Source organism: Haemaphysalis longicornis, unplaced genomic scaffold (genome assembly GCF_048455015.1).
Source record: "Haemaphysalis longicornis isolate Haplotype H1 unplaced genomic scaffold, Haemaphysalis longicornis Haplotype H1 scaffold_5, whole genome shotgun sequence".
NCBI classification, from domain to species: domain Eukaryota; kingdom Metazoa; phylum Arthropoda; class Arachnida; order Ixodida; family Ixodidae; genus Haemaphysalis; species Haemaphysalis longicornis.
Window position 1 is genome coordinate 71,203,146 of NW_027526385.1, and position 117,480 is coordinate 71,320,625.

A 117,480-nucleotide genomic window follows, 5' to 3' on the forward strand; every position below is an offset into this window, starting at 1 on the left:
ATGGTATGCCGGACGCCCGTTCGCGCCAGCGCCTCCGCAACCCCGATCATGACGAGGTTGAAGAGGAACGGTGAGACGACCGATCCTTGCGGCGTGCCTGTGCTGCCAAGAATCTTCTCTTTAAGCTGTAGGTCCCCTGCGTGGAGTTCTACCGCCCGATCCCTAAGGAAGTCCATGATGTAGTTGTAGCTGGTTTCATCCATGTTCTTGGAGACTTGTGCGAAAATCGCCGAATGCTTTACCTTGTTGAAAGCACTCTGGAGATCCAGGCCAAGGATTACCCTGTTATCGCTCGTGCCTTCCTTATCGATTATTTCCGCCTTAAGCTGGAGCATGGCGTCTTGCGTGCTCAGCTTATGTCGAAACCCTATCATGGAGTCTGGAATATAGGCCGTCCTTTTCGAGGTTTCGAGGTAGTCTTGCCATCGGCGCGCGCGCACGTACTCCAGCACCTTGCCCACACAGGAGGTGAGCGAAATTGGACGGAGGTTGTTCGTGTCTGGCGGCTTGCGGTTTCGGGATCAGGATGGTCTTTGCACATTTCCACTGGCACGGCAGCCTGCCCGATCGCCAGCACTCGTTGTGGTGTTAGGTAAGGGCCTCTATCGGTGGGCCGTCTAGGTTTTTGAGCATCTTGTTCGTAACGAGGTCCGGGCCGGCTGCCGAGCGGGCGTTTAGCTTGTGCAGCGCAGCTCGCACCTCCGCCATCGTGACGTCCCGGTCTAGCCACGCATTGGGTGACCCTACACTTGGGTGACCCTACGCATTGGGTGACCCTACTACACTTTCTTCTTTACTGCCTGTCACTGCTGCTGCCGCCGCCATCCGCACTACTGGGTCTACCGATCCATGAGTGTAAACCCGGCGCCAGCCTTCGTAATTGTCGCCTAGATGCCCGTCGGCAAGCTGACATACGGCCACGGTGGGTAGCTCTCGTTTTGGTCGACGTAGCCCTGCTTCCATTTCCACTCGAAGCGGCCTTCGGCGGGGCTGTTTGTGTCACTGGTTCTCCAGCAATTTGGTGGAGAAGGCCAGTCAGTTTGCCCAGTTGCGACTTCTGTGTCTTCTCTTCAAGTGACTCCAGAGTCCCTTCGGGTTCATTGGCCCCAGGCGTCTACGATGAGGACGAGGTGGCGGAGGGCTCGCTCAGTTGCCGCATTTTGGACCGTGTTCACGCCTGTCTCATTGCGTGTGCCGTGATGAGGCTGTCGGCGGTACTCTGGGACAGATACGACGAGCCCTCCGCTGTGCTCGTTCGAGGCGCACCAATGACCGCTGGTCGAGATGTAGGAGCGGTAGGGCGTATAGGGGTCGTGCCAATATGAGTCCCTTGTAAAGTTGGAGCAGAAGGCTTTGTGACGTACCATCCCCCAAGCATGCGGAGAACGTTGCTGTGTTCCGCCTTGGCCTTGAGGACATTGTTGACAGCGGGTTCCCATGTTGCTTTGTCGTCCAATGTGAGGCCGAGGTAAGTGGCTCTTCGCACTGGGATTGGTATGCCTCCCAAGTGTAGTTCCAGTTGGAACTTGTGTGTTCGACGGGGGGCTGCACACAATGAAACCGATTTGCTTGCTGATAGTGTTAGGCCAAGTGTAGCTAGAAAGTGACGGGTGTTGTTCAGAGCTTTTCGGAGTTGCGTCTGAACGGTGAGGCGCTGAGATCCGCGGGCGCTTGACCACGCGCGGTGCAATGTCGCCCGCGTACACTGCCAGTTGTACCTGGGTCTTGAGGCGTTTGTTGCTGGATATCTGGATGGCCTGTGGGAGGGCGGAAAGTGTTACGCTAAACAGGAGGGGAGACAGCACGCTGCCTTGTGGGACTCCACACGGAGACGACCCGTCGGCGGCCGTCGGACTAAACGCTCGTCCGACTGACTCTGTGAGGAGGCCAGCGAGCCGTGCAGTAGCGCAGTCAAGCCAAGTCATTTCCTCCTGCACGTCACACAAAAACGCCACAGAAAATGGGCGAGGATGCAGAGAGGGGGACAGCATTTTGGAATTGATTTTTCTACTAAATAAAATCGCGTAAACGCACTCAGAGGGGTCGAAACATGGCCTATGGACTCCGAACTACAATTTGCGCTAGTAATCCCGCAATGTTTACAAATCACTTCAGTGTTCCTTTAAATACCACACACTCTCTCTTTCTCTCTCTCATTTATTCATTCATCCCTCCATGGAGTTAGTGGACTACCCTTACTTCTAGTATCGTTTCCCAGTAGCCCCTCTGGCACTATCATGGTGGAAAGAAACCTTTTCATTCCTCCATGTCAACTCTGGTGCGGTCCACCTCACTCCATTTATTTTACTGGCGTTCTCACAATTTCGGGATTTTTTCACGAGTAACAACAACGACAACTTTTCTCCTACAGCTGGCAACGTGCGCAAATTATGTCCCCTTGCCACACCAATCCCTCCTTTTCCCCTGTCGCTTTCCGTCAATACAGAGTGTTCTTCTTTCCCGCCTAGGCACCGAACTGAGGACTCTTCACTTGTGCAAGGTATGTTTATTTTTACGCCCGAAGCATATTGTTATAGTTGATAAGGCGAAAGTTCCTGCTGATTGCACCAGCTTTGATGGCCTACAAGACGTTGCACGGCAGTGTTATTTTCATAAATATCTTGAAGGTGGATAATCAGCGAAGCTTCTAACCACGCGACATAGAGGTGACACCAAATTGAGATGAAAGGGATTTCCTTGAGCCGTCATATCTAAGACACACAGATAGGGCACTTTTATTTTGGGTCTCTTGAGCTTGAATAATTACCCTACTCAAAATGTATGTCCAAGTGCTGAGCCGTATAAGCGTGATGTCTTAATATTGTTTTGATCTCGAAAATGCTGACTATTGACGACTAATTGGCTCAAGATGCATATCGACGTGATGAGACTTATATGCCACTTTGGTCGGGATCACACACACGGGGATGTTCGTTTTCTAATGCTCAACGCTTCAGAAGCACGTGGAACGTCGGGCGTTTTCGTTCTCAGACATCAAAATACGTGGAACCCGCTAGCGATATAAACTTCGCTTGAACAACCCCCTCATCTGTTAGCCTGCCACTGGCTACCGCTGGCCTAATAAAGATTGATGCAGTACGCACTACGCAGATTTAATGACATGGCCCAACCCATGGCACAACTGCACTAATCTGCCATGCTGTCAACGCTTACGAATAGGTGTAGAATTCCAATGGTTGCGCGGTAGCGCGGTAGCAGCTTGGTAGCAGCTCTGTGCAACTTTGGCCTGTTTGAAACAGCCGCGAAAACCACTATTTCCGCTCCGAAAGTTCGCTTACGCTCCGCACAAAAGTTCTGGCGGCGCTAGTGTCACTTCCGGTCGCTTGTTGCGCTACGAGTTGTCTGCTTGTGGAGGCAGCGGAGGCGTTTCCCCGAGCTGTAGTCAATTTCCTCGTGTCTGCGGTTTTCTTAGCGCCTTGACCTCGATTTCGCAACAGAGCGTTGAAGGAAGGTAAGGTCTGAACGTAAGCTCCCACCTTTCTTTCGGCGAAAGAGCGTAATGATGGCCAACTCGCAGGCGCAACCCGATCTACCTGTGATTGACAGGCACGTTATGGACGATGCGCACATTTTTTGTTCTAATCACGCTACGAGGACGGCTGGAAGACAGCGGAGAGCGTTTCCTTGTTAGATTACGCGACGACTGCACTTCCTGTAACGCAGCGCCGGAGAGGGGTCAAGTTCACGGCTGCGCTAGCTATACTGACACCCGAGCACCCCACTGACGCAACCTGTGCGAACCGCGCTGGGCGCTTGCAAGCCTAGCGCTTGTTCGCGCCGTCCAGACTACGAACCTCAACCTTCAAGATGTTTGGCAGTACCCGCATTGTGAGTTTAAACTGCATTTAGGTTGATCCAGAAACATCGACGTTGCACCTAGAAAAAAAAAAAAACTGGGTTATGCTGTAAGTTTGAGAAAATACAAAAATGAATTCCGATACTTTACGCGCGGCTGTGTAAACTTTGTCAACTGTGCACGTTCAAATATCAGGAATCGTAGCGCGAAGGTCTTTTCATATTGTCTTATCACATGATTGATCAGCTGAACGCGTATGAACGGGGGGGAAGAACGTTACTCATGGGCGCGTGATCAGCTGGCGCCGCGCTGCGCGCCGAAGGCCGATTTTCTTGATGGCCCCAGATTACTTTCCTGATCAGTGAACTGCAATCGCAACTTCTTTGCCTTGAGAGCCGGGAGAGAGAGAGAAAAAGCTTGCTTCACTGGTTTATTTATGGCACAATTAAGTACCAACTGTAAATCGGCCCCTGACGCCGTCAGGATGCTGCTTTGAGTGCGTTGAACTTATACTTTCCAGGATGCGTGAGTCACTTAATTGTGTATCGTGACTCTTAGGACGCGGTGTATGGCCATGTGGCTATATGTTTCAGCTTACATATAACGAACATTATTGGGTGCATTTTATTATTTTTGTTTAAGAAATTTTATTTTGCTGGAAATCGCACCTGGGTCGTTATATCCTTGCATTTATGGTCAGGCGTGCACATCTGCTGTTCTTTCCCAGCTCATCGGCGCAAATAAACGTTTTCCCAATCTACTGTACTTAAACTGCGCTTGCAATAACATCGCAATTGCAATAACATCGATGCTTGCACTGACACTGTAGTTCCGTGTTTGAGAACCGTGCACATGGCTCGCCCAAGGGCTGTCCTCTTATATAATTATCTCACACTCTTATCTTGGGGAACGCTGAAAACTTAAACTGCGCTTGCAATAACATCGATGCTTGCACTGACACTGTAGTTCCGTGTTTGAGAACCGTGCACATGGCTCGCCCAAGGGCTGTCCTCTTATATAATTATCTCACACTCTTATCTTGGGGAACGCTGAAAACTTAAACTGCGCTTGCAATAACATCGATGCTTGCACTGACACTGTAGTTCCGTGTTTGAGAACCGTGCACATGGCTCGCCCAAGGGCTGTCCTCTTATATAATTATCCCACTGTCTTATCTTTGGGAACGCTGAAAAAGCTGTAAATGGTTCATTACAGTGCGATTACAGTAAATGGTTCATTACAGTGGTGACGTCATGTGTAAGATATATGCGTGCGCAATCGATCTGCCCATTAAGCATTTATGCATTAAGTTACGTGGTTTTGCTCTGTCCGTTATGCAAATTTTTAAAGGAGTAGAGATACGACATTTCAAAGCTGACATAACTATGTAAAAAGTTTCATCTGTAAGGGGAGATATCTCTCAGGGAGTTTCAACCATAACCGTTCAGTTTATTTAAAATCAGTTGTAATATTTGCACGCACACTAAACCAGGGCGATCTGGTCTTCACAGCGGTCGCGAATCAACAGCGCATCCCATTACTCAGCATTATAGGTTCTTGACATTCGAAGAACCCACACCAGTTCCCATGGAATACTCAGCCACACTGCCATATTACCATGGTATCAAAAAAAGATACCCTCCGCCACACGAATCCCTGACGAGGACAGTAGACACAGCTGCAGACAGGCACCTTCCAGAAACAGTTTTAGGACTGACGTCATGCTGCCCGGGTGCGTGCGGCCATAGTGAATCTGGACATGCACTCTTGCTCTAGCGAGAACGTCCAGACAGGCTGAGAGGCGACGAGAATGCTGACGTCAAGAGCACCCGCCTGTCATGGCAGCAGCCTCGATGTTCGTTTAGTCAAAACCGACACGACTAAACGAGGCTGTAAATAGTTGTTTATGCTGCAGTCAACCATCTAATGTGCCAATCTACAATTACTGGGCTAGTAACCGCCCATGGCAGCGAGAAAAACACGAAAATTTCGTGTCAGTATTCCTTCAATGCGAAAGCATCACTCATGCATTATTACTTTGCTAAACTAGAGAATAAAAGCAGCATCTTTAGATTCCCATGGCTGCAACCTATTTAAACAATTTCCATTGGAAGTGTGTTGACCAAAACCGCTTAGTTGTATATTCTGCTAAAGAACACTGGATTTGTCTGCTAAGGCTTCACTCGTACACCACGTGAGGCCTTGGAAAGTTGGGGATGTTGCAAAACACATTCGATACACAAAACAGAACTTCTGGTATAATGTCGTAATTTTGTACAGAAGTTTATGCCAAGATTTGCATTCAGTTTCAATTTCTTGTTTACTTACAAGAAAATGTTTGTGCTGAGGTCTACTCCATACAGAAGATATCAAAGTTCAAATTAAGAAAAAGAAATGAACTTGGGCTGGCAAAATAGTGAGTCAAAATGACAAACAGTGGACCACCAATGTAACACAGTGAAAACCAAGAGACGTGTCTAGAAGTCTAGACCCGGGTCTAGAAGTAGAAGTTTTACGTGTCTAGAAGTATAGGAAGGCAGTTAACCTAATGGTGGAATGAAATGAGAAAATTAGGGGTCAAAGACTCGACTTGGGCCGCACGGCACCGGGGCCGGTGGAGGTCAGTGGGAGAGGGCGTCATCCTGCAATGGACTTAACTAGGCTGCTGATTATGATGACGTCATGCATACTACATAGTGTGAAAGTATGTTTTGTACTGGGACGGCACCATTTGCAATCGACGTTCACACCTGCTATTGCACTGAGGTTTGTGCCGCACACATCGTGCCAAAGTGACGACGTTTCCTCGCAGATGTTGCGCTGGCGCGGATCGGCGACAACGGGCACGGCGTCGTTGCCGTCACAGCAGCGGGACGGAAGCCCACGTCAGTCGTCGCCGTCTTCGTCGCCCAAAAAGGGTCCCAGCACCCTGCTGCTGCTGCTGCTGCTGCTGGCTGCGTTTGCCTTCATCGTTCTGGTGGTGGCGCCGGCCGTGTTCTACGCGTCGCCCTGGGTCCGGCGCAACGCCGTCTTCCTCACCTTTGTCAACCTGCCGCCCTTTCCCCGGCTCCATGACCCGCAGTCTTACGGCCTCAGGTATGCGGCCGTTGTACGGCCACAGTCGGAGGTGTTGGACGTTTTTTCTCTGTGACGGGGCAGTCAGCGTGCTGCAATCTGTGCGTAGTGCCTAGAGGGGCCTAAAAAACACCGAACCACGATTACTTTGAAAAATGAAATGTAAAACTGATGGAAAACTAAGTAAAACAGCAATCAATCAATCAATCAATCAATACCTTTATTATCACAGAACTGAAAATAATGTTTACAAGACATTTGGAGTGGTAGCCACAAGGCTAGTTTCTGGTCCAATACAACACTGCATTTACTACAAGGGAGCCAGAGGTACCCACCGGGTAAAAAAACGAAACAAAGGGAACAAAAGTTACGAAAAGAAAACGAACAAAAATGAAAACTTGGAGGGATATAAACACTCGCAAACAAGGAGAACTAACAATTGGCCTAATTGGTAAGTATTCAGTGTAATGATCAAAGCGATCGCAAAACAGTGACACCCGCCGTGGTGGCTCAGTGGCTAAGGCGTTGCGCTGCTGAGCACGAGGACGCGGGTTCGATTCTCGGCTGCGGCAGCCGCTTTTCTGATGGAGATGAAAAGCAAAAACGCCCGTGTGTAGGAGATTTCGGCAGGCGTTATAAAGATTCCCAGGTGGTCAAAATTCATCCGGGAGCCCTCCACTACGGCATGCCTCATCCCCTGCGTTGCGACAGCGCGTTAAACCCTAGAATCAATCAATCAGTCAATCAACAAAACGGTGACAAAGGAAGAAAAGCAATTATAGTGCCAAATGGTCTTTCTTCCTTCACCGCCGTTTTGTGAGCACTTTGACCACCAAGATAAATAAAGTAAACAATCGCTGAAACAGTCAAGCTTTCCTTAGTAAACAAAAAGGGGCAAGAAAGACAAACTACTTCACGGGGTGAAACTAAGTTAGGTGGAACATCTGTGGCGATTATGCCAGCCTAATTTAAAATCAGCATCACCGCCGTATTTATGCCCACTGTAGGATGAAGGCCTCTCCCCTAGGCTTCTAACCGCTCCAATCCTGTGCTGTTCAAATCCATTCTTTGCCCCTGAGTTTTCTTATGTAATCCCCATGCCAAGTTGTCTCTTTTCTTTTACTTCTAGCACGGTCTCTTGGTAGCCCACCCGCCATGGTGGCTTATTGGCTAAGGCGTTGTGCTGCTGAGCACAAGGTCACGGGTTCGATTCCCAGCCGCGGTGGCCGCTTTTCTGATGGAGGCAAAAAGCAAACTCGCTCATTTGTTCGAGATTTCGGTGCACATCAAAGATCCCCACGTTGTCAAAATTAATCCCGAGCCCTCCACTACGGCACGCCTCATCGCCTGCGTTGCATCAGCGCATGAAATCCTACAATCAAGTATCACATACCCAGCCCAACGTCACTTCTTTCTCTAAATTGAATCTAGGATGCCCTCCGCCCAATTTCGCCATGTAATCCAAGATAACTGTTTCTTGTTCATAAGCATTATTCACAGCATTCTTCTTTTCATGTGTCATGGTGTTGACATGTATTTCCTTTCAGGGTGCTTAGTAAGTTGCGACGCTTTTGCACCATAAGTCATCATCAGTATTTCGCATACGTTGGTTGGTTGGAAGTGCGTTGGTCGTATACTATTGTTCTTAGTGACAGAGGTAGCCTGCTGTTGGTTACCAAGCATTGTAGATGACGAATGAAGCAGGTGAAATGTAGTATTGATCGTCAACTGGTGCGCTCCACTGAACATTGTGCATGTACTATGCACAAAAATGTAAGAGTGGTTGTATAAAAGTCTTATTTTTTGTAAGAGTGGTTATATAAAAGTCTTTCCAGTTAGATGGTACATATTGAGACCTGCTGGGCATGGGTAATGGGCCTCGAAAGTATGTGCAGCCATACTGCCATCCTGTCATTTCAGATTTTCAATTTTCAAATTTTGGGGGTTGATAGCGCACAAGCCACACTTGGGCTATGAGGCACGCCATAGTGGGGGGCTCCAGATTAATTTCGACCACCTAAGGATCTTTAACGTGTGCCGAAACCTCCACACACGGGTGCCTTCACTTTTCGCTTTGATCAGAAAAACTGCCACCATGGCTGGGAACCAAACCTGCGTCTTTGGGCTCAGCGGCACAATTCGTCTTGGCCGCTGAGCCACCAAGCGGGTGGAAAAGCAGTTTGTAGCTGGGTGGGTTGGTACATGTCAAGGTGAAACAGCACTAAGACTGGATCCAGAGCTTCGTACAGTGCAAAAAAAAAAAAAAAAATCTATAGACAACCATAGAAAAACATAGCAGGCACAATGGCTGAGCATGTGCCTTATGCCTTATTGCATGTGCTTGTTACGTCTTTCTATTGTTGTCTGCACTTTCTTTTCACGCTAAACGAAGCTATAGATCATCGACACCAACTAGCCCGAACCCACACATTGCTAAGACGAGACACATGAAGAATTTACAGGCGCATGGGCTACGTCTGAGAAAAGGGGGATGACAGTAGCAAGAAGCCATTTGCGGGAATTATACTTGGGCCACACATACACAAAAAATGACATAAAGTGCTTAAGGCCTTAAGATTAATACCGAATGACATTGTTTCGGCGGGCCATGCTGCACGCGATAACGCAAAGGCATTAAATGTGTTAGGCATGATGGTGATAGTGACCACAAAGAGAAATGCACTCATATTTTAGAAGAGAAAAACGCAGAGAAAAACGTCTTACAAGGGTTAAAAATGTTTTTTGGGAATGAAACCGTTATGAGAAATAGTATTTCTAAAAGCGGCTTCAGCAGCTGCTGTCACCTGCCAGTGGCAGCCAAATCCGAAAAATTCCAAACGGCTAGTAACACGATGTTTTGCCTTTTGCAGCTGTTTTAGTGAACTTCGTCTTCTTCAGAACCTCGCCACCAAGAGTGCACAAAAAATCGTACTACTATTTCGAAGTTCAGCTACGTTTCCATGGGAACACTCTGGTGCTGAGAGTTTCGTTGGTTTCATTTGGTGCTCATCGTGTTCAAAAGTAGGCAGATTTAAGGCGTTCGTGAAGGCGAATGATACCCGTGCCACACGTACACAAAAAATGACATTAAGTGTTTAAGGCCTTAAAGGGGCCCTAAATAGGCTTCCGAAGGTCGCCATTTCAATCGCGCAATCGCTAGAGTACCCCTTCACGACAACGTGTACCAAATATTACACCTCTGCGTAAAGCAGGGGCCGCACAAACACGAAAAAAAGATTTCACTTTCTCTCCTGGCTCACCAACCATACCTTGCCGCCACACTTGCGCGCTCTGACGCAGTTCTTTCCGGCTCTGACGCGCCTCTATGACGCACGAGACACTGCCCAGTGCGGCGCCGCGAACGCGAACCACAGCGACAGCGCTCACCGTGCAACCGGAATCTGGTGGGCGGAGCATGCGCGTCGAGTGCTAAAAAAAAAAAAGCGCGCGCAGGGCTTGGCGCAGCCAATGACTGCACGTACATCAAGGAGGGTGATGGATTGCCCTGTTTCTCTCGGTGGTCTTGCGCCGGGTCGATGACGTCGCGGCTTCCACAGTGCTTCGGAGGAGCTACTAGAGGAGGAGAGCCCCAGGCCTTATGGGTGGCCCCTTTTGATGAGCGATAACTCGGCTAATACTTAACGAATTTAAACAATTTTTGCGGGATGACGTTCCTTGGATAGTACTCCAGTGACTGCGCAGGCAAAATCGTAAGATTCGGCAGCCTATTTAGGGCCCCTTTAAGATAACAAATGTCATTAATTGGGCGGCCCGTGCTACACGCGAAAACGCAAAGGCATTAAATGTGTTAGGCATGATGGTGATCATGACCAAAGAGAGAAATTCACTCATATTTTAGAAGACTTTAATGTAGAGAAAAACGCCTTAGAAGCGTTAAAACTGTTTTTTTGCGAAAAAATTTTTTATGAGAAATAGTGTTTTCTTAAAAATGGTGGGAGCCGTTTCTAAAAGTGGCTTCAGCATGCCGTCGCCGGCCAGCGGTAGCCAAATCTGAAAAATTTAACACAAAGAGTAACGTGATGTTCTTACGTTTGCCTCTGTTCTAGTGAACTTCTTCTTCTTCAAAACTTCGCCACCAATTGTGCACAAAAAATCGTCATATTTCGAAGTTCAGCTACATTTCCGCGTCAACACTCTGGTGCTGAGAGTTTCGGTGGCTTCATTTGGTGCTCATCGCGTTCGAGAGTAGGCAGATTTAAGGCAATTGCGAAGGTAAATGAGTTGTGCAGAACTCCTTAAACCAAAATGACATTCAAGCGAATGGCATTAGATTTTTGCGTGTAGCAGCAAATTAATGGCATTAAAAGTTAAGGCATTAAGAATTTAATGTCATTTTTCGTGTACGTGTGGCACGGGTTTTAGAAACCGATGCTTTCGCTGTCACTGCATCATAAAGAGTGCTGAGGTGTCCTCGTATTTTTCTGATCTTGGTGTGAACCCTCACTGCGAATGGTTTCCGGCTCCTTTCTTCGCAACGCAGGTGCGCACACAACCTGTACCTGGAGTCGGAGGATGCGGGGCTGCGGCTGGGGGCGTGGCATGTTCCCCCGCGCTCCTCGGTGGACAAGCTCGGCTGCCAGAAGCTGGCCCATGACTGGTTCGCGCACGACGACCGGCCCCTGGTGCTTTACTTGCATGGGAACGGCGGCTCCCGTGCGGGTGGGCACCGTGTCAATCTGTACAAGGTACTGCCACTATTAAAGCGAAAGGTTTATTACTGAGACTGATGGCATCCTGTCGAGAGAAAAAAAAAATCGGGCAATCTCCACTAACGTGAAACCTCGGGAGGAGCCAAGTGTGCAGTGTACAAGTGTATTCTTGTCGCCTTGGCATTTTTGCCACTGAAGATGAAACCATTGGGGGGTATAGCTATACAGCTTTTCTGTAAATGTCTTGTGTCTTTGAAGCACGAAGCATTCTAACTAACGCGAGACGTTGGAAAATGAGTGTTCCAGTGTGTTCTTTTAGTACGCGTTACGTTCTAGCATGAAGCATTGGAAAACGAGTGTCCCGAAGTTTTAGTACCGTGACGACAGGAGACGCCGACAGGCTGAGCCCCTAAGGGGCTTTGCCCCTAAAAGCTAATGCATTTCCCCATAGACCGTTGGTTGGTCGATCTCTGGACACACGGTGCGTGCATGAAACGAAGCTTCCACTGTTTCAAAACTGTTACCTGAAAAATTGCGAAAAAGAAAAACATAAAACATACATAAAACACTGCGCTCATTGATCACGAAGGACTAGTACGATAGTGAACTTGAACCCCATTATAGGAGACATGGATGCTAGAGACAACCAGGCATAAGAGACATTATTCGCCCACACGGTTGGCTGCTCGATCTTTCCCATTAATTTTACTTCTTTTATTAAAGACATCGGATATAGAAGATAGTTGGTTGTAACAGACAAGTTATCCTTGAACTTCGGTCATCAATCTCGCTTGTAACAGACATTTTAACTTTAGATGTGGTGCCACCAGTCGCTAACTGCAGTTGCATCCATTGTGGAAACAAAAGGAGGCGAGAGAGGTGTGCAGTCGCTATTTATTATAACTTCAGTAAACACACAGTGGATCAGTCAGCTATGAAACGAAGACAAAAAGTCGGGCAATAGAAACCCAATGTACAGAAGTGGTTAAAGCTTATTACCATGCGTACGAGTGCTACTGCAAATGTGGGCGTCTGCACGAGCCAACAATACCGGGAGCGCGCGGTGGCCTCTCCCAATCACGTAGCTCCCAGTCAAGAAGCATCACAGTTTGAGTCCGCAAGCCTAATGAATAGCCAGAGCAAACAGTGGAAGAAGCGGTGCGCTCTGGCTATTCATCAGGCTGTCAGACTCAACATGTGTGATGCTTCTTCTTCTGCATACAGCGGAAGAAGAGAAAGCTTGAAGAGGTTGTTCTAAAAAAAAAGTGTAAATACAGCCATGAAGCAAAGAAAGATTCAGAACAACTTCATAAATTGTGGTGGCGAAGCATGAATTATAATAAACCTTTTCCAACATTCTGTAGCATTTTTTCGGGCTTATTTTTGTCTTAGGGTACCTACATTGAACTGGGGGTTGATCAGTGAGTGGACACATGGCAGCCTGCCAGTAAGAAACCTCTTATATCAGAGAGGACAACTGCTTACCCGTGTGGGTCTCTTATAAAGGGGGTCAACTGTATATGTTAATCTCATAAAGCATGTATCAGTGTACGTTTAGATCGTTCATAGATGTGGTTATTTAATGTGCGAAAAATGGTCGCATGGGTTCGTTGGTTTATGATTAGGGTCTTTTAGCAAAGATTTTGATGCAGTTTCGATGCAGTTTTGATGTTGGAAAACTTTCACGCTTCTCTCAATTTTCTTTAGCAAAGGATGATAAAGCTTTTACGCTTTTCGGTCATAGCTTACAGGTACTTTTTGTTAAAAGGAAATGTTGCAGATGCGCGTTTGGAGAGGAAGGAGATCAGTGAAACTGTTCAGTAATCGAAGCAGTGCAACATGTGGCACAGCGGTTTGCGGTCATGTTGGTAGGGAGAGTGATGGGCACAGTCCACGTCTACACTGCAGTGTGGTGAGCAGAAAGCAGCTTTTATTCTAGTGCGGGATAATACTTCCACCCATAACACCCGCACAAAAATAAACAGAACACTCGTGTGCACAGCCTCCTTGACGATTCGCATATCTCATGAGAGCGGCTTAGAGTCACATTTAGCGTTCACACTTTAGGAGAGGCTGCCTGTCGTCACCCTCGTGCTGCAAACACGGAGCGTTTCGGCCGCTCTCACTGTTGGCGTGCTACTGAAACATAGTGCCTTGGTTTGTGGTTTTACTGCTCAGTTCAGTCTTTTTCCACTTCAGCTGCGCAAGTTAGCTGTTTTGCCCCTTAAAGGCCAGCTGCACTCAAATTTAACCTCAGCCAAATGTACCTCGAGCGTACAGTACATATCACCAAGCCAACTGGGACTTGGCTATACTCGGTTACAACTCAAGAACGGCACCACCTCATGTAGTGTATCACTCTGCCAAAGCGCCGGACCCGTGACGTCAGTGTGCGCGCGTTTTGAAAGGGGTTTGCTATGAATGCGTGATATCGTCCGCCTTGTCTCACGCAGTTTGTTTGTCGTCACTGGAGTCATTTATAAGCTTATTAGGTCCAAAAAATCACGGGAACGGCTCACACCATGTTCAAAATATTCCCAGTAATGCCCTACTTGCTCCGCACGGAGAAACATCCGGCTTCGGTGATAAGGCACAGCGGCAACTTCCGGTGCCGTTCTTAAGTTGTCACCGAGTATAGTAGCCTGGCCACTTCAGCCTGGCCATAATGGCCACGCTATCGTCAATTTAACTCTCAAAATCTCTGATTTTTGATGGTCGTTTGCGCCGTGGATACGGGTATTTCAGCTGTCATATCTTGTATCTTGCAGTCTTATTAGGCAGACTACACGGAAAAAACGTTTTCAGGAGGTTGAAATTTGCAGTGCAGTTGGCCTTTAACCTTTCCGAAGTACCGCATCTCACCAGTTCAAAGCCGCTTGTTTCTTTCCAGGGCTTGTGGTACCACTTGTACCTAGTGACCCGTACAATGTACACCGTTTAAGGGGGCAGTTGAGTCTTTGGGGCTGAAAAACGGCCAAAAAAAGAGCGTTTTCTGAAAAATGACATTTTTGGCCTTCACGGCCATTTTTCTATCAGTCTGTAAATTTCCTCATCAAAAGGAACCATATTTTGTTGTTATTATATAAAAAAAGCATTTTAAAGTGCACTCTACAGCTCAGTTAGCGAAGAATTTGATGGTGAAACAGCACTTTTCTTGCAATGCAAAGCTAGCATTTCGTCTTCAGATATCTCGGCACCCAGAGCAGGTACAACTGTAATTCTTTTTGCTTCTGATACCGAAATGTGTGGAGAATGCAATGTTGGAAACAAATTTTTCAAATGGAGGCTTTGGAAAATTATTATTGTGTTCAATTGGCACCACCTGCGAGCCATTTCTGGCAGAGCGCTGGAGAAGCAAAGTTCACTGTGTTGTAAAACGGCCAAAAATAGCTAAATCAAAAAAGTTCTTCCTATTTTGTATTCTTTAGTCATTTGTCTGCCTAGCCATGTGGTAATTGCCATTCTGTATAAAGTGGTTATTTTGTAACTGTGACCCAAAATAAGGGCAGTTAATCATTAGTTAACTCAAAATGTAATCAACTTACAAAAAAATCTAATGGCAGATTTTAAATCAGCACAAAAAAACTCTATAATGCAGCACAGTTTCATTAAAATTGGTTGGTAAATAAAAAAAATAGCTCTATGACCAGTCTGCCCCCTTAACATGCACAAGGTGTATTTGCCCCGCACATGGTTCCTAGGTTCAGATTCTGGAACAAGCCCTCTCTGCTGTGCTTGCTCCTTTTGGCAGTGTGCAGCCGCGCGGCTGGTGTGCAATATGGGGATCCGCAAGAACTTTGCCAAAACGTCGTCCCTCGGGGCACCTCTCGGGGTGTTCTTATTACAGCAGCAAGTCACTTGGAGCGAGAAGGTGGAGGGGCGTACACATTTGCAGTGCTATTACAGGAGTTATTTGGGGCTATAGTGATTGCCTTCAAACCCCTTCCATGAAGCTGTCGCTGCTTCACGTACTACATAAATCCCTGCACACAGTGCCATCAAGTCATCGTTGAAATGTTGAACCAGCGCTCTGGAAGGATCAATTCAAACCTTCAGGAGAAGAGTAGGTGGGTTTCTGAGGAACGCAGTGTGTTTGAGGTTTAGTGGTACTTTCAAGGCCTCGTATGAACAGTAATGGCTGCTAAGTGCCTGACTTTGTAGCTGTTGTTAAGGGTATGGGCACCAGCCCATGTTGGGGGGCCGAGGTACACCTTGACCGTGCGCACAGACGTGTTTCAGGGTGGTCTTCATTTTGGCTCAGAAGCAGTAACTGTGAAAAAAAGAAAATGTAGCCGCTGCATGCCAGTTTGTTATGCCACATTTGTAATATTTCCGCGAACTATGCATTGGGTTTGTTGATTTATGTTTTGTTTTACCACCCGCCTGTGCTGGGCTGTGTTATCTGTATGCCAAGTGAAGTGCGTGTTCCATCCTTTATTTTTTATGCCACAAGTGTTATCTCCTTTGATAGGGAGGCTGTTTCAAACTAACGTCACCTGCCTAGAATAATCTTTTTTGGTCTACAGTGCTCTGGATGTACCTCGACAGTTCAAGAAACACTCACGCCGAGAGACAAATGCCTGCAGAGCAGACGCCGCGGTATTCTATCTGCCGACACCAGTCTGCACACATCACTTTGTTGACTGCTGTTTCGCCCCCTCTGTATTCTTTGAGTTGTTAGGGGAGCACAAGTTTGCTCCAATAAACTTGCGTTTCCTTCAAGACAGCTGCATCATCTGTTGCTACGTGCAATATATTGAGTGCATAGAAGAAGGAGAACTATCGCCTCTTAGTTCTGGAATCTGTGAAAAATGGGAATGGCTACACCCGCCTGCAAACGAGTAAGAAGGGATGTCATAAAGGATGCAAGACTAGACCGGTGTTTCCTTATAACAAATGTGTACGTTTTTTCCAATCCCACTTTGCAGGTACTGAGCGACTCCCTAGACGCGCACGTGCTAGCCCTCGACTACCGCGGCTACGGCGACTCCGGCTGGGGTCCCGCTGGACCGTCAGCCGAAGCCCTGACCCAGGACGCCCGAGCCGCACTACGCTGGCTGCAGAAAATGGCCCGGGGTCACTCCATCCTCATCTGGGGTCACTCCCTTGGCACGGGGGTCGCTGTTCGACTCCTCGAATCCCTCTCCGGAACAACGGACGACCTCCCGAAAGGCCTAGTCCTCGAAGCTCCCTTTGACGCGCTTCACCACGTCGCCGGCTCGCACCCCATTTCGGTGTTGCACCGGTGGCTGCCCTACTTCGAGCCGACCTTTGTACGTAGCTTGAAAGACGACCCCGCGGTCGAGTTCAACAGTGCGGCCCGAGCGCGCTCCGTCTCTCCAAGGCTTCCGGTCTTAGTGCTCCACGCGCGCGATGACGCCACAGTGCCATTTGCATTGGGCGAGGCTTTGCACACGGCGCTGCGCGAGGCACGAGAGAATCGACCCGGAGCGGCGCCGCTCCAACTGCACGCCTTTGACGGCCGGCTCGGCTACGGACACAAGTTCATACACCGGGATCCGGAGCTGCCCGGCGTGGTGGCTCACTTCTTCGGACTGAACGACACCACTGCCAAGGCGAAGGGGCGCTAGCGGTAGAGTTTGTAGCTGGGCGAGTTGGTACGTTGCATAATGTGAACATCATTGAGACGGGACAGAGTGAAGAGTAATGAACATAGGCACTCACATCTGTTTATTATTTGGAAAGAAAGACTATATATAGTCTATATATATTCTTATATAATATTTTTATAATTAGGTTATATATGGCATAAGCTATATATATGTATACATATAATTTGATGAGTTTTGCAGAGGGCCAGAAGGAACGTTCAGGTAAAAGATGTGAACAACTTTGTGGTTGGCTTATTTATGAGAAATTAGTCCAACAGTTTCGAAAGTGGAACTTCCTTCTTCAGGGACAATATCTTATATATATATATATATATATATATATACTATTTATAAAAAGACTAGAAGGCTATATATAGTTTTATATAGACTATATACAGGATGAGACGAGACAGCTATAGGCCTTTACATTTTTATGTGGCGGAAAGACAAACGAGACAAGGGATGGTTGTAGGTGAGGCATTGTATTTATATAATGTTGCCACACGGCGACGATATATATGTATATATAGTTCTTGTTTCCAAATAATAAGCAGTTGTCCCATCTTAGCGCTGTTCAATTTATGCAGCCCTCGCATTTTCACGACGTCTCTCGTGCACCGCTCTGGGACCAGTGCACTTTCGTGGACTCCCGAGAAGAACGAATCGCCCACCGTTTTCCTGTGACGTCTTTACAGCGAGACTAGAGTGATGAGTCTCATCGTCGTTTATGTGCAGTTTTGTACTTTGGCCAAGCAGCTACGCCATCTCTGTGCAGAGGTCCAAACCAGAGGAGCCTTATTTCTGTCTGATTGGTTGCATTCCAACAGCCTCCTCACCCTTGAAGGCAATGAAGAGCTACCGTGTGTTGAGAATCGGATCCTTTTAATTCCGTATTCTCGGAATTCAGGGAAGTGTGAGCTGGTGACATGTTTGTAATGGCAATGAAAGATTTCTTATATGCAGGTGATGTATATACGTGGTGGAGGGGAACGATGCTTTAAAGAAAGAAATTGAGACGCATAATGCACAGTATACAGCGATTCTCTCTGCAGCGGTGCCTAGCCACCACAATACTCGTGTTTTGTGTGTTGTGAAAAATATCTGAACGTTGTTTCCGCGCACTGTTCCCAAATGAACTGCTTGCTTTTAGCAGAAACTTGACAAAGCATTGCTACTTTTTAGTGCACGTTGATGTTGGCAGGGCCATCTCAGCAGGTTTGTTACCAAAGGACTAAGGGGGCACTGAACGTTGCACGTCCGTTCAATTTCCACGCACTTTAACAGATCTGAGTGTGCGTCACAGTGGTGATGGTTACCGATTCTTGCTGTAGCAGAGTTCTAACCCACATTGGGTTCTGCCTCTGCAGGCGCTTGGACGTAAGAAGCATAAGGGACCATACGCCGATCCTTTCCAAGGCTCTACTGATGTTGTGTGTTGCACTCACTATGTCTTTCTGCACATTTGCGCTCGGTGGGAGGATGCACAGTGTTTTTAGAAAGCGCAGTGCAGTTTTATGCATGCTCAGGTCTGCAGGCCATTGGTTCGACGCAGGCAAAAAAGTGGCTTTCTCAAAATTTACAGTTACGGGCAGCTGATTATCTTCCGTCACTGGCCTAAACTTTTTCTCATACGTCAAGTGCCTGAAGTGCATGTTGCGATTAAGTCATGATTTGCACGTCGTTTGTCATCTAATGCAGGCGACGCAGCGTAACGGTTGCTGATGTTGCATCGCTGTTGACGTTGTGTGTCTGTCGACGTTGTGGTACTTTACACGAACTGTTACATCTTTGCCTAGTCTGTTCTGCGTCGGGTATTGCTGTAAGCCAATTTTTTCTACTCTAAGGAACTGTTCGAAGTTGTGAAGAAAGTAACGTCGGCATTTCTTTAAACGAGAGCTTAGATTGAGCCAAAGGAGTGAACTCGGACGAAGTGGAAGCGTGCTAAACACGTGCGTAAAACACTAATGCAGTGTGATACTGACTTAAGTGGTGGTAGCTTGTACTTTGTAATCAAACTGTGTACTTTAAAAGTGCCTTAGGAGCGAGCGTGCCAAGCTTTACATGGCAGTTGTTTACGAGTGAAGCGAACGCTTACGTTGTGTGTACGGGAGAAGGTATATTTTTTGTTGCGTATTGCGGAAATAAAAGGCTGATTTTTTTTTTTTCAGTATTCTCCACGGTTGTCTCAGTTCTGCCATACTTTACACGAGCTAGAAGAGAAGATCCGGCATGGAGATGCTGGTTAAATATTTTGGGGGCTTCATATAAAATAAACACTGCTGTGCAGTCAACAGCCTATTACATATGAGCCGTATGCAAATATATCCTGCAATATACAAATCTGCGTGTCTGCTGAAAGGTAAAAACTAAAATTTAAGGCACTGTCTGGCTCATTAATGGGCACTATTGCACCAATGTACAGGTGCCGTCATAAGTAATTTGAACAAGGATATGCAAATATCACAAAATATTTCTCAGTGGCTTTATGACACCCATTACCGCTACAGAAGCTTTTTTTCTATTAGGGAGGACTCCTTTAAACGCATATCAATGCAGCCAGGCAGTTTCCAGAAGAAATTCCTGTAAATTTACGGGGCCGTACGCGTTCCATTACCTGTACGCTGGTAGGAGGATCCGCTAGAAATCCAGAGCTTAATGGCACCTGCTTTATCAGCGAAGTGCCTCGAAGAGGCAGATGCGGCACTTCATAGATTCATGCTGCCTGTCCTCGCGAGTTAATGCTAAACTTCCTTTGCAAAGAAAATAGCACTCCTTGCTTGCGTATTATCTATTTTCGTTTTTTCTGCGTTTCTAAAACGATTTTTCAACAAGTATTTCTCTTTTGTTCTTTTAATCTGTCTAATGAATCCTCCGCGTTTCAAAAACGTTCGCGCGTAAATATTCCAGTGATTCCAGCGACGTGACCCAAATGACCAGAAAAGTTGGTGAGAATGACCAAAGCGACCAAAAAGCTCTTGAAGAACAACTCGCCACGAACGAGTCGTCAAGAACTCTCCACAATCCCGTACAGTAAGTTGTTTCCTAAGAAACTGAAACTGGCGAAAAGCAAAAAAACGCGCGGGTGTGATCGCGATTTCGGCGCAGGATCTCCAGCTCTCCAGGTGGTCGCACCATTAATCCGGAGCCCTCAACTACGGTGCGCCTCTTCGCCCAGCTGTAGCTCCGGCGCATTAAAAAAGTACGAAATAAAAACCAACAGAAATTAAACAACAAACCCCACCCCACGCTCACGCCGTTTATTGTGTTGAGGCGCCAGCGCCGCCTCGGTTTATTTTTGTGATGGCTGCTGTCACGTGCTGGCCAGCTGGCTTCATCGGTGGCTTGCCATGACAAGCCGTAAAGTAGGCGTGGGCGAGGCGCTCGTTGCAAATTATGTTTTGTATTGTCTCGCGCTGAGGATACCGAGCGTCATTTCATGTAGCACGCGCTTCGGGGCGATCATCCATCTCTACTGCACTCCTCAAGCTGAGCATGATGCTCGCTGGTGACTCCGGGGTCGGCGACTTCGCCGCCAAGCCGGCGGTGAGTTCAACTAGTACGACTCCTACGTAACCACCTAAACGAGTAATAACACTGCAAAAACATAACAGGTTGCGATGTCGCACCTTGTTCTGATTCAGAAACGCATCAATATGATTCAGAGCACCTGTACGGGTGCGCGTTGCCGTATCATTGCACGAACGGAGACCTATCTTTCTCCGTCCTATCGTTTGCGCATATCGGTCGGTTGTTGAACGTGAAAAAAAGTGCAACTATTTGTCCCGGTAGTTCGTGAACCGCCCGAATATATGGTACAAAACGCGTTGTTATGTCATTATTGCCTTCATTTTATGTCGCCGAGGGTTTCTTGTGTTTTGTTGGCGCAGAGTTGAATTTGCGTGTAATGCTTGTGTACACTTTTTTTCTTCCGCTGCGTCAGGTCCATATGTGGGAACCAAAGGCTAGTTTAGGGCTGTGGCTACCAAATTGTTTTTCTCTCTCCTTTTATTTTTGCCTTTGTGAGCTACATGTGTGGGGTTTTTAAGAGCTTCGACGAGAGCAGTGAAGCCATGCCTTCTGGGAAAGGCGCAGTTGGAAGAATGTGTGTTAGCGTGGAAGTTGCGCCCAGAGGATGAAATTATGTTTGGCAGATACAGCGTGTTCACAAGTTTGAATAGATGCAACAGATATATGCTTAACGCAGTATGTTGGGCTTCGTATGTGAAGGTGTATCAAGGCTCATCTATCGAGCAAGAGTTGTCTGCATCTTCAATCTAATGTGGATCTTGCTTGGTGCATAAGACGCTTATTGAAGATTTAACTCACCTTTTGCATCACAAAATGTGTGTTAAATTCTGTATTACAAATTTAGTATTTCGTGCTCTAAAGCACTGAGCATGGCCGGGGCTTCTCATTTTGAATGTTAATTGCCACAAATTTTTGTGAGTTTGCCATTTATGCCAGCAAAACACGGATAGCCCACACATTGCTGACGAAGAAAGCTGCGCTGTTGTAATGGCATGAAATTTCCAAAGGTTATTCTTTTAGGCTTGTGCTACAAAGAAGGCCCTATCCTTTTAACGTTGACATATTGGTCCAAGCTGCTGAATGGTTGTGTTAACTTGCATCAGACGTGTCCAACTGGTTGTAGCAGCATGCAAAAAATGAACTGTGTGCAGTGTTCCCAGTGCACAAATTGCATGTTATTTACCTACATAGGCCATCATATATCATGTTGGAAAAGAGCTTTAGAAATCCACTTTCACATTACACCATGTGGGTGTCAGGGGGAAGAATTGGCTTAGTTTTAGACGTTCTGTAACTCTACCATGAAAACATGAACTGGCATTATTGAATACTACAAGTGAACTGAAAGTATGCAGTGCGCTAGATTCCCATCAAACTAGACATGGTGGCATGTAGTTTAGATGTGCTGCTGCATACGAGGTTACACGTTGAATCTTCACAGCCTAGCTTTCTTTGTGGTACACACAAAACAAATTTAAAAAAAATGACTGACAGTTACGATACTCCCTAATTTGAAATTAGAGCGCAGTGCCAACGGAAGAGTCTTCTAGGTGATGGCGCATAGCTGCTGCTTCAACGGCACGCACCACTGGATTCTGGTGTCAATGGCCCTGAGCCTCTCTACAGTGGCAGACAAAGTGAACGAGTCGTCGGTGAACGCTCCATGGCGCACGCTACTGCGGCGTTATCTTGTAGCGGGCTGCTGTCGCGGGGCACGTCTCACACGGCACTTTCGGCGTACCACCTTCTCCCTCACACCTTTGCCATTCTGTCCTCGTCTGCCTACCTCCTCGCTCTATCTTCACTGTCCTCCTCATTCCCTTGGTTACAACAAGACCGACGGCGAGGGGTGTCATGAAACCACAAGAACGGGCACTTCTGAGCTGTGCTCTAAAATAGGAGCATACAGTTCAACCTGGATATAACGTAGCTGACAAAAAATCTGAATTTTTCGTTACATGCTGGCTTAGGGTTAAGGCTCGCATGAATGGAACAGGAGCAAAACCAAAATGCTAGATATCAATGAAGGTTAACTCAACCTTCAAGTATTAATTTCACAATGTTAAACTGTGTGATTTGCACCTGCTAATTTCTCATGAACTTGGGCACTATCGCTAAAGAAGCGACGTAACTCGCTGCTGTATCCACAAACGTAATTTTTGCTTCGAAGTGGGTATTCCGTCATTTCATGGCCCGCCTGACCGCCTTGGTTTTCGCTTAGAGAGAGAGAGAGAGAGAGAGAGTTTGTTCAGTGAAAAATGGTAGGAGTTTGGATTGAGGGGGGTTGGAGGCCCATTAAGCATCACTTTTGCCTTTTGACACTTCTCGGCGCCTTAATGCGTTTGAAGCACCAGACTTATGCTGAAAGGGCGCCTTTTCGCGAACCTGGGGCTCTTTTCTGAACTAAAAAAAAAAAATGTTGAGAGGGTGCAAGCTGGGATACTGTACGGGCAGCACGGTCTTCTTTCTTGCTGGTTGAGACGACATTTAAAAGTGCGAGCTTGTCTTGAAAAGACAAAGCTTTTCATTTTCTGGCAGCAGAACTCGTCACCGACAAACCGACACCACAGATGGCAGTGCAGGCGCGCGGCTGCACGCCGACAGGCAAGCCTAGCACCTAACCAACACCGCACTCACGCGTGGAAATGCATGGTAGTTTGCAGCGTGGGTGAAACTCGCTAAATTAGTGAATTTCTCCAGCTCATTTTTCAGATGAAGTACAAAAGACCATGACTCATCAGTATAGCGATTTCGTTACGTACGCCTTCGTTGTGTAGAGGTCACCAACACATGGGCTTGAATGGGGGTGGCAACAGGGGAATCGAAAACCTTCGTTAAATACAGGAATTCATTACATGGAGGCTTGTTACATCCAGGTTTACCTGTATGTGTGCACATATTGCGTAGCCAAAGGGATCTAGATTGATCAGAAAATGCCTGCTAGAGTGCCATTCGTGTCGTGGGCCTAGGGGCCACTACAATCAGTGATTTCCCTACACCCCCCCTAGGGGGTGTGTAGACCCCCCCTAGTTTTTCTGGACACCCCCCCTTGAATCCCCAAATTTCACTCTTGTCATTCCTTGTATGGACCTTTTCCTCCCGCACATAAACAAACATATAATTTACTTTCTTCATTGATTCCATGCCGTTCTTTGTTCACAACCGTAATCTTTGCAGAAGCTCTTTCAGCATGTACATTTAAAATGGGCAATTTGGCGAGGCGAAGCGCTACGGAAGCTAATCCTGGCGTTTTAATAAATCGGGAGCGTACAATCGGTGCCTGATTTATAAGCGCTGCATAATTCGTGTACTACCTAAACATTGTTTCAAGAGCTCAAATTTCGTCACTGGCCCTGGTAACAAGTTCGAAAATGTCCTTATACGTTGAAAAATGGCGAGAAATTAAAAAAAAAACTGAATACGGACCTTTCATGGTAAAAAATAAATTTCTCTAAATTTGTTTTTTTCTTAGATTGAATAGAAAGCACCGCCTCTCAGGTATATATATATATATAAATATATATATATATATATATATATATATATATATATATATATAGAAAATGAAAAACGTACGTCACGGGGATGAGCGTTTGGTTAACAGACGTCTATTATTTAACTAGTGGGATGAAAAAACAGCTTTTCTAGTTTATGACCCCCCCCCCCCCCCAGAGCCATTGAGACACCCCCCCTTGATTCGATGCCTGGGGAAACCCCTGACTACAATGAAAGGCTAACATTGGTAACAAATGGCCACACACATAACATCTACTGATTGACACATCAGTTATCTTGAAAACCGTGCTGTTATATCGCAGCTTCCATTTGTAAGTTGCTCCTATTGGAAGCAGCGGCGTTATATTTTTACATGCGTGTGATGGAACAGGTAACCCAAAGCCTTCCACCTTCAAGTTGTTTATCCAAGCTGAAACATACTCTGCAATCGCCAAGGGTGTTTCATGTTGTGTGAAGTGCAACAGGGAGTGCAAAAAATCACACTTGCAGTTAGTATCATTTGGTCCTAATGCTGGGGTACGAAAGACGATGCCACAGGTATATAGTTTACATTAAATTCATTAGCCTCATCAAAATGTTAGTTGAAGTTCTTCTGGGGAAATAACAGTGTGAAATGCAATGCTACCACGCGTATTTGTTGGAGACTGCTGCTAGCGGCTGCCAGCACGGGCACGCCCACTTCTGTTCTGTAACCTACATCACGTCCGGCAGCCGGTAATGGCCGCCTTTACTTCCAGTTTCAGTTCTGAAAACACCTTTCTTCACGAGCCATTTGTGTCGCCTGTGTGCCTGTTTGAAACTTAGTGTTTTGCATTTAGCACTCTTTCTACGTTTACTATTAGATGAAATTATTTTCACGTTGGCGAAAATTTGAGTGCAGTTAGTCTTTAAGCATTAGTGTTGCAGAATGGCATAGTGTAGCGGAGAGCGACTCATAGAAGACCAGAGTCATGGCTGTTTGAAATGGGGAGGATCGATTTAATGACACGGGTGATCTCTACATGATGATGATGATATCTGTGTCTTAGTGCTGGCTCATGCTCTGTCACTCCTGCCCATATCAGGTCACTGTAATGTGAAATTTGAAACTTCTTTGATATTTTTTGTTTTTTGTTTGAAAAAACGTCTTCCATGGTTGCAGTGGAGCTGAGTGAGTTGCAACAAACCAGTTCTTTCGAACTGGACAAAGTTGTGTTTTGTCCTCAAGGCCCCTTTAAATGTGGATGAAAGGAAAAGTGAGTGGCAAGTTGTAATTGAGTGTGTGTGAAACCTGTTGCGAGGGGCTCCATTTTCCATCGGCTCAGTTTGGCGATGGCACGGGCCTCGTGTTTGACGAGCGTATGGCGGAGCACCGGAGCCTGTGGGACGACCGGCACCCCGAGCGACCGGAGCGGCTCACAGCTAGCTGGCAGCGGTGCCTGGATTATGGACTTGTCGACCGGTGCCACCGCATCCCTGTGAGTATCCATTCAGGCATAAGTGTCAAGCCACCACAGTTTTTTTTTTCTTTTTTTTCCGGGTTTAGAAAATTGAATGTACAGTCTTTGCCAGAACTTTCTGGCCCATGTTAAAAACTAATAGGCCGCAAGGTATTCAAAATGCAAGCTTTCCTATGCGGCGCTACCACATCCCTGCGAGTGTCGTTTTGGGTATCGACCTGTGTGACCTAGTCTTTTTGGACTTCGATTACTGAGTCTACAGCCTTTGCCATAATTTTCTAGCCCATGTTGAAAACTAATAGGCTGTAAATAATTCAAAATACAAGCTTTTTTTTTTCAATTAGGATTGTACAGCCTTTGCAATAACTTTATAGCCAAGGAATTCCAAATACAAGCTTACCCATTTCGATTTCGATTACTGGCTGTACCGATTTTGCCATAATTTTCTAACCCATATTAAAAGTAGTAGATTATAAAGAAGTCAGACTATAAGCTTACCTATTTCAATTATTGACTGTGCAGCCTTTGCCATAATTTTGTAGCCCATGTTAATAACTAATAGGCCCTAAAGAATTTGAAAGACAAGCTTACCCATGGAGAGGCTGAAATGTGTTATACCAGAAAGCTGGTGCAAGCATCTTTCTTACCGTTATAAAATAATTGAGTTGCGCTTGAATGTTAAGCTTTTGCTTGGAATTCCTTGTGGCACAAAACAATTTTGTAGCATAAAAAATTTTGATTAAGACTGCGCCTAATGGACCTGCCTAGGAATGTGTCAGGGCTTTTCCAGGCTCACGGGCTTCCGAGTATTCTGTCAGGCATCAACTGATGCGCGTTTTTTAACGGTGTTTCAAATTTCTTTTGCAGAACCATTTTAGTTGCAAATCGTTACTGTGTTAGAGTTGCTCGCCTAATAGGGTCTGCTTCAAAGCTCTCACGAGGACGCAGTTTTCATCACGGCCGCCGTAATTGTTTTTTTTTGTGTGTGTGTATGTGTGTGGATGTGAAAAACAAGAATGCCCACGTGTCAAGGTATTAGAGCACATCAAAGATCCCAGGTGGTCTAAATTAATCCATAGCCCTCCACTGCTGCACGCTTCAACGTGGTAGACTTTAAAATATAACTTTTTTTTCTTAAAAAGCCAGATCATAATGAATAGGAGAAATTGGAGTTGAGATTCTAGCCCTAAAAGAAAAACAGGAATGACGGGTTCAGCCTTACAGGTTGTAGTAAGAGGTGTTGTGACTGATGTGTTAAACCTGTTTTACTCCTGCAGGCCCGAATGGCTGATGAAGCGGAAATCCTACCCCTTCATGAGTAAGTGGGCACTTATTGGACGGTAGGAGCCTCCATTAGGCACGTCTGGTTTTTGTGAGAGAGTTCTTGCAGCGCACGTGAGAGAAACATTTTGAATTGTCAGGACCATCAGATCCTCAAACAATCAATTTACGCAGTCATAGCACAGAATTCATGTTGTGCAGGGTATTGGTACAAACAAGGCATTGAGGTAAAAAGTAGTGTTAAAAATGCTGTACTGTCGCACTTAATATGAACTATTACGCTCATTAGTGTTTGTGGCTTTACAAGGTTTGGTTCCCAGCACTCAAAATCAAGCACACATTAGATGTGCAGTGGCTGAGCACATCGAAGCTCATTAACTGTAGTGGCGAGAGCCGTTATTTTGACAGTATTACCTCCTGAACACCAATGAGCGTCCCAGGTCATACTGAGTGAGACGGCACGTACATATTAAAGGAGCCATGAAGACTAAATACAAGTTGGGTTTATTAAAAAGACTGCTTGGTCCTGATAACAATGATACCAATACCATCGCAATCTTCGAAAAAATAACGGAGATATTAAAGAAAACGTTTGAAGCAGTCGCGACCCCCTAGCCAATTTCCCGCAACTTTTCTATGACGTCACGGAACCTTGTTTGTGCGATTGGCGGCCGCCTAACTGGCCTGCCGCGACGACACATGACTGGACGTCTGTAATGGGGCTTCTAGTACCATTTGACCGCCTCAATTGAATGCGAATGTGCAGTTAACGCACTGAAAATTATATTTTATTGTTGGCCCATGTGACGTCATTCTTGCTCATAACACGTCACCGTGGCGCAAAATTTGAAAGTTTTTAAATATTTCTTGCTTTTTTTTCGTTAAAAAACATCTTTTGTGGCTCTAATGGAGCTGAGCGAGATACTGAATTTTAGTTCTTTCAAATTAAACGAAGTTGTATTTTCTCTTCATGGCTCCTTTAAAGCAGAACCCAGCTTCACGCTGCCTCAATCGTGTGTAGGAGACTGCGTGATCATTATCAATTTTACTGAGGATCAATGCATTCCGAGATCAGTGGTTAGTCGCGGTTGTTTGTAGTGGAGTTAAAAAAAATTGGCTGAAAAAGTAAAGTAGTAGTATTGATAATTCATGCTACTTATAGTTCCATGACAGAAATTCAATGTTGCATCAGAGGGATATCATAGTTATATCCGAGAGATTTAAACCTTTAATTCCCTCTCCAGAGAATAATAATTCAGATGCATGAAAAGAGAGAATGCATGCCACAAATTGTGGTTGGAACTTGCTGCATGACTGCCTTGTTAAAATCCTTGGTGGCAGTGCATTCCAAGCATCCACATAGCACATAAGTTGAAAGCAATGTGGGCAGTAACCACCTTTGGTCCCATTCTATTATTCCTGGCAATGTCAATGCTGATAGCATGAAACAGCGACCCTGTCAGTGTGCATAAAGCTACGTTACTTCGCTTTTCTTTGGGACGAGCTGTGATGCTTTTACATGTGACAGTATTTTTTTTTAATCAAAAACCCTGTTTTTGAAGCTCGTAACTTTCTCGTAGCTTCCTTGGTCCGGAACTGTGTATGGCTTGTGTTCGAACGGCAGTAATCGTTATCTTTGAATTAATTTGGCCTTTGTTGAAGTTGTGACTTGCATTTGTTTGTGGTCCTCCTTGGGTGCTTTTCCTTCAAGACAACTCTGTTACCATCCTTGTAACCTTGTCATATACCGTTAAACTCACTTATAGTGACACCGGTTATAAAAGATATGCAGCATATGACAATGCTCAAGGCTATGTCATGTAGTCTGCAGTAAGAGGGAACTGTCATGCCATGATATTGGTCATAAAGCTAAATCTGGTGAGGGTTCGCTATCTTTAAAGGGGCGAAAAAGATAATGTTCTGATGCAAACACAAACCCCCACGTGGCCTGCTGTTCATTCTTCAGCTGTTTGGTACTAGTTGACTGCTTTATTACGCAATGAATCCAAATGCATTCAATGGGGACACACTTCGGAGGAACCTAAATTAGCTCCTTGAAAACTAAACAAAGCTAAAAACTTGTGAGTTTTTTTACTATGGTATGGTCAATGATGTAACCAGCTGCTTTATTGCCCGTGACAGTTAGTTTTTAAAATCTAATCTGTGTTTTTTCAGTTGCAGGAGCTTTAAATTATAACAATTATAACAGCGTCATTATAAGTGGTTTCGTTTGTATTTATGCGTGTAAGTCGTTTAGGATTTTTTTTCCATTCCCCTGCGCTGTTGTTGACAAACTGAAATGCAGCCTGAGTGGCTTGCTTTTTTGCTCAGGAAGGGACTCTTGGATCGGCTCAAGAAGACTCGTGGCGAGACGGACGTGGCAGCCCTGGAGGCAATGTGCACGCGCTACGACTCAATCTACATTCATCCGGTTAGTGCCCCACTTTTTTTTTTTCACTTTTAACCCTTTCCTTGTCAGGTGTTTCTGGCTGGGATGCATCCCCAGGGTTGGCTTGGTTTCCAGAATATGCGGGAATGAGCATAGTGATTTGACTATGATGCGTCCGGAACATGATGCATGGGGAGGAAAGAGCGTGGGTGAGAAATCGCCTTTATTCCAAATGTTTTCAGTTTTCCGTGCACGCTTCCGGGACGACGACCCCACGGCTTCAACACCAGAATCTGACACTCTGGAACTCGCAAACGTTCCTCGGATGAGAAACTCTCAGTATGCGAATCCGAGCTCAGCTCGTATTCGGATCGGAATCGAAGAACCATCGCTCCTGTCTGCTGTCAAAGGCCCCACACTGCCAGCCATCCGAAAGTAACCGTGCGCGTGGAGGGAGCACTTCCAGCAGCCCGCACAATGCACAGAAATGAGCAAGCAAGAGCCGCGATTGAGTAATGTTTCGGTCTGTTGGTGAGGCAACGGCGCACTGGGATAACCCGGCGCACCGTAGCAGACGTGGGAACAGAATAAAAAAAAAAACATGGAAACCCGTTACGCATGGCACGACAACCCTTGCACCCGTAATCGCACCACGCATGCCGCATGGTCCGTCATCCCGACAGAGTACAGCGCGCGGAGCGACCAAGACCCCAGCAACAAAGGGTAGGCGCGGTCGCTCCGTACTCTTCAATATACTGTCGTTGGAGAGCTACCGAGTGAAAATATGAGCTACTAGAAAGATTCAACACATGGCACGAACAGTCCAGCACCGCTTGGCACTATGTCGTGAATTTTTGAATGCACAATGGAGACAGTGCGGAGGGGAAATGCGAAAATGTATTGGTACGTCAGTGACAGTGAAAGGGTTAAGAACATTTTAACACACTCTTATGGAGGTTGAAAGCCGCAAGTGCCCCATATCGTAAAGAACCAGCGTCGTCATCGTCTAGTGCAGAAAATAGCCACCGCTGGAAAGAGTAAACAAAAAACGCAATCCAGTTGCTATGGGAATTGAACCTGGACCTCCAGAGTAAGGGCTGACTGAATTACTGCTACAGTATTTCAGCACGCTGCCAGCAGTGGAACAATCGTTATTATTAAGTGCAGAGCACTTTAGGGGCTCGGCTTGTCGTCGTAGCTCACTCACTGGACCCAAGTAGAGCCACATTACGTTCTGTCGTCACAGCGCCCCACAGAGGCTTCGAAAGCCAAGCGTTTTATATAGTCATAAGCGTTCGAAACTTGTGAACCGCTGGCACTTGCCCCACATCTCCTTGGGTTTAGCGCAACGAAAACTCTAGATGCATTTAAGGCAAATATATGCGGAATTAACCGCCAGTGCCCGCGTTCATTGAGTTAGGAACGCTCTTTGAGTTGGTTTTTACGATAGTGAGCGAAAAAAAGTGGCAGTGCAGTGCCGGCATATGCGGAAGGAAAAGCAAGCACAAAAAAAAACAGAACTCCCGCTGGCGCAGTTTCGAGCAGGGGGCACGCGAGCAGTGCGAAGGCGGGAAATTTGAATTGCATTGGGTGGTAGCAGTGAGTGGATAACGGCACTACAGCCCATTACATGGCGAATCACTGCTCTTCACTTCCGACAGCTTTCGTATTGAGTGGAACGACTTTAATTTTTCTACACATCCTGCCAGCAGGGGCAGTTTTTGCCCAAATCTAGCCTATAACAGCTCTGCTGTAAGTGCAAGAACAAAAAACAAAATAACAACAACAAAGAAAAACCAGTCATTTCAAATGCTGGTCAGTGCTTTGCCTCTTCATGAAGCAAGCTTGGAGTAACAAGCAGCCGTTACCTTTTTCAATCAGACACAATGCAACTTGTAACAACCTTATCGAAAACCAGGATGGTGCAAATGGTACTGCTGAAAGAGCTGGCCTTACAGTTCCAGCAAAATAAAAAGAAAGTATTTAAATAATCTACAAAACAGAACTATCCCGAAACAAATTGTGTGACAATTAGCCGTTAAGACCCCTCTAACATTGAACACATTTTATATACCGTATTTACTCGCGTAATCCTCGCACTCACTTAATCCTCGCACCCCTAATGTGAGCCACCAAAACTTGGATTTTTTGGTTCCTCGCATAATCCTCGCACCCCCAACTTTGCAGCGGCAAAAGTTGCCCGCTCGCGAAACCCGAATGGTGCACGCGCTCTCCAATGCGCGCCCTCCGCCGCCACCTCTCTGTTCGGCGGAGAGCGCTGTGTATCCAAGGCCATCCAGGCGCCCTAACAACCTGCATGGCTGCTCCCTAACAGGCACTCTAACACGCTACTCACACTGTCCTTGAGCCGGTTTCGCATGTGCGCAACTAGACGGTGTTCGCGCAGCCCGCTGTCGTGTCGTCGTGTCGCCGTCGTTGAGCAGCAGCAGTCAGTGAGTCACTCGCGTCAGTGGTGGATAGCTCGCTACCATTTTGAAAACTTTTTGATCTCTTTGTTTTGTACTTGGTGCCGATCTCTTTGTTTTGTGCTTGGTGCCGCTTCGCCATGGGGAAAAACGCCAGCTACACTGCCGCTTTCAAATTGAAAGCGATATAGTACGCGATCGAACACGGCAACCGCGCCGCAGGCAGGCACTTCGGCGTCACCGACTTCAACGTGCGTTACTGGAGGCGGCAGCACGACGAGCTGAAGGCGACGAAGAAGTCACGACGAGATAGGGCGCGCGCCAGAAAGCAAAGGCGGCAATTTCATGATCGCTGATCAACGGAGACTGCTTACATTGTAAATAATAAAATAAAAAGAAATAGCTGCTGTTGGCAACACTGTGCTTACATATACAAATAACGACCGCTACATTTAGCGGGATTGGCAGAAGGCAAATTGGCAACACTGTGCACTGGATTTTTTTCCCCGCATTATTCTCGCACCTCTAACTTCGCATAGAATTTTCCGAAAAAAAAGTGTGAGGATTATGCGAGTAAATAAGGTACTAGTTTTCTTAGGTACTAGTTAGTTCACAGTCAAGTTGTAAATATTGTGTAATTCCCATCTGCGGTCAATGGGAGGGGAATGGACAGCCCCATGTTTGTCCACTAGAATAAAGCTCGAGTCCATCCAAGTTTCACTCAGCTTAAGTGAAGTAGCGAGTATGCTCAATCGCAAATTACAAACATGTTTGTTTCATGTACTTCTTGGACTGTGCCCAGCTCTGCTGGTCATCCTCCTTCTCGGAGTGGAAGGGCGCTGAATTTTTTTCGTCTTCTTCTTCTTGCCAACAGAGTACATACGAGCTGGCCCTGCTTGCAGTGGGTTGCACACATGACCTGGTCACGGCCGTTGTCGAGGGACAGGCAAGTAGACGCCGCCTACACTGCCAAACTTCGATCTTCCGCTTAGAAAACAGTCTCTTCCTGCGATTATTTCGGCTTTTCTGGAGGGTTGTGGTCATTTTACTGAGGTCCTTCCCCGCCGTGCATGTTTAGTAGATGCTTGCTGTATAGAAGCACCACTGCTGTCAAGATCAAAATGAAAGTACTGCCCACTGCGGTGGCCCAGTGGCTGAGCCATTGAGTTGCTGATTCCAAGAACGGGGGTTAAATCTCGCCAATGGTGGTCACTTTTATACAGAGGTGAAAGCAAAAATCCCGGGCCATCTTCACTAACAGGAAGCCTGGGGAGGGGTGAAGCATGGAGTGTACAAGTGTATTCCTGGCGCCTTGGCGTTTTTGCGGACGGAGATGAAACCGTTGGGGGGGTAGAGGTATACAGCGTTGCAGTAAATGTCTCGTCTCTTTGAAGCACAAAGCCCTCCAGCGCGAGGTGTAAACGAGTGTCCTGGTGTTTTTTTTTTAGTACGCATTCCGAAGTACTCCAGGGCGAGGTGTAAACGGGTGTCCCGGTGTTTTTTAGTACTCATTCCGAAGTACTCCAGCGCGAGGTGTAAACGAGTGTCCCGGTGTTTTTTTTTAGTACACGTTCCGAAGCACTCCAGGGCAAGGCGTAAACGAGTGTCTCGGTGTTTTTACGCATTCCGAAGCACTCCAGCGCGAGGGGTAAACGAGTGTCCCGGTGTTTTTTTTAGTACGCGTTCCGAAGCACTCCAGCGCGAGGGGTAAATGAGTGTCCCGGTGTTTTTTTTAGTACGCGTTCCGAAGCACTCCAGGGCAAGGCGTAAACGAGTGTCCCGGTGTTTTTTTAGTACGCGTTCCGAAGTACTCCAGGGCGAAGTGGGAACGTGTGTCCCGGTGTTTTTTTAGTACGCATTCCGAAGCACTCCAGGGCGAGGCGTAAACGAGTGTCCCAATGTTTTTTTAGTACGCAGTCCGAAGCACTTCAGGGCAAGGCGTAAACGAGTGTCTCGGTGTTTTTTTAGTACGCATTCCGAACCACTCCAGGGCAAGGCGTAAACGAGTCTCTCGGTGTTTTTTTAGTACGTGTTCCGAAGCACTCCAGGGCAAGGCGTAAACGAGTGTCCCGGTATTTTTTTAGTACGCGTTCCGAAGCACTCCAGGGCAAGGCGTAAACGAGTGTCTTGGTGTTTTTTAGTACGCGTTCCGAAGCACTCCAGGGCAAGGCGTAAATGAGTGTATCGGTGTTTTTTTAGTACGCGTTCCGAAGCACTGAAGGGCAAGGCGCAAACGAGTGTCTCGGTGTTTTTTTAGTACGCATTCCGAAGTACTCCAGGGCGAGGTGTAAACGAGTGTCCCAGTATTTTTTAGTACGCATTCCGAAGTACTCCAGCGCAAGGCGTAAACGAGTGTCCTGGTGTTTTTTTTAGTACGCATTCCGAAGCACTCCAGGGCAAGGCGTAAACGAGTGTCTCGGTGTTTTTTTAGTACGCGTTCCGAAGCATTCTAGGGCAAGGCGTAAACGAGTGTCCCGGTGTTTTTTAGTACGCGTTCCGAAGTACTCCAGCGCAAGGCGTAAACGAGTGTCCCGGTGTTTTTTTTAGTACCCGTTCCGAAGCACTCCAGGGCAAGGCATAAGCGAGTGTCTCGGTGTTTTTTTAGTGTGCGTTCCGAAGTACTCCAGGGCGAGGTGTGAACGTGTGTCCCGGTGTTTTTTAGTACGCGTCCCGAAGCACTCCAGGGCAAGGCGTAAACGAGTGTCTCGGTGTTTTTTAGTACGCATTCCGAAGCACTCCAGGGCAAGGTGTAAACGAGTGTCTCGGTGTTTTTTAGTACGTGTTCCGAAGCACTCCAGGGCAAGGCGTAAATGAGTGTCTCGGTGTTTTTTTAGTACGTGTTCCGAAGCACTCCAGGGCAAGGTGTACATGAGTGTCTCGGTGTTTTTTTAGTACGCATTCCGAAGTACACCAGGGCGAGGTGTAAACGAGTGTCCCGATGTTTTTTTAGTACGCATTCCGAAGTACTCCAGCGCAATGTGTAAACGAGTGTCCCGGTGTTTTTTTAGTACGCGTTCCGAAGCACTCCAGGGCAAGGCGTAATTGAGTGTCTCAGTGTTTTTTTAGTACGTGTTCTGAAGCACTCCAGGGCAAGGCGTAAATGAGTGTCCTGGTATTTTTTTAGTACGCGTTCCGAAGTACTCCAGCGCGAGGTGTAAACGAGTGTCCCGGTGTTTTTTTTAGTACGCGTTCCGAAGCACTCCAGGGCAAGGCGTAAACGAGTGTCTCGGTGTTTTTTTAGTACTCGTTTCGAAGCACTGCAGGGCAAGGCGTAAATGAGTGTCCCGGTGTTTTTTTAGTACGCGTTCCGAAGTACTCCAGGGCGAGGTGTGAACGTGTGTCCCGGTGTCTTTTTAGTACGCATTCTGAAGTACTCCAGGGCGAGGTGTAAACGAGTGTCCCGGTGTTTTCTTAGTACGCGTTACGTTCTGGCACGAGGCGTAAACGAGTTTCCTGGTGTTTTAGTACTGTGACTACATGAGATGCCTACAGCCCCAGCCTCTATGGGGCTCCACCCCTAAAAACGCCCATGCATTGAGATTATGGCACATGCTAAAGATCCCCAGGTGGGCAAACTTTTTCCCGAGCTCTTCACTACTGCGCGCTTCATCGCCCAGGTGCAGCCTTCAGTGCGTTAAACCCCAAAATTTGAAATTTGAATTTGAAATTAAAAGTGCTGGTGTGGGAATTTCTTTTACAGTTGCGTTGCAGTAAGTTAGTCTTGAAAAGTGCACTGTATCAATGCCGTCTGTTACCCTCCTGTCTCTAAGGCCAGTAATTAGAATTGGGCAGTAACCCAGGTAGCAGTCACAGGCAACGTTTAATGTAACCTGCCGGGCAAGGGCATTCATTCACTGAGCACGAGCACTCTATTTTGTGTTCGGGGCTGCCACAGTTACAATTCAGCGGGAACAAAACACAAAATCACTCGTGCTCTTGTTTGGTGTTCAGACATTGTTATCAGCCGATGCATCCTTTGCATCACTGTAGGCTCTTCCGCTAGAGCAAGCGTTGTAGAACCTCAACAACCGCCTAACAAGATTTGGTGCTACAGTAAAACCTCGTTACAAGAGACACTCAAGGGACCCAAGAAATGTGTCTCTTGTAACCAAGCTCTCTTGTATGCAATGTTGCTAACATGGCTAACCAACGAAACCGCTTTCGTTCAAATGTCTCGTATAACCAAGTGTCTCTTGTTACAGTGTCTCTTTAACGAGGTTTTACTGTATTTGGACATAGGTGCCCTTGCACCATAGACGTGTACACACAAACATCGTAGCACCATTTCAGTTCTGCCGCGTTACGAGCCACCTCATCAAGGGTACTCACTCATGCCAGGTGTTTTTCAGACTGTCAGACCCAGCTATTGAACATTGAACAGTTGATCGAGGCAGTTGAGACACAAGTGTCTGTGCGTGTGCACGCAGGTTCGCAACGGCATGGCCTTGGTGCGGCCTCCGGGACACCACGCCATGCGGGACGAGTACTGCGGCTACTGCTTCTTCAACAACGTTGCCTTAGCTGCTAGGCATGCTGTGGACAACCTCCAGCTCAAAAGGTGCCCCCTCCTCCTCTCTCATTTCCTGCTCCTCTTTTTTTTTTTTCTCCTCCTTCTCGCATTTTGCTCAGGCTTGTTGCATAGTAACTCAAGAAGAGATGAATAGTTCATTCATTGAAGTGTAAAAGTGGCAGTGCAGGCAGTATATTGTTTTTAATGCAAAAGCAGTGAGTGACAATCCATTGAGGGAAAAAGCCGGTGTGTCTGGTGTCTGTGGCAGTGAAATGTCTCCTAAATCTAGCTCGATGTTGCGGCGAAGACTTTATTTGCACAGCGCGGGATAGGAGCGGTTGGGAGTCGATGGGAGGGGCCTTCATCCTGCATTGGACATGAAATGGGCTGCTGCTGCTGCTGCTGCTGCTGCTGCTGCTGCTGCTGCTGCTGATGATGATGATGATGATGATTGCTGTGTCTTGCTTGCAGGGTGCTGATCGTGGACTGGGACGTGCACCACGGACAGGCCACCCAGTACGCCTTCTACGATGATCCTCGGTGAGCGCTGTGGGCCACGCTACGCCTCCAAGCTCTTTGAATGACATTGGCAGCATTCTCAAGCCGCACCCACCTTTGTGAGACCTTTCCAGACCTGAACCTGTCTCTGCTCAGTTATTCCTTTGAATGCACAGCAAGCCTTAATGAAATTGTTGCCACGATTGCCAAAATGACTTCAGTTCTTGAGCTGTGATGACGGTTGGTTTGGTGGTTGAGTTGCGATGATGGCTGGTTGATAATGGCGGGACGGGTTTTTGGTTGGGTCGAGTTTGATGCAATCTCAGCTGCTGTGTGAAGCATGCCTAAACGGTGGCTTCATGAATGTGCGCCGTCCACACTCAGGGTGCTGTACTTCTCCGTTCACCGGTATGAGCACGGAGAGTTCTGGCCTGAGCTCCGGGAGTCAGACTTCCAGTACGTGGGCCGGGGCGCCGGAGCGGGCTACAACATCAACGTTCCCCTCAACCAGGTGACCACTTGCGAATCGATGAAAATGGGTTCTGGACCTGCCGTGGCGGCTCAGTGGCTAAGGCGTTGTGCTGCTGAGCACGAGGTCGCAGGTTCGATTCCCGGCCGTGGCAGCCGCTTTTCTGATGGAGGCGAAAAGCAAAAACGCCCGTGTGTACGAGATTTCGGCGCACATTAGAGATCCCCAGGTTGTCAAAATTAATCCGGAGCCCTCCACTACGGCGTGCCTCATCGCCTGCGTTGTGTCAGCGCATCAAACCTCATAATCAGTCAAAAAATGCATTCTGGAACCTGAAACGTCCTTCGCAAAACCTAGAACCCCAAAGTGAATCTCGTAGTTTTATTTGTCTCCTCTGAACCCATTACTCTGCAGTTGTCCCAGGTTTGCTATTGTTTTGGGTTCAGGCAAATTTTAAAGCCTTTTTTAGTGGGACTGATGGCGTTCTGTCAGAAAACTAATGCATATCCCCGTAGACCAGTTGGTAGACCGAAAAGCTCTGGTAAGATCTCTGGACACACAGCACGTGCACATGAAACCGAGCTTGCATTGTGTCAAAATGGCTACTCGAAAATCGCAAAAAGGGGACGGTTCTAGACAAGACAATAAAGGCGTCGATCATAAAGAAGGAGTACCGTATTTACACGATTGTAAGTCGACTCGTATGTAGGTCGACCCCCCAAAATTGCATCTCTCAAAAAAAAAAAAAAAAAAAAAAGCAAGCGCCGCCTAGAAAATTGTATTACAAACCATAACCTCCGCAATTTGCGGAGGCCACCCCGCCACGCCAGCCACGCACAAAGAGAAGCTCTCCCGTCAACCCACACCGCGGCTCTACCATCAATGATCGATGCTCCCGCAAGAGCCGTGCGCTCGCGGTATGCGCGGTAGATGTTAAAGAAAAGCTTCTGTATAAGCACCCGGAATAACCATATGCGCTATGGGTTGAGCGGGAAGAACACATTCGCTGCGAGATGACAACCATCGTAGCAACCGGCAGCGGCCACTGCCGTGCGATACCAAAATAAACAACATGGCGGCTGACGAAAGCGGCCGCGCGCGATTTACTTTTGCGACTAACCCGTGGACTAACCTCTCACCAACGCATTCGGAAGTGTACTGAACAATGTGATATGATATGGGCTACGTTAGCGCCGCGCATTGAATCAAGGAATTCGCTAATACTCATTTTGTTTATTAGAGTTGAATAAAACACTTCTTGACGCGTTTTTGCACACGATTCGTGCGCGTCGGCGTTGTGCGGGCGACTTTTTCACGCCCGCGGCGACGATTCCGTGCGTGCGGCACCTTCTACTGCTTTTAAATTCTACCAGTTCTACCTCGGTAAAACGCACGCTGAGCGCGGCAGCGGGAGGAGCCTGACGATGCGCGCTCTTCAGGGTGGAAGTTTGATAGCGCTCGGGACAGCCGGCTGGCGCCGCCGGAGATGTTTAAGCTTATCACGGTGACGGATATTTGATTGGCGCTTTCCCTAGCGGTGCGGATAATGCTTTATAGTGTAATTTTCGACCACATTATCAGCTCCTTTCCTGCACAAACGTCTTCGTTTGTGCCTTCAGTGATATCTTAGCGAGCGGTTAGAAGCGGTCGCTGGAGCTACGCGCACCTCTTCGCGAATGGTGCCGCCATGTTGCCGCTGCCGATCGCGTAACGCGCTGCATGCGGGTGGTATTCGCGGCAGCGTCAGTGCGGCGCATTTTCACGAGCAGAAGACGCCCCATGCGGTTCTTAGTTTAGACCATAATTATGGGAACGAGGGTCCCCACCTCGTAGCACCCCCGAGTTCTCGTTCCTCTTGCCGTTGCTAGCGGTAGACGGTTTGATTTCGATTCTAAGTCGACCCCCCAACATTGGATTATCAAATTTGACAATAGGGGTCGACCTACAATCGTGTAAATACGGTACAATAGTACGCCTTTATCTCATAAACCACATGCAGGTATACACTTAGATGGTTAGTAGACGCATTTACTTAGTGCGTGAAAAAGTGGTCGCGTGTGTTCGTCCTTGGTTTGTGATTTCAGTCTGTGAAGGCTTGACAATTGATTGGACGCACTTTCAGCGAAGGTGGGGCACACTTTTGGCTCTCGTGCTTCTCTCAACTTTCTTTCAGAAGGGGTGGTAAAGTTTTTCAGACACTGCACACCCTTTTCATTATTTTTATATTCTATTCCTTCCATGACCTTTCCCCGCCCTCACATTCTGAAGAGGCTGTCAGGTGGTGCCACCATGCGGTGGTTTTAAATGGTAAGAGGACAAAGTTTACACTGATGTAAACACAACACTGCTTGCGCTTTGGCAAGACAGTTGTGGTCAGCTCAACCCGACACAAGCACCACTTCAATGACATTTCTGCAGCAGCAAGGTTAAATTTTAATTCTTAGTTTGTGAGAGTTCATGCGCGAAAATTCAAAATTTCGGTCTAGGCAAATGACCTTTCTCCGAACCACTCCACTTCAGCTAAACATTCGTGAATTAGAGGCGAATAATAATTGTTCTTTCGAAAGCTAGTCACGGAATCGTACGTTTGTAACGTTCCAAACTCAAGCCGCTTCTGACGTCGCACTGTCTGCATGTTGTCACTGCCAAAGTTGTGGAGGTTGCTAATGTGAACGTGTAAAGCAGCTGAGTCGCCATCAAGCCACAGCCAAGTCAAGACAAGACGAAATTGCATTCTCACGATGTAATCACTGGATTTGTGCGAGAGCAGTTCGATCTGTAAGCAAGACACTGTCACAAGGAAAGTAAAAAGTGTGAGATTTTCGGATGATAGCAAGATTGTTCAAAGTGCAGACGTGAGGACTCTGCTAAAAAGAAAGAAAGAAAGGTTATTTCATTCTCAATGTCAGTTAATCATTCAGCGTCAATCACTTCGCAGTGTTGCAGCACAACTCACCCAGTCAGCTAGCAGCACGGCTGTAAAAGGTTAGAAAACAGCCGAGGCGGAATTATCGCTCAAAAGTGAGGCTTCCACATCCTCTTCAAAGTGTATTCTGTTGTTAGCCAAATTTACAGCTATCAAGTTTCTGTGGCAAAACAAATGTTTCGTGAGTATCGAGAATTTGTAGGGGAGTTACCTCTTTCGGGACCGCCGGGAAAAGTGATGAAAAAGGGAGGTCTCGGTACAATTTTTTTTTTACGTAAAGCAAAGGCACCATCCTGCCTTAGCATATACCAAAATGCAGCTAATTAAATGTTCTTTTACATACAATACCAAGTTTTACCTCAACACTGACGATAGAACCATAAAAAAATCTGAAACTAAGAACTTCGTAAAAAAAACTACAGAAAAAGATAGAAAAAAGCGTAAATATACAAATATTAAAAAAGACTAAAATTATTTCAGGATATACAAAATCTAACACAATGCTTTGTTTCTTCATTGAAAAAGTTTGATGCGGCTAGGTGTAACTGGTTTTCTGTTTTGTGTGTGATCCCTTTGGCATTAGGGCCATGGTTACGTCGTCGCCCAGGTGCACGCCAAGCTCCTGTCTCGGCGAAAACTTGATCCGTTTCTGCGCTGGTGGCAGGAGATCACCATTAGAGGTAGTTAACACCCTAGCGAATAAATATAAACCAGCCAGAACATAGTTCGAGCGCACATACCTACTCCAGAGCCAATTGAAACCAAAACCAACACCCACCTTTGAGCGCAATTTGATGTTCCAGGCTGATCGACACCCGAATCCTCACTCCAGCTGAAATCCGATCTCTAAAGCCGCATTTCGACTCTTCACTGCCACTCTCATCGTTAAAATCCACAGTAGAAGGCGAAGATATGCGAGCCGAGACGAGGCGGATTTCTTATCGCGCTCGCACGAGTATGACGCCATGTTTGTTTACATTCGAAACCACTGCCCGTCAGAATAAAATATCTGACGCGTTGCCGCCTGGCGGTAAAAAAAGAAACTTCACAAAAGAGAAAACTCCAGTTTTCAAACTATCTCCTAGATTCGCTAGGTGCTCCATCGAGCGAAAATTTGTATTCTGCAGGCTCGCGAAACCATCGATCATATGTGATCGGTGGCCTATGGAGCGGTCCCGAAAGAGTGAAACTGCCATTTGCTTTATTTCTGTGGGTGTCTTCAAAAACTAGCTGTTGATGGGATTCACACTAGCTTCTCTTGTTGGTCCTTGTTGGGGAAATGTGACCGACACTTCTTAATCAGTCCAGTGCTACATTTTCCGTCACGTTTAATAAATTGCAACAACCAATATGCGTGGGTGCGTCTTGTTTTTGGCTCGTGCATTGAAGAGCAGTCGGGCATAGGGGAGAGTTTCTTGAGCTAGAAGCAATGCTTAATGCTGTGCTCTAATTTGGGGATCCAGTTCAACCTTGGAAGAATTCAGGCTTGTCTGACGTGGTGCACACAATGTCCTTTTTCACCGACCTCCGCCGAAGGTTCTTGTTGAGAATCGGCGCTTCAACCGAAGATTTGTTACCAGTGTCTTTAAAGTGGTGGACAAAGATGGGGATTGCGTGTGCAGGTTGGCCTGGGAAATGCAGACTACCTGGCCATCTGGCATCAGCTCCTGTTACCAGTGGCATACGAGGCAAGTTGTATTTTTAAACGTGTGCCGCAGGGTGCTACCTTATTCCCCACCTTCTTTTTTTTTTAACCCTTTGATGCCCAGTGTTGCTCAGGAACAACAACTCCAACAATATTTTTTCTCTGGCACTTTGTGGTTTTTTCGACATTTAACACCATCTGTTGACAGAGGTTCCCAGACCTTCAAAAATTAAAAAAAAAAGAAAATAAAGGGCAGCACGTACTTCCGTGTGCTAAAAAAAGGTCTTGTTTATATGTGTCAGCTCACATAGAGCTCGTTAAATCAATATACTAGTGACAGGTAAACGATATTATGCGATTTCGTTGTTATTGGAAATGATAGCAATACAAACTTTACGTTATTGTCCTCACTTGAGCCATAAATCATGATCAAGGTAGCTTCTTGTTCAATTGATATATGGGCAGCCAGTGTCCAGTGTTTCCCAGTGCCCAGTGTGTCTTAGTGTACGTTCTAATGAACCAAATTTCTTTCTGACTTCATATGTGTTATGTCGGAAGTTCTTTTAGATCATAAAAATGTTTCCACAATCTTAAGCTAAAAATTAAAGTTTTAGGTATCAAAGGGTTAAGACGTCTAGTAGATATGATGACTAGAGCACCAGTTAAACGGGTAGACAGGGTAAGCCTATTTTTGCAGCAGAAGATGAGGTATGCTCATTTAAGTACCAAGATGACCTAGTATACCTGGAACAGAGTACAGAGGAAGTGTGACACACGGCAAAGCCAGCCATCAAACGGCATATCGAAAAGTCTGCCTTCTAATGTGCGTCAATCTGTACTGTTTGAGCAGCATAAATTGATGGGCTAGTTCTTAGTTTACACTAAGCAGTCACATTTTGAGCTGAAGAACACCATAGAAACAAGTGAAGGAGACTACAGGGGCCCTGTGTTGTCATCTGCTGTATAGTCGTCGTTTCAGTTATGCTGTGGCCTCGAAATGCTCATTAAACAACTAGCCCATGCTGATGTATAAGCATGTGCAGCATTCATCATAACACCCAGTAGTTTGATTTTCATCAAAATATAAGAGCTGTTGAACTGCCTACCTTTTTTACTTCTCCTTGGCTTTTTGAGGGAGACGGACGAACTAGCACATTTAGGTCGTCCCGAACCATCCTCAATGCAGTTTCAACCTGAGCTGGTGCTGATTTCGTCCGGCTACGATGCGGCACTTGGCTGTCCAGAGGTGAGTGCTTGTATATGTACCGGCTGTACTATACTTTACATGCTATACGTACCTCTTCTATGCTGTACACAGCAGTCAGTGCCTTCTTGGTGAAATAAATTGTCTTGTACATTGAGTCATTAAAAGGTGCAGTCCTTATAAACCAAGTGCGCAATTTTTGCTTCTTAGCAAGTTATGTTTTGACTGCACACATTGCAGCACACAATGGTACCACCTTATTTTTTATTTTTTTTTTTTTTAAGCGTAAAATCAACATGAGGCTATGTGAAGACTGGGGTAGTGTTTGTTGTTTGGTTGGTCGTTTTTAGCCATTAAAACACATTTTGTAACACACTGAAACAGCTTATCTGTGGAACTGTAATAGACAATTATGATAAAATGTCAAAGGAACGAAAAGTCGTGAGGGACCTTCTGAATTTAAGTCCTCTTGTTGAAAGATTGGCTCCAGTGACGTTCTCATTCTTCGACAATTTCTCGTCACTTCAGGCCCCCATCACCCCCTGAACGTCGGTCTTATTTAGACTTCTAACGGACAACTTGGTCCTTGGAAATCCACACACACAGCCTTGAAAGTCCTTGAGAACCTTTGAAGTATCGTATAAACTGGCATGAATCCTGTGTAACTGACTGCAGCAAACAGTCTGTGTTCTTTTTTTAGTACTGTTTCATTTGAGTTACACTGTACTTAGGTTTGCTTCATGGAAATTTGGTGCGACTCCAGTCTCGTGCCGCCATCTCTCTCCACTTGTTCCTCTGTGGGATGCTGTTGCAGGGCCTGATGCGGCTATCGCCAGCTGCGTACGCCCACCTCCTTCACCCGCTTATGGGCTTGGCAGGAGGCCGGGTCTGTGTCGTCTTAGAGGTGAGTGACTGTTTTACATCGATCAAGCCACTTTATCTTAAAGTGAAAGCTTTTTGTTAGGGGTGTTCGAATATCAAATTTTTCGAATACGAATCGAATACGAATATCTATCTTCGAATATCGAATCGAATATCAAATAATTAAGGGGGGACGTGGCTTTCAAAACCAACTTTTTTTATTTCTTTGTGGATTTTGATGATAATTCTGAATTTATTGCTGGCTTCGTTTGAGCTTCTGTAGTTTTTTGCCGTTCGTGCATATGAATTAACGAAGATAAAAAAAATGGCTGGTACCGGAAAGAGGATCGCTTGGCCGATCCAATGGTACCAAAATGGCCGCGCCCACTGGCACCGTTGCGGAGATACAGCGCTCCGAAAATTGCCGTTTTTTCGCCCTTTTGCGCTGACATTTTCACAGCTGCAGCCAGGAAAAACATTTTTATGCCACTTTGCGATGGTTTTAGGAGGGAAAACTTCCCAAACGCACAGGATAAAAAATATAGATACCGAATATGTTCCTTTCAAAAATACGATGTTTTGTCATTTTTTATGAAGTTGAAAGCCGCGTCCCCCCATTCAAATCAATCCAAATATTCGATAATAGCCGATTATTCGAACCCTTTCGAATATTCGAAATGTTTCGAATGCATAGTTTTCGAAGCGAATGCTAATATGACATATTTAATATTCGAGTATCATTCGAAATTTTCGAATATTCGCACACCCCTACTTTTTGTGTAATACCAATGGCGTCCTGTCAAAAAACTAATGCATTTACTCATAGACCAGTCGGTTGATCAAAAGTTACGCCCACCTCCCCTCGCGGGAACCCTGGTGTGATGCGACGCTGAGGGGGGTTTAAGCGCAAGCGGAGAGCAACCGTCGACCGAAAGGCCGCCGGAGAGCAGCACACTGGTTATATGCGCAGCGCGCCCGAAGGAGAGGAGACCGCGGAGAGAGTGCTGCGGCTATGACGCAACACAATCCACTCTAATCCAATCCAAGCCAAGCCAATTGAATCCAATCCAACGCCCCTCGCGAGAGAGTGTTCGCTATCGGAGAGGAGAGGGGGAGAGTGGCTGCGGATAACAACGGACGCACGCAGGAAGGACAGGGCAGCCGACAAGAGATGCTCTGAGCGTCGCATCTAAAAAGTTCTGGTAAGAACTCTGGACACACGGCGCGTGCGTCAGACGAGGCTTTTATTGTGTCAAAATACTTCTAGATAAGACAATACACGCATCGATCAGGAAGAAGGATTACAACAGTATACAGTAGCCGACCAATTTTTCGAACCTGGAGGGGAACAAAAAGTAGCCCTAATAAAAGATCAGTCCGAAAAGTCCGAGAGTCGCAAAAATGACCGTTATTTCATTTAAATAGGACTGAAGAAGTGGCAAATGGTTCCTTGCCTTAAAATGCTTGTTCGTGTGAGGAATGGGGTGAACCTCGTGAACCACAGTCACCACAATGGCTACCGATCAAGTAAGAGAACAACATGTACGTGCTTGACACGGGACAAACTTGATGATGATGTTGCTTATAGTCAGTGTCACCAGGTGCCTAAAAAATTGGGTGTCCAAAAAAAACCGGCCACCTAGTATGACCCATTTCCAGCTTTCCAGATTGCTTCCGCCGCAAACTACACGCAAAATTATGGCCTCCAAGATTGAAGTTTGTTACCCCGGAGGGAGTCCAGTCAATCCCCATCCAATCCGAAACTACCCAGGTGGCTTAGGATTCAAAATGGCGTTGCCCTGGAGTCGCACCGTGGCTCTGTCGCGGAAAATTTTGTGCGGAAAATCGAACTTCTGGCTTTATTTTGTCCAAAATATCCGTTGTTCATATATATTACTCCTTTGGGACAACGTTTAGTTCCTCGGGAAAGTGCAGAATATCCAGCAACAACAAAAAAAAAGTCTGAATTTTTGGAGTCCGAAAAAAACGGTCGGCTCCTGTATCTCATAAACCACATACCGATATACACTTAGGTCATTCCTAGATGAGCTTACTTATGGTCACATGCGGTTGCATGGAAAAAATGGTCGTGTGGGTTTGTTCTTCATTTGCGGTTTCAGTTTTTGAAGGTTTGACAGTAGAGGGGACGCACTTTCAGTGAAGGCTGAATGCGCTTTTAGCTTTCGCACTTCTCTAAACTTCCTTTAGGAAGGGAGGGTAAATTTTTAGAAGGAACTTGTTTCCGAGAAATACGCCAAACTACAATGATAAGAGGAAAGGAACACACATCACGTCAGCATACTATCTGTAAGCCTCAGCAGCAGAGAAGCACTGCTTCGTAAGTTGTTGCTATAACTTTTTCGTCTACCGTTTCCTTTGTTAGGCACGATGGGCTTGTTCCTTTTTCACACACACCTTTAAACATACGTTTTACACATTGTTATATATAAATGCATTTTTTTATACGTGCACTGAAATCACTCGCAGTCTGCACTTCGTTCAACGTGGTTCTTCCTTCTCACCCGTGTTGTTTCACGCAATCTGTTAGCGGAAAATTGCGCAGTGGAGCCTTGTACACTCTGTGCCCGGCAGCGGTGACCACTAAAAGTAATATGCGGCGTAGTACATTTGCTGATCATTTTATCGGTAAGGTGTGTGGTGAACACGTACATCAATACACTGATTGGAAACACAGTGATGCGTGAGCACGAGGAGATGATGCTGGAGTGGTCTCTAACAGTACATCCATGCGCGGCTCGCTAATTCTTCACTTCGTGATACAGTCTAGTCCACTAATAACAATATCCAAGTGCTGAGGAAAACCCGTCATTATAACTAATAATTGTTACAAGCAGGTTCCACAAAAAAAAAAAAGACAAAACAGATCAAAACATTTTATTCACATGCAAGCAAGGTCGTACTACTACTTATTTGCAGAAAAGATATCATGGTCTGTGTGCTTTGTTTCCTTCACACGAAGCTGGCACACATCTTGTTCATGCGCATCTGTAGGTGCTTCCCCTAGCTCAGCGAAAGGTCCTCAGCGAAAACGAGTTCCTTGAGGGGATATATTGTGTTAGGCCTCCTGTGAAGACCGTACCTGAGTAGACTGCGCAACCGCATTGTCCAGCTATCACTGTCCCTGCTGTCCACAGCGCTTGTGCGCACAACGATCGCCTCTTCAGTGAGGCACCCGCCGCGGTGGCTCAGTGGCTAAGGCGTTGCGCTGCTGAGCACGAGGTCGCGGGTTCGTTTCCCGGCCGCGGCGGTCGCTTTTCTGATGGAGGCGAAAAGCAAAAACGCCCGTGTGTACGAGATTTCGGCGCACAATAAAGATCCACAGGTGGTCAAAATTAATCCGGAGCCCTCCACTACGGCGCGCCTCATCGCCTGCGTTGCGTCGGCGCGATAAGCCCCACAATCAATCATCAATCTTCAGTGAGGCACTGGGACGGTTCCAAAACATCGGCCCTGACATCCCTTCCGCAGAAAAACAGAGGCAGTTGAAGAGGCACCCAGTCAAATACAAAGCAGTGCGCACGTGACACAAGTGAACGTGCGAGCGAGTGGGTGGGTGGACGATGCCGCCAAAGCGCTTGCAACAAGAGGGGAGTTTGGAAGGAAAACTGCTTTCCCTGTACTCTCGCTTCCTCGTAAGTGGTGCAGTGGACTCATTTTCTGAGAAGTGGAAGGGATACGAGGAGCATTGCAGATCATGGCACATGCCGTCGGCGCGGAGAGCCAGCGGCAGCTTGAATTTTCGGTGCACACTTTAACCGGATTCAATCGTTATATCTGATATCGTGGCACTGGAGCATTGTAAGAAGCGGTTTATTTTACAATAGAACACATACAAAAGTGGACAGTGCATAGTTGTTCATCATTATATCCGATCTATTGTTGTACACAGTATCGTTATAAGTAGACTCAACTGTATGTTACGAAATGAGAACACCTAAGCAGTGTCACTCGAAGTCTGCTTTAGAGAGTGTTGTAATTGTCACTAATCATTTCTACCCTTTCAGTGTGGTGAGCTTGTCTTTTATCACTCAAAAGTGGGAATTTCCACAGCTAGGTGTTCCCATTCCGAGAAGCAACCTAGGTTAACTCTTTCGTTACCACGCCTATTCAAATCGATCATCGGTGATCGATGATTTATATTGCCTATTTCGACATGTTGTAGTCGTTTCTCGCACACCTAATGCAGCCAGTGATTAGTCTAGGCATTGCCCTTTTAGAATCAGTTTAAATTTTCCCGCTCCAGCGACATTGAGATTTTTGGCGGCGTTTTTTGCGAGCTGAGGTGCGCGTGTTTTTGACGAAGGGGGCGTGGCTGCTGCACTTGAGAAAAAAGGATGCAGGTCGTGGTTAGGCTGCATTACCATAATATTTTTTTTGTCAAAAGGCTCCTGGCAAGTCAAATACCAAATAATGGGGTCAGCTTTGTAATCCGACAGCGTTGAGAGGTGATAATTACTTGAAAATGGCCCCAGCTGTTCACTAATGATCTTTGGTTCAGACAAAGGGCAGCTTTATTCTCCCAAAGCTTATTTCTGATGGTCCCCCGCATGTCTAGCAAGTGTGCCTGACAGTTTCAACCAGTTTCCAGCAGTTTCGGTTTCGTTTTCACATTGCGAAATTCATATTTGGCACTACTACGCAGTTACCCAACTACAAGCTCATTTGCCATGGTGCCTTCGTTGCCCGCTACTGCTCCTCAAAACAAGCATGCCGCTCGCGCTTCCACTTTATCTACGCCTTGCTTCTGCGATAAGAGGTTGCGCTGAAAGTCAAACGATAACACCAAGTCGTCGCGTATCAGTTCAGACGAGGAGAACGCTTCCAATTGGCCTTGAACACCGCCAGCTGTTCACCGGCCAGTTTCGGTTTCATACGAGGGTATTTCCGGAAGTCTAGTGTCGCTTCTTAGTAGTACTGTTTATTCTAACAAAGTCTCCAACAGCCATGTATTTGTGTCTTTTCGAAATTGTTAGGTGGCGCTGCAATGTAGTAGGCTCGTAGTGCTGAACTCGCTTCACAGCCCGACAGCTGCTTGGTGAAAGCTTGCTGGGCATGATTCTAGCGCATCGTACCTTATTCCTGCAAGCAGGGCCACCATAGTGAGTCAGAACATGATAATAAAACGCAAGTGAAAGTTCTGACTAATGAGCGATCATCAGAACGTCAACAAGCATCCACCAAAGAATTTGGTTCTCAACTCCAAGCGGATTTTTTCACATCGCTTGCTTGCCTTCAATATTGTGCCGGTCATAATCATTGACAAGGTGTTTTTACATCACGTGGAGGCTAATTTGGGCCTTTTATAATGTCAAACCACCAGATTTCTTCTAGAGAACTATCCAAAATAGCAAAACTTGAAATAGAGGTTGGGCTTCACCACATGGCATGGGCACCACGTGGGCTGACATTTTCTTTTATATCTGACAAATTGTACTGCGCAACTCAATTTTTTTTTCTAGGACGGGTTTTTGAAATGTCTACCTACAAAATGTATATTCTAAATTTTTTCTACTACACGTGGTTTATTATACACAACTTACTTTTTTCTTTTTTCTTCGACGCGCGGAGAAAAATTTCGAATTCGATCATTTTTTTTGGAATCATTATTTAGGAAAACATTAATAAAACTGGTGTCGTTTGAAAGCGCGTGGAATAATGTGCATCGTATGTCACTGCAATGTGTGCCTAACCAATATGTATAGCACAAAAAAAATGTTTTGTTAGACCCTTCAAAATTGGTCAATTTCCCGCGGTAACGAAAGAGTTAAAGGCGCGCAGTTCTAAAAAGTGCCGGGTGTGATTGTTGTGGTGGAATGTGCAGGGCGGCTACTGCGTGCCTTCGTTGGCCGAGGGTGTCGCGCTGACGCTGCGCACTTTGCTGGGAGACGCCTGCCCAGCGTTGCCTCAGCCCCTGGGTAACGTCAGTGACAGGTGTGGTTTTCTCTTTTTATGCCTTTCATTGGGCTGGTTCGAGGGCTTGCCAGATTCGGCTATGCCAGATGACCATGTGTCTCAGTAGTTACTGAGACACGCAGTCATCGGTAAAAAAAAAGATTGGCCACATTTATGCTTTTTTCGCTGCGAATAAAGTCTGAAGGTGATTGAATTTCGGTCATTGCCAGGCGACGTTCCTGTTTCTTAAAGGGACACTGAAGTGATGTGTAAACATTTCGGGATTACGAGCGCAAATTGTAGTCTGGAGTTTTTGGGCCATGTTTCGACCACTCTCCCTGCATTTACGAGACTTTATTCAAGATAAAAAGTCATTCGAAAGTTCTGTCTCGTTCTCTGCATCCTCTTTGCCGATTTCCTAGACACTTCGTATGACGTCAAAACGAGATGGCATGGCTTGATTGCGCTACTGCACGGCTCGCCGACCCTCTGACAGAATCAGTCGGGCCAGCGTTTAGTCGGCCGGCCGCTGGTGGGTTGTCGCAATTCGTTCGTTCAATTAAAACTAAGCCACAACATGTTTGTGCCTGGAAGAATGTGCCTTTAGTTTGTTACTTTTGTGGGATACGAGGGGTTCCTCGGGGACCTTGCCAGCACTCTGGGGTAGGCCCCCACGCTAGCTCCCGGCGTGTCAACCATGCGGGCTCCCAAGCCTACGGCAGCCCAGCGAGGTTCGCCGATACGAGAACACAGTAGACAGTAGTGCCGAAGCACAGCCGTTCATTTGGGGAATCCCAAAGCATGCGAGCACAAGGTCTTAATCAAAACAATTGTTCTTAAAAAAAGATACCAGCCATCGTGAATTAGAAAAGCAAGTTCCCAATGATGCCTTCCACTGTTTGGCATGAAAGACTTGGTGGCACGCCACTTGCAACAGAAACGGGGGGACAAGAAAAAGACAACTGAAAGAGCCCTCGCTACATCTCAAATAACCAACTATCCCCCGTTATTGCGTGCTTGAGGGTATGTTTGTAATAGCGTGCAATATTAAATCAATTAAGCCCAGGCCTTGTTCGCTTCGTGCTGTAGTAATGTAATCAGTTGTTTTGACATGAGTGTTTGGTTTCGTTTTGGGAGCTTCGCCCAAAAATTTGTTTTTTAATACTGGACCAGGTGGCGCCAATAGTCCAGTGAACTGTGCCTCAGGAAAAGGAATTGGCGTAGGGCTATGGACAGGCAAAGAGGGGAAAAAGGGGTAGTGCACCATGTTTATATGCTGTGAAGGAAAGAGCCCTTCGACTGCTTGTTGCATTTTTCGGACGAGGATTTTAGTAAGACCACTAGTAGCGCAACAGAATTTCCACCATGCCTGGGGTGCAACTACTTTGAACGACACTAAAAGGGCAACTCACCTGGAATGGTGTGGCACATGCCATGGATTCTGGCTCGGAAGGGACAGACTGTCAGAGTCTGCACATTTTCTCTTCTGTATAGTTAATTGTGCATTTCCCTGAACTGAAACAGCATTCAACTCTGTGTACTACTTTATACCTGGAGTGCCATCAATCGTGGAGGGTATCAGCCGCAACAAATCCCAATGTCGTTGCATTCCCATCTATGAGTTAACTACAGTGAAAGCGAATTCGGGTCTCTATGGAGTAGAAAAATGTACAAATTATCCGAATGTCGAATTATCGAATGAATGACAGAAAACGCCCACCTACAATTCTTTTATGCTTACCTTTGCAACGTAAAGAAGTCGGTGATGGTAGTTTGTCTTTTGGCGGATAGCTGGGTGAAAAGAACAAGTTTTCGGACGTACTACAATCTGTGCAGAGCCAGAGTGTTGCATGGAGTATCATAGTGGAACTGTTCCAGAACAACAAGAGCATCCGTAGCTTTTTTGCAGTACGACCCGTCGGGAGTATGGATGCCTCATCCACCACACAGATGATCGCATCATTGCTTATCAGGCCGGCGATGACAACACCATTGTCAGTGGCAACACAATCAGCAAGCTGAACTTCGGTGGGGAACAGATTAACGAATGCTTCGTCGTCGTACCTCTCTTCCGGTGCTGTAGCTGTTTAGTGGCCGCAATGTACGCTTGCATCCTCCCCACCACAATGGGTATAGAGCCGGGGAGCAAAGAAGGCGCGTTGCGGCACACGTTTCGGGAAGGCGTTGGCCGGAATTAAAGGGACACTGAAGTGAATTTGTCAAGCCCCCGTTTTTGCTTGGACTGCGTAGACTGGCTCAAATTAGCACACTTTTCATCATTTATCCGGTTGACAAATCGGTAATTATTTTACAAAGCGCGAAATAAGAAAAACTACCATGCGCGGTTTGCGGCGGCCGCACCAACTAAAGCTGTGACGTTAGGAGGAGCGGGCACCGTGATTGGACGATGCCCAAGGTGAGCAACCAAACAAGTTTCGGTTTCGGTTTCGGTTCTGTAAAACACAACTGGTGGCGTTGTTGGATGGGCATTCTCAATAACTCAGTAATCATCGTACCGCGCTTCTGCCATGTTGTCAGCTGTGAAAATGCATAAAGATAAGCCTCCCAGGACGGCTTGGAATCGTAGCATTCACTAGCCGAGGCCTACGCAGTGCATGGACGCCCTCCGCGTACCCGCAGACGCCCAAATGTCATGCGCTTTTCCTCCATATTTGGAGCTTGCCTCACTCATGCCTGTACCGTAAAAAGTGTGTTCGCACCAGGCCAAGGGTCTGTTCATTCTGGCCTGTGCCCACTGCCCGCAAGCAGTCGGTGCTTATGGCAACAGCACGCCAACGAGAACTCGCTAGCGCGCCAGTGCCAGCCTGCGCGCGTTCTGTGAACTAGTTCGTGGAGCCATGAACGTTGCGGCCCAAAAAAAAGGTGAACTCAATGTAGAAAACTTACAAAAAAAAAAAAGCACGTACCCGTGGGGACTCGAACTCGTGACTTGCAGAACACTTGCGACAACACACCTAGTGCCCCAGACCACTAGGCCACGAGACCGGCTCAGCCGACCTTGGTAATATAAGGTATATATTGTACAACACGTTTACACTTTTATTTAGTTTTGGCATTTCAAGCAGCTTAGGTGACTATTTGTTGTATTGCGCTCGTGCAGTAAGCGTACCCCGAGTTTCCACAGTAGCTCACGTCTAGCAATTGCATTTCGTAGACGGAAAAGCGTTCGCAGATGCGTAGTCGTGCTGCTGACCGCTGTGGTTGTTCGCCCAGCGTAAAAAAGTGCTTCCCGCACCCTAGTTTTACGCTGCATGGTAAAAATATCAGTTGATTTTATTTCCTTAGTACCTATATTGACTTCGCTGACTCTTCTCCCGCCTTCAAGAGGCCTTATATTTTCCTACTGGCGTACCAGTCAGCGAAGCGTCGCATGTGCGCTTGTGCAGCGCTTGTGTGAAGCGACCTTGACTTGGAGCTAGATACAGTGTACAAACTAACCAAGTAAAGAAAGGCACATTCTTCCATTCACAAACGTGTCCTGGCTTCGTTTCAACTGAGCGAACGAATTGCGACGACCCGTCGGCGGCCGGCGGACGAAACGCTGGGCCAACTGACTCTGTCTGAAGGCCGGGGAGCCGTGCAGTAGCGCAGCCAATTGCGAGCTCGGCACCTCCTGACATCACACGAAAACGCCACAGAAAATGGGCGAGCGTAAAGAGAGGAGGACAGCATTTTCGAATTAATTTTTCTACTAAATAAAATCGCGTAAATGCGCCCAGAGTGGTCGAAACATGGCCTGGGGACCCCGGGCTACAATTTGTGCTAGTAATCCCGCAATGTTTACATCACTTCAGTGTCCCTTTAAGAGGTGGGTGCGTAATTTTGCGCCGAAATAACGAAGAACCGCGGCCATAAAACAATGTACATTTTCAAGTGCGGTATAGCCCACTTATAGCAAACCCGGTTTTAATGAAATCCTGGCTATAACAAACAAATCTTCGTTTCCCATTACCATTTGTATGCATGGATACTGAAAAACGGATATAGCGAACTGATTTTCGTTTCCCAATGTGTTCATTATAAGCGGGCTGGACTGTATCTGAATTTCCGGATTAACGAAGGCTCAATTAATGAGCTTTTACTGTTGTACTTTTGCGCAATCTTTTTTTTTCCGACGAATGTTTTTTAAGCTCACGATTCATGCCATGCGCAGCGTCACGGAGACCCTGCTGAACTGCGTGTCAGTGCTCCGCCACCACTGGAAGAGCCTCAGCTTCCAAGGGACCTTCAGGTCAGACGTTCCAGGATCCAAGACCGCAACCGACGGATCGGGGGTGCGAGACCACGCACCACGTTCGGAGTACCGGGGCCAGTTGGGCGTCCAACGACCGGACCAGTTTCCGACACGGGCCTGCTACTACGAGCACTCTGAGGAGGAGCGGGCCTCCCTGGAGCAACAGGTGGAAGACCTCCGCTCCAGTACAGACCTGAGGCTGCCCCCGCACCGCACTGCCCTGGTGTACGATGAGCGGATGGCCCAGCACCAGTGTTTGAGCGAGAGGTGCGGCACCAAAAGTGTACATTGGGTCTGGGTGGGCAGAGATGTTGGGCTTGTTCGGACCGGTTTGAATTGGCTGGAGAGCTACTTTTGGACTAGTTTTGAACAGTTTGGGGGCTGGTTGGGACTAGTTTGGGGCAGTGGGGAGTTAGTTAGAACTAGGTAATCTGGGCCAGTTGGGGGACAAGTAGACCATAGTTTGGGCCAGTTGTAGGGCTAGTTTAGACCAGTTGAAAAGCTATTTGGGACAGATTCAGGCCATTTGGGAGGATAATTGGGACTGATTTAAGCTAGTGGGTAAATATTACAAATGGGAAACTGCGTGACAGAACAAAGCAGATGAGAAGAGATGCATCCAAATTCAGTCTGATGATCAGTTCTAAATAGCAAACGAATTCCAAAAGCGCACCGGATCTGAGAAACAGTTGGCAAGGGAGGTGGGCTAGTTAAAACTAGTGCGGGCTGGTTGGCGGGCTAGTTGGTATCAGGCCAGTTGGGACTTATCAGGCCAGTTGGGACTTATCGCAAATGGGAAACTATGACAAAGAACAACGCAGACGAGAATGGTAGCACACAAATCCAGTCTGGCATTTAATTAGCAAACGGACGCTAAAAGTGCACCGGATCTGAGCAGAAGTAGGCAAGGGAAAAAGGCTAGTTGAGACCGATTCGGACCAGTTGTTACTGATTCCTAGCAAGAAAATCTTTGTGATGAAAAATGAAGCGAACGAGAAGAGGCGCACCCAAATCCAGTCTATCAACCGATTCTAAAGAGCAAATGGGCAAATAGATAAAATACAGTGAGTCTTGGTGGATCACTGAGAACCTTCTCTTTCAACCCTTAGAATCATTTATTAAGCTGCATTTGTGTAGGTGTACTGGGCTTGGAGAAGGTAGGTTGCACTAAAGCTAGGGTGACCATATTCCGGGAGGTAGAAAACAGGACACACCAGGTGGGGCGGTGCATACAAAAGACAAAATGTTGAGGTTGTGAGAAAACATTTTAGTGGTAGTACAGGCCTTACTTAAAGCGTTACATTTTGAACTAAGGCCTGACTCAGGCCGAGGGAACAATCCCACTCACAGTTCAATTACGTGTGTTCATTTTGAAGGTCCCGCTCGAAGTCCTTAGTTGGTGTATTTTGCCGACGATTTAATTTTTTTAAGCAGGACGTTGTCCCACAAGGCTCGGTTGTAAAATTCTTTGCACTTGTACAAAAGTTCAGCCGCACAGTTAACATTGCACAAGTAACAAGTAGCATTGCATGCAATGTTAACAGAAAGTTGATGTCCTCGTCCAGTTCAAAATAGAAAAAAACGCGTTCCGCTAGAGCCGTGGTTCCGGCGTGCATCCCCTGTTGTCATGTCTCAGAGACAGAAGTAGCTGAAGACTTCCAATCTTCTATTTTCTTTTCAATGCTTTGCTTAACAATGGTCCACTGGTGGAATAATGCCTCCTCAAAGTCGTCTTCGGCAAGAAACTTCGAAGCGTTCTTCGATAAGAATCAGTTAAAATTTTTCTCTCTTGGAAAATAGCTCTTAATGTGCTTAAAGGTAAATTTTGTAAAATATACTTGTCGCGAGTTGGCACACTTTTGGTTTGATCAACTTGCTTGGCGCCAATTTCGAAACTATGCAGTACCGTAAAAACGGGACATGATTGTTTACTGGGACAAAAAACTCCCAAGCATTTCCCCGAGGGTGAACATGGTTAAGTGCGAAGGCACGGGGTGATGCTATGAGGGGGAGTAAAGTTAAAATCCGTTGGCATTCGCCCGTGAGCGCGCGCGAGCCGACCCACGGAGGTCTGGCAGTTTATCGCTGCATATATAGGGGGGTACGCTGCGCCGAGCGCGCCGAGCCAGGTGGCTGAGAGAGGAGGCGAGCGCAAGGGGAGAGGGACAGCGGCGCACGGCAGCTGCAGCCGAGCGAGGGGGAGAGGAGAGAGTGTGACGTCACGGTGGAGAGAGAGGCGCGCGGCAGCTGCTGGGGAGAGGAGGCGCGCTGTGACGTCATACCATGACGTCACGGCGCGAGGAGCGGTGCGGGGAGCGGCGCGCACCCGCGCAGCCACGGCGAGGAGGCGGAGCGAGCGCGGTCACATGGTGAAGTGAAGTCACCGCGCCGTTGCCACCGACGCTCCTCTCCGCTCCATGCCGTGGCTAGGGAGAGGAGGACTGCGGACGCCGCCGCCGCCGCCGCCGCCGCCGGCGGTGGAAGGTTTGGGGTCGCTTATAAAGTGCATTCGCACTTAAAAGTCTGGACGGCAGAAGCGGACCTCAAAGAGGGACTGTCCCTACCAAATGTGACATCTGGTCACCCTATCTAAAGCTTGACGGTGGCCTAGTTGGTACACATTGCTCGAAAAGCAGCACAGAAAACTTGGATGAAGTAGAAGACAACCACAAGCGCTGACGAACAACCAAGGAAAATTTTATTGGATTTGACAACATAAAGAGGAACACACCACCATAATCTTGTGACATTGCGAGGAGGAGGAGAACCTAAGAGAGGTGCAAGAGCTAAAAATCAGCAACTACATAAAGGGAACTCATCTATTATCGGGAAAAACCGCAAAATTCTTTCTCTTTAACTGCCAAGATACACTATCCCCCACTGAAGGAGTGCCAGCGAAGGTGAACTCTCGCAATCATCCGCCCTAATGCCAATTGTCGAGGCCTCGTATATTTCGCGGAATCAGGCGTCTCGTTACCGTTTCAAGATGCCTGTTTCATTAAGTTTTGGATAGCAGTCACACCTTGTAGAGTGTGCAGTCGTCCTCTACTTTTCCCAAGTTTTTCACGCTGTTTTTCAAGCCGAGCTGGGTTGGTTTCCTGTGTTGGTTTCAGCAGTGGTTCTCTACAGACTAGCTGGGCTTCAGCCTGTGCTGTATTTAGTAAAGTTGAGCTAGCTAAACCTGTTATCAACCGTGTAGCTTCACACTACTATACACTGGAGGGAAATCTGGCACTAGTCTTTAGGCGAGCCATGTACCGGGTAGGAACATTCCGCTTATCCTTGGCATGGCTCATGAACAGGCACAAAAGTCTGAAAAGGCACTACGAAAAAACACAATGTAGTTGGAAATGATTGTTTAATGTGACTTGACAAGCCAACTAGGATAGGAACGTTTCTAGCTGCTATGATGGTGCATGCAATCGCAGCGACAGATTTTCCTCTAGTATGTATGCCTCGAGCTTCGTAGTGGCTGCGCCACCTGCCACTGCTTCTCCACGACATTTACGGGATGAGTGCTGCGTGGCTGATAGGGGCTCATGGAGTGTTTTGGTTCTCTTGCGCTTCATTTTGCCTTTCCACTCACTAAATAACTTGTTATTGTGAAGTGGGGAAGGGCACTTCAAAAAACAGCTGCGGCTTGGTAGAGTGCTCGAACGCCAACAAACGTTATCCGGGGATGTAGTTCTGTGCGCTTCCTGGCCGCTGTTATGAACATTGGCGACAGCAGCAGTATATCACCACTGTTACCTCCGAAAACATCAGGCACAAGTGAATTCTATTGTTGCCTGGTACTAGCACAGTGAGAGGTTGGTTTTGTTTTGCAGTGCGAACTGCAAATGCGCCCTCATTTCGCTGAAAAATATGTTTCAGGGATTTCATTACCCACTATTTGACAACTACTTGTGCCTTTTATGGGAACATAAGCTACGCGAAAATGTTAAGCAGAATGCAAGGCTTCGAATCGTTAAATATGTGCCCACTCACGCCTTATAGCAAGAGCCAAGGAAAGTTAATGAAACCATGGAATAATAAATGCAAGTGGGAAGAAACAGAGTAGCTCATTCTAGAGTGGAAAAAATCCGGAGCAGCTTTGGAAATGCTGAAGACATTTGTAGGACTCACCAGACCCAACTAGATGCGAAATGCACTGCTGTTTTGCAGGACATAAAGGGGGAGGGGGGGGGGGAGGCACGCTTAGATATTGTTGTGTTGTTGTGTCCAAATGCGGAACAAAATCGAGGAATTAACGTTTTAGTTATCACACACACAAGCTGCTCGTTCACTTGCCTTTTGTTTTTCAACTTCAACGAACAGCTGATTACTCGGCGGATGCATTTTTGAAGTATACAGGGTAGGCAGTTTACAAACTATGAAAGGTGTCATCAGAGGAGTGTGGTATGTGTCAAGGCCCTTTGATTTTAGTTTGTGTTAGTTTTTGCAGGCTCCCAGTGTCACATGGTGATGTTTTGAAGAAGCGATCAGTCTTGGACGTGGCTTACCCTAAAAGCGCAGGCTTATAGGGTTTGCGGGAGCTCGTTTCGGGACAAGACGACCCAGCATCAAATTTTTTGTCGTGTACCGATGCCCAAGTGTAAATTTGTATTATCTACCGTACTTCTTTCCTAGATTGTTCGTGAAATTTATGCCACATTGGCTTGTCCAGAATAGTGATCAAGATCTGAGGTATGAGATTCGCCAGCGTGTAACTGGCGTGCTGTTAGGTATGAGTACTCCACTAGATTATGTAAGCGTACAACACCGATTTACAACAAGATGTATAGCCGTAGCACAAGCATCTGGGGAAACGCTGCTTACAGAGACACTGCTAGTAAATTTGAGGGCAGTAGACTTGCCTACTATCCGCTGCATGCACATGCTGGCTCCGCAACGCTGGTCTGTGACACATGCCTGGCGCTTATACAGACCGAATGTACGACACTAAGATCGCGTCAGAAACGTTTGCACTCTTGCCAATACACCAGATTTGCGAGCAGAGGGACCGATTCACATAAATATGTATTTCCAAGGTATACAAATGGTGAATCTCAGTCATGAACGTGCTTCAAAAGCAGCGGCGACGGTGGCAAGCAAGCCAGAGCATCCCGCGCTGCTTTCAAAACACGCTGCTGGGGGGATTTCAGTGGTGCCCCTACGGGCAGCGCTCATGACGTATAATTAGTATGAAAAGTTAAGTTGCGAAGAACCCACATTGGCTGAATATGTTGTACTAGTGTCCTCCTGGAAAACCTCCGCAATTTCAGCTGGCCACACTGCCTCCTTTTTCAGGGGCCATCCAGAGCGTCCTGAGCGCATCCTCAAGCCCTGGCAGGTCATGGGCAAACGAGGGCTGTTGGACCAGTGTCTGCTCCTTGAGGTACGTCTGCTCCTGTCTCTCTGCTGTGCTCTGTCCACACCAGCGTTCGGGACAAACTCTCTCTCCTCGTAGTTCAAGATCAGCCCTGTTCTGGAACAAAGATGCACGCATTACATTATTTATTTGAATCTATCACGCCTTCAATCATAAAATGCACCTGATTTTCGCTGCAAAAAAAGAAAAAGAAGAAAATGTGCAAAAATTCTCTTCACAAGACAAGCCGCTTTAGGGTGCAAGAATGTCATTTGTTATTATTTCAGGACTCCCATCACCTTCCAGTTACGACATATAGTCGACCTACCCAGGGGGGTGACGATTTCAAACTCCGGTCACTAAAAATGGGAAAAACGTAAAAAAAAAAGAATGTTCGACGACAGGCTGCCAAGGAGAGGCAATCTTCTGTAGAAGGCAGCGCACTGCATGGTACTACTACGTAAACTCGCCACTCTTTCCCTTCCGGCGGTCTAATTACTGAAAATGGTGTGCTTGCTATCGTGAGCTTGCTATCTGCTCAAACTACTTCTTAATATTTGTCAGCGCAAGCACTGCCAGGGTCTCGCAGAGCCCCTCATACGGGCTGCACCCAACCCTTGAACCTCACAGATAATATGCCTGTGCCCACCATTGTTTTGTGTGCGTGCGTGCGTGCGTGCGTGCGCGCGCGCGCCCACATGTGCTTGCAGGCAGCAGGTCATGACTCACATGATGCGCCGGCTGCCCAAAATGGCGGCTCCCAGCTCACCCAAAACATGCGTGGACAAGGCGTAGGGACACAAGGATCCCCACAAATTTCACCTTATTTAGTGCAGGTAGAGTTACTGGTACAAAAGGAAGCACAATTCCTGGGGAAACAGAAGACCCTAAGCCAGAAAACTTTTGCTTAAAGCTGTGAAAGTAAGTAACAAGTCTGTAGTTACTTTGGTGGATTTTAAGTGTGGACTTTGGTTTGGGCGTTGGTCATAGGTTTGACAGTCCATAGAAATTTTCTTCGAAAAAGTTGTACAGGAACCTTTATGAAAAGGGTGTTGCATAGCTGTGAATTAATGGGGTGCCTCTCGATTGTACACTTGGTAAGAAGCATGTTACAACTAACATTATTGTCCTTCTTCTATTTAGGAGGGATTACGAGCATTTGGAGTTCCAACTTAAAAAATGAGACAGAAAATTATTTTCTTTCAAGCTTCAACTTCAAATATTCATAACTTCCACATAAGGCAGGTAGGAAAGGGTTGTTAACCTTGCAGTGCACCCCTTGATTTGTGCTTTGTCTGTGCAGCTACTTTCTTCAAGTTTGTCACAAAATAGACTTGCATAAACCATCAGGAATTGATTGTACACAAAAGCTAAGTTCGCATTCATAATCATCGGCAAAAACTGTACATTTCCCTCAGCTTTGATTATCAAAACTTTGAAAAAAAAAAAACATATTTGTTGTAGTATTGTTCAGCCGTGTGCTATATTGGCGGCTTTATTTTTGTTCTCTTGCAGTCTCGGTCAGCCAGTGTGGAGGAGCTGCTGCTTGTTCACGAGTGAGTTCCCTGCATTCCCTAGTTAGTTCCCTATGTTCCCTATTCCAGGGAAGCAGCCTTTCGCATTTTATGTTTTACTGGGTCACGAGAGAAGTGGCCGTGACATTTCTGGTAATGTACATTGTGTAACAGCGTTTGATCTCTAACCATAGTGACTGTTTGTGCAGAGAAATGCAAAAGAAAGGACCTTGTGTGCAAAGTGTGGTGCAAAGAGCCCGCTTTGATTACGTAGAGCCCAATAGTTAACGTTCGTTGGAGTTAGTGCCCAGAGTAACTGTAAGACAGAATTGGAGTAATTAGAGTAATTATGAGACAACTCCTTTTTGTGTGGGAGTGAATGATGGGTGTGACATCCCTATTACCCCTTTTCTTGTAATTTTGTGCAGCAAAAAGTATGTGCACAAGATGCGCTGTTCGGAAGGGCTGCAAACGAACGAGTTGATTCGCCTGGAGGAAAAGTACTCGTCCGTGTACCTGTGCCCCGTGAGTACTGCACTGGTGTTTGGGTGGCTTGGCTTGGCTTGGCACATCTTGGCTTGGCTAGGCGCGAACACATTTTTTCGCCATCTTGCAGGAGAGCTTCTCGAGTGCCCTTCTCGCTGCAGGCTCATTACTCCAGCTAGTGGACTCTGTGTGCTTGGGAAAGGTGCGTGTACCTTGTGTTGTGCTGTCTGGAGTTACAGTGGCGTTTCATCTGAATGGTTCAGCTGGAAACTTAAATTTGTTTTGTAGTGTCAAACGTGTGGTATCGTGTTTTTAACATATGAGGCCTAAAAGCACTTCTTAACGACGCTTTCATAACAATTTTGTCTTTGTTCTTTCTTTTGTGAAGGGCTTTTTGAGTTGACACGCTTGAGTTGAGTTGGCTCAATGCAAGTTGACACGCATAAACAAGACTTTTTTTTTTCAGCACACGGAAAAAATATTGTTTGAGTTGAAGGACCAAAGACTTTCTGTAAGCGACAAAAAAATGAAGTACAACGTCTTGTCCACTTGGCGGCAGCACTTGTCTAGGGATGTGTGCTGATATAGGATGCTTATGTATCATGTGAGGAAAACCTGACTCTGCTTTGGGAAAAGTGAGCTCAGTTATGATTTCTGGCAGCGTTCACAGCCTAGATTAAACATTAGCTCCCATGCAAGTGATAATGAATTCGGAAGTCAGTTCCGTGTTGCAGCAGTACACCGTATGTCATGCAGGGTCTCAACTGCAGTGCTTTCAAGTTTACATCATTAAATTACTGAGCATATGGAGCTTTTCTTGTTTTGCATGTGCAGTTTGCATAGAGCTTTCATACCTCAAACGACGTATCTAACAGCTACAGTTTGGTGTGGTTATAAGGTGATTGCTGTGGAGGTGCGGCATTGAAGACCTCTAATCAGCCACTGACATATTCGCAAAAACTGTGAGCGCCGATATTTGAGTGCGTATCTGCCCTTCACTCCGAAGGGTCAATCTCTCTCGTAAAGAAAGAGCTGCCCTGTATGCTTGCATTTTGCAAATGTTTTCACATCCTTTCATGCTGGCGGTGACAACTAGAATAAGTTCACTAATCTCCAGTAAAATGGAACACTTGTTCTCTCTCGGAAATAGTTGTCAACTCTGCCGACTGCAGAAATCTGGAGACTGATAGGCTCTTGAGAAAACGGGGCACTAAATTAATTTATCCTGCTATGACATCTATGACATGGCTCATGGCGCCATCTGTTGCTACAGTGGGTTGTCTCTGAAACGTAACTTGGAGTAGAAGCAGCCAGGAGTCGCCTGTTTGAATGTTCTTAACCCTTTGATGCCCAAAACTTTAAGTTTCTGTTAAGATTCTGAAAACATTTTTATGATCTAAAAGGACTTCTAAGGCATCACATATCAGAAGTAAAAAAAAAATTGGTCCATTAGGATGGACCCAATGACCCACTGGGCACTTGGAAGGCACTTGGAAACACTGGGCTTTGGCTGCCCATATATTAGTTGAACAAGAAAGCTACCTTGATCAGCATGGTTTATGGCTCAAGTAAAGACAATAACATAAAGTTTGTATTGCTACCATTTGTATTAAGAACGAAATTGCGCAATTTTGCTTACTTGTCACTAGCCCATATAGCCCCTGGCTCAATGCGAGTTGACACGCATAAACAAGACTTTTTTCAGCACACAGAAGTATGTGCTGGAAATTTTTTTTAATTTTTGAAGGTCCAGGGACCTTTGTCTGTCAACAGATGGTGTTAAACGTCGGAAAAAACCACTAAGTGTGAGAGAAAAATATTGTTTGAGTTGCTGGTCCTGAGCAACATTGAGCATCAAAGGGTTAAGCCGCTGAGAACATCCCACAGTAATGGTGCTGACTGATGGTTCAGACCATTTGATGAATGTGCAGTGCCTAAACGGGATGGCGTTGATCCGTCCCCCCGGCCACCATGCGGAGCGAGATGTTGCCAGTGGCTTCTGCCTCTTCAACAACGTGTCAATAGCTGCTCGCCACGCCCTCGAAGTACGTGGGCTCAAACGGTGAGGGTAGCTCTTTGTCCCCCCCCCATGGAGTAATAAAAGGAGTCAAAGTGACTCCCAAATGACTGCTTTTCTGTTCTTGGTCCTTTGGATTCCCCTTGGTGCAGCATTCTAATTGTTGACTGGGACGTGCACCACGGCAACGGGACCCAGCACGCCTTCTACGACGACCCTCGGTGTGTAGAACATTCGTCAGCCACTTGATGGTTCATGGTGACCTCTGCTCGTAACAAGTCACAGGTTGTTTTGTGGTCACTTCTGTCATTGTGCTGTGTTTCATGATGAGAGGGGCTAGTCGGGTTTCACTTAGTACTTGGTTTGATATAGGGCCCTAGGTGAATGGGTTCAGTCTTCCGTCTTTTTTGTGTGGGAGGATTGAAACCGTATTTTGCCATGTACTGTATACAAAATTGAGTGTGCAAGGGTCTTGGAGTTAGACCTGCTGGTAACTGCGCTCAAAAATAGGCTAGCTAAGCTCTAAGTGAGAGCACCTGCGCAGGTCCCCATAAATGTGATGCCTTCGAGCCTTTAAGGGAGAAATAAATGAAAAGCGTACATCAGCTTTGATTTTGGTCCAAGTATCTTCTAGCTTTCCTCCTTGATTGCTGCTCCTATAGTTGTTGACAGGGTACTACTGCAGGAGAAGCTCTGCCCGCGGGTGTGATGCGGTTGGCTCGGGGGCCCCCGCGATTCATAATGCAGTCCCGTAATGATAGCCTTGTTTTGGCTGTAAATACGGTAGCTAACCGTTTTGTTTTTTTCGGACTCAGATAATTTGGACATACTGGATATTTCGGACTTTCCCGAGGAATCACCACTTGTCCAATAGGTGTAATGAGTCACGGATTTTTCGGACTGCTCCTTTATTCGGACTATTTTTCATTCCCCTCCAGGTCCGAAAAATCAGTCGGCTACTGTAATCAGCACAAAAAAGGAAACTATATTCCTATCAATTTCTTTGGAGAACTATCTTATTTAAAGGTACTATCGTGATAAATTGAAATACGAACTACGGAGCGCGTGGCTTTTAGTACATGCCACGCATCCTCACGACGAGCCGCGTATGTGCAGTGCAAACAAGTTACGAGAGTTCGTGACCAACCTTGATATGGAAAGACCATCATATTTCTGTCGTGCTTAGGGCGCTCAGCACAAAATAAAAAATAAAGGTATATAGTTGCGTGCACCGTTTTCACTGATCGCAGCAACAAAGTTAGATCTAACGCTTGCGTGAACGGGCGCTGAACGCAGTGGGAAGACAAACCAAAACGGTCACACACCGAACGACGGTGTTTCAGTATCAACATTGGACAACTCTCCCCACTGCGCATACGCGGCCTGTCGCCAGGATGCGCAGCATGTACTGAAAGCCACGCGCTCCGCTGTTCGTATTTTAATTTATCACGATAGTACACATGGGGAACTAAAAAAAAAGTCTGATTGAAAACGTGATGCAGCAAACAAAAAGCCAACATGCTAAAACAAGATTTAGCTTTCCGGGTAACTTATGCATGCAATAGTTCCTCCCAACACGTTTTGGCGCATTCGCGTATGTGCAGTGTGCCACCAATGCCACTTGCACCGTGCATCCTTTCATTGGCTCTCTGAGTGCATTGTGTGGCTTTCTCTCTGTGATGGATTTTCATGTGGGGACATGGGCATGCGACTCTTTCTTACCCTTGTCAGAACTGTTTTTTTTTTTGCTCCCAGCAGACCGTCTATCATTGAAAGAAGCATTTCTGACATAACAGAAAACATGAACACGAAGTATATAGTATGCATACATACGTACACTCGATGGCCACACACACGCACATGTACTCTTTGCTATTCACTTTTTTATAACGTGCTGAACCTCCGTCCATCATCATCCCAGTGTTCTTTCTCCTCCTCCTGCAGTAGCGGTTGCCTTTTTTTTGTGCAGTAGTTATAGGCACTGCATTTAATTACCTAATCAGTATTCACGCTCATTCTTATGGTTTTCTGTTTTTATTATTCTTATTGTTTTTTTTTTAATTATTATTATTATTTTGGGGGGGGGGTGCAAAGCTACCCAGTCTCAGACGGTTGTATGTGAGCGTTTCGTTCTTCTCACATCTCTCCAATAATGCTGTAATCATGCCTGCTTACGTCAGGAAAATTTTAAAAACTCCACATCGTTGCTCTTGCCGTACCATGACCAGCCAGAGCAACATACGCAGCCAATTCTAATCAGTAACAAACAGTACCTTCCCCTGCTTTCAGTAAAATTCGACGAGACACTTAATGATGTGTGAAGGTTGTGGGGATACACGAGGGGTTCCTTGAGGACCTCAGCCAGTCCTGGCATAAGGTCACCACGCTAGCTCCCGGCGTGTCAACCACGCGGGCTCCCATGCCTACGGCAGCCCAGCGAGGTTCGCCGATACGAGAACACAGTAGACAGTAGTGCCGAAGCACAGCCGTTTATGTGGGGAATCCCAAAGCATGCAAGCACAAGGCTCGACGGCGTTCACGAATCACGCCGTCCGGGTCGGGACCGCGAACGGGAGGCAGGCACTCACGGTGCGCGACAAACAAAGCTCCCACCTGAGATGCATGTATCCACCACCGCCGCGTTCCGCCGATATCGCCCCGACCGGGTCTCCGACGAGACTCTCTCGACTCCCGTGCGCGCACGCTCGCGCCGCCCGCGCCCGCGCGCCTATCCCCGCACACATTGGTGGCGCCATCTCTCGGGGGACGCTGACGAACCAGCGGAGCGCCGGACCGTTTTCAGCGCACAAGCGTCTCTCCCGAAGCGCGCGCTGGCTCGGGATCGCAGGTCGCGGTTCTCCACGATTCCCACAAGGTGCACGAGCGGCCGTATGCGATGAAAAGACACACCACACATGCGTGCACAATCCGGCGCGGCGTCCGGCCGGGCGGGCACCAACTACGTAGGCCAAGCGCCCAACATCACACAGCCTATGTTCACAGCAAAAAAAAATTCACCGCTACTGTCGTAGAAAAAAGCCAATCGTATTACTCCCTTAGAGAGGTTGCATTACACTGATGCAATTTCCACTTTCTCTATGTCCTCGGTTTGAGATCGGTGACGACACTAGGCACAAAAACAGAGCACCACAATTTCCTGATGCGTGTATCACGGCTCGGCAAGACGAACACGGGGCAAACGACGATGAAGCGCCTTCATGGTGCACTGCAGCACATTTTTAACACAAATCACATACGGCGTTTCCAATTCTAAATCACACTTTTTAATTAATTAGACAGAGCTCAAGCCAATGCCAGTCCCCCTCAGTGGGTACGTGTCATTACCAAACGGAGAAGAAGAAGAAGAATAAGAAGGGAATGCATGTGCATGCATGAACAAGTCCATCATCTGTTGTCACGTTCTACGGCCTTGCCAATCGCTTGAGGGAAAAAAATTTCATGTTGGAATAGACCCAAGTTTGACACTGAGTGAAATAGAATCACGGCCCTGTCCCAAATCAGCCCTTGGAACACATTTGCAGGGTGCTGTTCGTGTCCATCCACCGGCACGACCACGGCATGTTCTTTCCCTGCTCGTCGGATGCGGACTACGGGTCCGTGGGTGACGGACCGGGCCGGGGCTTCAACGTAAACGTGGCCTGGAATACGGTGCGTCGACTTCTTCGCTCCTACTCTCTGAACGAATTCTTTTACCCCTGTCACAGAGCAAATCTATTGTTGTTCAAAGCGAACGCCATTAGCTATAAAAATGATATTTGATTTGGCCCTGTGGGTCTACATGGCGAAGTAAACATTACGTGATAATGATAGCCATGATGATTGGGAAACTCACAGAATTGTAAGGTAACAATGTAAATGCGTTCAGAATGTTTTTAAGACAAAGCAAATTTACTTTCGAAATGTAAAAAGTGCACCTCTGTTTCAAGTGACATTCACATCGCGAGCCGAGAAAAGTAACCAACAAGTCCGTAGCTGGGTAGCAACAAACGTGGCGGAGCTTTGCGAAGGCGTTCTTTACTTTTATATATATATATTGGCCGCGAGGCCCACCACTGGAGAGGCCGGCGCTGCGATCGTTTTGACGTCACTTGTAGGATCACCGTTCCTATCTTGCTGCGTAGTTGGCTTGCAGCGCGTGACACTTCGCTTAGGAAGCGCGTTCTAAAAGTGTTTTCGTGTTAATTTCCTTCGTTTGAAGTTAATTCTCAGTGCTTCAAGCGCAGTTCGACCTCATGGGGAATTTATAACCGTATCAACTGTGGTAGATTACCCGCAACCACCATGAGCGTGGTGGTGTACTATGTATGCGACCGAAGCGTAAGCAGCGGCTTGTTTCTCCGATCAACAATGTGGACTACGGCGATCGCCGAGTGAAGTTTCTAGATTTCTCTTGTTTGCAAGAAATGTATAAAGCAGGAAATCGTGAAGCGTTAACTGCTCGCAGAAGCACACGCTCCCGCCGTGCCTGCCCGCACGGCCGACGGTGCGGCTCGAACCGACGCAGCTCGCGGCAGCAACAACAAAGAAGCTACAGATTGGTGAAAGTGGATGTTAGTGTGATGAAAAATTCTGATAGGTAGTGTCATCAGCTGTGGTTTTCAAAGCGATGCTCAAATATCTGCCGCGATTTACGGCGACCGGCCGTGGAGGTCGGTCCCGGCAGCGCCGGCCCGTTCACGCCGGTGAGGCGAGCGGCCGAAGGATGGCTATGCTTGCGCGCAAGAATCGGCCGAGGCCGTGCAGGTATCATGATCGTCGATCGCTTCAACGGAAATCACCGCGCTTACAGAGTTTCCAGCGCGGTGAAACGTTTTGTTAGGGGCTGTCACTCGCAACTCTAACGGCGATGAAATATATTCTGCGACGCCAAGCCTAAAGTTCTCAACATCCGATTACGTGCATCCGAAGCCGGCTGCGAGCTGTTGAAGGTCCTCCCGTCGCGCACGCGCGTGTTGCGCTTGGGTTCCTCTAACTTCTTGGGGGCCCCCAACGCTCGGCTCTCCATTCTAAATCTCCCCAATTACCCGAAATCATTAACGACGTGTTTCGCCTCGTACGCAGGCTCGCCTTCTGTGAGCAGTCGTGAGTTTCGAAATTGATGCTTGAGAAAGGCCGGCTCACTTTAAACATACAAAACACGCTGCAATTATAAATTACCACTCCGAACACCTAACGAAAACTAAATATAGCCTTGTTCAGACCCGCGCGAAGGCGTTAAAAACTCCAGTTCATACCGTTCATACATTGCGGACAAGTCGCGAAAGTAAACATCAGCCGTGCAGAGTACACGCTACGGCAGTAACCGTTAATCAAATCCGGGCATGACTATAAAAACATCGTAGGTGAAATAGGCACTGATTAAGGCAAACTACAGACCATAACAATACTTTTAAGCATGTGCGGCGAAGCAATCCGATCACCGTTCTCGCGTAGTCATTCATTTACCAGGCAATACGAGCAGTTCGCGTGGCGAGATCATAATTGAGCGACGCGTTTCCGTCGCTGTTACAAGGTGTTTCCTTCCTTGCACACGCATGTACCGACACAAGTATTTCATAATGAATTTACAGCGTACTTTTCTCGGCATCAGTTGCATCGTCCTTGGCGTTAGCTGGCTGCGTAGCTGTGGGTCGCGATGGTACCTAAACGCGGCGGTGTCGCCGGGAACAAGCGAGTTGCTGATTTCTTACTCGAATTATTTGGTTTACAGACAACTTTTTTGGTAATTTGCATCAAATCCACAAGGAGGGGGCGAGACGGTGGCCACAACAAAAAAACACGCTTCCGCATACGCACGGGAAATGTGTTGTAGCAGACGACAGCACGATTCGGCGTCCTACAAGTGACGTCACTCATAGGTGGCGCCACGGTATGTCCTCGAGGCCAATATGTATATACATACATACATACATACATACATACATACATACATACATACATACATAAAACAACATACAGGAAAAATATTGATTTACTGGTACGTTTTAAGCAAAGTCCTCCACGGTTGGTTAACAAACTTTCTTGTTTAGTGATGGACTTTTGTTGTCGATTGTGTTTTCCAAAGTCGTCAAATCTCTGAAAACAATTCACGTAAATGTCCTTTAGCATTCTCGTGCAGCACCAAACTATTAACATTTTCAGCTAACGTCATTTGCTCTAATTGTCATCATATTTGGCGTGTGACAAAGGTATTACTCTGGCTAACAGTTGAAGCAGTTTTGTTTTTGAGTGATGGTGTAGCCGCACAGTGTAAGCTGGTGTGGTTGGTTGTGGCACCTCGGAACATGCCATGGCTTAAGTCATTTGTCCCACTCACCTTGGTGGCTCGGTGGCCGCCATGGCTGTTTTTTTTTTTAAAGAAAGATGGTTGAACGGGGAAGCCTTCTCCCACCCATCCTAACTGAATCAAATTCCAAAGCCAACGACCACGCAACAGACCCCAGAAATGCTGAGCGACTCGATGTGATGTTTTGGTTCTACTACATGATCGATCCGGGCCACTCAGCATTTCTTGGGCTCGTTGCGTGGTCATTGGCTTTGGACTCCATTTAAAAAAAATGGCTTTTTTTTTTTTTTTTTAAAGGCCCTAAAGGAATGTTGAGTGGAGTGGACATGAATCATGTTCTCAGACGGTTTGAATTTTCAGCATCATCAATGAGTTGGGCTTTCCTGCAGTCCATTTTTGGCACCATGGACAAATCATAGAAATAGACATAGAAAGGTTCGTGTTAAAAATCTCATTAGAGCACCCTAGCTGCGGTTGTAGTCCAGGGCAACTTTGGCGCGCAAAACCCGAAATTGAGCTGTTGAGCCATTTGTCTCCCAGAAAACCTACTTGGGTTATATTTAAACACTGTGAGCATTCTACTCTGGGCGTGTATTTAATTCAGCCTGTCATAAAGATCAAGACGGAGTGGCTTCCATTTTAGGCCAATGTGTGGACATATTATGTTCATAACTCGCTGTGAATTGCTCCGAGTCATGCGGGACACAAGGATGTTCGCAGTCTGCACGTGAGATGTGAAAAGCTACACGTGCAATAGAGGAGTGCCATCTGTGCTGAAAATGTAAAAAAATTTACAGAGAATAGCAAATATGCTAAGTTGGCCACTGTGTATAACAACATTATTTCGACTTGTCCAACATTTGTGTGGTGACATTTGACTAAAGCTTAGGTTTTGTTTGTACCCATTGAGTGTGGGTAGTGGATTTTCAACCTCCTTGGTATGTCCCCTTAATGTGTGCATATTTTAAACCAAGGATGTATGCATCCAATACATCCTAGCATGGTTGCAATCAGGATATCGCAGACGTTTCTACCAGTGGCTTGTGCTTGCCTCACTAATTCAATTCCTGCCTAGGCATGCTATTTTACTTGTCACCACAATTTAAGAAGCATGTTATGAAACAATATTTTTCACAAGATCTGATGTGTGCCTTGCTATAAGCAGAAATTTCTACCGTGTGCATATGACGTAACACATAATCATCATCGTGATGACAACACTTTATCACCAGAGACACTGTTAAACGAGTCTGCAGTAGAGTAAAATGAAGAAAGGAGTGATAAGCCACGAATGCTATCACCTCTGATCATATTTTGTTTTGTTACCACCTCCTTCGGGGAAAAAAACCAACCCTGATTTTTTGTTCAGTTATAAAAAAGTAAATTAACATCCTAATTAAATCCCCCCTGCTTTGTTTGTTTGCCGCTGCATGTAACCGATTGAGATATACATCCATGGTACGTCCATGGGATGTCCGTGTGCCTCCAGTGTACTGAGACGCACTCATGCGCAGGACGGCCTCTCCGACGGCGACTACCTGGCAGCCTTTTTCCAACTGGTTCTGCCCATCGCGTACGCAGTGAGTTTTTTCCACCTAACCACACAGTGTGGTGTGCAGCTGACCTGCTTCTCGCGCAGTTCTCGCCCGACTTGGTTCTCGTGTCCTGCGGATTCGACAGCTGCGTCGGAGACCGTCTGGTGAGTTTTGGGGGTGTGCGCAGGGGAGCATATTAAGTTTGGCAGCATCTTAGGTTTTTTAAGGCAAAAAAACCTTATACGTCTCATGCAGAGGTACCCTTGAACGCCCTTGAAAAAATTGGCCGCATATCTGCTCCTTTTATTGCAAATGTCTACGAAAGTCTATCGTCTTTCGTCGACATTTGCCAAGTAAATGCCTCCCTTCACTTTCCCGCTCACCTCTCATGCTGTTGCTCTCCCATTGCGCTCCTCCCAAAGTAAACACTTTAGAGCTTCACCAAAGTCAATTTAAATTTACCGCGTCCCACTGCTCTAAGTCAGGTGCCTCGATGCCAGCGCTGCCGTACGGCGGAGATGAGCGCAGGGGTGATCCAGCTGCGCCATTTGCGCCATTTTGCTACAGTTGTACTCTCCTGCGCCCTGCTGCGCCCAGTGGTATTTTTCTTGCGCCAAATGCTCCGAACCGCTTGAATCCGGTCTTTCGGCCGAGAGTTGTCCCCTCAAACCAGCTGAAGCGAGAGTCGATCATTCTGCGCTAACCAGCACGATGGTTCCTAGGCTGGCAACTTGGAGGAAGCGGTGCGCTCGATTATTCGGTTGCCCCAGCCGAGCTCTGCTCATGGTGCAGCCACAATGCAGCAATAGTGCAGCCACGGTGCCGCTTCGAAGCAGAGATGGTGATTCGGCAAGTCGGCATGCATACACTCCGGTGGCGTGGACCGCAACGGAGTGGTTTCCCGCACTGCTGCAAACAAGCATAATGGCATTACTTCATGTGTATTGCTTGTAGAAAACTAGCGATTGACGTTCGGCCACTCGTGACAAGATGCACAAACGAGAGTGTATTCTTTTCTGCGCTCGCGGCGAATCGTTTTATTACTGTGCGGTCTTATATTTAGGGCTACTGCAGTGGAGTAGCGCTTGGCCAAAACTGCATCAGCGTAAGTTTAAACAACTTGCCGTTTGGGATTTTCGCAGCGGGTTTCTCTTTGTTTTTGTTTTTTGTTCTTTTTTTTTTTCATTCCGCATGACGGTATTGAAAATAAAGCCCCTTCATTCACCGCCTGAGTGGCCGGCTTTTCTTTCTTCCATGGTGGCCGGGAATGTGGTGCTGATGTCAAAAAAGCGGCTCAGGTGGAATTTGGAAGAAAAGGGGATCTCATGCCGTGCATTGCTAAAAAGGGCTGAAAACATTATTTCATCAGGGCACGCTTTATTAGCAGAAGGCAACTCTGCCTTTAACCACACCCTCTCCGAGCTGAATGAACTTAATACTAAGAAGGCAAGCAAGAAGCAATAGTATGATGTGATGTGTGTGAAGTGCAATATTTTCTGTCTAAAAATTGTCGAGCCGGACTCTCCGAGCTGGATGAACTGAACGAAACGGCAATAAGCAACAAATCAGCGCAATATATGTTTGAGATAGTGAAATAATTTTATTGTAAATAAAATGGGCCCCCTTTTGGTATCAGTAAGTTTTTGTAATGATTACTTGGTGTTTTTTTTTAAGTTAAAGAAACGCTTGTCATCTGCTTCACTTGCAGCGGTGTCTAAAGGCTGTGGGGGCACACATTTTTGGTGCTTTAGTTACCAGCTTCAGAGTCTGCAACTGTGGGGAAGTAATTAGCGTTGCCTGAATGGTTGCCAGCCTTCTTTATCTCCAGATAAATGAAGCTGCAACATAAGTTTTGTGCTGCTCCCAAGCTGCTCCAAAATCAAGCTCTGATACAATAGTGCTCCAAAATAACATTTTTTCAGCTCCAAAAATTGCTCCAATAGTTCGAATGGCTGGATCACCCCTGTGAGCGGGAATCGAGGCACCCTACTACAACGTTTATAGAACCACGTTGCCCTACTCCACGAGCGTTCCAAGTGAAACGTGGAATATATCTAGTGGAACCACCCGCCGCAGTGGCTCAGTGGCTAAGGCGTTGCGCTGCTGAGCACGAGGTCGCGGGTTCGATTCCCGGCCGCGGCGGCCGCTTTTCTGATGGAGGCGAAAAGCAAAAACGCCCGTGTGTACGAGATGTCGGCGCACGTTATAAAGATCCCCAGGTGGTCAAAATTAATCCGGAGCCCTCCACTACGGCGCGCCTCATCGCCTGCGTTGCGTCGGCGCGTTAAACCCCACAATCAATCAATTAATCTAGTGGAACCTTCCGTAACTGTTGCCGTTTGATTTCTTAAAATGCCGGCAGAAGCTATAGTGGCGCGGGCAACAGCAGTCAACGGAGTGATTTTTTTTTTTCTGCAGTGGATGTAGAATTTGCTATCACAAAAATCAAGCATCCACAAAGTTTTAATAAAGGAACACTGCAAATATCACTTATGTATTGATTTCTGCCTGATATTTGCAAAATATCTTGTTCTTGTTCAACAATGTTGGCAAGTATGAGCATTGCCACCGGACTTAGACGTTTAGATTTGGCTGTGGGTATATAAGACTATTGCGCAGCCTCTGTTTCACTTTGGCCGGCTGGCTGAATTGAGTCACAGACAGACAGACAGATAGAAAGACAGACCAAAATTTCTGCATTTAAGTAGCCCAAAGAAGACTATCGTCTTTAAAAGTTTGGCTGAAAGCCGACTCAAAGCTTGCGGATGCAGAACGTACCAAAAATACCACGTGACCACGAGAGGCCCAGCAGACACCTGCTCCCGGCTGGTGTAACGGCCGCAGATCTCTTCCTGTTAGGTCACGCGAACATCTCCATCTTGACCTCAACTGCCCCCAAAGAGATGCGGCAGCGTATACATTTCAAGGCCTTCGCCTTTGCGTCTCTTATGCGGTGGCTAAGGACTCCTGGGAATTTTTCTTGCCCAGGTATTTAGTGCTTTAGGATGTATGTGGGAGCTTTGAAACTCAGTGTGTGTGTGTGTGTGTGTTGTACACTGTGTTGTATCGTGTGCCGTAAGCTTGTGTATGTGTGTGCGTGTCATACACTGTGTCGTATCGTGTGTGTCATAAGCTTGTGTATGTGTGTGTGTTGTACACTGGGTCGTATTGTGTGTGTGCGTGCGTGCATGCATGTGTGTGTGTTTGTGTCGTAATCCCATGACGTACACTTGCACGCAGGGCAACTGCCGGGTGACGGCCGAGGCATATGCCCACCTGACGCACCTGCTACTCCCTTTGGCACGTGGCCGTGTGGTCCTGGCTCTCGAGGTAGGTCACTCTGCAACTAGGCAACAGCACAGGCAGACACCGCTGGGAAAGAAGAGTATTTCAAAGTCGAAAGCCGTAAAGGGGCCTTGAAGGCGAGATACAAATTTGGTTCATTTGAAAGACTGCTCCCTCCTGACAACAGCGATACCAATTTTGTCGCACACTTCAAACAAATAATCAAGATAATAAAGAAAACATAGGAAGCAGTGGAGACTCCCCCCAGCTACTTTCTGGCGATTTCCCTACTACGTCTAGTTTATGCAATTAGTGGTTGCCGACCAAAGCCACCACCAGGAGGCATAACTGTACGGTTGCAGTAGTGCCTCTTGTTCTGTTTGGCCATGTCACTTGAATGCTTGTGTGCAGTTACCATACATACAGATGACTGTTTTTTTTAGTGCTGGCCTGTATGATGTCACTCCTGCCCACATTGTGCCAGTACAGTGCAAAATCGGAGAGCGTTTCCGTATTGCATTTTTTCAGCTTAAAAAGCGTCTTTCGCAGTTGGGATAAGGCTGAGTGAGTTACCATTCGCAGTTGGGATAAGGCTGAGTGAGTTACCAAAGGCTTTCAACCTTTACAAGGTTTTATTTGCTCTTCGCGGCCCCTTTAATTAACCTCATAACGTTATTACACAGTGCTCACACTTATGCTCACGACTCGTGTCCCTTTCTAATTTGACGCCCAGGGTGGCTACAACCTGTCCAAGATTCCCGCAGCTGTCTGTCACTGTGTGGGTGCCCTGCTTGGACAGCGGCCACCTCAGCTACGCCCCTCGTCACCCTGCCCCAGGTAAGTCCACCTCTGACCCACCGCGGTGGCTTAATGGTTGAAAAGTTGTGCTGTTGAGCCCAAGGGTATTTCAGATTGTCCCCTGACCAAGTCAAAAATGCGACGTTTCGAAGCCCATGCAAGTTCCTTGTTCACAATGTGAACAAGGAACTCATACGTGTTTCAAAACATCAAACATGGGTGGATCAGTGGCTAAGGCATTGTGCTGCTTAACCCAAGGACGCAGGTTTGATTCCCGGCCATGGCGACCGCTTTTCAGATGGAGGCGTAAAGCGAGAACGCGGATGTGTTGAGATTTGGGCACACGGTACAGATCCCAAGGGGGTCTAAATTAATTCAGAGCCCTCCCCTATGGCATGCATCATAGCCCTGGTGAAGCTTCAGTGTGTCAAAATCCACAATCAATCAATCAGTTAATCAAGTCCCCCTCTGTTGACTCATGCTCCACATCAGAGGTAGCTTGTCCTAATTGTTGGCTCAGGTTTTCTGTTGCCTAGCATGAAGCCTGACAAGTTCGGCTCTCAGCACGTAGCTTAGATGAGGGCAAAGTAGAGTTGTCACGACATCACTTTCGTTATCTCACCCAAGCGTCTACATTTTCATGGCGCGAGCGAAAGTTTAGTGGCCCAAAAGCTTAGAAGTAGTGGAGTCACTTGAAGTTTTTGCTGCCATGGGTGAAGTCACTAGTTAGGTTCCTAACAGTTGCAGGTCTAAATAAAAGTTGCTCCTAAATAAAAGTAGAATACTGTTGCACCCTTTTATCACATTCTCCATCTCACCAAGCTTTCGTGTTATTGGGTGTTGTGAGCAGTAAGCTGACAGTGGCGCGCGGAAGCCTTCTCTCTGAGCTGCCCTCAGCTTTGAGAGTATTTGTGAGCAACCGAACTTGCCGAGCTCAGAGGGCCTTTTCTGTTTCAGTGCCGTGGATTCCATTCAACAAACCCTGGACGTTCACCGCGACCACTGGCCCTGCCTACGGTTCTCTGGTAAGAGGGACAGCACTCGAGCTGGCTTTTGCTGGCTTAGAATTTCTTTCTAATACAGTCGCCAACCAATTTTTTCGGGCACCCTATTATCTGGACCTGCCTGAATATCCGGACTCTCCCTTTACACAGTCACACGTGCTGCATAGAGACAGTGTACAGTAATCCTTTGTTAACTCAAAGTTGTAAAACCTGCCGGAAATTTCGAGATAAGCGGAGTTTCAGGTTAAAGCGAAATGTGGTGGCCACGTAATGCAATTGTGGCCATGTAATGTGGCCACGTAATACAATTTTCAGGAAAAACAAATTTTTATTTTTGCGGAAGAAAGAATTGTGTGACGCTCACCTGGTTTCACTTTCAAATCTGGTCCCAGAAAAGCATTGTTGAGCAGCTCGACACAAGCATCGATTGTTGGTTGCCACTGCTACATTCTGCCTTGTTGAAGAAAAAGTTTCGACTTAATCGATAACTCAAGATTTCGGAGTTCGAGTTAACGAGGGATTGCTGTGTAACATTGACCAAAATTTCGGACGTTTGAAACCCTCCTCATTTTATTTTCCAGACATTTTCTTTCGATCGCCTGTCAACTACCCTAAACGCAAACAACATCGCAGCCATTTTGTTTGTCTGCAGCCTCAAACCCGCATTGCGTGCTATCGTCAGCTGATCTCGCATACAGTCCTGAATAGCAGGAATTCTCATCCAGGTGCTAGAAGATGGCTCAGGCTTTAATGATGACTAGCCAGTGACTGTGCGGCCAACCGGTTCCGAATTAACACGAGCTCTAATGGTGCTTTCAGCTGTGTACAGTGAGAACGTCACCCTCGCCAGCGTGCAAGCTGACCTATTGGTATGGCAACATAGCGCCTCGCAGAAACAGATTGACAAGTTTTTTAAGCCGCTTAGTAAATTAGGTGACTCTTTTTGTGTGAATTTGTTTTCTTTTGTGGACTGCCAAATTTTCCAGGCGGCATCTTAGTCCCTTGAGGGTCCGAAAAATTAATGGGTGACTGCGTATACTGGAGGGGAGTCTATCACTGCAGTTGCGTGCCACTGTGGGAGCTGCCATAGAACCTGGAAGCGTTCCTCTGTTACTTCCCCTAGCTTGCCTCGGCTTCCCTGGCTGCTTCATGTGGCCTTTCACGGCAAAGGCAACAACACTTGCAACATTTCCTTGTTCTTCTTGTTTAGGTTGCGTGAGGATTCTAAACAATCCTTGACGAAGAAGTCTTTTGTTAGCTATGCTTTTATATCGATAGACTAAACCTCTTAAAGGGACACTGAAGTGAATTTGTCAAGCTCCCGTTTTTGCTTGCACTGCGTAGACTGGCTCAAATTAGCACACTTTTCATCGTTTATCCGGTTGACAAATCGGTAATTATTTCACAAAGCGCGAAAGAAGAAAAACTGCCATGCGCGGTTTGCGGCGGCCGCACCAACTAAGCTGTGACGTTGGGAGGAGGGGGCACCGTGACTGGACGATGCGCAAGGTTAGCAATCAAACAAGTTTCGGTTTCGGTTCTGTAAAACACAACCGGTGGCGTTGTTGGATGGGCATTCTCAATAACTCGGTAATCATCGTACAGCGCTTCTGCCATGTTGTCAGCTGTAAAAATGCATAAAGATAAGCCTCCCAGGACGGCTTGGAATCATAGCATTCACTAGCCGAGGCCTACGCAGTGCATGAACGCCCTCTGCGTACCCACAGACGCCCAAATGTCATGCGCTTTTCCCCCATATTTGGAGCTTGCCTCCTTCATGCCTGCATCGTAAAAAGCGTGTTCGCACCAGGCCAAGGGTCTGTTGATTCTGGCCTGTGCCCGCTGCCCGCAAGCAGTCGGTGCTTATGGCAACAGCACGCCAACGAGAACTCGCTAGCGCGCCAGTGCCAGCCTGCGTGAGTTCTGTGGACTAGTTTGTGGAGCAATGAACGTTGCGGCCCAAAAAAAAGATAAAGTCAGTATAGAAAACATCGGCGAAAAACGAAAAAGTTAACTTATAAAAAAAAAAAAAGCATGTACCAGGGAGGATTCTAACTTGCGACTGGCAAAACACTCACGGTGTCATACCTAGCACTCTAGACAACTAGGCCACAAGCGGGGGCTAGCGGACTGTTGAAATATAAGGTATATAATGTAGAACCAGTTTACACTTTTATATAGTTTTAGTATTTCAAGCAGCTTAGGTGACTATTTGTTGTATTGCGCTCGTACAGTAAGCGTCCCCCGAGCTTCCACAATAGCTCACGTCTAGGAATTGCATTTCTTAGACGGAAAAGCGTTCGCAGATGCGTAGTCGTGCTGCTGACCGCTGTGCTTGTTCGCCCAGCGCAAAAAAGTGCTTCCCGCACCCTAGGTTTACGCTGTACGGTAAATATATCAGTTGATTTTATTTCCTTAGTACCTATATTGACTTCGCTGACTCTTCTCCCCCTTCAAGAGGCCTTATATTTTCCTACTGGCGTACCAGTCAGCGAAGCGTCGCATGTGCGCTTGTGCAGCGCTTGTATGAAGCGACCGTGACTTGGAGCTAGATACAGTGTACAAACTAACCAAGTAAATAAAGGCGCATTCTTCCATTCCCAAACGTGTTGTGGCTTAGTTTCAACTGATCGAGAGAATTGCGACGACCCGTCGGCGGCCGGCGGACTAAACGTTGGGCCGACTGACTCGGTCGCGGAAGGTCGGCGAGCCGTGCAGTAGCGCAGCCAATTGCCAACTCCTCTCCTGCTGACGTCACACAAAAACGCCACAGAAAATGGGCGAGAGTTCAGAGAGGAGGACAGCATTTTCGAATTGATTTTTCTGCTAAATAAATTCGCGTAAACGTGCTCAGAGTGGTCGAAACAGGGCCTAGGGACTCCGGACTACAATTTGCGCTCGTGATCCCGCATTGTTTACAAATCACTTCAGTGTCCCTTTAATAGTCCTTTAATTAAAGAACAACAGTTATCGTTTTGAAGCCACATGCAACTTGTTGGTGAGCCATGTTCAGGTTGCACGAGGCTTTGAAACAATGGCTGAGGAAGTCTTTTTTATTATCTGTGCGTTTATGTTCAATTCAATTCAAGTTTATTCACTTCTTTCCGTCAGTGGAAAGTGAAGCAGGTAAATATTGATCAGGTAACTTTTAAATAGTCTTTTATGAACAATAGTTGTGGTTTTTGAAGCCACACGCAGCTTTTGAGCTTGTTGGCGAGCCAAGCCAAGGACAAGTGGAACGCTTTTACCTGGCACATGATGGCACGTTCGCTAAAAAACAGCCTGTCTAGACACTCGTGCCAGAACTCCCTCTAGTGTATATTAGTGTGAAACTCTCCACCCTTTGAGGCTGCGGCATTTCGATGAGGCGGCTTGGACTGTCTTCGGAGCACTGCCTCAAAAGAGCAAGCTGGGGATGGGGTATTGGAGTAGCACATCTTTGTGCTGCAAAATGGGGTTAAAAAACTTCACAAACAGATGAGCGATATCAGGCGTCCAGTCACAGTTGACACGCAATAAAAAAACCAATCGCGACAGCAGTGAGAGGTGATTGTAACAAGCCCAAGCAAGCGCTGGACGTCCGTCGGCCGTCCAGCGTTTGTCCATTTCAGCTCTACCAGTTTCAGAGCCGGTGTACATACAGTGTACGTCCATGGGACGTCCAGTTTTATTACTTCCATATGTCCATTCGGACGTCATAAATTGGATGTATTAATTGAAAATCAGAGTAGCTTTTCTTGTTTTTACTTTACGCCATTATGTTATGCTTTGTGGTAACTTTGTACGTCCATGGGCAGATGTCCTTCGGACATACGGAAATGTATTTCCTCTGTGAATCCGTTGCTGGATGTACACTGTATGTCTGCAAATGTACATCCGAACACAGATGTACAGTGGACGTACAGCGGCCATCCAAACTTGGCATTGGACGTTCGGCTGTTTTTTGGACGTCCCACGGACGTTTGTGCTTGCTTGGGAACTGATGCAATAGACACACGCCTGGCTGCCTTTTTTTTTTTCCCAGGTTACAACCTGCCATCAAAGGAGTGGCTGGCATCTAACGGGTGAGTTAGGAACCTTGCAGGCAGAGAGTTTCCGCATCTCCAGACAAATGTCTTCTCTCTCTCTGTCTTCAGCCTGGCACCTGATGGTGAACCAGCGTTGGACCTGGCTGCACTTAGTCTCGACGATCCTGAAGAGGTAAGGCTGTTTGTGGGTCGCTGAACAGGTGTTTTCGTCAAGATGTTTTCGTTAGAATGTTGGGGAAAACAAAAAAATTACAATCTGGTAGCATTGGAAAATACAAACACAAAGACGAGCAAAAAAAGCCGATCAGGACTTGACAAACTTTTCGTTCAGCGAACTTCGACAGACCTATGGTTAGTCAAAGCAAATTCCAGCGAGTCGTAGTGACGTGTTTTATTGCACTTGTCTCTAACATTTGCACACATGCTTCGTCAGGAGAACGTGCCCATCGGCAAATTTGTAGAGATCCTTGTGGTGATAAAGGCTTTGTCTTGCACAGGCGATGTTCTGTGTTCAGCCAGAGACCTGGTGTCCTCACCTGGAGAGCCTGCCTGCCCTGCCCCCTTCAGGCCTGTGCGACCCCCGTGACCCCTGCATGACCTGCGGGGTCACCCAGGAGGTTTGGGCCTGCCTCCACTGCTTCAAGGTACATCGGAAGTGCTTTCCGAGGACACTGAGAATGACAGGAGTGTAGTTGGCCCTGTATTGTTTCTCGTACCAAGATTTGTGACAGTTACGTCTTCTGTACCTTAGATGTAAGTCTCAGTTATGCACAAGAATTCTGAAAGAGTGTCAGAACAGCTTGGTTCGCAGGTAAGCATTACCTGCGAACAGATCTCACTGTAGAAGTGAAAACCATTGCCTTTCTAATAAAAGGCAGGGGGAAGGGGGCTGACTGGGTTCTTGTTAGTACAGTGCGTAACACACTTGTTTATAACGAGTTATTTTTTAACTGGCTACGTGTGGAAAGTGTGGAACTCTTTAAACAAGTGTGTTGCACTGAAGTAGTTCACTAGGCTTAGAAGTGACGTGGTGGTTCTAGCTGCATTGCTTCTAGACCAGAAAGTACCGTATTTTCCGGACTATAAGTCGCACCTTTGTATAAGTCGCACCCCCCTCAAAATGACAGTTTTTCCGAACAAAAATGTATATAAGTCGCACCGGTGTATAAGACGCACCGGTATATAAGACACTTGTTATTTAGGTAAACTCATAGTGATTGAGATGTTAGAAGGAGCGGCGAAATTACATGGTTGTGGCGGCCGCCGCCTATGAACGCATCCCCTGGCTAGACTTGTGCATATACCGTCCAAAGTCTAGACAGAACTAGCTTCTCAAAAATGGTTTATTGATACACTCAGATGGCATGTACTTACAGACAGCGTTTAGGCAAATTATCTTCTTCCTCCGACTCGCTAACAAACAATTCAGCAACTTCAAGTGGGAGTTCCTCCGCCACTTCGCTGTCGTCCTCCGACTCACTGACGTCTTCTTCGCCAATAACGTCACCACTCGTGGACCGGATCACTCCGGCCTTTATGAACCCGGCTACAACTCTTTCTGTAGAAATGGAGTGCCATTTGGCCACCTCTCCAAACGTCGCGCGTCTCTTGCGTGCTGTCATCGCTTTCGTAAATCAGCGCAATAAAGGTGTCATGGCGGACGGAAGTGACGCAACCGGAAGCGGCCCGAAAATCAAAACTTATCAGCAAGCTGTCATTTTCAAAATTAGCAGCACGTTTACCTCCTCCACAGTAACTCACTGTAATAATTTGTAAGCTGCATTTTGTTTTTGCAACCTAGTTTGATATTACTTTGAATTTATTCTGAACTGAACTTACTGCGCGCGTGGTTGTCGGAGTCCATTATCATTGTTTTTGACTAGAAAAAGCTGCAAATTCTTTGGGTTAATGTCCAGAAGCGATAAATGGGCTATGCGAAACACCATAGCGGTGCGATTCTGATTCATTTAGACCATAGAGCTGTGTCTCTTAGCGTGCGCTGGCCATGCGCGGCCGCCGCGAACCGGATTTATTCCATACATAAGTCGCACCGGTGGATAAGACGCACCAACGAAAATTTCAGAAAAAAACCGCGACTTATACACCGGAAAATACGGTAGACGGCTGGAGGTACGAAAACATCAGTGATAGACAGATATCATCTTGGCAACAACACAAAATAAAAAAAAACGAGCGCAAAGGAATTGCACAAAACAAGTGCGAAAGATCTCACAATACCAACTTTTCCAGCTTACCTCCTTTTTTATAGATGTGCGTTTAGCGTGGTGCCGTCTGCGTTGCGTGCACTAGCCTCAAAAGGCATGCTGACGTAGTTACCTCACTTCCACTGCTACAAAACGGAAACCAGGATTGCCTGTTATGACTGTGAATGGTTTTAGTAGTCCGTTTCAAGCCACTGCGTTGTCAGCCGTTTCTTTCTGCTGTCCCACTCCTGGAACGTGCGAAAGACGTGCCATATCCTTGCAGTGTTAATCTCGCAGTCTTTATGGTTGTACTAACAGAGCCATTACAGGTAGTGTTATTCCACACTTTTTGCTGCAACATTCACTCAATGTATGTCCAGTATTTAAGCAAATGTGGCATTTCTTTTACTTTGTGTGGAATACAGCTTGTGCGAAACAGAGCACCTGCGATAATTACTTCGCATTTATACAGAATAAATTTTTCAGAAGACAGAATAAGTCAGCCATATAGCAATGTTATCGCATCTAAATCGGAATTTCCATTTGTGCACGAATGTCACACCACTTGCAACCGCCCTACCCCAGTGTCCATGCAGTGTAGAGCAGAGTTCTTCGATATATGCCAGTTGCGAAACTCTGCTTCAGAATCCGGGCGGCATGAGCACCCCTGCTTTGCTGGGGGATGGAAATTGAACTTTGGTAAACATTTACTCAGGAACACAACTTAATAAGATAAAGCTTGCTTTTCAAATCGGGAAACACTAAATTAGGTAATGTTTACTTATGTTTTTTCTTTTTTTTTTTTTTTCTTTTATGACTTCCAACAGCAGCCAGAAGAACTTTAGTACTACTTGAACTTTCTATCTACAGATGGCAGACTAGGCAACTAATTTATTTATTTGTTTGCAACATACTGCGGTCTTGAAAAGACCAAGCAGGAGAGGCACAAAAGATCAGTGGCGAACACACGTAAGCATGATAGATGATAATGACAACAGGTGTACACAAAATACAATAAGATAAATTAATCATACGGAGATGTAATGAAGACCCTAAACGAAGCTTAACACGACCTTCATAACAACGCAAAATAGGTCTAACTCCCTATTACGCACTCACAATATTAGTCGAGCCCGCTTATAACGAGCACATTGGGAAACTGAAATCAGTTCGTTATATCCGCTTTTCGCTATATCTGGACACAAAATGTATGTATACAAATGGTAATGGGAAGCAAACATTTGTTCGTTATAGCCGCTATTTCGTTAAAACCGGGTTCGCTATAAGTGGGCTGTACTGTACAATAAACAATAAAGGCAACATGAAAAAAGAAACTACAGCACAGACAATATGGCACGTTCAAAATCGCTACAGGACTGAGATGTGTAGACCACTTCAGGTAGTGAATCCACTCCGATACTGAGCGTGGGAAAAACTTACCCCAAACTTGCCCCTGTTTGCCCCCCAGTGCAGGGGAAGCCAACCACGGGCTGTTTTTTGATACATGGGGCCTATGGGGAGTTTCACGACTGGTGCATGTTGAGTCGGTCCGGTGTAGTAGAGGTGTGTGTGGCTCTGTGCAGGCCTACTGCAGCCGCTATGTGAATGGCCACATGGTGAAGCACCACGAAGACACCGAGCACCCCCTGGTCCTCAGCTACTCCGACCTCTCCGTCTGGTGCTACAGCTGCAACTTCTACGTCACCAACCCGGTACGTTACCACCGTTGATACCAGCATGCATGCACAACTTCTACATCACCAACTCGGTACATTACTGCTGTTGATACCAGCATGCGTGCACAACTGCTACATCACCAACCCGGTACGTTACTATTGTGATACCAGCATGTGCGCATGCGTTTCTTGTGACCAGCCCGGAACACCACGTGTGCTACCGTATGCATCGCATTGAATCAGAAAACTCTAAAGTTGGTCTGACGTGCTTCTAAAGGGGCCACAAGGAGAAAATAAAACTTTGTTCAGTTTGAGAGAATTAGAAATAGCCTTGATGACTCGCTTAGCTACATTTGAGCTGTGAGCTGTGTTTAACCGAAAAAATGCGAAAAATATTGAACAACTTTTGAATTTCCCGCTATAGTGACGTAATATGGGCCGGCAGTGAGAACGTGGCTATCAGTGTGCTAATGCTAGCATACAAGTGATTTGGTGAAATTGATCTCATTGTTATTGGGACAAAGTTATAATAAACCAAACTTGTTGTTTGCCTCCATGCCCCCTTTAAATGTCAGCCTTGCTGGTTACGAAACGCTGCCATTGAATAGCAAGCAGGCATTTCCGCAGGGTGATTTGGAATGGCGGACAGCAGGCCCCCTGATAACAAAACGCATGCGCTTTAGCTGTAATTCCGCCTCAGAAACAGTAGCGTGAACGAGACCTTGTTGCGGCTTTCATCTGGTTCTAAGCTGCTTCTCCTACACCTACAGTGCTTTGAAGAACAAGCCATGCAATCGAGACCCAATGTGGTCTGACACCTAGACAAGCTGCCCTTCAAAAAAATAAAAAGGAAAGACAAGATGACTATAAAAAAATTTACAGTGTTTTTACTAGCCTTAAAGGGGCCATGAAGAAAACATACAAGTTTAATTCATTAGAAAGGCTGCTTTGTCTTGATAACAATGACTTCACTTTTATCACAGACTTGAAACAAATAATCGATATATTAAAGAAAACGTATGTACCAGACGCTGCTGCCCAGCCCCTTTCCGACCATTTTTTTTTTTTTTTTTTGAGGTCACGGAAACTTACGGAGGAGTTTTGTTTTCTCAGGCGCTAAGGTGACTCCGAGTTTTGGAATAGTTTCGTCAAGTGCAGTTAGCACAGCCTGGAGCTCGGTGGCCATATCTTCAATATTTCCACTGTAGTCCTGTGCCTTGGTCCAGATGGTGATGTCGTCCGCATAAATGCTGTAGCATGCGCCACTGTTGGTGTCGAGTTCTTGGGCCGCAGTAAGCATGCCTACATTGAAGAGCAGGGGGCCAAAATCGAGCCCTGAGGGACGCCACGATCGAGATAGTATGTGACAGGCTGGTCACTACTGGTGCTCTGAAGTCGAATTGGTTGGGATCTTCATACACTGAACTGTAGTGTTTTTCGAAATTCAGATAGAAGCATTGCATAGGGACATCGTTGAGCACCTTTACCACCTGGTGACCGTAGCTTAGTTCAGCGTTGCCGGTGGCTTGGCAAGTGTGATTCAGTGGGCGTCTACCTCCTTCCCTATTCCCCCTCTTCCCGCACCAACGACCTTCGGTCCTCCCCTTCCTAATTTATCACCATCATTCATGCGATTGGTGGCTGCCGACATAAGCAATTGTAGGAAGGCCTCTAGTCTCATTTGATAGTGTCACCTGAATGCTAACGGGCAGTTAACACATTGGTCCACATGACGCCGCTCCTGCCTATACCACATCACGGCAGCGTGAAATTTAAACATTTGTACCATTTTTTGGCTAGAAAACATTTCGTGGCTGGAATGAAGCTGAGTGGGTTATTTATTACCCAAGGCTAGTTTTTTCATATTAAAGTTGTATTTTGATTTCGTGGCACCTTTAATTACAGGTTCAAAGAACGTTTTGCTGGGAAAGATGGCTTAAGTGCGTTGTTTTGGTTTGCAGGCCCTGCAGGCTGCCAAGGAGGACGCCTACCTGAAGAAGTTTGGCACGGTCGGATTTGTGGTCTGACAACCGTGTGTTCAGTGAATGTTAAGTCATCCTAATAAGAAATAATAACGAATAAGTATCAAGGCTTCCGTCATATCATTTCAGCCTTTTGTAAGCGGGCACAGCAGAACATTGAAGACGAAGTAGCCAGAAAAACAACGAAATATGAAGTACAAGTATACTGACGCCCCCCTCCCCTCCCGCCAAGAAAATATAATTTAAGGAAGAAGTACTCGAGTTTGAAACAAAGAATGGTAAGAAAGAGGTTGTAGTTTGGGTGGATAAAACTGCAACTCTTTTCCCAAGCTACCTATATCTTGTCATGGCCACTCGCCACTGTGTTTCAAAGAGCCTGTACTACAAATCTATGTGCAAATATTAAGCTCAATAAATATTTTTGGTCTCTGTTTGCACGACTGTCTAATTACACTGCAAGTGTGTAGGGACGTGCAAATATTCAGAGCTATCAAACTGGTCTGCACTGTTTAAAAAAATTTGGGTGTTTTCAAAAGATCTCGAAGTTTGAAAATGCAACTAGACAGTTGCATCAATGAAATTGTGTACATAATGAACGTTGCAGCTTGCTGTTAAGTGAAAAATTGCACAAGTACACACAAGTAGCGTTACACATATTCAGTGCTACTTGTAGATGTGTGACTAGATATGTGACTAATAGCCGTGCCACACGTACACGAAAAATGACATTTAAGTGTTTAGTAAGATACCGAATGACATTATTTGGGCGGGCCATGCTACATGCAAAAACACCAAAGCATTAAATGTGTTATGATGGTGATAACGACCAAAAAAGAGAAATGCACTCATATTTTAGGAATTTTTAACGTTGAGGAAAACATCTTACAAGGGTTAAAAATGTTTTTTGTTAAATAAAACGTTATGAGAAATAGTGTTTTAAAAAAAATGGTGTCAGCCGTTTCTAAAAGTGGCTTCAGCAGCTACCGTCGCCTGCCAGCGGTAGCCATATCCGAAAAATTCAAAACAACAAGTGACACAATGTTTTGCCTTTTGCCACTGTTTTAGTGAACTTCGTCTTCTACAGAACTTCACCAAGAGTGCATAAAAAATCGTCTGATTTCGAAGTTCAGCTGTGTTTCTGCGTCAACACTCTGGTGCTGAGAGTTTCGTTGGTTTCACTTGGTGCTCATCGCGTTTGAGAGTAGGCAGATTTAAGGCGTTCGTGAAGGCGAATGAGTTGTGCGGAACTCCTGAAGCCAAAAATGACATTAGAACAAATGCCATTAGATTTTTCCATGTAGCAGCGAATTAATGGCATCAAAACTTAAGGCACGAATATTAAAGGGACCCTAAAGGCTGAATGAAATTTTGTTTTAACTGAAAGATCATACATTTCTTAGCTCTCTCGGCTTTTGTTAGACGAGCATTGTTTGTTGAGAAATAAGCTAACGAAGCTGGCAGTCCTCTCACTCGCTTCCCTTTCATTTTTTCATGATGTAGCCGTTGCATCACAAACTAGGAGCAATGCACCAGTGTGGTCTAGAGTATAAACAGTGGCAACGGTAGTTTTTACATCTCTGAGCCAAGGCGAACGACGGCTCGTTTTTCTGGCCGAGGATTCGACTTTTTATGATTTTTCACCGACGGAATGAGAAATCAATTTAGTCGCTCAAGCGGCCGGTGTGTCCACCTACTCCGAATTCCATCACCCCATCCAGCCATCCAACCCCATTTAGCAACAAGCGCCATATCGACTATGAAGCGCGGCGTGCACGGTGTCCCGGGCTCCCGGCTGGCGCCGTCACCTTGTCTGGCGGTCACAGCCATCTTATATTATCTTCTCTCGCGCAGCGCAAACCCAGCGTAAAATAACCACTCTTAATGGCAGCCGTGTCGGCAGTTGTCGTTGCCTGCGCTCCCCCTGGCTCAAACATAAGGGCAGATCAATGCATGCTTAACGGATTATCAACGGTAGCACGAGGCGAACGAGTGGATCGGTCAGCTAACCGCTCGCAGTAAGTTCATTTCACGGGTGATTATTTCAACCAGGCACGCTTTACCGATAGCAGCATTTTTAAAAAAGTGTTACTCCTCCTCCTACTCCCCCCCATCTTTGCGCGCAGAGATCGGGAGGTTGGAAGCTCGGGCGACTTGCTTAATCACCTGCAGTGCATCTTGTTCCATCTGCCGATTCTAAGCAAGGCACTTTAGCTGCTTCCTGCCGGGTGTATCGCTTGCAGAAGCTCGGCCACTCACCATCGCAGGTTATAGACTTCACTAATTGCGCACCAATGCGTTTCGAAAACGAAACTGAAAGCATGATAGCCGACTGCATAGTGAGGGAAGCAGCCTGCCTCGCAGCGTATAAAAGCTGTATTCCGTGTTTTGTAGATACGATGAGGTCATGGAAAGCTTTGTTTTACATTTATTTCACCTGCTCAACCACTTGGGAACTGTTTGTTTATTCCAGGAAAAGATCTATACATGCTTCTCCAGTGAGCTCTCACCGTTCGCAACCTCCGTGACGTCGCAAACCGTGGTATCCAAAAGCGTACGTGGCGTCGTCCCGTTTTCACGTTTCTGACGTTTTCTGCCTCATCATACAACTGCTAGTTGCGGGAATGGTGTGCTTAGATTCTCGGCACTGTAAGCTATCGATACAGGCCAACTTGTTTCCAACCTTTAGTGTCAACGTGTGGGGATGAGGTAGTTGTTATTCCATGATAGACTTTCAAGAGAGTGCATGTCTCTGTCCTTTACATCCTTCGTCTAAATATCTTGGCACTTGGAAGTCTTGTCATAGATATACATCTTGTGGATATACAGGCTAGGGCTTTGCTTCTTTTATTTTACGTCTGTAGGGCTGCATGTTTCCACAAGATGAGGCGCCTATCGTAGAAGGAGCACGAAGCCAGGGTGTCGGCGCTCGCCCAGTCGACGCCGTACACCATGGATTTGTGGCCACTGAAGGTGCATGCACGTTCCAGGCCACCTGCACACACAACAGATTGCAATACACTTTCCAGGCCACCTACACACACAACAGATTGCAGTTTGGCGTATTGGTGGACTAATTCTTTTTAAATTTAGATTAGATTAGATTAGCCATCCGGCCTGCTGTCTAAAAATACGATCGGGCCAGTCAAAAACCGGGCAGGTGGCAACCCTGTGGGACTGTGATCACGCGAGTCCCCTTAAAATCTGTTGCATCGCTTCAGCGGCCCCCGTTTTCAGCCAAATAAATTTGCTCAGGTGCTTTATCAGGTGGCTTCAACGCCAGTACAGCGTACCTGTGGAGTTGTGCAAAAGCACACAGGCTCCGCCGTGCATTGCGGCCACGGCAAGCATGTGGCTCCCCGATTGGCCAGACCTCCAACGAAGTCTCCAGGCTCCGCCCCCGACGTTGGCTTCGGCCAGTGGCTTGGACAGACTGCGGCAGTCCCACAGCAGCACCTGCTCATCGTAGCTGCATGCACGGGGAGACCCAGCATTAGCAATTCAGTTTGATGCGTCACAAAGTTCGCTCTTTGAAAGAGCAGTCAATTGGTATACGGCACAAGGCAACCAAAGTACTCTGCATACGACACGGATGCGTCGGATATTTTGTAGAATACAAAAAGGCCGCAACGATACTTCGGTCAACATGACACAGCTTCGAGTTGTTTTAAGGGGGACATGGCTCTTAACACAATTTCTTTTAATTTTTAAGTAAACTCTTAAGCATGAGGTCGCGGGTTCGATTCCCGGCCGCGGTGGCCGCTTTTCTGATGGAGGCGAAAAGCAAAAACGCCCGTGTGTGCGAGATTTCGGCGCGCGTTAAAGATCCCCAGGTGGTCGAAATTAATCCGGAGCCCCCCCTACGGCGCGCTTCATCGCCTGCGTTGTGTCGGCACGTTAAACCCTACAATCAATCAAATCAAACTCTGTGAAACTTGTCACTTGTTGCTTTTTTTCTAGTGATTTCAAATATGCCATTATTTTTTGAGTAAGTGAATTAGTTACCAAAATAATTAGCCATTTTTGGAGGAACAATAGACAAAACAATGTTAGCCATAAACTTTAATCTTTATATTATCCAATACTATGAACCCTGGTGAGCGCAATAAGAGAATCGTTTTTTTGATGCCCTGCTTGGAAATAATTTTCCAGCTCATTAAACTTTGGTGGCACCAGGGGCAAGGAACCATTTCGAATGCCCATTTCAAACGCCAAAGTTTAATGAGCTGTAAAATTAGTTCCAAGCAGTGCATCAAAAAACCGATTCTCTTATTGCGCTCACCAGGGTTCACGGTATTGGGAAATACAAAGATTACAGTTTTATGGCTAACACTGTTTTGTCTATTTTCCCTCCCAAAATGGCTAATTAGCTCTAATTATCTTGGAACTAATTTACTTTTAAAAAAAATAAGACAGTTGAAATCACTGGAAAAAAAAGCAGTAAGACTGACGTTTCACAGAGGTTACTGCAAAAGTAAAAGAAATAGTTTTAAGAGCAGTGTCCCCCCTTAAGTGAAAGATAAAACATTTCATAGCTCTCTCACAGCTTTTGTTTGACTACCAATAAGTACAGCTGCCATTTCTCTTATGTTTCCCCCCCCCCCCCTTTTTTTTTTTTTTTAGCAAGCCTGAGCCCCATTTTTACTTCTGCTCTACTATCGCCATCTTCCTCTGTGCCTGTTCTCATTGGTTTTCAGTTTTGTCGCAGAGACGGCAAGCCAGCTCCTCTGCCGAACCGTACGGGTTCAGACTGTTTCACAAGTTGCACTGCACTGTTGCATTTGAAAGCCCATCCTGCGCCAAAGACTATCCGGTGATACGGTTGACGTGCAATCTATACTGTGTGTCGCGAAGATGCTGTCACTGCTCCAATATCCCATTCCAAGATACGTACAAGTCCGGCACTTCTAGTGCGATGCATAAGGTTAATTTAACGTGTCGATATGCCGCACCTGGCCCCTAACCCTTTCGGCTCTGGTGATGTCAATTGACGCCACCACCTAAAAGTTCCTTTAGCACATACAGAACGAAACCAAAACTGCTAGTTTTCTGGAGAATTGCTCGTCAATGATGCCTATTGCAATAGATATGACTGTTGTTTCAGTTTAGTGGAGCTGCACGCAACAAAGAAGCAGCAGCTCCAGCGAAGACGAAATTACGACATGGAGGCTGAGAAAAATGGCTGTCCGAGTTCTATTCACAAGCTTGTAAATCTATAAATATGTGCACTATGAAGCTCATTTCTTGTTTTTGGGTCGTAGTAATGTTTAGGAAAATATGTAAAAGTGATGTGTCGACTCAAAATAAAATTTTTAATTTCAGATGTCCTGACTAATTGCATCATTAATAAATCTGTTAATATTGGCACTTCCAGCTCTAATTTTTGTTTGTGGGCCTATGGGACCCTAAAATTTAGGAAAACATGCAGAAAACATTATTTTGATTGAAATAAAAAAATCAACGCTGAAAGGGCTAAACTGACCGAGAAGATACTAAATCGCCCCGCTACTTATGAAAAAAAAGGCGCAGAATTGAGTCAAGAAAAAAAAAATTCACAGGTCTTGCGAAAAATTGGGCACTGCTGGGGCTGGAACCCGGAGCGATCATTCCAAAACCAGCGATTGTACTTCTAGACTACTGAAGCCAAAGAGCGGGGTTCTTTTACTAGTTGCTTAAAGATTGTTCTTAGCGAAGCATTAGGTGGCGCTGAGTGCGCACTGGAATTGGGGGGTTGTACCCACAGGGGAATGAATTTCTCACGTCACTGCTACTGTCGATTGCATTCCAGTGTGAAGACCTTGAAGAAGCTCATCTAACTCAAAAGGCATTCAGCTGTTGTCACGAGACGAGGTCGTAAACCCACCTGCCGGATGCCAGAAGATGCTCGTGACAGGGGTGAGGGGCAAGGGACGTCACTCCCATGGTGTGCCTGCGTCCGAGAGAGCCGCCCGATCACCCCGCACATCCGCTGGCCTAGAGTCACCCGATCACCTCCCACACTCGCCGGCCTCTACCTACGGTTCCTTTCCCCATTCCATTCCCCAATCTCCACACAACAAGTTTCATTGTTTAAGACAAAGTAGCGTGACAATCTGTTATCACCTCGCCAGGCAAGATTCAAACACACTGACACAGCGTTAAATAACCGGACACATCGTGCCCAATACATAGCAGTGACAATTCACCAGAAGCACAGTACCCTTTCGAAAAGTGTGTTAAACGCTAATATATGTGTGAATGCTAGCATGCACATCATACAACAGTGCATCGAAAAGAAAAAAAAACGTAAGTCTGGACTTGTCCAGAGCACCATTTAACCATTTGGAACCAATTGCACTTCCAATTGGTTCAATGGTATTTTGGACTGGTCTGATTGGACTTCCAATGGTTTTTTCCAGCTGGGGCTAGCTCGTGGCCATACCTGCGCAGGGTGTGGGTTGGGGTGGCCAGGCTGCGCCGGTCCCAAGCACAGAGCCGGCAGTCGTCCCCGCCTGCAGGGACCGAATTAAAAGTCGCATACACCGTTTCCACAGATAAATGCACAATTCAACTATTGCCTATACTGATAAAACTATTCCAAGTTCCGCATGAACAATCAGCTAATGAGAACTTTTCAAATCCTGCTGACAATTCTTGGAAACAGAAATTTTGTTCCCCGCCAAAAAAAAAAAACAATACACACTTTGTGGCAGTTTCCTACCCTTCTTGGCAAATTACAGCAAGCAGCTTTTCTGGAGACGTCGAGAGTAGCGTTTGAAGAAACAGCCATAGGAAGAGCTTGTACTACAGCTTCTCTCTCAAAATATAATCACTTTTCTGCAGCATAGTTTTGAACCAAGGGAGGCGTTGCGTAGGAATTTTGGGATTTCCTATAATTGCAGCATTATTCTCTTCAAAAGGTGCTGTAAGTAATTTTCATGTGGTGACATGTTAAACATGCAGTTTGCACGCATCACCTGAATTCTGGTGACCAGCGTCAGACGTTACTCGTTTACTTACTGCAACAGAGCTTGGAGGCTTAAGGGGGTGATTATACAAACAAGGCAGAACGAAGACTTGGCATGTTTTAATTACGTGAACCCACTGCCTGGTTTGGGACATATAATCACTATTGATATCCACCATCTTTACAACTAGGCCATTTCGTTTTGCAGGGTATTCCAGAAAGAGAGCGGCGACTAAACTGCTGGTATAGCGAATGGGCTACCAATGTGCAATATTGGTTGCAGGGTCACGATGCACTTTCTAGTCAGCGAATGAGTTCATCGCACAGTGCTGCAGTGTTGCAGTAGAGGTTCTAAACACCCTTAGCTGAAATTTACTGCTTCCGAGAAAAAAAAAAAAAATTGTGGAAACTCTGGAGTGAGAATCGTCTAACAGGGACCCTGTAAAGTCAACTTCACTACCATATGGATATGCTTTTCTGGGAAGACACTTTTCGGGTGAGCATAAGGGTTTTTGTATGAACCCTTATACGGAGGCCCCATGAAGGCTCCGGTGTATTTTTAGAGCATTTTCTTCCAGCATAGGTGTGACACGTTACAGGTGGACAGACGGATGTCCTCATAGAGTCCGCATAAAAATGCCTTAGCATTTAAAAGGCGCGGCAATGAAGACACCGCCGAAAGACCGACAGGCCGGTTACTCCCCGGGCTTCGTACCAGTGTAGAAAACGTGCGATTGGCAGTTGTCCCAGGCCACACACCAGGCCTCGAAGCGGTGGCACTGTGCTTTTTCTACAGGCTCCAAGGCGGACAGGCCCCGACGCAGCAGAGACACCGATCCGTCCGAACAGCTTACGGCAAGCGCTTCAGCAGTCCTGCATTGATGTCGCCCGTGAGCGCCACTAGTGCAACTCTTCATGCACTGGTGGCGCTCTGCCTTTTGCCAACTTTAGTGAAGCTGTGAAGAAGTGTACGGGTCAATGTGCACAATAAAGTATATGCAGTCGTGGCTCATGGGGAATTGCCTCGCTGGTTGTGTCGCAGGGTTGGAGGATGTGGGCACAAACGTTGACACGTCGGTTAGAAGTGCTACACTAAGTACGAATGTGGGTGCAAAGTGCTACACTGGGTAGAAAGTGCCCTACTGTGTACGAACGTCGGTACAAAGTGCTACACTGAGTGCAAATGTGGGTACGAAGTGCTACACCACGAGTACATCTGCTTCCTATCATTGACCAGTTGTGTTGTAACGTGGTTAGCATTGCTTGGGACTAGTTAAAAATAACAGGCTTCGGAATGTTGCTGGCACGTTTCACCAACATACAAAAATATCTTCCACAAAAGCAAAACTTTTACGCTTCAGCAGTCTCAAAATAAATTCTAACTACCACTGATGCTAGTCCGGCGTATGGTAGCACAGCGTTGATATGTTCTTGGGGGAAAATGCTGTGCTCCTGGTCCTGTCCACCTCAGCTCCTATCAAGTGACAGAATCGTGTGGGATAAGGATCCCACGATAGCAAATGAATAATACAATGCATTGAAAATGGTGTTGAAGTGAGCTAAAACAAAAGATGTTGGCTCGAGCTGTTCCACGCACAACACAAACAAAACGGGTAGAAGAATGGCACTTTCCCGTTTTTACTTCCCGCCCTCCCTTTCGAAACGTGAGGTTATGTACAGCTGTGTAGAGAGTATCAAAAATGCAGAAGAAAACAAAGCAAAAGTATAGACAATTTTTTTGTTAAGCCCCTACCCTGCCCAACCACTTCACTTCAAAAAGGAGAATGTTTTTCATTTTTTCAGTACGCAGTAGCTTCAATGCATACTTGTGTACACCACGCATATCTGGAGGGTGATCAACAAGCACACACGCCTGAAGCAAGGTTGTGTAGCTGGCCACATAGGATAAGGGAGTCAGAATATAGGCTAGGGCCCTATTATATTCGGGCACAAGTTAAGAGTAGCAATAGCTCATGTGGGGTATCACTGCACTAAAGCGAAAGACTCTGATGTCAATGCATGCGCGCGTTTTGAAAGGAGGTAGCACTTAATGCTTAACATCATCTGCTTTTCGTCACATAGTTTGTTTGTCGCCGCCACAGCAGTTTATAGGCAGATAATCACGGAAGCAACTCGTGTCACGTTCAAAATGCCGCGCTGAGGAACAGACGACTGAGGCGACGAGGCGCAGGGGCAACTTCCACTGTCGTTCTTAAGTTGTGCCTGAGTATAGATGATGTCAGTGCCCCAGATAAAACCTTACTATCCCTTCCTGAAGAAAGTTGAGAGAGGCGCGAAAGCTTCGTCCAATTCAAGGAAAGTGCGGCCAACTAATCGTGAAACCTCCAAAGACCCGAATCGCAAACGAAGAACGAACTTTTCGCGCACTAAGTAAACGTACCTATGAATGATCTAAATGTACACTGATACATGGTTTATGCGATAAAGGTATACTTTTGCACTCCTTCATGATCGATGCGTGTGTTGCATTATATAGAACTGTTCCTTTTTCGTGATTTTCAACTAGCCACGTGTGTCCTGAGCTTTTATCAGAGCTATTGGGTCGTCCAACTGGTCTATGGGGAAATGCATTAGTAGTTTTTTGAATGAACGCCATCTGTTCCACTAAGAAGGCTTTCGCTTGAAAAACCGTGTAGCCCTACTGAACAAGCTCACGAGAGACCCAAACGGGCAGCAGCGAAGCGGACGTTCGCAAGGTTTAAAACTCACCCGGGCGTCCAAGCCAGAGCCAAGGCTAGGGACCCAGGAGGAGCCGCTTGGCAAGCCGCTCCCAGTTCCAACTGGCCCCCCTCCTGTGGAACGCGGTACAGTTGCACGTGGCCGTCTGCGAGGGCTGCCGCCAACAGGGAACCGGTCCACTTGATGTCCAGTACGCCCGCAAGGGGCTGCTGGTGACCGGCTGGGCACAGAGATTCCGCCTTGACGCTGTCGAGCAGTCGGAAGGCGCAGACGGCACCCTGACGTTCACCGCCCTCCTGGAGTTGCCACCACCGTCATCAGAGGTCGAAGCTTATCTTTGTCATCCCCAGACTGCCCCCGTCCTGTGCCCACCCTCTTAAAATAATGGTTATAATCATCATCATCATTACGTCGGAGCATCTTCCAGTAATCCCCAAATCGCTCTTATCCAGTGTCACCTAATCAACTATTTGCTACCAAATACCGCATCCGACATTCACTGTCCTCCCAAGATCACTGCTGACCTTTTGCCTCTGGATAGCACTCTTAACACTTACTGTCTTCCCAAGATCATCATCATCATCACCACCACTGAATGTTAGAGCCTCTTCAAATGATCACCAAACTGCTCTTAACCTGTGTCGCCTAATTCACTCTTTGCCTCTGAATAGACCTTTCACCGGCCTCCCGAGATCATCATCAGATTTTTCAAGCCTTTACCACTCCTCTTATCTCGGGTCGCCTTGATTTATTTTTTGCCCTCGACTGGTTCTACCGTAACACATTTGGTAGCCCCCATAAATTTGTGTGTCCAGCTGTAACCTTGATACCATTTCAGTGGCACCTCTAGAGATTATGGAGTGGGAATGTAGCGGCGGGGGAAGACGACAGTGGGAACAGGGAGTCCACTTCTCTGTGATCGAAATCTCACTGACACACTATCAGCCCCACTGGAGTGGCTGTGACTGCAAATGCTATCACACATAGGGATTTCTACAGGGTACAGACAAATTTGTAATCTCTGCAACTGGGCCTTCGCCCTTCACCCTTTCTGCTTCTGTGCTAGTCCTGCTTCTGTGCATTTACTTGCATTCCCCATTCTCTGCTCTACCAATTTTACTGCCACTTGGCCCACGTACTACAAAAAGACGTCCCTACATTTTGTTGATTCCAAATAAAAGATGAATCCTTAGTTCACCATTCTTGAAGGTTAAACACTTGACAAGCATCCGTCCGGTTGAAGAGTTTCGAATGAGAGACATAACTACAGACCGCAGCCAAAAGTACAATGAACGGAGATCTTGACCAGCTTGGTTCCTTCTTTGAGGATCAATGGGGCCAGGCTGCAGCGGTGTCTTATTATAGTCTTTCAGCATGGTAGTCATTTTTGCTCTGGAGTGGTCGCTTCATTAAAAGTTACACAAAAGACACTGTTCGCTTAAGACACATCGTTAGCAAGACGGTTAGCCGCAATAACCGTCTTGGCAGTTCTGGTGTTTGCATGTGGGCTCGGGGAGGTTATTAATTAGACAGCAAGCATTACTAACCTTCCTAGATGGCTTTAACAGCTCAGGTAGGGTGGGATTTACTAGTATGCCAGTTAGGTGAGGTTAGCCAGAGGGAGGTGCAAAGATGGTTAATAGCGATACACTAAATTGCAAAACGTCTTGTGGGCTTCCCTAATAAGAGATGTGCATGTATTTCGTGCAAGGTGAAATAGGAAAGAATTTGCCCCCACGGCTGGGCTTCTATACTTCCAACAGTTTTGCAGATTTCCCAGCAGATTCAAAGGGGAAAAAGCAGTACTGGCTGGGAAGCAGTTAATTTGATTAACAGTCTGTCATGGCAAGGCTTTTACGCTGGAAAAGAAAAACCATACGGTGTGCTAGCCGCCTGCCTTGGCCCTGCAACAGCATACAACTTCTGCTTCAGTATTTCAAGATAAGCAACGTGAAATTAATAGCCGAGGCAAAGTCTTTTCTGGGTTGCTCGATGAACAGCTAATTTAATGCTAGAGGCAAAGTCTAGCAAGCAAAAAATTGGTTTTGTACGTGGCTCATTTCCAGCTTTTGGCGTTCCGGTGGGGCTAGATTCTTAATATTTTACAGATGATGATGTACAGGTCCGCGCAGAAGTAAACGGAGCACTGGAGCGGTTATCGAATTGCATTGCTGCGCCGCGTAGGAGCGTCCTCGGGAACCAACGAGCGTTCGCACTGCCCCCGCTCCCCTATCGGATGTGTTTTATCGGACTTAACAGCTTTCAAAGGGCAGCGCTGGGCTATTGAGGGGCGTTGGTTGCATTGCCGCTCGCAGCCATCAGCGCCGACCGAATCCGTCGCTGTTGGGCTGCAAGAATTCTTAAGCTGCGCTCGCGCGAACTCGTTCCTTATAGCGCGCTATTAAGTGCAACCTTGTCGAAGTCCTCCTCTCCCGTACTTCATTTACTTTGGCGCGGATCTGAACGAATGTTCGAATGACAGAATTAAATTGAGTGTGACTGCAATCGGTGGTGGCCTCGGGAAGAGCGTTATGCGCGCAGCTCCTGACAAAATATCTACAGCACGACTGCTCTAATTCCGGTATTCCATGCCCAAGCAGCATACAGGCTTTACAGTAACAAAACAAAAAGAATGCCGGGCAACCACAGCAACTTTTCCACTGAACCAAGTTGCGTGACAGCTAGGTCAACGGTCCTCACTTCGTTCAGTTTGTAGGTTCCCGCCACAAACAGCTGAGGCCTGGCAGGGCAGAATTCGACGCAATCTGCCGGCAGTCCCAGTTCCGTCGACCATAGTTCCACTGGTTGAGTTGAAGAAGTGTCAGGTTCACCGGCCATGTTCGCGTGAAACGATTAATCTTCAGTGACGGTACAGTTGAGAGACTAACGTGGTTACGTTCAAAATCTGCGACTATAAAGTAGGTAGACCATACCTAACTACTGGATGACTGCACTATGTGCATCCTAAATACTATTTTCTATCAGCATTCCCTGCAAGAGATAATATCGTGCCCGTTTCATATGAATTTATCCTGCACGAGTTCCTACATGGCTCACAGCGATTTAGTCGTCTGCTTAAAGTGATGGTTACCAGACGGACAAGCAACAAATCACCCAAGGGCTCAAATTAGGTCCCTTCTTTGTGACCTACGGCTGTGAATTGTTATTTTAGGTAATTTAATAAATTAAACGTTTTTTTTAATTCAGTCGAATACCTTGCGCTGTTGTAGATCTTGCTGGAGAATCTTTTAGGGCCGTAAGCAAAAAATGCATTAAAAAAGTAAAAACTCGTACAAGGTAAGTTTTTGCGCCAAATTTATTGCTTTTATTAGATGTTGAGTGCATGTTGAAGAAATATTCATGCACCAAATATTAACTTTATGGTCGTAGTCGTTTTACCGTTTTACATTAATTAGGTCAACACCCGCCAGGGCTGCTGCTGTCGCTAACGACGTTAATTTTCCAGACTGCTGTGGTGTTATGCGGTCAATGTCGAAAGGAATATAGAGGTATGGCTCTCGAACTTTGCATACTACGGCAAAGTGTCGACAGTAGCTGTGCCTGATTCGCGAGCACATCAAAAGTTTAACGACTGCAGGCTTGCGGGCTAGTGGTTCCCATCCTCTGTGACTGCACCCTCGAGTCCCGTGCTGCTGTCATGGCGGCCGTGCAGTTGAGGCCGAGGATTGCAACTTCGAGCCGCGACCGTCGGGTGGAGATGTTAGGGCGCGGCGATGGTGGCTGCTAGGAACGCAGCCATGGGCTCAGCGATGGGCAAGGGTGCCTCCCTGCTCGACAGCCTTCCGCCCAACCAATCGCTGCACGTAGTGATGCTTGGCCTAGACTCAGCGGGCAAGACCACCGCTCTCTACCGGCTCAAATTCGACCAGTACCTCAACACCGTGCCCACTATCGGCTTCAACTGCGAGAAAATCAAGGGAACCAGCGGCCGCGCCAAGGGAACCAGCTTCCTCATCTGGGACGTCGGCGGCCAGGACAAACTTCGACCGCTGTGGCGGTCCTACACCCGCTGTACGGACGGGGTGGTGTTCGTGCTCGACTCGGTCGACGAAGAACGCATGGAGGAGGCGCGTTTAGAGCTACAGCGCGTCGCGCGCGAGAACCCGGGCGTTCCGCTGCTCGTGCTGGCCAACAAGCAAGACCTCCCGGGCGCTAAGGAGCCCCGGGTCATCGAACGCCTCCTCGGTCTGCACGAGCTAGCCGCGGGTCATTTGTGGCATGTGCAGCCTGCCTGCGCCATCATCGGCGAGGGACTAGACGACGGCCTGGAACGCCTCTACGACATGATCGTGCGACGGCGTCGGCTGGCCAAGCAAGCCAAGCGAAAGCCCCGCTCTTAAAAGCTTCGTCCCGTGGTGAAAAAAACGTCCGTACTTGCTGTCGTGTTCCTTTTGTGAGTGACTGAGTGCGTTGCGGCGCTCGCGAAACTTACCGTGCAAAGAACGAACCCCTCGCGTTTACGGTGGCGTCTCGAATATGTTCCTGTTTTTTCGCTCCCCCCGTCGTGGTAGTCACATTCATAGCGCTGCCGGACAGCGCTCTCGGCAACGCCCGTCTTCATAGTACGTATAACGCCGCCGCAATAAAAAGAGAGCCTTGGCCATTGATTTTTCTTCCGTCTTGGTTCGAAGTTCCTTTGTGCCCTGGGTGTCACGTGGCGGCCAGGTCGTTATGGTGATGGTATGGCAACAAATCTGGCGTGCCTCGAGAATCCGTGCAACGCATAACGCCGTGCTGTAGCAACAGGTCGAGGACGACGCGGATTGCTGTTTCCGCTGGTGAGCTGCATTGCGATGGAACGCACGTTCACCGAAGCACCTTGCTTGTGCACGGAGCGTGAATTTGCGCTCGCTCGTTACCGTACGTAGTGAACCCACAGAGCATAGTGAGAATCCGACGGTCTACTCGCTGTGTCCACTGCTATTCGCACCGAATAGCTTCCAGGCAAATGCGTCAGCGCTGACAATTGTTAGAAAGTAACTGCAAAGAAAACAAACTGCATTAGTTACGCTCTGCTGTGCAGAAACGATAGTTGCAGCAGGTCAGTCGTAATGATTTAGCGCAAACTTGCTGCCGTTCGTCACCTTGCCGATCAGTCCATTCCATCACATCGATCCACTGTAATGTTCTTATGTGGGCTTAGCTTCGTGAATATTTTACGCTTATGACCCTCACTGCCGCTGTTTGGAGCAAAATTTAAATTGAGCGCCTAAACTCCGCAATACAGTCTTGGCGATTCAGGTGGTACGGTTTACGAGCTTGGCCACGCGATAAATAAGTTATACTGCGGGGCAGAGCTGGACGGATCAATGCTTGCGGTCTTCCAGTGTCGATGATGAAGAATTCGCAGAAAAGAAATCCCGACCGGAGCTAAGCGGGTTATTACTGCGGGGTTGTAATGGCCGTGGTCAGGCATCGATCATTGCAAAAAATAGGATGAGCAGCTTGGGAAAGAATTTACGCTGGGTGGGGTAATGTCTGGTCAGAAACGGGGCCGCGCCCAAAAGGAGCCGACGTCTCGGAGATGCAAGGTGGGCGTTGTCCACTGCGCTTGTCCTCGAGGGTGTGCAGTCCAGAGCTTGCGGGAAAGATTGTTGTTGTTGTAAACTTTATTAGAAAGGAAGGCCAAAGGCCAGGTGGGGGAAAGATGCCCTTGTTCGCCGATCGCACGCAGGGCAGGTACACACTACACCAGTGTCTTCAACTAGTTACATCTAAAAACTGCCGAAACATATACTCCTTTACAGACATGTTGGAGACAAAAGGGCTGGGCTTAGAACACCGCAGTACTCTCCTAATCCCGTTTGGGCGAGGCAGTGCCACCGTTTTACCGACTGTGCATTTAGATAAAAAAAACGTAGAAAATCACTCAAACGAATCACTGAAAATCACGAATAACCGGCGCTGCGGTAGAAGTTTTGAAGTTCACAGCCTTAGCTAATAAAAGGTCTCTTATTTGCCTGTCCGCGCAATTCCTGGACAGTCCACAACTGCTCCCGCCATAGAAATTCTATGGGAAAATGAAATACGGAACGAGATTGGAGCAGTTATGGGCGAATTGTCCAAAATGACAAAAAAAAAGAGGCCTAAGGTTGCGACGGACACGTGATGTTCACAAATTCCGCTTCCAGCGATCACTTCCCAAGACAACCCGTCACGTTTTTGTTGTTGACTGACGAACCATAGAGAAATGTGGACGAACTTTGAAACTAAGCCGCATGCTCGCGTAGGCGCGCGCCCGGCTGAATTATCTTGGACTACATTTTGCGTGTTGTAGCGTTGCAGTCATTACCCCTTGGGTGTAACCGTGGTGGCTCAGTGGCAAATGTGCTACTGAGCACAAGGTCGCGGGTTCGATTCCCTGCCGCGGCGGCCGCTTTTCTGATTGAAGCGAAAAGCAAAAACGCGGCGCGCGTTAAAGATCCCCAGGTGGTCAAAATTAATCCGGAGCCCTCCACTACGGCGCGCCTCATCGCCTGCGTTGCGTCGGCGCGTTAAACCCTACAATCAATCAGCAACCGTAACCGCTCACTGATAAACCCACTCGTCTGCCCCATGTACCATTCCTCGAGCAAACAGCGCGCGGTCTTATCGTGGATTTTCCATTCAGGCATATGCGCTAGAGAAAGAAAGAAGCAAGACGTTTATTGGGCCATACGTGTTCGCACATCTACATAGTTTGAAGACGGAAAAGGGGGGAATCACAGCGGAAAGGGATCATGTGGTGAATTCAGATAACGAGCAACATCAAGCATACACAGATAACGTATCTTTATAACCAACCTTACGCCGTCACCAATGCTGCGACGACGAAGATGTATCGATCGTACTATCCAGAGACCATACGTGTAGGGAAACTGTCGGTGGAATATGGTAGTGTATATATATTAATATCAATTGAATACTGCCGCAAAGTTATCGTCGCAATTCTAAAGTTACCCCTTGTTAAAAGAGGAAAATGCATATCAGGTAATTATTGAGGAATATTCCTGGAAGCAGTGAACGGCTGAATGGAGCAAAAATTTGTTACCGAACCTGCAGATATCCCGATCAGCTACGGAATGCTATCAATAAAACTTTACCATCCTAATTCCTAAAGAAAGTTGAGAGAATCGCGAAAGCTTTCTCACATCAGAACTTCGTCAAAAGTGCATCCGAACCTTCGCTGAAAGTGCGTGCAATCGATCGTGAATCAACCTTCAACGACCCAAATGGCGAACGAAGAACGAAGCCATACGACGATTTTTCGCGCATTAAGTAAGCGCATCTACGAACGTTCTAAGCGTACACCGATACCTGCTTTACGAGACAAAGGTATAATATATTGTACTCCTTTATGGTCGATGCGTGTATTGTCTTACTACCTAAACCGTTCCTTTTTCGCGAATTTCATCTAACCGTTTTGACACAATAGAAGCCCGGTACACGCATGCGCAGTGTGTCCAGAGCAAGGGTTTATCCATAATTTCAATTTGGGGGGGGGGGGGGGTCGAAATCCTCCTGGGGGCGTGCTGGGGGGATGTTTTGTATGTATAAATCCCAGGGCGGGGTGCTCGTGGTTGTGCAATCTTTCTTCTTTTTTTTTTTGTGGGGTGTCGAAATCCTCCTGGTGGGAGGAGGGGGGGGAGGTTGAGTGGATCCCTTGTCCAGAGATCGTATGAGAGCTTTTCGGTCGACCAACCGGTTTATGGGGAGTGCATTAGTTCTCTGACAGGACACTATCAGTTCCACTAAGAAAGCTTTCGCTTTAAAAAATGGAACGCCTTCCCTGCATACAAGTAAAGTCGGCATTCCCGAAACGGGAACAGCGCTTGCCTTTATGTAGAACACGTTGCTTAGATAGTGATTTCGAACTATTTTTCAAGACTTTTATACACAGTCACTACTCCGAGTGATATACCTCATTTCTAAAGGTTTATATATGTGCTTCTAGAAGCTTCTAGAAGAAAAATAGATTGCGCGGATGCAGGGCGGCACATGGGAAGCCCAATCTGCAAAAAATTGTACCATACAGGTAGCTGCACTAGTTGGTGCACAGTCGCAAATAACTACACAGCAAAACACAGACACCCACACTGGTATGCAACATTGCAAGCGCTGAACCGCCTCTTCCACATTGCCATGGAGGATCTCTACGCATATGCACAGTTTCCGCCATGCTCAGGCACTACCGCGTTGAGAGGTTTAGTAGTAACTGTGAAGAACTTTATTTGACAGAAATGCGGTTGCAATCGAGGACGGATTCAGTTTTTTTTTCCTGAGAAGGGGGTCAGCTTCTAACAGTGATGATGATTGTGGTGATGATGATTAGGTGGGGGATAGGTAGCCTTTTTTATTCTATTCACCGAAATTCTGGAAAACCAAGAGTACGAGATCATCAACTAGACTCCTGACTAGACTAGACTAGAATACAAAATACTAGACTAGAATAGACTAGACTAGAACACAAAATCATCAACTAGACTCCAGGCTACGACCTCTTGAAGGCCTCCTGGAGTTCCGACAGGGAGGACGGTGGAGCCCTTTGAGGAGCCGGGACACGTCGTGCGGGATGAAGAGAGCGGACTCACGGCTGTAAACTGCTCGCGATGGTACACGCTTTCCACCTGCAGAGTAGTGTGCCGTATTCTTAGTCTCTCCTCCACTCCATTTGCTCCCTACACTCGGCTGAAGGGAGGATTGCGCAATGGATTGCGCAATTTTATGCAACTTTAAGAAGATCAAGACGAGGAGGGAAGACTTCGACGGCGGCGTTTCGCTCGCCCATTCGCGCTAGGCCTTCCGTAGACACAGCGCGACCGCAGTTCCAACTTCAGGCGAACACGGTATCGAGGTTTCCACGCATATGATAGGAAAATGTCATATGCAATGCTTGCATTGGCGAGAGAGATTAAAAAAATAGGTTTATTATTTTCGTTGATTGTACTACGGGGTGTGCAACGTTGGCGGGGGGGTGCCCCGGCCTATCCCAGGGCTCGTCTCCAGGGCGCCTCTGGCTGCTGAATTGTTTGGCACTGCTCGTCGTAGTCAGCGCTAGACAGTGCCTTACAGGGGCGTAGCCAGGGGGGAGGGGGGGGGGGTGTTTCAGTGTGAACCCTAGGTGCACCAAGCCGCAAGCTGGAAGATTTCCTGTTAGGCTGTTCCCAACGGGTTCGGACGCCTTCCGACGGGAGGTCTTCCAGCACCTCAACTTCCTGGTTTTGACATTACTAGTGCGTCGTTTGTAGCCGTCGATCCTTGGACGAGACGAACTCGACATAGACTGTCTGCCACTCAACTCCTTCTTCCCTCTTTTTCTCTCTTCCTATCCTGAAACCTCCCTTCCCTTCCCTGGACTGGGTTGTATGAGGGTAAACTCCCCGTTGGGTTCAACAATATCCCCAGTTCTTTTCTCTTCCGTGCTTTCTTAATAAATCACCACCACCCACCCAGAATTTTCTGACCGGTATACGTGCCATCCACTTTCCCGCCTTTTTATCGTCCGCGCGCTGTTCACACTCCGAATCGGAATATTAATGCGCAAAAACAAAATAAGAAATCAGATACGGAAATGAAATGACGTTTGTGCGCAGGATTGCACAAAGGGGCTTGGGAGAAGAGAGGGAGGGGTATTCCATAAGTGATCCCCCACCCGCGCGATACGAAATGTGGGGGTGAGGGGGGCGGGTGAGAGGATTGCGCAAGGAACAATCGCTATTGAGAAGGGACGGCCCGATGCCGCAAGAGGTTAGCGATGAGGGAAGGTGCCAATAATGCCCAGACACAAGTCCAGAGGGTGCTGCGGACTGTGCATATAACAGTCAGTCGCTGTAACCTTGTGCCGAACACGCTGCTTGGTGGTTGCACAGCGCAGGCGCAGCCGTGGCGTCTCCGGCGCCGGGCGGCTCGCCGCCACCGCAGCCCCTGGACCCCAACGACCCCATCCTGACCAACCCGACGGTGGCCTTGGCCGTCAAGTCCTTCCGGAACATGCGCAGCGCCGCCCTGACGCCCGTGGCCCGGCGCCTCCGCGACATCATGATAAAACGGCAGCAGCTACGGCAGCAACAGCAGCAGCAGCAGAACTCGCTGCAGCTGCCCGTCGCCGAGGCGGCAGCGCCCGCGGCCGACTGGACAGAGGTCAGCATCGCCTGTCCACCTCCTGGCACCCGCCACAGCAAGACACGCTTCCTGATTCCTCCTGGCCAGCTTCTTCGAGACACCCTCGGCGCCGAGGTGCTGCTACTGCTCGGAGCGCTTCTGGCCTTCCTCGGGTCGGCCGTTACCCTACTGGCCACGTACGGCCGCTTCGGCAACCCGGAGTCCCGACCCACAGTGATGGGCTTGGGCCCGCCGTTGGTGGGCATCGGGTTCCTCTTCTGCCTGCTGCGGCTCTTCTTCTGCCGGCCGCAGAGACTGCGAAACGCCTGCTGCGGGTGGCTGCTGGCCGCTCGCAGAGTGCACCCCGCCAACCGCGCGGCCAACCACCGCAAGGCTGCGGCCGCCGCCGTACTCGAGCACGGTGGCGGTGCGGCGTTGTCGGCGTCTGCCGCCTACGATGCGACGCGCTTCAGTCAGACGTGGACAATTACGTGAATTGGACTGCCCGCCCGGTGATCTGACTTCTGTGTTGTGCAGACAGCTGGTGACGAGCTGGGGAGGACAAACTTATGGGGTGGATGGCCGCTTACAGCGCCGTCTGGTGGCCCAGCAAACCTTCCAGAGGACGCCAGTTAGTTCAGTGTGCGCATGCGCAGCAAAAAGAACTTGCATTCTGGGTTATTGCCGCCTTGAACAAGTTGCCAGGAATGTGGGACAAAAAAAAAGTTCTGCACAACCTTTTAACTGTTTCAGTGCGCTGGCCAGTGCTCCTTCCGGTAGACGGTTAGAACGAAGGTACATTAAAGGAGCCATGAAGAGAAAACACAAGTTTGGTTCATTCAAAAGATTGCCTCGTTAGAATCATACTGACACCACTTTTAACGTAAACTTCGCTCAAATAAGCTACATAATTAGGAAAAACGGGAATGGTCATGCGACCCACCAGCTCATTTCCCGCAACAGAACCTATGTCGTCACATGAGCTAAGCTCTGCGATTGGCGGAGGCTGGCAGAAGCAGACGCAAATTAGGTAGAACTTACAAACGAGACGAACGAGCGATTTGCGCTTAAATTTAGGGCACATTCTTTACAAAGCAATAAGAATGATGGGACAAACAGTGGAAGTTACGAAAGCACATGTAAACATAGAAGTAATGATGCGTTCTGCTGTTCGTAGTGCGCACAGCATGCTTGGTTTAGCTGAACAGCACTACGGGGCTTGGGGTTGTCTCAGACGACACTGGCCGATTGACGCAAGCAACGGTGTCTTACGTGACCCCATTTGTCGAGCGAGCACTGTTTCAGGGAACGAATATTTTCTCCCAGAACAAAAACAAGCCAGGTTTATATGCGGGCAAAAACAAACCAAACGCTTGCCACGGTATGGTGGCGCCATCTAGGTTACGGAACGTAAAGAAACGCGGGAACAAACCAACACCGCTGTACAGGGTGGAGACAACCTTTGAACGGTCCCGTGCCGCCGCAATTGGGCCAACGGGCTCGACGCGTTATTCTTTTCGTTTCCCACGAGACCTAGCAACGCGAAACAGACAATATGATTCAAACTTCTTCAGTAAACCGCGTTGCGGCGATAATTTTAGCGCGGTTTTGACACAATGACTTGCTTCGGCGGCGAGCGAGCAACCGAAAATGGCGGCGCCAGCGTATACGTGTCTCTACCCTGTACGGCGGATGCGTGAATGAAGGTACTCTAGGCTGCAGAGCGGTCGGTTCCAGTGATGTCACTTGGGACCACGAAAACGCACGATTGAGCGGGAAAATCAAAATTTTAACCTAAATTGTTTAATTTCTCAGTGAATAAAGCACCGTTTGTATCCGGACAAGCCCTGGGGGCACTATAAAACACGAAATCTTTCGAATAAAACCAACTTGCATTTTCTCTTCATGGCTCCTTTAAAACCGCGCTTCATCTTCTACAAATACAAAAGGCAACAACTGAGTAAACTATTGACGAGAGGCACGTGGGAGCACTGGCCACCAACTGTATCACCTCTTTATAAAATGACAACACAGCTGTAATGTAATACCTAACGACTTTCCTTGCATATAGTCGAAGGAGACACAGACTATAGTTGTTCCTACTTTCGAACTACTGGAAATTTTAGAGTTCCTGTATATAGCTCCCCTTGGGGAGCAGAGTTGCGCGTCCATCCGCCATCTTGAGTTCCAGTCGTGCGGGAAAGCTACAAGTCCCACACAGAGGAGCTGCCGCCAGGCCACCGCGCGAGCGGCAGAGGCGAGAAGGAGTGGCGAGGAGCGGCCGGTAGAAAACATTCTGCCGCTTATCAGATGAACCACTTAGTAGTAGTAGTAGCTTATCAGATGAGCGGCCGCCGTTTCCACAACCGCCGATGCACAGTTGAGCAGAACTGACTGAATACGGGGTATTGTGCGCAGCACTGAAAGCGGGCTTTCTGTCGAACTGGAACCCGCGGCATGTGGCAATCAGACGCGAAACTCTCGCGCTACGCGATATACAGGAACTCTAGGAAATTTTGATTAGACGAGCCACCTACGGGCGAAACAAGGACTGTACAAACTTTGGCTAGTTCCTAAGGCTGCACGTGTTTTACCTAGCAACTGTTAATAAATGCAGCAGGAACATTTGCTGCAAAAAAATTGAGCAGAATGCTTAGAACTTTCTAATAATGTGAAGGCGATAGCCTAAAGCCGGACTTTCTGTTGAACTTTCATGTTGCCCTCGTCGGTGCACTGTCGCATCTTCATCCATAGCCGCTTCCTCTCGACGGCGTTGACGACAAAGCAGCATTTCGAGCTGCTCTAGCCTCTTTCGCCGTGGCGTACTTTTTTGGACTTCCCTGCCGTAACTATCCAAGCAACTACGGATGTCCGTGGGATGTCCGAAACACAGCTGAACGTCCAATGCCCAGTTTGGACGGCCACTGTACGTCCATGTTTGGATGGACATCTTCGGACTTACAGTGGACATGCAGAAACAGATTGATTTGATTGATTGTGGGGCTTAACGCGCCGACGCAACGCAGGCGATGAGGCGCGCCGTAGTGGAGGGCTCCGGATTAATTTTGACCACCTGGGGATCTTTAACGTGCGCCGAAATCTCGAACACACGGGCGTTTTTGCTTTTCGCCTCCATCAGAAAAGCGGCCGCCGCGGCCGGGAATCGAACCCGCGACCTCGTGCTCAGCAGCGCAACGCCTTAGCCACTGAGCCACCGCGGCGGGTGACATGTAGAAACAGATGTACAAGTATGAATAACACCTGCCAATGGTCGTACAAAGTGGCTATGAACTGTCAAATAATGGCTTACATTGAATATAATGCAAAAACAAAAAAGCTACATTGCATTTAAATTAAAAACATTTTCTACATTAACACCTGACTTGTATAATTCAAGTTTCATTTGCATATTTCTGAAATTATGCCTACTCTTTTTACTTTTTTGAAGCACCTCACTTACTCCAGCAATGATCTCTTTGGGGAAGGATGTATAAGAATTGAGAGCCACTAATGAAACATGTGAAACAAGTTCCATGTGTTCATGTGTGCCTGTCTGCCCTGTAGTGCGTTGGTCTTGTGCGGCGTCATATTTGTTGCAGGAGCACGCTTCTCGTTATGCGATTCTGGAAATTTTTACTGAACATCCTAATTACATCCAGTTTCCGACGTGACGTACGGAAGTGTTAAATCTGGACGTCCCAGGGACATGCATGGTACGTCCATCGGCCCTGAAACAGACGTCTAGAGCCGGAATGAACGTACGGAATGATGCGAGGGCCTGGTGCATCGTCACCCACAGCAATGTGGAATGAAGCGGCTGCTGTTTCCCTTTCCCGGCGCACCGCAAATTTTCTGCGCACGTTTCTGTACCTCCCACACCCGCCGCAGTGGCTCAGTGGCTAAGGCGTTGCGCTGCTGAGCACGAGGTCGCGGGTTCGATTCCTGGCCGCAGAGGCCGCTTTTCTGATTGAGGTGAAATGCAAAAACGCCCGTGTGTACGAGATTTCGGCGCACGTTAAAGATCCGCAGGCGATCAAAATTAATCCGGAGCCCTCCACTACGGCGCGCCTCATCGTTGGCGTTGCGTCGTTAAACCCCACAAGCAATTAATTTGTACCTCCCACGTTCCACAAGCCATAGAGGTCTAAGGCTTTCACCTTAAAAATGAACCATTCTACGAGTGCAAAACTTGCAACCATGTATCCTGCTGACATCTGAGTGTTGAAAAAGCTAGGAAGTATTTTTTCAGACAGCCTTAAGCTCGAATTGCACCACCAAGAAATATTTGCAGACCAGCACACAAAAACAGACTACAATGACTCCAACAAAAATATTTTAATTTAGCGAAGCAGCAAGAAGTAATTTCAAAAGTCGTTATAGTGGTTCCTTCGCGAGTGGATGGTACCGCTCCTGACACAGCCAGAAGCTCGATGACACTGGTTGCTGCATTGGATAATATTAGACTGGATTGGATTGACCTAGAGAAAGCTGGATGGCTTGTTCTGCCGACACCTTTAGGATCGAGTGTGTTTTTTCTCTATCCTCAGTGGTTCCTTGACGAGTGGATGGTGTCACCCGAAATACAGACTTGAGCTAATGGCTTGACGGCAGTGGTTGCTGCATTGGAAGAACTGGATTGGATTGGCTTGACCTAGTGAAGGCTGGACGGCTCGTTCTGGCGACGCCACCGGGACCGAGCCCGCTTTTCCTCTATCCTCCGGGCAGCAGCTCTGGCCTGCCTGCAGTGCAAGCACAAGGCAACCCCATTCCACAACAAACTCAACTTCGACCTCTCTTATGCACCACACAAAAATATCACCGTATGCTTCAAAGCAAACTGTTGCTTTTTTTTAGAGGCGATTATCTGTCTTGGGCTATCTAAATGCAAAAATTTTGGTCCATCTGTCTGTCACTGGATTCATTTGCCGGGCCAGAAATTTAAAGCATGCTTGAACAAGAAGTATTTACAGGCAAAACCTTCCAAGCTACTGGACCTGGTGGTGTGCGTCATTCATATCAACATTATTCATCAAAAAGAAAACATTAGGCATATTTGAAACAAAGCATAAGTACATAACTGACAGCAGCAGCAATTTCTAAATTAAAAATAGTGTACGCTTATTTTTTTTTAACAAAAACACGGTAAACACAGTGTTGAAGGTAGGCGAGATAAAAGTAAATGCAAAAACAAAATGTCTCCTCAAGCTGTTCTAAGAACGAAAAGAAAAAGTCCCAGTAGACGGCGCATGAGCAGTGTGAATGCCGGAAAACTAAATCGATTGAGCAAACTTTTTTTTTCTCCTGTGGCAATTTCATCATAACAGCGTCATTTCCAGCCAATGCTAGAAGAAATGAGGATGGTAAAGCGCTAGAGCAGCCACAATGCATGACCAGACCATCCTTTGACGGCAAAGGCAAAAAGCGGCCAATACAAAAATGACTTGCGCTAGGCATTTCTTTTTAGGGGCGAAGCCCCTTAGGCGCTTAAGGCTGTCGGCGTCTTATGTCGTTGGCGTCTCATGTAGTCACGGTACTAAAACACCGGGACACACGTTTTCCAATGCCTCGCGGTAGAACGTTTCATCTCCACGGGCAAAAATGTGTACTAAAAGAACACACCGGGACAGGACACTCGTTTTCCAACACCTCGCGGAACTCCTTAGCACACTTCTAAGCATGCGGTAGTGTGTGACACGAAGACAACTTACGCGTCCAGTCTGTCTCTCATTTAATTGCTTAAATCCAGTTCAACGCAAGAGAGGGCGCCACCGCCTCAGCAAGCGCGCGATTGCTCCTCCCACAGGCCATCCTCCGGTGCCAAATCAGTGTGTGATGTGTTGCAAGAGAGAGACTTACAATCTTTGAATACGGTTAAAGGGGCCACGCAGACAAAACGCAAGTTTGGTTCATTCGAAAGATTGCCTCGTTAGAATCATACTGACACCATTCCTAACATAAACCTCACTCAAATAAGCTACGTAATTAGGAGAAAAGGGAATGGCCATGCGACCCACTAGTTCATTTTCCGCAACAGAACCTATGATGTCATATGCCCAGCTGTGCGATTGGCTGAGGCTGGCAAAAGCAAACGCAAACTAGGCAGGGCTCATAAGCTTGCCGAACGAGCTATTTGCGCTTAAATTTAGGGCACATTCCTTTTATAACTGCAAGAATTGTGGGGTGAACAATTAAAGTTACGAACAAACACGTAAACACCGAAGCAGTTAGTGCGGCACTTTGGCAGCTGACGCTGCCTAACACAGCCCATTGTACTTCTCTGACACAAGCGGCGCGGTGACTTACATGACCACGTTTGTCGAGTCATAGCTCGCGTTTTAGAAAACGATTAGCATGAACCGTAATAAAAATACGGCTGGTATTGAAGTCCAGCCAGAAGCAAAGTGCGAACACAGGCACTTCAGTGGTACTGTACCGCCATCTGTGAAAGTGGGCGATAAACAAGATAATCAAACGGGCACCTGTGAGATGGTAGCAGCCCTGGTCAGCAGGCTATCTTTAGTTCTAAGGCCTTGCTGGGTTAAATTTTTGTGGCTGAAATCACCTACTGAAGCGATATTGAAAGTGTTGCTGCAAAAACGAACGTCTGTGGAAACGACCAAACAAGTGCAAGTGTTTTAGTGCCTACGGGCAACCAGCAGAACAGACTGCTCGATTAAAATCTCTCAGGGTGTAGTACATGTGGTTCTGGGTAAACCCGGTAAGTATTACCCGGTAAACCCGGTAAGTATACTAACTCTCCACTGTTTTGATTACATTTTCAAATCAATACTAAACCCGACTTTGAAGTACAAAATTTCCACTCGCTGATATTTGAAGCTGCAACAGTTTTTGCCGTGCAGCTACTGTTCGGTCTGCCTAAATAAAATGCTTCATAAAGCCCTTTTATAAGGACAAAATAAGCATCATTTGGCAGGAAGACAGTCATTCGCTGTTGCGTTGCTTTTTAATTGGATGTTGCTGGTGGCAAACATGTTTTGGCAACAGGCCAACCTCTTCATTGGGGCAAGAAGGACAACCCAGCGAGGCTCTAGTCGCTGTCAAAATCGCCGAGGCTAGAAGTAATGAAAAGCTGTCCCAAATGGCAGACTAGCTAAAGACCTGAGGACTATAGCACCAGCAATCGGCAGTGACTTAAGCGCACCTTTCTGCGTGTCGCTGTTGCGTGGCAGCATCTGGTACGGAAGGCGATGGTGGTTGGCAGGCTTCTTCCACAAGTGCGCGCAGTCGGTCGAGGCAGAGCCGTTTGTTGGCCTCCTGGCTGCGGCGCTCGTCACAGGTCAACACCAGGTCACCCTGCTTGTTCACCAGGTGTCCCCACTGCACCAACAAGCAATGCACAGGACGATCATATCACTCCATCGCTTCTTTGTAAAATATGAATTTGAAAACTTCATGTCGTTCAACTTTCTTCATAACAGGAGGGGTAATCCACCACTAGTGCTATTTTCGGACTGCACCAGCTACACTGAGTGTAACACTAGCATAACACTGGTGCAGCCAGTGCAGGAAGGGATAATTAATGAGTTGACGTGAATGCATTAGAGGACACGGGAATGTGAGCCATCAGCTCTAAACAACGTACTTATATTTGCAATCAAATAGCATGTTTCATGGGCAGCATTTCCTCAAGCCGAGCCGAAAATTTCGAGGCTGGCTGTGGTAAGGGTTTCATACCTGGCTTCTGATTCGGTGTCGTCCCTCAGTGGGTATCCAGGCGGCAGACTCGAGATGGAAGCGGATCTCCACTTTGCTGTTCACTGCACACTACCAGGAGGTGAGCTACATGAACGGCCTAGTGGTTCTCTTTCCACCGGTATCTACCTTTGTTCACGTTCTGACCACCAGGACCACTGCTTCGGCAGCAGGAGATGGAAAGCGCTCCTAGAAGGACATATCAAAGATATCCATGAGATAAGTGCAACATTCGCAGGCAAGCTCGCATATCAAACTGCAGGCGCAGTTTAGGTGTAAAGCACGTTTTCACATAGAATAACAGACTGGATTTAAATGGAACTTGTCGCATACAAAACAAAACGTCGCGTTGCATTACGTTGGACTCGCACTGTGTGATTGCCAGTGCGTGCAACCAATTTTTATTTTCTGCGTTTTTTTTTTCTCATTTCAGCCGTTGTTACTGAACTTGTATTTACTTGCTCACTTTCCTTCCAGCCGTGAAACATAGCCGCACGAGAAATCGCGACTAGTTCCTACGATCAAAACTGTTGCTCTCAGACATGCTTACCTGAAGGTATGCCTAGGAACGCTTCCTCCTGGTCCTTTGTCTGTTGATAAAAGGAACACAGCCAGTATCAGGCAAACCCGAAGTTGTATCAGCGAACATCTAGGCGCGCGTTACCTCCTGGCCAGGCTCCGTTGGCTCAGTTGTGCGAGACCCTGTCGAGAACTGCGATCCGTAGATGAGAGCATTGCCAACCCCACTCCGCCTTAAGATGAGCCGGCAAGGCCTCATCGCAGCCATGTAAAGCCCATGCATGTTCACGGGCTAGCTAAGAGCCGTTTCGGTTTGATTGTTCCAGTCACAACCAAATTAAAGCGTCCCGATCACAAACTCAAAACACCAACACAATCCACGACCATGGCTGCTACGGAGATAGTGCAGCATGCAGCGGCAGCCTGTGGTTGCTGCCGACTCTGCCACTATCCATTATGGCGCTCGTGTCGCCACATACTCACCCACTCGGCTGTCCCTATCCGCACGCCTCGCGCGGATAATTTTTAAAACAGTCCGCACGCCTCGCGCGGATAACTTTTAAAACTGTCCGCACGCCTCGCGCCCGAATGCAGCCGATGCAGCCGATGTAGCGCCGTGTGCCGAGTTTCTTTTTCGCAGTGCCTATTCTGTGGACCAGTCCACAGGATAGTGTTCAGCTTTATTCTGTGGACCAGTCCACAGGATAGTGTTCAGCTTTATTCTGTGGACCAGACCACAGAATAATGTTCAGCTTTATCCTGTGGACCATTTGAGGCGGCGCTTGGCGGTGCTGTTCGGCGCGGTCGTGTCAGTCGTGTCGTGCAACATTTTTTTTTTTTTTTTAGATACTTATTTCAGTTTCGTAACTGCGCCGCCTGTGCCTTCCCGGGTGGGCGCTCTGGTCGCGAGTTGGAGGGACTTTAGGCGGCTGCGTTGACGGCGTGCGCCGGTCCGCTGAGCTCTAAGTTGCGGTGTGTAGTTGCGTGTCTGCTCTACAAGTTTCTTCTTTTCGCTTGCGTTTGTCTTTACCCTTGTGCGAGAACTTTGCCTCTTCAGTGCATTCGGTTGTACGACCGCGGACGAAAACGTTTCGTGAAACACGCTGTTTTCTTTCATGTGCTGTCTTGGCGCCCCGACCTACCTCACAGCCGGCTGTACGAGCGGATAATAATAATAGGAATCTTTATTTACAGGAACAGTACATATAATTTCCCAGCCCACTTAAGCAGCTGACGCTTGTGAGATGGCTAAGCACATGCATTGTGCATGGGGCACATGCTTATGTCTTTTACAAAATGAACGAGGAGGAAATCTCTTGCTAAAAAGCTTTTAATAAAACCAAGCAGCCTAATGAAGAAAAACCGAAAAATTCTTAATGCTATCACCGTCGGCAGGCGCGCATGCGTGTTCTGCCCCTTTCGTTTACCGCCGGTGCAACTACACGGTGCTCCTATGCGGTTCGGCCACAGCTCCCATGCTCCAGTCTGTCGGCACCTACTTCTTTTTAGGGGCCGAGCCGCTTAGGGGCTGGGGCTGGCATCTCCCGTCGTCGTAATCGTCCTCTCATGTCACGGTGCTACAACACCCGGACACGATCGTTTACGCCTCGCGCTAGAGCGCTTCGTAACGCGTAATTAATATGCAGTGCCCGGAGCTTACGTGGTTACCAATTTTAGAAGAATTGTCTTCTTTCGATGTGCATGATAGTTTTTGACCACCAAAGTTCGGTGAGCGGGTTTTAAACCGACACTGATGTGCTTTAAACCAGCGTCGTAGTCATTCACGTGCCTGTTTGTTCTATATGCAATAAAGAAAAAAAAAGCATAGTAAAAAAAAAAGAAAAACACAGAGACTCTCCTTTACGCCTCGAGCTAGAACGCTTCGTGCTTCGAAGACTAGAGACTTTTACAGCAAAGCTGTATACCTCTATCCCCTCCCCCCCCCCCCCCCCCCTCCCCGACGGTTTCAACTCCGTTAATCAGAACACCATTCCCCTTTACGCACAGCAAGCGATGCAGGTAGCGTAATGTCGTCGTCAGGCATTTAGTACACAGCATAACAGAACACACGAAATCAACGAAGACTTCCGAAGCGGCGAGCCCTACGTTCCACACCACGACCCACGATGCGGCGAAATGCGGCCGAGTTCACGTTCACAAAAATTAGGCGGGCAAAGAAACGTCTTCAACTCCCGATGACATGATGCCGACCGTTTTAACGCTACAGGACGCTCAGTTTGTGCCGTATTTGTCTCACGCGAACTTTGTAATAGGGTGTTGCGACGATAACTGGAACACTTTAAAAATTTTTCCTGAGCGATCCGCCGCTCTGTTCGCGCTCAAACTTCAAACAAAGGTCGCATTTTGTGGTCTATTTTGTTTGACACCGGGAACAACAACGGTACTTACCTGTTTATTCTGAAAATAAATAAAAACGATTTTCGCCTATGGGAAAATGGCCGCTGATTTGGACGTGCGAGCCAGCGCAAGTTGATGTTGGAACGACGGAACCACCTGCAGAGTGAAACGCATGTTTGGGATTCACGTACGGAGCCAAATGGTGCAGCAGACGATCAGAAAATGCACCTAGAAATGAGCTAACAGACGATCAGAAAACCCGGTTTTCGGGCTCGCACGTCCAAATCGCCGCCATTTTCCCATATGCGAAAATCGTTTTTATTTATTTTCAGAATAAACAGGTAACTACCGTTGTTGTTCCCGATGTCAAACAAAATAGACCACAAAATGCGACCTTTGTGTGAAGTTTGAGCGTGAACAGAGCGGCGGATCGCTCAGGAAAAATTTTTAAAGTGTTCCAGTTATCGTCGCAACACACTGTATGTAGTCGCAATGTTTATTATAGAACAACAAGCTTGGCATGGCTTCAGTTGACTTCGGGGCAGGCTTGCTAAAAAAATGTTGCAGTACGTTCAAAATCGGCATCAAAAATGTGTGTTACTAGGTTCATAGCCTAGGTTTTTTGTAAACCAGATCACAAACCTGTGGACAAACCACGCAGAAAACGCTAAGTTAAGTTGGCCGCACAACCGCGCGCTGAAGAAGCAAGGTTCTCGCACGCGAAAAGAAGAAACTTGTAGAGCAGACACGCATGCACTACACACCGCAACTTAGAGCTCAGCGGACCGGCGCACACCGTCAACGCTGCGACGCTGCCGCCGACACCGCGCAACACTAGGGACCTTACGCAACACGCGACCGGAGCGCCCGCCCTGGAAGGCGCAGTTACAAAACTGAAATAAGTATCTAAAAAAAAAAAAATGTTG

General features: G+C 47.1%; 6 protein-coding genes across 8 annotated transcripts; 4 read left to right on the plus strand and 2 right to left on the minus strand.

Moving 5' to 3' along the window:
• Positions 1-3,335: 3,335 nt before the first annotated feature.
• LOC144138409 (lysophosphatidylserine lipase ABHD12-like) lies at positions 3,336-19,338 on the plus strand. 3 transcript variants are annotated; one of them, XM_077670678.1, is made up of 4 exons: positions 3,336-3,472; positions 6,630-6,913; positions 11,394-11,598; positions 16,491-19,338. In XM_077670678.1, exons 2-4 carry the CDS (start codon positions 6,630-6,632, stop codon positions 17,151-17,153), a joined length of 1,152 nt encoding a protein of 383 aa, XP_077526804.1. In that variant the 5' UTR covers positions 3,336-3,472; the 3' UTR covers positions 17,154-19,338. The 3 variants fall into 3 exon arrangements, with proteins under 3 accessions (XP_077526804.1, XP_077526805.1, XP_077526803.1); XM_077670679.1 differs by having other exon boundaries at positions 3,337-3,485; XM_077670677.1 differs by lacking the exon at positions 3,336-3,472 and adding an exon at positions 3,708-3,849.
• A 1,138-nt stretch (positions 19,339-20,476) lies between these two features.
• On the plus strand, positions 20,477-86,657 carry LOC144138411 (protein deacetylase HDAC6-like). Its single transcript, XM_077670680.1, has 30 exons — positions 20,477-20,717; positions 25,523-25,675; positions 26,935-26,975; positions 29,270-29,369; positions 32,628-32,699; positions 36,181-36,311; positions 36,735-36,803; positions 37,146-37,272; positions 41,779-41,844; positions 42,988-43,047; positions 43,820-43,909; positions 49,709-49,818; positions 53,954-54,301; positions 59,324-59,411; positions 60,900-60,940; positions 61,327-61,423; positions 61,515-61,586; positions 63,316-63,446; positions 63,554-63,622; positions 66,944-67,070; positions 71,223-71,288; positions 71,348-71,407; positions 74,484-74,573; positions 75,262-75,365; positions 76,284-76,351; positions 80,355-80,394; positions 80,467-80,530; positions 80,856-81,002; positions 84,146-84,274; positions 86,200-86,657. The coding sequence occupies exons 1-30, from the start codon at positions 20,667-20,669 to the stop codon at positions 86,263-86,265; spliced, it is 2,877 nt and encodes a 958-aa protein (XP_077526806.1). The 5' UTR covers positions 20,477-20,666; the 3' UTR covers positions 86,266-86,657.
• Positions 86,658-88,714: 2,057 nt separating this feature from the next.
• LOC144138412 (diphthine methyltransferase) lies at positions 88,715-98,953 on the minus strand. The gene is made up of 7 exons (XM_077670681.1): positions 98,564-98,953; positions 95,894-96,159; positions 93,879-94,036; positions 92,639-92,708; positions 92,081-92,146; positions 89,511-89,686; positions 88,715-89,212 (listed from the first exon to the last, which is right to left on the minus strand). Exons 1-7 carry the CDS (start codon positions 98,699-98,701, stop codon positions 89,070-89,072), a joined length of 1,017 nt encoding a protein of 338 aa, XP_077526807.1. The 5' UTR covers positions 98,702-98,953; the 3' UTR covers positions 88,715-89,069.
• Positions 98,954-99,284: 331 nt separating this feature from the next.
• Positions 99,285-100,500, plus strand: LOC144138413 (ADP-ribosylation factor-like protein 4C). Its single transcript, XM_077670683.1, has one exon. The coding sequence runs from the start codon at positions 99,598-99,600 to the stop codon at positions 100,222-100,224; it is 627 nt and encodes a 208-aa protein (XP_077526809.1). The 5' UTR covers positions 99,285-99,597; the 3' UTR covers positions 100,225-100,500.
• A 58-nt stretch (positions 100,501-100,558) lies between these two features.
• LOC144138414 (uncharacterized) lies at positions 100,559-106,459 on the plus strand. The gene is made up of 2 exons (XM_077670684.1): positions 100,559-100,662; positions 105,733-106,459. The coding sequence occupies exon 2, from the start codon at positions 105,854-105,856 to the stop codon at positions 106,457-106,459; it is 606 nt and encodes a 201-aa protein (XP_077526810.1). The 5' UTR covers positions 100,559-100,662; positions 105,733-105,853.
• Positions 106,460-110,284: 3,825 nt separating this feature from the next.
• LOC144138415 (large ribosomal subunit protein mL62-like) lies at positions 110,285-114,613 on the minus strand. The gene is made up of 6 exons (XM_077670685.1): positions 114,342-114,613; positions 114,228-114,267; positions 113,807-113,866; positions 113,660-113,742; positions 113,127-113,302; positions 110,285-110,703 (listed from the first exon to the last, which is right to left on the minus strand). The coding sequence occupies exons 1-6, from the start codon at positions 114,477-114,479 to the stop codon at positions 110,616-110,618; spliced, it is 585 nt and encodes a 194-aa protein (XP_077526811.1). The 5' UTR covers positions 114,480-114,613; the 3' UTR covers positions 110,285-110,615.
• Between the last annotated feature and the right edge of the window lie 2,867 nt (positions 114,614-117,480).

Coding starts and splice junctions, on each gene's coding strand:
- LOC144138409 (XM_077670677.1), top strand. CDS start 3,829: ATGTTTGGCAGTACCCGCATT. Junction 3,850..6,629: donor TGTTTGGCAGTACCCGCATT/GTGAGTTTAAAC, acceptor GTTTCCTCGCAG/ATGTTGCGCTGGCGCGGATC. Junction 11,599..16,490: donor ACCGTGTCAATCTGTACAAG/GTACTGCCACTA, acceptor CCCACTTTGCAG/GTACTGAGCGACTCCCTAGA.
- LOC144138411 (XM_077670680.1), top strand. CDS start 20,667: ATGATGCTCGCTGGTGACTCCGGGGTCGGCGACTTCGCCGCCAAGCCG. Junction 43,910..49,708: donor GGGTCTGTGTCGTCTTAGAG/GTGAGTGACTGT, acceptor TGGAATGTGCAG/GGCGGCTACTGCGTGCCTTC. Junction 63,447..63,553: donor GAAGTACGTGGGCTCAAACG/GTGAGGGTAGCT, acceptor CCCTTGGTGCAG/CATTCTAATTGTTGACTGGG.
- LOC144138412 (XM_077670681.1), bottom strand. CDS start 98,701: ATGGCCGGTGAACCTGACACTTCTTCAACTCAACCAGTGGAACTATGG. Junction 92,709..93,878: donor ATCGCACGTTTTCTACACTG/GTACGAAGCCCG, acceptor CGGTCCCTGCAG/GCGGGGACGACTGCCGGCTC. Junction 92,147..92,638: donor CCAACCCACACCCTGCGCAG/GTATGGCCACGA, acceptor TCTCGGACGCAG/GCACACCATGGGAGTGACGT.
- LOC144138413 (XM_077670683.1), top strand. CDS start 99,598: ATGGTGGCTGCTAGGAACGCAGCCATGGGCTCAGCGATGGGCAAGGGT.
- LOC144138414 (XM_077670684.1), top strand. CDS start 105,854: ATGCGCAGCGCCGCCCTGACGCCCGTGGCCCGGCGCCTCCGCGACATC.
- LOC144138415 (XM_077670685.1), bottom strand. CDS start 114,479: ATGCATGGGCTTTACATGGCTGCGATGAGGCCTTGCCGGCTCATCTTA. Junction 114,268..114,341: donor CAACGGAGCCTGGCCAGGAG/GTAACGCGCGCC, acceptor TTTTATCAACAG/ACAAAGGACCAGGAGGAAGC. Junction 110,704..113,126: donor CAACAGCGACACGCAGAAAG/GTGCGCTTAAGT, acceptor CTTGCACTGCAG/GCAGGCCAGAGCTGCTGCCC.